Genomic DNA, 144,179 nt, shown 5'->3' on the forward strand with positions numbered 1-144,179 from the left:
TAGTTTTTTTCAACACAACAACATGTTGCTGTAAATTTCATATAGTCAGCATTGTTTTTTGAGTGTGTAACCAACCCTGTCCATCATTTAATGTTCTCCAGATATTTGTATAACCCAAACACCTCATTTTTTTTATTGCAATCTTAAAAATAACACAGCCATTTTCTCCTAAGACAGTTAATATATAAACCTCAGTTATAGCAGACAACATCAGCCTATATTTTCCCATATAGGAAAAAACAGGCATCTTTTTACTGAAAGTAAACTGACACAGGGTTTTCAATAAATCAAGCTTAATGGAACATGCAGCAATTCACTGCACTCTCAATTTAAAATCGAAAAGAAAAACACTTAAAAGGTCAACATGTACTACAATGTAATTGCCGCGGAGGCAGTGGTTGCATCAACGATTGATCACAATTTAAATTGGACACACATTTGATTTCTGTTATTTGCTGCAGACAACACTCTTCCATACATTAAGCACAGCCTATTATTTCTTTTTTTCAGTTTTGGTTCCTGAGCTATAACAAACTAAATGTAATTTATAAATCGCTATGGACAGTTGCAGTATATGCCTATTTGGGTTGCAGTGTGTAACACACAGTAGGTACTGCAGGGACAAGCAAGTTTCAAGGGGGTAGGAAGCTAGTGTACCAACAGCTTAAACTACTAAGGTCTGAAAAAGTAGAAAGTACAGAAAGTTTATGGCACCCTGTAGAAAACAAACACATGAATTATAGTTTAGGGTAAGTTTGAATGTGGCTTAAAAGGGTAGATTCAGGTGTTGACAGATTTTTAACTGGGCTTGAAAAGGGTTCATACATCCTAATGCCAGTGGTATGGCTCATTTATAGTAATACAAACACTCTAACCATCCACCAACCTCTCTTTAAACAGAACGACTTAGAGCATACTGCCCATCTATATAAACAGTATAGAGTATTAAAAGTAGTTGTAAAAACTGCTTTAGAGACACATGTGTACATGACATGCCCAGGTTAATGAAGGCTGTGCTATATGTAGGCAAACTAAAGGTTATTGGTGCAGCATACATAGATAATGATGCATTTCAGGCTCATAGCCTCTCAGTACTGCTTTCACTTGGGCTTTTTCCATACCCTCTGTCAGCTCACTTCATTTTCTTCATTCATTTTCTTCATAGCAATATGAATGTGTAAAACATAACAAGGGCAAGGCAAGGTGAGAGCATTGTGGTATAAGGGGCAGGGAATTAATTTGACCAGCCATAAATCACAGCTAGATTTAAATTACAGCAAACCTTGCATTGCTATTTAGCGACACTGATGAGCAGAGTGAGATTGATCTGTTTACCAAAAAACAACCTGTTAATGGAGAATTGACTTTGTAATATATAATTTCAAACCCAGTGGTTTGACATGCCGTGGATGAAGCTTGTGGTAATCTACTTTCGAGGCTATGGTTTGTTGCAGACATACTTATTAAAACTGGAAGTATAAGATTCAAAGATTTGATATTTGGCTCCCAAGTGACTACATTTCAGTCCGAAAGAAAATCTAATATAATCAGCCTGCTTCAATAAGAATACCATTAATCTTGGAGATTAACCTTGGTATTTTCATAGGACAAATACACCTCAACACTGACATTCAACATACAGCCCGAAGCATCTGCTTGACCCATATTTCTGTAGCATCGACTGTAGGTACAACACAGCAGTATTATTCTTATTTTGTACACTTGTTCAGCATTAGTCTGTAAAGCTTTTTGTCTCCTTCCAGTATATCTCTGATTCTCATAAGCACTGCATCATTATTGACAGAGCAGTGCGGTTTACGTTTCTCTTCTTCTTATTCTTGCGACACAGGCGTATTGCCTTGGAGTTTAAAAGTTTACAATTAAAAGCACTTGACAAAGCCATCTCAGTCTCTGAATAAAAAGGTCCTCTGGTAGGTTTAGATAAAGGAGCAGTATTTAATCACAACCTGGTACAAGAATGTTTTTCCCTTCAGCTTTTAAATTACACAGCGTGACGGGAAAGCGCTTTCCGTTTGACAAAGACAACCTTGGTTTTTAAAGTTATGGAGGCAAGCAGCAATAGCTTTTGTAAAAACAAATTCAATATATTTCTTCAAAGGCACTGTGTGATGTAGAAAAGGCGCACATTGTAAAGAGTGGAGCAATATAAGCCATGCTGCGTTTGATGCAATATCCAATATATGGATTACGCCTTTAGTAAAGATGAAAGCCTGGTGGATTTTACATGCTCAGGAAGGTGTTTGAAAGGTCAGCAACAGCTCTGTTCCTTTAAAAAGAAACACTTGATAGAAACATGTAGGGGTGTGTTAAATGGCTGCAGTGGGTTATAAAGGAATGAACCCTGTCAGGCTGTGATTCAAATTGAATCAAGAGGTGCAATTCGATTTTAGATTCCAATCTCACGCTTGGAAGGATGGAACTGTTTTTCACAGAGGAGGTTGAGAAAATTAATACATTTCCAACACGGCTAAGCTCAGGTGGTTGCTAATATGTGAAATGTGGAGACACAAGTTATCCAGAACGTTGATATAAAGCTGTTTAACTATTTTTTATTTGGACCAAGTAAGTTCCAAATAGGGTAGATTGCTACCTGGGAATGTTTTAATGAGGCAGATATCCAAGGAAACGTCATTTCTGCAGTCTTGGAAACAGAACAGACAACCAAGCGCACACCATCAGTCCTCTATAAAAGATTGTCTGATCTGCTGTCTTGCCCATTGTGACTGAAACTGGGTTGCATTTAAGAAATACAGGAAGGAATACGATTCAGTACTTGTCAGTTTTAATGCAAACAACAGTACAAAAAGATTTAGATTTTCTTAAAAGGTTTCACCGTCTAAAAATACCTTCTCAACCTGCCTATGTCACAAAAATTGATTTAAAAAAACATGTAGAGGACAAGTGCTGTATCTTTGTTTAAAGCCTTCTCTTTTGGTATGTGCACTAAAGGTTTTCCTTAAAAAAAAAAAAAGTACTTTGCACAAAAGATACATTCGTTTTGTTTTAAATAGGTAACGTAGATCATTACTCAAGGAACAGCTTATCAGGCAACGTGAGCAGTGCAGGTTCACTAAAGGTTATAGATGAATATAGTCCTGAAGTTTGAAATGACTCACTCGACAGTAATGTTTTTTCTAATCTGAACGTTTTTAAAACAAGTACTGAATGAGGTTTTTTTTTTTTTTTTTTTGTGACCAGAAACAAAACAAATGTTAAATTTCAGCTGTTTTATAGACTGGTTTTATAACACCTCGTACCAAATTCTAAACTTCTGGCCTTTTTGCCCAAGCTTTCCAGCTGAAGCATGTCATAGATATTCAATTAACTGAGACACAAGGTTGAATATCTGTGCCTCTTTTCCTTGTTATAAGGAGACAGCAGCAATGCTAAGAATGAAAAGAGGTTTGTTTACTATTTTATTTCATAATTGTAAAGGAAATAACATTTTTGGGAGATGCCATTTGAAAACATTTACATTGTTAAACAATAAATGCTTAAAAGTCGTTGTAGCTAAAAAAATAACTTGTTACTTCTGTTCGATATATTTTAGGAAACAGATACTATACTAGGATACAGAAATCTATTCCCCAGTATTAACCAACCAGCTGCTTCCATATTGAGTGTGTGCTTTGCTTTCAGTCAGTGACATGCTTTGACCCCAAAGACACTGATGAGGTAAATTGACCTAGGAAGTTAAACTGTAACAGGCAAGCAAAAATATAGTTACCTTAGTGTAGCACCAGATGTCATGCGTTGAAATGCAAGTACATGCTGTTAGATGTGTTTCTTTCAAAACTGCACATTTGAGACCTAGAAGTAGCGAAAGTGCACGACAGGCTAGATTTGTGGAATTATTTCGTTAGCAACAACCAGTTTAAACAAAGTTAGAAAACCTTATTTGATAAAAACTAAAATACTACACCTTTTTTAGGTTCATTACCATCTACAGAGGACCAAGTCATACTTACAAGGTACAGAGGTTGACAGAATCCACCAGCTACAGTTTCCGAATGCAAGCGGTCAGTGAAGCAGGAGAGGGCCCGTTCTCCGAAGTGTACACCTTCAGCACAATCAAATCAGTTCCGCCGGCTGTCAAAGGTAAATACAAACACTGTAAGAATTCCAGGAACTACAGCACATTACCTACAAGACATTCATATTTATAAGATGGATTATGCATGATTGCCTCAAGAGATTGTTCTAGTATTAACCATCATGATGGTTCCTTTAAGATACAGACAACATGAAGTTAACTGCAGGACTTTTTTCCCCATCTTGTTTTCTTCCTGATTTTTTTTCATGGTTTGTCAACCACAACCACAGTAATATTTTTAAATCAAGCACTTTGTAAATAGCATGCAGTAGTGATATGTCACCGTACAGTGCTGAGAGACTAGTATGCACTGGTTCATTAAACTGTGGTTCTCAATGTGGAATATGGGCTTAGGTCACTTTTTTTGTTTAATAAACTTTGAGTCACTTTTTTCCCCCCATACTTTATTGAGAACTGGCAGCGAGTCATATGAGAGCACAAAGACAAAGTGAACTCTCTTCTCCAGAACGTTTCCTTAACATAAGCAAAAGATTCTGAGTGTTCTACTAGCCAACTACACAAGAAGCGCTTGTCAGTGCAGATTCCTTACTGGCAGATCTGATGTTACTGATCATTTTTCATTTAAATCTTTTAGATAGCTGTAGTATAATAGTTGGACGTTACTTGCTTTCAGCTCCCTGGGTGACCCAGTTAGAAGGAAACACATGTGAAGTCACGTGGGAGGCTATTCCACCAATGAGAGGCGACCCAGTCAGCTATAATCTACAGGTCTTGGTCGGGAGAGAATCCGAGTACAAGCAGGTGGGTGGGTCAGAGGAGAATTATATGTCCCATGAAGTAAAGGGAAACTATTATCTTCATTTAGTAGAGTTTTGTTAGCATCATAATCTCAGCTGTTGTCATGAAGCCACTGCACCTGTTTGAATTAAAACTCTTTGTCAATATCCTTGTAAAACCATATTATTTGTATAGAATGACTAGCTAGACTAATACAGCATTTCATATGATACTGGTCTTGGCGTTCACCATTACAGAAACTCATTTTAGACGTTATTCTGCATGGATAGTAAATTGAGAATACCCAAGGGTGCCTCTGCACTTATAGGATGTCTTGGTTATTGATATCTGTTGCTGATTTTTGAAGTCGGCATGATTATCTATGTATTCTGTAGTCTTAACTGCACTTGTGAGATGGCCATCTAATTACCACGTTTGGAAACGTTTAAAAAGAGTGGACGATTATTTATTCAGTGATATTGAGATACCTGGAAAGTCTGAGTGGAGTATAGGCACACGCACAGACACACGCACAGACACACACATGGAATTGGAACGAAAACATATGCAAAAAATGCTTTTATGCATGCCCATCATTCCAACAAAAACAATAGTTAGACAGAAAGATCAGGTGGTGATGTTCCCAGAGTGATGAGTGATAAAATAAAAAAATGCTATTGGGGACAAAAAAAAAAAAAGTCTGAAAACGAAGGCAAAACATCACTCTTGGAAGATGCCCAGTTTAAAGCTGCAATGAAGGTTATTGTTGTTGAAAATAGCAAACAGTAATAACCAATGTCATGACCACACCATATTGCTAATTCAGTAGAAAAGACATCAGTGGCAGATGATAAAATGCATTACAGTGTAGTTTCTGACATCTCCCTGACACAGCTTGTATACTGTGCTTGTCAGTGTGTAAACTGTATCCAACCCAAGATGATCAAGATAGAAACCAAAACAGAATCCCTTTCCGTTGAATGCAGGAATTAATATTAAATTAATATATATAAATGGATGTACAATGGGGCTAATTTCAACATAATTATGTGAATGTCAGGTGGTACCACCCAGGCATTTACCTAGTTATAAGTGGCATCTAGGTTTGTTGCCATTCCTGGAATGATGGCACTTGCGAAATAAGTGTTCCAATTATTAAAAACACTGTCTTGATTATTACAAATACTTGTTTGTACTGCATCTACAGTGGGGCAGAGGTGCAAAGCATCACACCTCACTGTCCCAGTAGACATCCCACTTTACACCCTCTTTCTCAGGAACCATATTTATATCCTATGCATTTGTTTTCCAAATATTTTTTTTTTTCCTATAAAAATATAAGAAGAAAAATTATCTACTAATCACAATCATCTACTGTGGCTGAAGTGGGGTTTCGCCTATTTTAATGGTAGTTGCATCTTCCAAATATATATGTATTTGTCAGCTGTCTACACTCCAAGAATACTAGCTAGTATCTCTGGCCCATCTGCTGCAGTTCACATTTTTAAAAATACAGGTATTGCTTTTCAGGTTGGATACACCAAAAATTTGACCATTCTGCATAGGTAATCCAAAACCCAATTAACTTTCTCCACTAAAAATACAGGTGTTGATTTAACTATTTAGAATACATTTCTCAGAGAAGGAAGCAGCTCAATGGTTTTTGAATTCTTCATAATTCAATGCCTTTCTCGGGCCCTTATAAAGCACCACAACTTTTACTACGCAGTGATCTGATTCAAGCATTCAAAATTCTAAAAGGTATTGACAATGTCGACCCAGGGGACCTGAAAAAAGAAACAAGGACCAGGGGCCACAAATGGAGAGTAGATAAAGGGGCATTCAGAATAGAAAATAGGAGGCACTTTTTTACACAGAGAATTGTGAGGGTCTGGAACCAACTTCCCAGTAATGTTGTTGAAGCTGACACCCGGGGATCCTTCAAGAAGCTGCTTGATGAGATTCTGGGATCAATAAGCTAACGAGCGAGATGAGCCGAATGACCTCCTCTCGTTTGTAAACCTTCTTATGTTCTTAACCAAAGCGTTCACAATCCAATTTAATGTAATGGGAATATAGTAGGATACTGCAGCACAGCTTGAGCCACTTTAGGTTTTACTACAAGATGAATCTGAACGAGCATTAATCTCCTAAGGCTTTATGATCAGCTGTAATTGTTGCTTTAATACTCTGAATGTTACATCTAAATGCAAGTAATCTGAGAAGAAGGTTAAGGTTTAATTACATTTTATGGCATCCTTGGTTTTTAATTAATATTTAACAAGTGCAAAGATTATAGCTACAGAAGTTTATCATTTTCTATTAATAAAACTGCCAAGCCTTCTTAGGTACAGCTCCAAAAGCATAAATTCAGTTGCCATTTATTGCTTCCAACTTGTATAGAAAAGACATCATGCCTTTCAAAAATGAAGCGAACAGCTTTTTAATCGAGCCTCTAAATTTAAAGAGAAGGTTTTTGGACTGAACGATTTATGTCTGTGAACCGGCTGGCTCATGTGGGGACGTCAGGCCAGGAAATACAGGACACAGACAGGACTGGTGAATGAATGCGCTCTTGCACGGTTTAATAATAATAAATAAAAAGGTTGTACAAAACACAAAACACTGAACAAACAAAATGGCACATTGGCCAAAATAAACAGACAAACAAACAGTGGATGAACCCCAAACAAGTATCGTGCAGGTTCCTCCCACACGAGTAGAAATTGCTTTATTTCTATTATTATTTCTTTATCCCTTCTCTCTCTCTCTCGCTCTCTCCCGTTGTCCACTGCAAACACCAAACCCCGAGTGAGTGATTCGTGCCTCTAAATGTACAGCTGTGCCAGGATTCAATTGCTAAGTAATCATTCACTTGAACCTTGGCACGTGAACTAATTTGTGCAATCCCCGTGCCCACATACTACTACACATTTTATCAGCATGTGAAGTGATTGTGCAAGCCCCGTGCCTAAATACACATATACATTTTAAATCACTCGTGCTATACAGCCCACCTTACATCCTGTGCACCAATACATACACACCAACAATAACACACCATATAAAACATAAAACACAAACAGGGGCGGGGCACCCTGCCACAGTCTATCAGTAGATTAAATGTTTCTTACTGACAACCAAGAAAATGTGCTATGACGTAGGCTATTTTGAACATCAGAAGTTTCTAAGGCATTTGAATCTAGTACTACCTAACAAGGTTTTGTGCTCTAGTTTGCGTGCACCTTTTTGGTCAGCTGTATTTTTTTTCAGATCCTGTAAAATACAAGAATCAGATCTGGATTTAAATAAATTGTTTGTTATGTGACACTGATCTGTTCAACGTGTTATGGAATTTGGAAATATACAGCAGACAATGGCAAAACACAGACAATCCAAGCAAATTTGAAAGCCAGGTTTAGACATTACAGAAAGTGAATAAATCTCAGCATTTCAAGACTACGCAGATTGCAAATATTTTAATACAAAAAAAGAAGGACATTTAAAAAATAATGGATATTAAAATAAATTATTAGTGTACAACATATCCGGTTGCAATTGCAAATACATGACATGTGCGCCTGCCAGTATTTGCATGTTCTGACTGCTTTACTGCAAGTATCCGGCTTGCTATTGTACCCTTCAGCCCCTCATGCAGTTGTAACAGAGCAGTAGAAACCAGGTAGGCTACAAAAGAAATCAAGCACAAAGATTTTACTTGACCATACCAACTTGTTTAGTCTAATTTAGTTCCCTTCTCATGAATTCAGCCTGGAATTTTTTATGTTTTCGCTGTGACGATGTCAGGAGTTTAAGAGCCATTATACCCAATGGGACAAACCTCTATTTTTATATCTCACAGATGCAGGGGGCACTGAAACAAAACTCAGTCTAGTTTCATCTAGTTTAGCACCCCTCTGCTGAATCTGAATTGTGCATGCATTAAGAGGTGAACACCAGTTAATAATTTTGCAGGATTCTGGAATCAAGCATTAGTTATTCATGGCAACAAGGACAATCAAAATGAGACCCCTCCAAGTGGCATTTGAAGCAAAACAACCCTTTATTTTGTCTTATTGTTATTTGAAAACCCTGAGACCACTTTGCCATGTTAGAAAACGTTCCCAGCATTTCCAGATATTTTATTACCAGCTGTTATTTTCACTTATAGCAGCCTAAATACTCCATGTAAAACAGACTGGCACACCAGACATTCTGTACATTTTGTTTGTGGACACTTTTTTTTGGCAGGTTTAGTACAGAGCTAAAGCACACAGTGAATACATGTATCAGTGTACTAATCAGTGATGCCAAGGGTCATAAAGGGAATGAAGTTAGACATTTCTGCCAGAAAGGACAAACAGATTTCTCAAATATTAGTGAAATCATGACTGAAAAGCTTGCTTTTAAATTCATAAATAATTGCAGTGGTAGACAGTGGCCAGGAATGATTTACTTGATGTTTGACCTTGAATGATATAATAATAGAAATGGGCACACTCAAGGTAGGTGCAGTCTGTAGTATTGACCACTGGAGTATTCATTTAGGCTTCTACTCTATTTAAAGTGTTTCCTTTTAGGTAATGTACTGCAATAGAGCATTTACTTAAAGTTAATGAGACAGGGTAGTTATGTAAAATTATGTTCCAGACAAGACCTTTCCATGTGGTTTGGAAGAAAATACCTGTGGGTGGATTAGGAGGGTTTAAGTGAATGCTAACCAAAGATTTAAAATCCTGTTAGAGCAAGCAACCTGGTGAACCTGATATCCATTGTATTGAATATCGTTTAATAAAACATACAGATCAAATAAAAAATGTAACTAATCACACACTGTTGCCTTTTGAAATAGAGAAAGTGATTAGGTACCAGGTAGCAACCACAACTTTATTCTACAGAGCTTTATTTAATATGTATGCATAGTGTAAAAATAAACACACACACACAAAAAAAGAACCGAAAGATATTCAATTGATGAATAAAGGGATCAGGTAAATAATACCTTGTACCTGTACCTACAACTTTTGAAAATCCAAATTCGGGAGTGGTGTGGTGGTGCAATCCGTGATACCTTTTTCACTGTTTCCCATGTAGAGCGGCGGGGGTGTGGGTGGGTATTACTGTGGTGGTGCAGGTGCGTGGCTAAGTATGTGAACTTGCCTTGCGCACTAAATGCATGCCTGCCACAGGGCTCCCCTGGGTCCTAAATCCTGCTAGATAGAGACTGGGATTGCAGTAGCCACACACCGGCCATCACTGGCAGACATTAAAGATTTGCTGACATAAGGGGGTTTAGCAGTATGGTTACAGCACAGTACGCACATACCACTCACGTTCCACATGCTAAGTGTGCATCTAAAGCATTGTATGACTTTAAGGGGTGGGTAAATCGTCTTCTCATGCTAAAAAGCCGTACAATTGACCAAACACCCACCCCCACCCTTTTTTTAAAAAATGGAAACATGTCGTACATTATGTTTACGATACTTCAGCAGTACAAATCCTGTTTGTGACGTAATCTTGCGCAACTTTCTACTACAGTATAACTGAAGGCTAGGTCAAGCGATCCTTTACAGAAGCGTACAGTGCGAGGCGTTTTTTTTGTTTGTTTTGTTTTGTTTTACGTGATACCATTTATTTATTCAGCATTTCAGAGTATTGCCATTTGACTCATGAAAAGTGCTTCATAGTCAAGTTGTTTTATAAGCAAGGTTATAAAAAAATAATGAAGCTACTACAAATAACAATTAAATAATTAAAAAAAAAACAAAAAACTTTGCAATAAATGTATAAATAACCCTTTGTTACACTTACTTTCGTTATCTTCGTTATTGGTCATCGGATAGCTGATTATTTTCGGTTCCGCTTAGCAATAAAATGCAATTCATTGTACACTCGCTTAAATACCATCTATGGGTACCTGAAACGTCACAGATGAGACGTCTGACTCTGCAACAGCAGCAGTTGCATAGATAGATCACCCCTAAGTCTCATTTGCTTTGGATAAAAACGTCTTCTAAATGACTAAATAATACTAATAATAAAAGAAAGCACTGTGTACTATCATTGTATAATACAAGGATACAGCGCTTTCTTCTGGAATGTTTATTTTTATTATTAGTGTAACGCTATGTCTGCGGTTAAGTGACTTTCTCAGGGTCAGTGGCTGTGGTGGGATTTGAACCGAGGACCGCCTGGTTACAAGCCCTTTTCTTTAACCACTGGACCACACAGCCTCTGATAAGTATTTGCTTAGCTGCTTGAAAAGTGATAGAAAAATGTCTGGAAGGCTTTGAGTGAAACATCAGGGGAGCCTTAATGATGTCTTGGGCATCCTGTTTAAACTGCTCTGGGAATGTCTGGATGTACCGAGTGTTGAAAGGCGATTCTTCCACCAGTTTCCAAGTGTTTAACTTGTACTTACAGTACTTGGAAACATCTGTTACTGTTCAGAACTAAATAAATTGCTCCAACTCTTCTCAACATGCTAATTTCATGTTTAAGGGTCTGACTAGAATCCCAATGAGACCTCTTATATTGTATTACCGACAACAGTGTTTCCATTTGGAGTATGTATCCTGCTGCACGCTCGTCTCATTCTATATTGTATTGAAAGTCTTCTTTAGTTCCTCCTATTCATTTCATTATGTGATACTATGTGATGTCATTGCCCTGGCTGTATCCTTTAATATCTCTTGAAAACCTACTATATATATATATATATACAGTGCCTTGCGAAAGTATTCGGCCCCCTTGAACTTTGCGACCTTTTGCCACATTTCAGGCTTCAAACATAAAGATATGAAACTGTAATTTTTTGTGAAGAATCAACAACAAGTGGGACACAATCATGAAGTGGAACGAAATTTATTGGATATTTCAAACTTTTTCAACAAATAAAAAACTGAAAAATACACTCAAAAGTACACTTTTTTGTTTTTATGTAAATATGGGTTTTATTATTATTATTATTATTATTATTATTATTATTATTATTATTATTATTATTATTATTATTATTATTATTTAAGTATAAACTGTTCCTCAAAAGTAACCATGTATGTTTCATACAGGTGGGAAAAGATGATGAAACGTCACTAGTATACCTACTGTTGTGTTAAGAACTACTGTAGTTTTAAAAAAGATTAATCTTTTATTAAAATGGCCTGGAGATACTGTAATTGTATAACTTAAAAATTAAAACTTATTGCAAACATAGAAGGTTGTGTGTGTGTGTTTTTTTTGTTTTGTTTTTTGACCCTTACTTATTGCCTGTTTTTGCCCATGGCCCTTACCTGGCAGTATAAAGAGGGTTGACTGTACCTCTAAAAGGAAAACAAGCAATAACAAAATGAATCACTGAGTTTAAGTACTCTATTAAGGTTGCAAGACAAAAAAAAAACAAAAAAACAGATGTACTTTAGTGTACCAACATAAAGCAGTTATTTAGTGAAATTCTAGTATTCAGTTTTTATTTTTATTTCTGTTGAATGGTAGGCATTTCCAGAAGTCTGATTTAGTATTCTGGTAAACAGATACATTTTATAGACTGTAGTTCTCCACTGGAGTTCATAGAAAAGAACATAAGTAAAGAACTTTAAACTGAAGTAGCTTTGGAAATGTTAAAAGTTTAATATCCGTTAATAAACTCTAAATAGCACATTTGTAAATCAAACATTAAGTGACGTGCAGCAACCAAGCAGAGACCATTTGCAAAAGATTAAAATACTGTGCCAGAAGGAAAGAAGTTTGACATTTAAATACTAATGAAATGCTGGGAAATTAAATCTCACCAGAACCATGTATAATTGTAAAAGTAAGGCTGTATGTGAAGTCTTTTCCTTCATCTGTGAAAGTAACACTTGACAGTGTATGGCAACGATGTTACATTTGTGTTGACAACCTATAACATACATTTTACAGGTAGTACCACAGAATTCAAATTGAATACGTATCTGTGCCTCACTGCAAGTTAAATATTCCTTAAAGCTACTGGGTTCCCATAGAAGTGATAGAAAAGGACACCCTATTTTAACATATATTTAGTGTTCCGCATTTCCAGTTTATTTTTACAGGATTTTTTTTTTTTTAATGAACCTCGGTTTTACTGATTTAACCCGATTTTTAGTCTACTATTCAGTATTTTCCCGGTTCTATTTTTTAGGAAATACACAATGTTTTGATTAATATACTGTTTTATTTTGACTCCGACATTGTAATAAGCAGCCCTACACTGTATCCTAGAATACAGAACGTATGTTTAGACAGAGGATCAAATAACGTTCAAACATTGTACATGATTGATTCCCTGTTGCTTCACAAACAGATGATCACCTGATTCTGCTGGCCAAATGACCAACCAAAGTCTGATTATTGTGACAAGTGCTGGGCATAGTAACTAGCTTGATAAAAAAAAAAATTAAATTGAAATACTTACACGTAAATATAATATTTGGAGTGGCTGAGGAATGGGGAGAGAACATAAATCAGTTTATGAATATTCAAAAGAAAACCAATGTTTCAAAATATAGCAGAAGTGGGTCAGATGAGGCAGAGGATGCATAGCGTTGCAAATACTGCTGCACTAAGGTACCTGTTCACGCTCACAGAATAAAAGAACATACTGAAAGTAAGTGACACATTAAACTAAAACAAGAAAGTGAACTGAGAGACAAGCAATCCATTTATGTGGCTTTTACACAAGCTTTAATAAAAAGAGAGCGCAGAATGACTGTGTTAATGAGTTTGTCAGAGCACTGTGCTTTGCTGGACAGCTGTGTTTATTGCAGAGGGGTATGTATTGGTGACTTTGTGAGACAGTACTGTCCATCAGCTAAACACTGCCTAATGCCGATAGTCTCAATCATAAATATTTGACCGAAAATTAGGGTGCTTTAGTAAACTCATGGAATGCATTGATGGAAATGTCCAGTGTGATTTTTAATGTGTCTAATGCCTTGGACAGTCCAGTTCTTTCAATTTTCTTTTCTTGTTATAATTTCTAGGTGAATAACCCTGGCTTGTTTTGTTCTGATGTCATACCTTCTGCAGATACTAGCTCTGTCAGCACAGGGTTTTCATAAACATTCACAAAGTACCAGGAAACTTGGGAAAACGTGGCTTCGATTTGCACAGATTCTGCCTCATCATACATCCCAGGGACATTAAACTTAATCAGAAACCTACTGTTACGCATTATATTCCACATGTAAAGTGTGTATTACAACCACCACCATACACACAGTTTTTGACAGTGCATTTTGGTCCCCATATATATATATCTACTGTATATATAATTAGCTCAAAGAGCCAGCTGCCCAACTTTTCGATATGGTGTACATGTTTCTCAAGGGAGCATTTGTTTGAATTAGGGCTGTCAAGCGATTAAAAAAATTAATCACGATTAATCTCACGATAAAAAAATAATCTTAGTTAATCTCAGTTTTAATCGCATATTAAATTGTTACAATTACTACATCCATCGAATTTAAATTATTATTATTATTATTTATTTCTTAGCAGACGCCCTTATCCAGGGCGACTTACAATCGTAAGCAAATACATTTCAAGTGTTACAATACAAGTAATACAATTTGTTTTATTACTGATGCTATTGTTTTATTATCCTTAACTGTACATAAAATTGTTTAAAATGTATTTATTTAACCAGGAAATGTACCCATTGAGACCACCAGCAAAATGTACTAGGGACAATAATTTAGAAATTACAAATACAACCAACATAATAAAATGTGCTGTTCAAGCTTGATCAGCAGCATACAGAGATCAGAAAACATAATACATAGGATATCTATTTTTAAATGTGATTGTGCACTGAAATAATTTTTTTTTTTTTAAATAAAATTATAAATATGTAGCTATAGTAAGCACTTCTAGGAAATGAACTGTTAATTGTGAAGAGAACATACAAAAAAAAACTGTCATCATATCCAAAAACTGCAAACTAACAATTATGGCTTTACATACTACACGCAAAAAAAAGGAGCAACGCAGCCTAACTCATTTATTTTCATGATCATTCTTCGCTTGATATGGGCTTGCAGTGATCCAGCATTTCTGTCGAAACTGGTGGGTTTAATTTGTTGTTGTTATTGTCTGTAGCAAAAGAGCTGCTAGTGTATTTTGAGAGATGAAGGCGTGTTCAGCCCGCAGCAGACTTCATGTACTCATGTTTGATACTGGAACTCACTTTGACAGTAGACAAGTTAGCATCTTTCTGTCCAGTGAGCCCATCAAAAAAAAAATCCCATTCATTTTTAGTGCTTTGCTCCATTAAGCAGTTCAGTGACTAACTTTCTATTTAAACAATAACTGCACTAACACTCAATACAATGTTGCCGCGGCCGGGATTTAAGTACGGTGTTCCGAAAGGCTCAAGACACAACAATGCGATTAACGCGTGTTAAAATAATTAATCTAAAAACATTTACGCGTTAATCGCAGAAGTTAACTGCGATTAATTGACAGCTCTAGTTTTATAGTATTTATAGGTTTTTGACAGCATGACAACTACTTGTTATTATTTATATTCAAATCCATGATTTATTCTTATATGTTGTAATGGTGTTCTATATATTGTGACATCTTTAAATCTGTATTAATTCTAATTAACATTAGTTTATATAAACTTATTTGATATTATCCTGCAATGCTGGCGCTGAGGATCAGCCTTGATTTGGCCTCCCCAGCTCATTAGCATGCACAACTTTAACATATACAAATAGTATATGTAATTATGTATGAATCAGCAAGCCAGTCAGGACATTGAGGTAAAAAGAACCGACTTTGTTTAGTAATTAACAGCTTTCTGAGTTTATTATTATTATTTCTTTCTTATCAGACACCCTTATCCAGGGCGACTTACAATTGTTACAAGGTATCACATTATTTTTACATACAATTTCCCATGTATACAGTTGGGTTTTTTACTGGAGCAATCTAGGCAAAGTACCTTGCTCAAGGGTACAGCAGCAGTGTCCTCCACCAGGGAATTAACCCATGACCCTCCGGTCAAGAGTCCAGAGCCCTAACCACTACTCCACACTGCAGTTTAATTAAGATGTTGAATCGGCTCAAAACGCAGTCACGTGAACAAAAAATAAAAACCTAAAACTTCAAGCCCTAGTTCTTTCCGTTTCAAAATGCTGTATCTGCGTCTTTCTAGTGCCGAATTTCAGCAGTTTCTCTGGCACTTACTGTCTTTACAGGTGTAATAACTTTGATTCTGTCATCTAGGGAGGACCTTTTGTTTCTCCATGTTTTCTCTCTTCCTTTACAAGAGAGCGCTGTTGTTTTATTGACTACGGATAAAAGACCACTAAAATGGCAGTGGGTAACTAATACAAAAAGCATGCAGACCTGAACATTAGAAAACTGTGAAGGCAAATAAAAAATACAAATAAATAAACATTATGCTTTATTTTTTATAAATTGCTGCTTTCATATTTCAAGTGAAAAATACTTTCCTCCCAAATTATGCATGCTTGAGAACTGCAATGAAAGCCTTGCACATGGGCTGCACTTATCTAGCCATTGTGTGGGTAGGATGGTCTTTGTACAACCCCTTCTGACTGAAAAAGCAAGCATTGTTGAAATAAACACAGAAGAGAACAAAAGACAAAAAAGCCCCATGCCAGCGGCAGGCAGTCTGGCCCTTGAAATTTTGCTCTTGGATTTGAATAATGGACAGAGCAATTTCCATTAACTTCTAATTTACCTACAAGGGAATTTTGTGTATTTATTTATTGTTTCATCTCTTTGTCAGGTGTTTAAGGGGGAGGACACCACATTCCAGATCTCAGGCCTTCAATTTAACATGGATTACCGTTTCCGTGTGTGTGTGTGTCGCCGCTGTACGGACACCACGCAGGAACTGACTGGAGCATTCAGCCCCTCAACCCTCTTCACACTGCGACGTAATGAGCTGGCACTGGCTGGAGAGCTGGGGGCAACAGACAACACCAAATCAAAGAGCATGATGCCCACTGATGAACAGTTTGCAGCCATCATTGTAGTTGGCTTCGCAACCCTGTCCATTTTGATTGCCTTTATTTTACAATACTTCTTTATGAAGTAAAACCACAGACATATTTTTAACTAATGCTACGCATTGTAGTCCAAATATGTATTCAGATTTTTCTTCTTTTAAATTTCCTCCCTCTCTAGTTTTTGTCCTTCACTTATTATTTGTGTTGTTTTCTATGGAGTTCTATCGGCCGAAGCCTTATGTCTTTGCTGCACCTTGTTTGGGAAAGAAAAGTCCAATTTTAAAACCCTGAAAAGAAGTTGTACGCAAAAACATTTTTATATTTTTTAAAGCTATGAGAAAAAGAAAAAAAAAAACCTTTGCCTTATTCTTTGTTCACTGTTTATCTGGATTAGCTTTTTTTGTGGGTATTTTTTTCAGTGATACTGTAAATGTAGGAACAATACCTTTACCATATAGCAACCAATCACTGCCCTTTTAAATATAGTTAAATACTTATATTTGTTGTCAAATAATGTTATCCAGAATGTATACCATTCTAAACATTTCAATCATGGCTATTGAAATCACAGTATCAAAAGACAAAACAAACTGCAAGTGAAGAGTACATTTAATCAAGACACTTAGGCCACAAATGCCAGCATGAAGCTGTCAAAGCCAACTACAATCCATGCAGTGGTCATGGTTTAATGGATGCTGCTATCCTGTATTTAAAAAGAGTAAAATCAGTCACACTATATGTATGTTGTTCTCATTTGTTATCTAATGAATATATGTAGATTATATACAAAGCAACAAAAGTTACATATTAACACAGAAAAATCATCAATTTAAACAGAATTCAATGCGTTTTATAATGAATTGGTGCTTAAACTTCAAGGTCAGTTGACTTGGTCTGAACTGAAAGTAATCTATCGCTACTGTAAATGTAGGAGGCTATATAAAGTCTTCAGTGTAATTCTGTACATTTCTGAAATGCCTGTAAGTATATTATTTTTAAATCCATACTATACCATTAAAAAGAAGAGCAGCTATAACACATGTGTCACGCTACAGTGATTTGGCTGCAGTATAGAATGCTATACAATAATCCGTCACATATCCGCCCGTTACGTTCCACTCCAACCGTTTATCCATCATGATCAATCTCTTCAGCGACGTTAGTTTATTATTGAACAGAGAAGATTAGTTCAGAGATTGTAGATCCTACCAAAATTTTCATACACTGTGTTCTATGTACTCCGTGCGATGCCATTGCTGGTAGTGTCACGTGAGCTGTTCAGTGTGTTGATATGTAAATGAGTCCTGTTCGCCTGCGGGGCGTATCAACTTCAACCTCGATCTCCTGCCTGTCACTCAGCAGTGAATGCGCGCACCCACACGGCAGACAGCTACTCTGTCACAAGCATTAATACCCTGTATCTTTCTAAACAAGGGATGTAGGGGAGCTCCCTAATAAAAACAATAATTGTATGAATGTAGTCATTTGTTACAGCTGTGTATAATGGTATTTAAAACAGGATTAATTTAGCCGCGTTTTTACATGTCCGCCCTTACTCTGGTCCCACTGCAGTCGGATTTGCGACGGATTACTGTAGTTGTTTTCATATGGAAACTTTGAGCTGAACCCATTGTATCGATACCTAAAGAATACCTAGCCCACCCAGTCCCTCCAAATCCTGCTACAGTCCCATTATAATACTTTGTAATCAATAATACTTGTTCCTGATCACTGTGGGACCAGGCCTTATCTAAACTGTCCTTAAAACTGGCATGACTTAACGTTAACATTGGAATAAAACCATTCCTGATCTGCGTAGTTAACTACTGTACATGTTGTTTGTCTAGGATAACCCTAGAGGTACAGTAATGATGTGCTAACCGGGCCCTGACAGGCCAAACAGTCTCTTCTCATTTACAACCTTTATATACCACAAAAAAAATACATAAACCAAACAGAACTGAAGGCAATGGTAGTGATCTTTGTAAAAAAAAAAATAATGTACTGATCCAAAGAATTCCATTCCATTAAATTGAAGGCCTCTTGTTTTTGAAGCTGGGGTCCTATCCTAGCCCTGATATGAAAGCCTGTAAAAATGTACCTCAGGGACATGACCTTTAAAGAGGTGAGGTAGTACATATTAAATGGTTGCCAGGAGGGTGCTGCAAACACTAGGATTGTGTATTCTTTTAATATCTTTGTTTGTTAGTCTTTGTTTTTTTTCTCCATTGCCCGAGCTGGGCCTTGTTCTGTCCATAAGCAAGGTCATTTATGAGCTCTAAACAAATACCTTAACCAAAGTTAATGGGAAACCAAGGTATAATTCTTTTATTTTAGGTTTATTTATACTATATATTGCATACAGTACTTTAATGCCAATTACAGTGCAATCTTCATTTATTTATTTTTAAAATCAAAAGTGTAGTTATGTACTCATTTTAGTTTCTTTGTAGCATGTTATATATTTTTGTTTTTCTGTTTTGTATTGTTGCATTTTAGATTTATAATTACAGGCCACCATTCCTGATATTCAATTACCCTTTTTATGTTTTGTTATTTGTGTATAATGATTGGGAACGCATAACGCATTTAATGTCAATATCAGCAACAGAAAGGTTTACATGTTTTCCAAACACTTATTCATCTCCTTTCAAAGAACGTGCTGAACATACTATGTATTTTATGTGCCTATGTAGATGTTAGCCAACATATAGTTTCTTTTTTGGGATATAACTTGCTGAATTGGCAATGCAAAATAGTATTATTATATTAAGCTTATAAACTCATGCATTTTGCCAAAGCTAAGGCTTTCCCACTTTATTTTGCTTTTTTTTATTTCTTCTTTAATTTAAAACGTTACATGTGACAAGATGTTTTGTGACACTGTTATTATGTCTGTGATTAAGTCATTCTTAATAAAATAAGTGCCATTGTTGTTAACCCTGTGAGGTGAGTTAGGTATGAATAAAAGCAAACCAAGTTATATTGAGACAACCAATAACCCTGTTTTTTTGTTTGTTTATAAGTCTGATGGTAATTGAAACTAACCAAAATTAAGCACTTTTTCAACAAAATAATTGTCTTTATATGGCATTCTATCTATCTAAAGTATATGGCATAAAAGTTTGATTTAATATCAGATTTCTAAAGAAAAAATAAATCACAAATGTTATACTGAAGTGAAAACCTGTACCCTCAAGTTATGTTTGAAAATACTGTTCACAAAAACTTAGAAATTATGTTTCTTTATTTTGGACTGGGCTAATGTTACAGAATCCTAATAGCAATGAGCCAGGTTACTGTACAGTGCTGATTCATCTGTATTCCCAGTGAAATGTTTAGCAGAAGAACTCTTTTGATATTATGTTTAAACTGAAAAATAATAATGAATATGTTTTACCTCACAGATAGACAAACATTCCAAGCTTTTTCAAAAGATAAAAATCAGACATTTGTCTTGTAATGTACATTTTTAGACAATTTCATATGCATATTATATATAAAAACTGCCATATCGATTTTAAATGTATAGATTTTGCAAATACTACCCTATGTACGTAAGACTAAACTGTATCTGTAGCGTATATGTAATATATTTATGCCCAATAAATGTTTAAATTGTTTCTGAAATCAATTTGATTTATTTTTCTACCTGTACCCTCCCCCAATGATGATATTTTACTGTATCTGGTTTTAAATAATTAAATACAGACCATCATTCAGGACATCTGCAATTGCACTAGATCACAGACCTTGGCTTAGGGCTCTGACACAGAATTTGACCACATTTTTTTCAATAGGTTTGGTACATTAGCGTTAATGGGATTGTGATAAATAAATGCATCCTCTAATCAAATGCTGAGAAAAGGCTGTCCAAAAGAATATGCAGTTCTCCACTGGCCATTAGGTAATGGATAAACAACAATATGTGTTGTTTGGCACTGGGTTAATTTGACACACCTATTCACCACTATGAGTTTTATATCAAAAGTATATTGTCTTTGTGTAGTTTACACTTTTTTAACAACAAAAAGATTATACCAACATTAACTGGTACAATATTATACTTCCAATCTAGGTATTGGTTTCAACCAAACTCAATGTTATTTAAACCAATTAAAATTTCCAGCCACGCCCTAAATTAGTTAATTATACCTTTTAACCTTCAGTGGAATGGCCCTCTGAACAGGAATTGGTGTAATTTGAATTGTAAAGTATGCACCAAAAAATTAGTTTATCACAGTTCACTATTTAAAATGCCAAAATGAAATGAAGCCCAACGAAAGCCACAATGAATTCCAGCATGATCAACCTTTAGCAGAAGCTAAAGTAACTCAGTAAAGTTTTTAGCACAGTTACCCCTGTAAACTGATCACAGTTAATCAAGTACCTTAAGTTTAAACAAACTGACCACCAATAAATACATAAAATAACAACCAAAGCAACCAAGTCCTTGTTCTTGGCATTAAAAATGGTCAGCTTTAAAAAGTTTCAATCTCTTGTGATAAGAGTTTATAATTAGGCTCGCTATTTTTCGATATTAATCGGTAAAGCTCGTTGAACGTCGAATTCGAGTTCGACTGCAATAAATTTATATCGGATAAACGTGGGTAAACCCACTTGCTATTCTTTTTGTCTGACCAAAAATAATCATTTAGAAACATCTCCAGTTTGTGTAGTTTTTATACTTCCTGTCTGTCCAGTCTCAGTTCCACTCTGAATGGCTAGGGGTCGCTGTCAATCATCTCAGCGGTCCCTTAATGCTGTAATTTCACTGTCACTGTCATTTCACCCTGTTCTGACAGATCTCGTTGACTGAAGCAGCGCTACAATGCTCTCATTTGTTCAAATGTTCAGTCAAGACCTGCACCCAGTGCACTTTCATTTGCCAGCTACAGCGCCTGTCATTCAAAGCGCCTACTTTGAAATTAGAGGATTAAGGTGTAGGTAAGCTTTTGCTATAGGTATACGGTGACAGTTAAAAGTTTGATTTGAAAATGGGGCACAAGAGGAAGTTTCCGCGGCAGGACGAAGCGGGCCTGTCTGTCTTGCCTTCCAGCTGTGCTGAAGCAGGAGAGGGGGGAGTTCCGAATAAGTGCAAGTTAGTTCTGTTCAACTATCTAATGTTTTGTTCTGTGCATATTATTTTTACTCAAATGTATGCTATAAAAGTCTTCTGCACTGAAAAGTATACCTTTCACCAGCAGAGGGAGCAGGAGGAACCAGTCCATCCAGCAGGCTCTGGCAACTACAGGGTTAATATTCCGGAGGAGACTGGGGGAGGGGGACGAGGTACAGGTAATCCCAGGTAATAGGATAATCGCCAAATCCAGGTGTACAAAAAGGGCGGCCTCTCCACCGGTCAGGGCAGTGTTCCTGGGACCGGGGAAGCGCAGCCATGTATGTCCTGATTAACAAAATAAACTTTTGTTTCTTTATCTCCTGCAGCCTGAGCAGGTACACATTTGCTTAAGAAGATCACAGAGCAAGTACCTGTGGGCAGCACGGATGTCTTGTTTAACTGTCAATTGTTATACTTATTGATCCCTGATTCTTTATTTTAAATGTTGGCCTTTTTAAGCAGAGATCACACTTTTATTTAACTGATCCCTTTATTTAAACTTGATCATTTTCATACAAATGTGTCAGATGCCTCAGTAATATATTTTATGTTATTTGACTTCAGGGGAGAATGCAACTTAAATACAGTGCCGAAGCCCACTCGACCATCGAGACCCTAAGGCTGCATTCTGCTATTTTATTGGCCCTAAGTTTAGAGAACGGAAACGGGTAGTTGTATCAGCAATTCAGAAGATTAGGTTAAAGAAATATTTTAAATTGTATGAACATCCTGTGTTATTTATTTTGATTAAAGTGGATGTAGCAAACAACATATTTTCATCAATCTTAGCTGTTTAGCACATAATTGGAACAAATATTGCACAAGTTTGTCATTCTACAGCAAAGAGTTTTAGGAGCGCTTTATTTCATACTATTGTGCTACCATTGCCCTTGAGTAACGAATCATGCATTGCAATTGAAGATCATTTGGTAAGGGTTGTCAGGGAATTGAAACACCAACATCCATCACAAGGTTTGTCTTGAATGAAGAGAACCAGAGGGGACAATAGGGTGCTATGGATTAATTTTCTCTAAAATGAAGAGCCGTGCTCAGATACTAAATCACTGGATCCTTCCATGTCTGCACCCCGAGGGATATAAATGCTGGATCCTTCCATGTCTGTGCCCCAAGGGATATAAATGGGATTGTAATCGGAATTGAATGCCTTCTTTCCAAGAAGTACAGTACATAGAGAGGTGAGGTTAATGATGGGGTCAGTTGGCAGACTGCCTTATAAACCAAGCTGGGTCACAAACCGAGCCTGCTGAACATTATAACAATAAACAAAAGACTGACATTAGCCAGACTTATACTTAATAGGCCTTTTTTAAAATGATTAGGTTTAAAACTGAAAGCAGAACCAGGTCCACACCAACACCACACCATGCTATTCTAAAGCAGTTGTGCAAATATTTGTCAATGTCAACACTATGCCTGGAGGCTTGTTATACCCATTATGTTTGATTCACCTGTTTTGTTTTTTTTGTTTAAAACTTTTTTTAAATCAGTAGATTTCTGCAGGTAAAGATAACCTGGGACTGCTGTCCTTTCAGCTAAGAAACTGCTTGAAACTTTCATGGTCACTTATAATATAAATTAATCCCTTTGCATACTTTGATACAAATATGCAAACTCGTCCTGATCTTTCCAACATACAATCTCATAAAAGTAATTTATACACAATTTCTGAAATGTGATTACTGTAATTGTATTCTCTGTGCAATTTATAACTTACTCAATGTGAAACCGACACAGTCACTGATTTTGATTAAACAGAACCACACTAAAATAGGCTCAGACCAACAGAACTCATTTCACCAATCAGTTCTCAACCCTCTGTGCTGTATATACCTGTAAATCAACACTGACCAGTGGAAGTCTTCAATCACTTCTAAATCTCAATGACAGCACCAAGCCACAGCTGCTATTATCAGATAGTATCATAATATCAGTCTAACATTTAAAGCTGTATAAAAGACAAACACGAATATCAGACCTTCAGCTTGTATGACATGTCTTTGTGTTATTCAAATTCACTTTTTTTAGGGAGTTATAAAAGTATAAAATTGTAAAAACTTTAATCTGTGTGACAGGAGTGAAAGGAGTCCCTCTTGTAATTCACCCTCCCGACTACTGGCAGCGCTGTGCAGGAAGGACCGAGATAGAGGAGAAAGGCTGAGTCATGATTGGGGCAGAAGCCGCAGTGGGGGCGGCCATCTTAACTTGGGGAAAGACCTCATGGTTGAGCCCCATTATTGCAATCAGCTGTGCTGCGCTAGACGATTGGCTGAGGTGGGGCAGTGCACTGATTGTTGGGGTGGGGCTCGGCACTATTTAGGCTGTGGGGTTCTGCCATTTGGGTTGGTTGTGCTGGATTAACACCTGCAAGAGATGTGTTGGTTTGTTTGTTTTCACAACTGAAGCCCTGTGTTTGCAGATCCTTGACAAGCTGTGAGTGTGTTTTCCCTTGCTTTCCCTACCTCTTTGGATACCAGGACGGATCTGCAGCGCAGCACCTTTTGTCTCTGTGCCTTTGTGTTTGTGAAGCCTCAGGAGGGAGCTGAGGCAGCAGCTGGAGGACGCCGGTTGCCATTGCGTGGAGGAACCACGTGATTGTTTTGATTTTGTGTTTCTGTGTAGTGCGGGACTTTTATTTACTGTTTTTATTTCAACCCTTGATTACTATTGCTAGTATTCAAGGGGGTTTCTTATTTTGGTTTGTGCAATACTGTACCTGTCTTTGACCCCTGCTATTATTCTCCATATGGAATATTAATAAAACCCTGCCCAGCCCTGCCTTGCTGGTGCGCAGGTTGTACCTCAATTGCTTCCTGTCTCCATCACTTCTGGGTCATGTCACTTCCTCCCATAACCCACCACAATCTGCTTCAGGAAGTCTAACTAATGCATCATCCACCAAAAAATGATACCCTTGTACAGTATAAACTACTATTGAAGCAAGCACACAGATTCAGAAAATGATAGTACTGTCTACGGACCTGATGTAGTGACTGATCCCTTCTAGTTTCCATATTAAATTAGCTGTAAATAAAGAACCCTATTATAGTCCCTGTAGCGGTCTTTGTGATCAAGCCTGATCATTTCCATGACAACGGTGCACTGATAAATCACTGATATCAGTCTCATGACAAGCACATGTCTTTTCCCTGTATTCTGATATTGCTGACTTCTCCAGTGTAACAATCATTGCATTTTCCTGGGATGATAGAGCAATAGGACCGTACAGTACCGGTCTGGCTCACAGACGGATAGTGGAAAGCAGGTTTTGAGAAGAGAGGAAGCTATGACCCTGCTGCTATAACAGACCTTTGGTGAATGCAAACAGACTGTAAATAAACTCGCCAAGATAGGCTTCCTGAAAAGCTGTGGAAGGCTATAGGTAACAGGCCACATAGAATTATATTTCACACTGAATACGATTTCAGTGTAAAATTGAACTTGGTCGCTGGGCACGAGTTAAATGTTAAATAAAACTGGAGATAAAATGCAGCAGCAGACACTTACTCGAAAAACACACTTCTTTCCATCATAAAATCAGGGACAAATTAAACAACACTAGCGAGGCCAAAAAGCTCCAAAGTTAAACTATCATTAAGAGCTAACGGATTCTTAGTAATGTCAATGGAATAGATGATCACATCCAATGCCCCTTTTTTAAAGTAACATTGATTACACCAGTGCAGGTGGGGTTAACAGAAAGGTTTCAGAGAAGTCGCACAGCACAACCACATCACTAGCACAGCTGCTGTACTAAACATAATGGCAGCAGTGCTGCCATTTTCACTGCTTGTGTCTCTACTTTAAAAAAATAACTTTTGAAAGTACAGTATTATAGGGCGTCCATCTCTGTCATGTTGGTCAGCACCAATTAGGGTCCCTCTTGCTTCCTTTTCTGCGCAGCCAGATTCCTTTTCTAATGAGAACACTGTGACATTCTATTTTACTGAAATTGTGGGACATAATTAAATATTTCTAAGGGTCACCTCCCAGCACAGATAGCATTGGGTACTCTACTACCCATAATAAACATGGGGAATAGAGTTTTCCAGAAAACAATCTGTTGCATTAAACAACATTAAGGGTAGTATATAAGGTACTCAAGCTAATTAAGTGTGGTAAAATGTATTTAAAAAACAAGTTATAAAAGCTGAGTTTGCATGCATACGTGTAATTAGTTTATGTATTTGTTAATTAGTAGTACTAGGTGAGGGGTTACAGTGTAGGGTTTAGACTATGAATGCCTTTTTTCTGAAAAAAATAATGTTATAACAGTAATTAATCTTTGAGGGGAACATCATAAGCATGTATGTGTTATTACTTAGAAAACTGGTATTTAGAAAAAGTACATAGCCTTGTGCAAAGGGATTTATCAGCATTAGACAAAACAATGCAAGGCTGTGCCTTCTTAACTAATGGTGAGTTTAGGTAATTGATATTCACTGAAGTATGAAGAAAAGGGATTTCAAAGCCATTGGTTAGAGCTGTGCGATGTACAATACTAATTTCTTATAAACATTTGGGAGGTGTTGCCTGACAGGATTAATTAAATAAATAACTCTGTTCAATCAATTCAAGCCAAGGTCAAACAAGCCTTCCGAGGAGATTTTCATTAACCCACTCATTTGCCATTTCAGATTTTTATCAAGAAAAAGTTTTCCAAGCAAGAAGTCACACAATCAATGGGCTGAACAGAACTTTCAAATGTTTCATTAGAGGTTTATACTGTATACGGTGCCCATTGGCCTTCATTAAAGCATTGAACAGGGTGAGCCATGCAATAGTGTTTAGAATCTTGGCCGATCTTGACAAGAAGTAATGTATTGGTCTTTGAGCTCCAGAGGGCTTAGGGCAGAAGAACAGCTTGGAATAGTTTACCTCATCTCTTCCATCAAAATATGCAAAATGATCAGCCTCCAGACAAGTTCAACATTGGTAATTAGGTTCTGTAGGTGAAAAGAGAGGATTGACTGTACTGTAGTGACAGTCTAGCTAAGGAATTGTTACAGGTTTCTGAACACAATTTGGAGCAAGGAGGATGTGGTGTCTAGTCTCCCACAGTGAACACAGCTAGTAGCTAACCATAGAATTTGCTTCAGACTGCTCAATATAAATTTGGAGAGAAAAGCCAAATAACTTTTTCCTGAGAATGTATTAGAATTCCAGAAAAGCATGCCAAAGAGGTAGCACTCCAATTATGTTTTTTTTTTCAGTGTCATAGAATTAAATATTTAGCCTAGTTATTTTGGAAATCAGTCTCTGTTTTAAATCACATTTTCATAGCCTTATCTGTCATATCTGGTCTTTTATTAGTGTAGTTAAAAGTTAATCTCTGCTTGTTATATCTACTTGGCCTTTTTTAAACACTGTGATGAGATGCTCAGCGTTTGCTCGATCACTTTCCTCTTTTTCCCAACTAAACACAGAGCATTTTAATATATAAAAACATTGCTAAGATTTTTCTAAATGCATTTCTAAATGTATTTTTATTACTACTATACACAGTGTAATGGTTTAGTATTAATGGGTGTTAGGTCTTAATCATCCAGAAACCAAAAAGTCAAATGAGCACAATTTGGTAGGTATATTACATCTCGGGTCAGAGATACTTCCCTGGAAGTGTCCATAACTTTGAAAATAGTGTAACGTCTTGAAGGGGCTTGCGGACCCTGCGTGGAACAGACGTTCCAGTAGTGGGTGACACCAGGAGAGCCCCCCAACTGGTGAAGGAGACAACTGGGGGCGGGGCCTATGAGGTGATAAAAGGGGGCTCTGCATCGTCACAGGTGTGGCAGTTGGACAAGAGTAGAAAGAAACAACACGACAAAAATAAACAAACATTAAAAGATCATTAATTGGAGGGGAAAACAACCTGGAGGTTACAAGTGGTAACGGACGAGAGGGAAGAATAGGGATGGGACGCGACTGGCGGAGAAGAGAGAGAGGGGCAGCGAGACCACTGCCGGACTAGACCAGAGAGAGAGAGAGAGGCGAAGAGGGGATAGGCTGTAGGCTAGAGATAATCGGAGTAGACTGAGAGGAACTGGCCTCAGTCTTGTGTCTGTGTGTGTGTCTGTGTGTGTTCTCCAACCTCCCTTACCTGACCACTTTCTTGTCGCCTTATTTACTTCTAAATAAATACGGGTATTGATCCACCCCGTTTTAGGACCGAAAACGCTACGATATGAAGAATATGAGATGCTAGCAGTTGAAGATGGCAGTGGCGTTTTCACAAAAACATGTTAGCTCTCCTGAAGGGGATGCGTAATAATTGTATTATGTTTTAAATAGAATATGCAAACTGATTCAGGCAGGTTTGTTTCTGGCACCAGTAGGTAGCTGAAATCATTGTTAACATTTAGTTATTTAAAGTTCATTAAGCCTTTACTTTCTCCTTAAATATCTGCAACACAGTCCATGGGAACAGTCATTAAAATATCACTAATGTGTCTAGTAGCTGATTGTAACCTTTCAACAGTAGAGCATTCCAACAGATGCTTGCATAGATGGCAATTAAAAAATTCAGTCGGTGAGAAATAAACTGCTGCAATATGCCAACTGCAATATTGGAACATTTGGCCATCCTTTAAGTACCCATTACAGATGATTTAGTTATGAATTGCTTATTATAGGACACTGGAATTGAACATGTACTTAAAGTAAAGAAGGGCAACCTTAGTTAAACTTGATTACTGATATTATCTGCAAGTTGAATAATTCACATTTTTACAGCAGATATATATATATATATATATATATATATATATATATATATATATATATATATATATATATATATATATATATATATATATATATATATAAGTTGTTACGGGTGATGCCTGGAATCTGCGTGTGATGTGTCTTGGTTATATTTCTAGGAACTTATTGAAATGTACTCATTTAATAAATGCTTTTTTTAATGTTGCATTTTCTTTTTATATATTATTTTTTTTCCCCCGTGTCTGTCTGTGTGTGACTTAAACTTCTGTGAAAATTATTCAGCGGAACAATATAACTATGTTAGGATTTAATCTTTTTTATGTTAGTGATATAAACACATTTTTTTTTGTTTTGACTAGCATGCTGCAATAAATAATATATACAGCTCTGGAAAAAATTAAGAGACCACTGCAAAATTATCAGTTTCTCTGGTTTTACTATTTATAGGTATGTGTCAATATTTGGTGGAATAACCCTGATTTTCAAGCACAGCTTTCATGCGTCTTGGCATGCTTTCCACCAGTCTTTCACATTGATGTTGGGTGACTTTATGCCACTCCTGGCGCAAAAATTCAAGCAGCTCGGCTTTGTTTGATGGCTTGTGACTATCCATCTTCCTCTTGATCACATTCCAGAGGTTTACAATGGGGTTCAGGTCTGGAGATTGGGCTGGCCATAACAGGGTCTTGATCTGGTGGTCCTCCATCCACACCTTGATTCACCTGGCTGTGTGGCATGGAGCATTGTCCTGCTGGAAAAAACAATCCTCAGAGTTGGGGAACATTGTCAGAGCAGAAGGAAGCAAGTTTTCTTCCAGGACAACCTTGTACTTGGCTTGATTCATGCGTCCTTCACAAAGACAAATCTGCCCGATTCCAGCCTCGCTGAAGCACCCCCAGATCATCACCGATCCTCCACCACATTTCACAGTGGGTGCGAGACACTGTGGCTTGTAGGCCTCTCCAGGTCTCCGTCTAACCATTAGACGACCAGGTGTTGGGCAAAGCTGAAAATTGGACTCATCAGAGAAGATGACCTTACTCCAGTCCTCTACGGTCCAATCCTTATGGTCTTTTGCAAACCTCAGCCTGGCACGACTTCAGCCCTGCCCCTAGGAGCCTGTTTCGAACCGTCCTCGCAGTGCACTTCACCCCAGCTGCCGTTTGCCATTCTTTTTGTAGGTCACTTGATGTCATCCTACGGTTGCTGAGTGACATTCGAATGAGTTGGCGGTCATCCCGGTCAGTGGAGAGTCGTTTTCGCCCTCTGCCGGTCTGTAGCTTTGTTGTCCCCAAAGTGTGCTGCTTGACCTTGTTCTTATGAACCGACGTCTTTGAAATTTTAAGGATGGAAGCAACCCGACGCTCACTGTATCCCTCGGCCAGTAAAGCCAGAATTGAACCCTTCTTTTCCTCACTCAAAACTTTCCTTTTCAACTCTTTGGGCATAGTCAATAGTTATTTTTTTGATTCCAGTTACTTTTGAGGTACTACTAGCACTTTGCCATCCAGCTGGTCCTATTGCAAGAGGATAGTGATGACCACAGGAGTGGTTTTTATACTTTTCCTCATTAAATAAGATTTGGTTCAGGTGATCCCCTAATCAGTGCCTCATTCAGTAGAATGAGGTGTGCCTGTGTTGGAATTTAACAGACACTGGAATGGAATGGCTGCCATACATGTAGAGATGCTGATTTAAGAAAAATTTGCAGTGGTCTCTTAATTTTTTCCAGAGCTGTGTGTGTATATATATATATATATATATATATATATATATATATATATATATATATATATATATATATAAAGTTTGAGAAAAAGTTTTTTGTATTCAGCTGATGGAGGACTTGTAGTCCGAAATGTCCTGATAATTGATTTGTAATCAATTATTCTACCTTTTTAAGTTTTATAACTTAAAGCCAGGAGGAATCCTTTGTCTGGGTGGAGTGGTTTGGTTTTGGAGAGACAGTAAGCGTTACCTGTAATAGTGTGCGTATGTATATATATGTACTTGTTTAATTTGATTTATGTGTTCCTGGTTTTGAAACCCTTTTGTTTGACCCTTGTGCCCTTTTATTTTGTGTTTTGAAAACTCTTTATTTTGTTGTTTAATAAAACACTGCGCAGCCACACAGTTTTTGCCCTGCATTCCTGCCGTTTGTGTACTGCTTTCCTGGAACCTGACGTCACCCACATCACCACATCAGCCATCCTGCCACAGCCTATTATTGTGTTTATGATTGTGATTTGTTATTTTACTGGCGATAGAGTCGTGGTTTATTATGTAACGTGCATGTTGTTGAACAAGTGTATTTGATATATGACAGTGTATTGCTGTATTTAGATTAGGGCGCTTCTCTTAATGAAGTTGTCGTAGCTATACATGTGTGTAAAGGGGGGGGGGATCTGTGCTGACTATCTGGCGCATGCTTGGTACTGCAGGAAGGGGGCAGCAGCCTCGCAGATTCTCCTGTCAGTCATGGCAGTGACACGGAGAGGTGGAGAAGAGGGTGTGTTGGATTTCCCTCTTTTGTTATTTATTATTTCAGAACACCTGTGAGTGCGCCAGTATTAACTGTTTGCCTATTTTGGTATTTCTGTGGTCCTGTTTACCATTGCTGGTATTCAGGCCACGGACAACAGCGCCCTCTGAGGGCTAACGAAAAATATATAAAATAATAAAACTGGGCACCAGTGCGGTGTTTTCAATTAAACCTTCTGTCTCCCGTGTGTGTCAGTGAATTGCCCACCGCCCTTCCACACGTGGTGTTAGAGTGGGATTCACTGGCAGTGCCCACCCAAAGCAGTGCAAGAGCAAAGAGGCAGAATGGACCCGCAGCAATTCGTCGCTGTGATGGACCTACTGCGCCAAACCCTGACTGAGGTAGGGCAGGGGAGTGTAAGAGTGTAAGGGAGTGTAAGGGAGTGTAAGAGTGTACAGCGGCCAACAAGAATGACGGCAGAGGATCGGCCGGACACATACCTGGAGGTGTTTGCCGGGTGGGCCCGAGAACATTGGGCTAGCTACCTCCTGCCCCAGCTGACAGGTGAGGCGCAGGCAGTGGCGAGGACCCTGGATTCCATGGCGATGCTGGACTACCCCACGCTGAAAGCTGCCATCCTCAACCACATGGGGCCGACTCCGGAGGGTAATCGCCGCAAATTCCGGGAGGAGAGCTTTGCTGAGGAGGGACACCGCATGGCCATTGCGCACCGCTTGCAGGATTACGCCCAGGGATGGTTGAACCCGGAAGCAACCACCACTGCCAGGCTGGTGGAGGTGATTGTAGTTGAGCGGTTCCTGCAGTGCTTGGTTCTGGGGCCGCGCTTGTGGGTGCAATGACAGACACCCGCCACCATGGATCGGGTGATCCAATTGGCAGAGCAGTACTAGGCGGCAGAACTAACGCCTGCTAAGCTGCCTGAAAACAGCGCTACTCCAGCATCACCCCCTCTACTGGCCCCAGGGAGGGCGAAGGGACAGGGGGGGAAGGGTAGCCAGGACTTTGGATGGAGTGTGGCGGTGGGAGCTCCTGGCCCGAGAACTGGGGCGGAGTGGGGTCACCCACCGGCTGCTGCGGTGTTGGACCGTCGAGCCCCTTTGATAGCTCCTGTGTCTCAACCTCCTGCTGAAGCTTCATGGTGAAAAACCAGTTCACTGATGTGTGGAACAAGCTGGAAGGTGATCCACATCGACCGGGATTGCCCCACTATGGGATGTGACCTCATTCGACCAGGTAAGACTGTTCCATTCCATCAGTCACTCCAGCAGACGGGTTTTGTGATTCCTGTGTCAGTGGATGATACACAAACCCAGGCTCTCTAGATTCAGGGTGTACTTAGTCCCTAATACAAGAGAGCTTAATCTCACTGGGACATAAGCAAATAACGGGACAGGTGCATATAAAATGTATTCATGGGGATGTGCGCACTTATCCCAAAATGTATGTGAATTTGAAAATTGGCCAGCAGGTGACGCGAGTACAATTCGGTTTGTGTCCTTGATTGCCAGTGCCTGTAGTTCTGGGACAGGACTGCAAGCAGTTTAAAGATTGGTTGGCTGCTGTGACGGCCCTGTCCTCCCTATTGGCTAAGAAAGAGGAAGTAATTGGAGAGATCTTCCCCTTTCGTGACCTGGCCTGGTATTGCCATAGATTTAGACCCTGCAAAACTAAACGGGAACACCGGGCCGCTAAGAATGAGGGCTGGCAATGGAGAGAGTCTGAGAAGTTTCAGGTGGGGGCGATTGGTGAAGAGTCTGGGGTAGAGGCCACGGAGCCAGCGCAGAGGTCTGGTTCGGCTGCCTCCGCTCAGGACTGACCTGATCCCAAGCTGGATGCCATGGGAGCTGATTTTTTAGCTCATTCCCATGACTTCCGACTCGAGCAAGGGTGTGACGACGTGCTGGGCAGGCTCTTTGACCAAGCAGCGGTGGTTAATGGTCGGATGGTCGAGCCCAGATGCGCCGCCATGTACCCTCATTTTGAAATTAATTGAGATCCGTTGTACCGTGTTGAGAAATTACCACAGACTGGGGAAGTGCGTCGCCAATTGCTCATTCCTCAGCCCTTTAAGGAGGACTTGCTGCAGCTGGATCAAGCTATTCCACTGTCTGGTCATTTGGGAAGGGACAAGACCAAAGCTAGGCTTGTGACACGGTTCTATTGGCAGGGGCTGGATGGTGACATCAGGCGTTTTTGCGAACGCTGTGGGGAGTGTCAGAAGGCTAGCCCTAGAGCTGTCCCACGAGTTCCATTGGTGCCATTGCACCTAGTGGAAGCTCCGTTTGAGCGTATTGGAATGGATATAGTTGGACCACTAGAGCGGAGTGCGGCAGAATACACACACCTATTAGTCATTCCCCGCCGCATCTGCTAAATCATTTGCCAACGAGCTAGTGAAGGTTTTCTCCCGGGTGGGGATCCCCAAAGAAATATTGACTGACCAAGGCACCAACTTTATGTCCCGGCTAGTCTGCGGAACATGTAAACTTTTGGGGATTAAGACCATTAGGACCTCAATTTTTCACCATCACACCAATGGTCTTGTGGAGCGTTTTAATATGACCCTCAAAAACAGGTTGCGCAGATTTATTGACAGTGACGTGCGCTACTGGGACCAGCTGATTCCTCCCTTTCTCTTTGGTATCAGAGAGGTACCTCAGGCTTCTATGGGGTTTTCACCATTCAAGCTGCTGTATGGGTGGAGACCCCGGGGTGTGCTCGATCTGGTCAGAGAGCTGAGGGAGAAACAGCAGGATAATTCGACCAATACTGTCCGGTGTGTCTTGAGTCTGTGGGAAAATGGGCGCATGACAATTTGCAGCAGGCTCAATGCAGACAGGAGACCCAATATAACAGGAGGGCCCGGTTACGCACGTTTCAGCCGGGGGATAAAGTGCTTCTATTGTTACCCAACTCTGAGTCTAAACTTCTGGTGAAGTGGCAATGACCTTATGAGGTTACACGCCGGGTTGGGACGGTGGATTATGAGATCTGCCAGCCAGAGCGACGGAGAGAAAAGCACATTTACCATGTAAACCTGTTGAAACCTTGGTTACAACAGGAGGCTTTGTTAGTGGCGCAAGCAGATGACGTCACAGACCTGGGACCTGATCTTTCTGTGTTGACGAAAAAGGGGTCGGTATAGATTGCAGATACTCTGACACCAACACAGAAATGTCAGGCTCGGGCGCTGGTGGCGGAGTTTCCTGATGTGTTTTCTCCAGTCCCAGGGCAGACTCGAGTAGCCCACCATCACATTGAAGTTGAGCCTGGGGCGCCAGTTCATCAGAGGCTGTACCGCATACCTGAGTGCAAAAAGCAGGTAATAAAGGCAGAGATTGACGAGATGCTCAGACTGGGTGTAATAGAGGAGTCCCAAAGTGAGTGGAACAGTCCGATTATTTTAGTGGATAAGCCGGACGGGTCAACTCGATTTTGTATTGACTTCAGGCGAGTTAATGAGATATCAGTTTGACGCTTATCCCATGCCCCGGGTAGATGAGTTGCTGGAGCGTTTAGGCACTGCTCATTTTATGATGGAGTACTGGCAGATACCCCTGACCCCGGAATCCAGAGAGAGGACAGCATTTTCGACTCCCTTCGGGTTGTACCAATTTAGGACCATGCCCTTTGGGTTGCATGGAGCACCAGCCACTTTCCAGCGGATGATGGAGTAATTCTCCCAAATGTGCACGGCCACCGCCATTTCATGTGTAAATTGCCCCGCATGGAAACCCCATGAATGATGATAATAACGAGTAAACAATGGAGTAGTTTAACGGTTGTGTTTGTAAACAAAGACGGTATTCATGCAGGTTAAACAAATATGTATAAAGTAGAAGAAACATGTTTAAAGTCAAGTATATGAATGTTTACTGTAAAAATATGAATGTTTACTAGAGTTTATTTTTGTATAAAATCATTCCAGGTGTTTGTTGAATAATTAATCCTGTTAGAAGTAGGCAGGGCTGGGGAATATTTAATGCTGTGTCTTTCCTTAGGTGGGGGATTAGGTGGTAAATCGTGAGCTTGTCTTGTAAATGTCAGTCATTGTATGTACAACTTGTGTTAGTCATTTGTAATGTGTGTGAAGTATCCAGTGCCACAATAAATATGTATACCTGTGAACACTAACACGTTGCATTTTCCTGTATTCTAAAAACCTCTTTGTTCCTGAGAGGATATTGTGATTGAGGGTGGGGGTAAACTCGGACCATCACCCCATTACAATATGAAAGAAAAATATTTTAAAAATAAACACTTTCACCTCTATGAATATAGAACTGCTGTGTTACTGCTCTGCCACAGTAAAAATTGGCATTCGTAATTGTTCTATTAAAACCTTGGTTAAAGTCTTTTACTTACATCAACTTGTTAACATAATCTAAACATTTAGCAATTTGGAAGTCTGGCAAATTCCAATGGCTTAAAAATATGCATTAAATAATCCTCAAATGAGCCATTGCAGTTACCGTGAGAAGCTGTGTTTTAAACCCTGTTGGCTACAACATCTCAGGAGATTTCAATTTCCCAGCATTAAAGTGTGGCCTGATAGAGGCAGTGTGTATTTTAAAGAGACCACAATTATTTTTGTGTAGGTGGCACTGTTAAAAATGTTTAACATATTTGTTGATATGAATGGATCGGCATCTGACTAACACAAACAGTTGGATTGGAGTATCTTCTGCATTGAATGAACTGTGGCTATTGGGTCCTTTAATGCTAGTTCGGATCTAATAGATGATTGATCCCTGAATTGTGTCTAGTGCAATTCTTAAAGGATCCCAACGATTCAGCAGCAACAACATGGATTGGTAACCCATTTCATAGACCTACCACTCTCTGTGTAAAAAGTGTCTCCTACCCTTAAAATAATCCAAAAGACTTTTGCATCAAGTTGTTTTGAGTCTAACTATTCTAGCTCATAAAAAAATGTTTCACATGATTATTACACACAGACTCTGGGGACTTTGAAATCATATACATATCATTTGGACATCTTTTTAATGATTGTAATCACAATGTGTGAAAAACAATTTGAAAAATGCTTATTTTTTTTCGAGAAAAGGAAAGAGAACATTAACCAAATGCAGTCTATGAAAATGCACTGTCGAATCAGATTGATTTATGAATAATAAACAATTACTGCACAGCACAAGGATTATTGAGCTTTGTTCATTTTCCATGGAAATGCTTTAGCAATAGATTATATATTGTATTTATAATTAAGGGTTTACTACAGGGTGTACTGGATGTACAAGGAGATAACACTCAAACGAATGAATACAGTTTACTGTTGTCTCCAATAGGTACTCTAATATGTTCTAATTTTGTTTTATATATATATATATATATATATATATATATATATATATATATATATATATATATATATACATATGACTTATTTCAGGCCACAGTCTGCCCACTGCTTCTCGGGCAGAGTCAGAATCACTCCCTCTGTTCTTTCATTCCTGTTCTGAGTGACTGGCAGAGCTTCGGAAGAAGGGGCAGCAGTGTGGAGTAGTGGTTAGGGCTCTGGACTCTGGACCGGAGGGTTGTGGGTTCAATCCCTAGTGGGGGACACTGCTGCTGTACCCTTGAGCAAGGTACTTTACCTAGATTGCTCCAGTAAAAACCCAACTGTATAAATGGGTAATTGTATGTAAAAAATAATGTGATATCTTGTAAGTCACCCTGGATAAGGGCGTCTGCTAAGAAATAAATAATAATAATAATAACATGAGAAACCCCTTTGACACTTGCGTAGTACCATCGGCAACAGCCGGATAGGAATCAAGATATATATATATATAAAACCTACGTCACACTTCGGAACAATATTACTCGCAACATCGGAACAAAATTTAACATGAGAAACCCCACTGACACATGCGTATAAAAAGGACAGTATTATTAATAACTTAATAACAACCAATAATAATAATAATAAGGAATTGTATTGAACTGTCCAATCAGAGAGGGATGAGAGGGACATTTGACAGTGTTTATGACCAGCAGTTGGAGAGCATACTCAGCGGAGTGACTGAGAGTAAGTTAAGTACGTAATACATATCTAGATTTTAATAATTTGTTTAAAATACATTAGTCATATATATCTCATTAAATATTTTATATAGTCATGTCGTCAATAAAAATACATTTTTAAATATATGCCTATTTTCTAAAACCGGACTTCCTGTGTAGTTTTTATGAATGAGATGAGTGAGTGAGGGCGTGAATGACGCTTCTCAGGTAAGCAGGTCAAACAAGCTCTCCAGTAGCTCTGTTTCAGTCCCTTGAAACTATTCATTGAAAGATCTTTGTGATTCATTTTGGACTTTGCCCGGTCAATTCGCGAAGGTAGAGGAGAAGGTAGAGAATAGTTTACGTGGGTTGTTAGTGGAGGCTTGGGTTATAGATTAGAAATAAGAACATTTAGCAGAGGAGAGAGTAGAGGAGAAGGAGGAGAGGAGAGAGCGGTAGAGGTCTAGGGCAGCAGGGAGTTTGGTTCTCGTCCATTTTTTTTCAGCAGATCGCAGTGTGGTTCTTGCTGAGCGGAGCACAGAGGAAAGCCAGGGTTGGGGAGGGGCGAGCAGGTCAGGAGGTGAGGGGACAGAGGGAGTCGAGGGAGGAGATGAGGGAGGAGAAGAGGGTGGCGGTAGCAGAGTCTACAGAGAGTTGGGAGAAGGAGTCGATAGGAGGGAGGTGAGAGAGAGCGGTGGAGGCAAGGACAGAGGGGGAGAGAGCGGAGGTTACGACGAGAGGTGACAGTGGGGGTAGGAGGATCAGGGAGAGAGGGGAGAGACAGAGAAAAAGAGATGAAATAGTGATCAGAGAGGTCCAGGGGGGTGACAGAGAGGGTGACAAATGACAGTACTTTAAAATAAAGATCCCATGGGCAATTTATTTTACATTACTGAAAATGTGTTCTGTTTTTGCTTGATTGCTGAATAACCACCACCGCAGTAATTTAAATCTCACCTGTTATTGTGGACAATACCCTTCTTTCTTCCCATAGGCTTCGGAGTAGCTTTGATATATTTCAGAATATTTCTTCTTTATAAGACAACATTAAAAAAAAAAGCTCTGTAGTGGCTCCCTTGTAAAATGTAATTAGTATAATAAAAAAGGGGTATTAAAAGAATGTATTTGTTCAGTAATCTAATTACTAAAGAAAAATGATTCATTGGACATTCCAGAAACCTCACAAAATAATTACAATACAATTCTACATATTTTTTAGTAAACACTGTCAGGGTTAGAAACTCACACTTCTGTAGTCCTGCATCCATTCCTGAGTTTCGGAGTCTGAACTCCTGGCTGCTGACCTAAATTAATATACCTAATCCTGGTTCAGGACTAAAGGGAATTTCTAGGATTTCAGTGGTGTCCAAAAGTATATTAACATCCAAGTTTAAAACAGCTCAGCAGTCAATGTAAGGAGAGGAATGGTTTGTTCAATTCCATATCAATACAGTGAAGCACAATTTAACTGCCAGAAGTATTCTTCAAATTGGTTCAACTACCTGAAGTAATAGCATGACGATTCCTTCTTTGAGGTAAAGGTCATCAGTCAACTGTCAAGGACTGTCAAAATACACACAAATTACATTTTGGTGGTGACATGAAGGTGGATTACCTCGGGCTGTTTAATTGTTCTCTCGCATTATCATAACATATCTCACCAGTCCCTTACTGTTTTGCTGTTGATTGTTTTGTTTTCCAGTCTTTTTTTTTTTTAACTTGGACACAGGTAAAGCACATCCATCTTGACACAACACTACAAGCCCCTGCTCACTTAGTATGTTAGACTCCACATACTTTCTGATGGGTTGCATTGGCTACAAAGGCTCAGAAAGTAAACTTATAGCGTTGTGTAAAATGAATTTGTGAAATAAAGTCTAGAAAACAAAGAGAACAGCCAAACAAATTGAAATGTGAAAATACTGTCATGCAATGAGATGTTAAAAATGTTTTTTCCCCCCTAACTGTAGTTTCCGATTAAACAGCTACTGAGATTAAATAAATAATTACTTTTTTATTACTTTAAGAGATTCAGTGTCAGTATTTGTCCCTGTTCACTTCATTTAATAAATAGCAGTTAAATGGGTTTGCATCTCTGAAGGTACATCGCTAAAGGGAAGCCCTCTCCTCTAGGACACAGGATGTAAAGCAGTGTTCTTTTCAGAGTAAATGTTGAAGTCATCCATCTGTCCTACAGTTTCAGTACACCAGGATTGTACAGCGTGTTCAGTATTAAATGAAGTTCTAACTGTAAATGGAACGCTCCTTGTACAATACAGAAAGGAAAGCATTGGTGAGTAACAATGTAGAGGAAAGGGCTATGCTACCACCATAGCCCATACCAAGAAGTGTTTTGTTAAAGATTTGAAAACATGTTAGTCCCTGTATATTTGCATAATTGCAGGACTAATATATATGGGTCAGGGAGGTGGGGAAGGAGGTGGTGAAATGTGAAATGTATTCAGTCAGATTATATGTACTGTATGACATATGGGCACACTTCTCCCCAAACACTGGGTAAAAAGTACATTCCTAGATTTTCTGCAAATAATTGCCGGACTCTCAGTCAAATAACACAGCTGATTAAACACAACCTTGGAAATGCTTATAGCTACAAGAACAAGATAGTATACATACTGTACACCCAGTTCTATTTCTCTAGTGCTCTCCCTTTCCCTGACAAAATTACTACCTAGCTGATAATAAACCAAACAAAAAATAACTTGTCAAGTCTTGGGTGAAATGTACTAAACAAGTTCAATGCTATTTGTGACTTTTTAGGGAATGCTTTGTGCTTTTTATGCCAGTGCAAGAAGTTCAACTGGGGACCAGAATTCAGTCTCCAGTTTTATCATGCTAAATTGAACTAAATAGATATTTTAACAGTAGAAGTTTTAACATCTCTGCTGTCAGCGAGTTTAAAACCAACAAGAATGTATTCCTGTCAGTCATGAAAACGCAAGTAAAGACAAAGCCAGACACCACCGCCCGAATTACCTGCCTGCATTTAATGCGTCTGTGGGAAACTGAAGCGCTGTCCCCTGACACTGCGGTCGGATTATTGGTTACGTAAAGTCTGGTTTGATCGTCAACTTAATCTGGCACGACTGTGACGCAAGGGTGTCTGACAACTAACAAAAACATCTTTTGAGATCCAAAAGGACGAAAACAGACTTGAATATGTGTGCCTTGCATATAACGAGGACACAAAGGCTGCGTTCACTTATGCATATTTTCCTAATGCTGCGCAGATTCTGATTCAGATTTTGTGCAAAACCTGTCCAAGGTCACCATCTGCGTGAACTCATCCGGAAAAGATTTAAGAACCCACTTTATAAACTGCAGTATAGGGGTCTGTGGCGTGGTGCATAGGCAAGGGTTTTTAAAAGAACAATAAAATGTTCCTGTTTTTTCAAATAGAAATACAAAACAAAACAGTATTTGAAAAAACATTGATTTTATATTCCAAATAAAGTAGGCCTACATATTTTTTTTCCCCACTCAGTGTTTAAAAACATTTATGAAACTAAATACATAAATAAAATACATGTCATTGTTTTTTGTGGATAATTGCACGCAATGAAGCTGTAAACAATGGAATATGAATGAATGAATGAATGAATGAATGAATGAATGAATGAACGAATGAATGAATGAACATACATATTCTTCAGGGATAGCAGTTTCACCCATTACAGCTTGATTAGCCACAGTGTATAACAAGCCATACAATACATGTTCTATTAAACTCATAGTAAAACCAGGAATTGATCAAACTGCTGTGCAATGGGAGTCGTATTTCCACCCCTGCTCTTTTTTCCAACACAAATATTCTGTGCAAGTCAAAAGTTGTTCACAAGGACAGTCACCCTGTCACGGTACCCCTTTAAGCATGACATTTTCAATAACTTAGCATATTTATAAATTCCTACAAGCTCCCCTCACATGGTTGTTTAGTTATATGCAAGATGTGTGGAGCTTTAAAGGACCTTATTGTGCAATTTTAATTTTGCTTTTCAACCCCTGATATTTACCTGGAAAATTAGGAAATTAATTCTTCCAACTTTCCCGGAAAATATATTTAAAATAATAATAAAAAAACATACATGCTAAAATCTACCTCAAAAGAGAAAGTATTATTATTATTATTTAGCAGACGCCTTTATCCAAGGTGACTTACAGAGACTAGGGTGTGTGAACTATGCATCAGCTGCAGAGTCACTTACAATTACGTCTCACCGGAAAGACAGAGCAGAAGGAGGTTAAGTGACTTGCTCAGGGTCACACAATGAGTCAGTAGCTGAGGTGGGATTTGAACCTGGGACCTCCTAGTTACAAGCCCTTTTCTTTAACCACTGGACCACACAGCCTCCTAGAAAGTATTCTTTTCTTACTACCCTCTATATTAAAATACAGCCTGAGCTGCAAAATGTAAACTGACCTAAGATGAGATACCACAAACTGAGTTTGCAGTGTTATGAAAATGCCTTATTGACGTTAAAGCTACCACATGAAACAGATGTAATGAAACATTATTGAAAATAGGTAATGGTAAAATGTTTTATCACCTGAAGAGCTAAAACATTTTCTTTTATGTAGTATTCTGCTAGCATATTTTCCTTTTTTGCTATTCATTTAATTTTATATTGCCTTAGGATGGCTGAAAGGAGAATGACACTGATTAAACGTTGATGAAGAATAAGCGAAAACATTAATATTGTAAAATATCTATTACAGTCAGCATGATGATAATGTCAACTCTTATCTTATACCAATTAAAATGGTGTATCTACTGTATTATACAAATATGGACAGGAATTGAGGCGTATAGTGGAAATGTATTGTCCCCAAGGGGGATATAGTGTCTGACAGAGGATGATATTGTTGCTATGAATATGCATTATTGTTAAGGACTTTGGAGGTTACTATAAATATAAAGTACATGGATGAAGCTACATTTGCTTACTGAGCCATTCTAAAAAAAAGGCATAATACCACAGTTGTGACGTCAAAAAGTGATAATTCCTCTAGAGCAGGGGTAGGCAACTGGAGTGCCACAGACACTTTTGGTTTTTGTTTTACCCAAGCCCTAATTGATTCAATGATTGGCTTAATTGGTCAGAATTACCATGTGTTCCAGGTATTTAGCAATTGATGATTAAGAGATACCTACAAAACCTGCAGGATTGTGGCACTCCAGGACCAGGGTTGCCTATCCCTGCAATATACTTGAACTTTGACCCATTCTACTCCTCGAGACCATCACTTTCAATTCAAACACAAAATGTCTCGTTTTCAATCACTCGACAACAATGTTCATTAATGATCAACAAAATGAGAATATGTTAAAAAAAAAAAAAAAAAAACGACATAGAATGTCTCTACAGCACTGTTGAACTTCATCTTCTTTAATATTAGTATCACAAGGGTATCCACACGGGTATTATAAAAAAGAAATAGATGGGCCTCTTCAGTGAGTTACAGGAAAACAATTCTGTCTTGGGTTTCTGTGACAGTTTATAAATTACTCGACATTCGGTCTCGTAATTTATGCTGTCACAGAAACTCTAGATGGAATTATTTTTCTGTAACTCACTGAAGCCCATCTATTATATATATATATATATATATATATATATATATATATATATATATATATATATATATATAGTGAACAGGGAGAGGGTTAAATTCCTCCATGCCTAAAAACATGTACATATGCATGTTTTGTTTCATTGTTTAATTAATTTAAGTAATTGTAAATTAGAACCAGGTGCAGGGTATTTATGAGGTGCAGTCAGTCTGCACTGGACTGCTGAGTAGAAGGAGGCAGAAGGTGTGCTCTGTTTCTGAGCAGTCAATGCAAAAATAAGTGCTGTTAAAAACTGTGTGTTTTGTTTGTTGACAGGTAAATGGCTTAGCCGTCCTGCATGTTAATCAGTGACCTGTTCAAAGTGAAGTTAGGCTCTATGTTTGAGCTAGGAGTTTATTTTGTTTTTGTTTGGTTGTGGATGGCTTATTAAAAATAGCGCAACCGCGCTTGAAAAATCCATTTCGGTGTCCTGGGTCTATTTTAAAAGGGGCAACGAATGACCGTGAGTGCCGGCCGTGTTACAATATATATATATTGTATATATTGTATACCTTTTTGTATACAGGCTTTAATATATTTCCCATTACCATCCACCATCTTGACTGCAGGCTATAGTGAGTGGTATGTCTACTTTTAAAGAAGGTAAATTAAAAAGCATGTACACTAGGTTTCATTTCATAATATGAGAATAAATAAAAATACAGCCTGTAGCGGGTATAAATGTGGAAATTAAGTGTGGATTAAACAATGTGCGGTTAGTCCCGCTGGTGGGGTTCTTTTGTTTTATTTTTCACAGACGCCGTTCAGCTCTGCAATCTGCCTCCTCAGTTGGGTTCACCTGTGCTTGATGGATTTAGTGCCTGGTTGTCAGGGTAACAACAGATGCTGCCTCATCATTGGTCCGCGCCGCTGCTCCCTGGGAAAGCTCCGCCTTTGGTTTTCAACTCCGCAGATTTTAAAAGACAGAAGGACATAGAGAGGAGGACCAAAGCAAATTATATTTTTAGCCGATTAAGTAAAAATAGTTGTTTGACTCTCTCTCCCTCTGTGGATTACCTAAATAACCCCATTGTATGTCCATGTGTTTTTCTGTGTATTACTTTGTTTATTTCTTTTAATATTTTATTGTTTTATGCTTATGGGGATTGGTGCAATGAGATTTTAAATATATTACAGGTACTGTGGTTGCTATATTGGAAGACAAGATATTTTAAGGGGTTTGTTTTAAAGAACATTTTGTTTAGATTTGTTTGCAGGTATATATTGGGGGAATCTGGGGTGGTTTGAGTATTGCATTGTGTAGTTAAATATGTTGTCATTCCCTTTCACTTCCTTGCTTTGATTTTGAATATTATTTCTTGTTCACATTTGGATTGCTTAATTCTGTTGCTATTTTGTTTTGCACGTTGGTTTGTTTTGATTTGGTAGAAACTGACCTTAAGCCCCAATGTGCGTTTGCACCTCAAATCTATCTGTATGTTTTGAGTGTAGACAGTTGCACCCCCCCCCCCCCCCTCCCCCCCCCCCCCCCCCCTCATGAGTACGCCTTTGTTTTATTTATTTATTTATTTATTTTTTGTTCATTCAAGATACTTTGCACTATTTTATTTAATAAATAAACTGTCTGGAACTCCTGCTCATTTGCTATTGTGCACAGAAAGAAACTAGTACTTTATCCAGAGGACCTCGCCCTCTACAAAACCATGTGGCGTAGACGGGCACTACAAATTCAATCTTAAGCCTTTGTGGCAATACCTTGCTACACAGCCCAATGAAGGACAGCTTCTTGGCACAACATGCTATAAGTGTATGTTACATGTGGTAGGTGCTTCCAATGGAAATTTGTAGGATTTCATCCATGCTTCTGAAACTGAAGTTGTACAAGAAACAGAAGTCAGTGAAAACACTCCTGGAACACCGTTTACTGAAGTTTTGTTTCAGATGTCAGTAGGCCCATTCTCCAATTGCATTTGCTACAGAGATATCTGGCTTGTGAGGTCTCAACATGATTCCAGGACCGCTGATATGTTTTATTGCACTAACTGCTTAATAACGTGGCACCATCCATCTCCAAAAATATTTGCTGGAAAGTTATCATCCATCCTTTTTATATAATTGCATTTTAAAATAAACAAAATACATCACACCATAGCTTCATTTAATCAATGTACTTAATGTGTTTAAATGTAATGTATTTATTTATCAATGGGAAAAGAAAAATAGTTTTCTAGGATAGTTTAATTAAGATCCTTAAAAGACAGATTATTAAGAAACTTGAACAATGGAAATTAGCAATTATGGGGATGAATCAACAACGGGTGTACAGTATACTGTAATTCAATCACTGAAGCAAAACAACCTGCAATGCAGAACATGTATCACTTAATTACATTCAGATTGAGAGCACACAGAGAAAAGCCTCCCACACTATTTTTCTTATCTTAGCATTTTCTCTTCCTGACCTCTGAAGTCTGGTAAATTGAAAAATCACTCATAAATATAGTTGTCTTGAAAGAACTACTGTACCTCTTGACTGAATAAAACATTTTGTTTCAGCCTTGACCTTGACACACATTACAAAGAACCTGCATACCATTACAACCAGTTTTATTTAATTGATTACAACAGGAAATAAAGGAATTTATACATGCCTGTAAGACAATGGGGTTTCCTGACAGGCAAGTCATCAAATTGTAAAGCTTTGCCTTGTTGCTGCTTAAACTTCCATCATTGACTAGATTTTTTCATAAAGCCACATACATTGTTTGCTCTTCATACGGCATTTAACCCTCTTGAATCACATTTAAATCAAATGCATCAGCTTTGACTAGGATAGCAAGGACAAGAAATTGTGCAGGTTATTGCTAGAATTACTGGTCATCATGGGTGGTGCAAAGTCTCCAACTTTCAGAATAATTGACTACATTTGAGTAAATGCATAATCTTGTTCGTTCCACTACTAGTTTGTTTGACCACTATTTTAGAACACTGTGCAATTAATTATGTAAAGAAATAGCCCATGTTATTCAACACCTGCATATCGTTGTCAATTAATTCCCCAAGGTTTCCAAACGCAGAGGCGTGCGTTCCATGACTGTGGGACCATCAACGACCAATACAATCTATATACAGTACCTTTAAATGACATTTTAATTGGCAACTCGTTCCTTTGTTAACAGCACAACAAATTGTTTCGGGTAATTTATTTTAATAAAAGAATACATTCAGCTCTCGTTTATTACAAATAGTACACCAGATAAAGACAAAGACACATAAATTACATCAATTAATACTTGTTTTACATTTATTGAAGAGGGTATATTGCAGTGTTTTCATATTGCCTGTACAATGTCGCAAGTCCTGTAAAAGGAACTAACTCATTTGCAGAAGTGTTTCAAGATGTGCATGCCCAACAAGACGATTATACTGCAACTGTAAACATGTATCTAAACAGTACTATATTTACTGTATTTAAGCTGACCTACTACTATACAACTTTCCATCGTGCAGTATACTAATATTAAATATAATAATAACTTTTTTAGTAGCTGGATTTTGAAAGTATTTTAGAACACAACGTTTTATCAAACTTTCTAAATATCTAGCATCTGACCAATGTTTCTGTGCAATTGAGCAATGCCAGTATGCCCCATACAGGTTTGACATGCATTTAAAGTCAACAACAATAGGTCACACTTTAAAATATGTAATTAAACTGCATGATTACGTTGTTGTTTGTTTGGCCAGGTTTATCAACGTCTTAACTTCGTACTAGAACTGAACCACTTTTTTGTGATTTATTTTGTAAAACATTTATTGTTACAATACTAGTTACTACAAGAAACTTAAGACATTTTGACAATCCTTTGTAGGCAACTGCCATCATATTTTCAACACCCCCAGTCCTTTCCGTTTAGTAACGCTATAAGTACTATACAATGCAGGACTGTATTTGTATGAATATAGGTTCACAGAAATGTCCTAACAATACAAGTTCAAATGAAGCATTTTTTTCCATACTTTTACCAATATCAAAATTACTGAAGACTTCAAATACATTCATTCAAGATAATTTAGATTTTTGTTTCGCATTTATATTATAAAGGATTCATACTTGGTGTGGATAGTTAAATGAACAATTTGTATAAATTGTCTCCATATTTGTGGAGCAAGACGTTTGCAGCTTGGTAAATACTGAATTACAAATATTTCATCAGTAGAATGTAAGTACATACAGGGTCTATGTTGAAAATCACTTTTTACAACGTTCCAAATCTTGGCAAAATCATATAAAACATATGGGGTAAATTGCAGCGAACCAAATGCAGTCTACTTGATGCACCCAACAGGGGGATTAAGTAAATCAGAGCCACTTGCTTGGACTAACGTTAAACAGCCAGACAGGTCACAAATAAGATCCACATAAATGGCAGGTTTCACTTTAACATTGGCATTATACCCCCGTTAGCATTAACCTTGGACTACTTACCTATGGTAATATTTGGCAGTCCAAGATTTGTGCTAATCAGGGTCTGTGAAACCAAACTAAACTTGGATTAAGTTAGTCGTGTGAAGTTAGAGACTACGCTAGTCTGATTGTTCTGATTTGTCGCCTTTTTCTTAATATTTGCTTACAAATCTGTTTATTGGTTAGACACATGAAGACTTTGTTCTCTATGTCCCTCATGTCTGTATTACATAAACCAAGTTATACTATCACATTGAATGTGTATATGGCAATTAAGGGTTTTAATCTTCTAGTACAACCTTGCAGCCTGTATAATAATAATAAAAATATAACGCTTTTCCAATGCTAATACATCGCATTTAAGGTTTTTGTTTTAATATATATAACTATTGCCTAATGTGCTGTTACATTTTTTTTAAACTTGCACTTTTAGTTTTGATCCTATTCCCGTAGCAGAGTGTGAGGCGAGTAATATTATTTCACCTTTATAAACTAGTTAACTGAATCTTCTGATGAGGACGCTGAAATTGGGAATAATTTTGTACAGTTCATTTTTTTTTTGTCCTGAAGTTAGTCAGCTTGGAGTGGAATAAACCACTGGTACGTTGCAATTTACCCCTCGTTACCCCTATCCGTGTTCATTGATGCTTCCATAGAACTATAAAATTGTTCTTAAGTAAAGGAGTTGTGAAATCTAAAAAAAAAAAAAAAACTGGCCAAGGTGTGCTCATATTTGGATAAAACCTTAAAAAACAACATATCAGTCAAGAAGACCAATGTTCCGGTTTGTGTCTTCTTATAAGTTGTCCTAAGAATGTTTACAATTTTGGATGTGCTTGTAGGACCTAGATAATATGCCATAGTGATGTGTTTCCCCACTAGACACACTGGTGTTAAACATAGCAGATGGTAACATTCTGTTGAATGATCCAATTGAATAACTGCATCCAACAGAAAAATAGAGATATATGTTCATGAACAAGAGTCATTAAAATAGGAATGTTACCTAGAAGTGATGGTCAAATGAAATATTTACTATGGAAGTTGTTTTACTTTTAACAGAACTACCAAAGAGTATCTTTGCAGAAATGCATTTGTCTATTGCTGCATTATTCTCATCTAAGTATCATATCTCATAATGGTAAACAATATACTGAAGTTGTTTAAAAATGGCATGCACAAGTTGGCATTGGTGGTAATTAAAGCCCACACATACTTTAAGAAGCAACTTGTACCAATTTCTGAGCACATACACATAGTTCTCTGCTTATTGATATGTGTATACATCATAGAGTATACTGTGGCTTTTTCTTAATAAACAAGTGTACCAACCCAGTGTATCAAGACAGAAGTACATTGCTGACTTGACCATCATTTTGGCTTGAAGCCATCAGTGCAAGAGAATTGCAGTCTTGTAAGTAGGTGGATTGAACCATAAATGTAAAACTGAAGTTTCTATGGTACCTAGTCTGGGCAAGTATCTGTTAAATACTATAATAACAACGATTATTTCAGTATTTCTAAATGTACCTCTGTTGAGCATCTTTTAGTAATAGATTATGTAATTAAAGCCCATCAGAAGCTTCAAACTCTTGGTCTCCGTTATAAAAAGTGAGACGTCTTGATTACTTGCACTGCCCGCTGCAACAGGTTCTTGTAAATGCATATTGTATGTCATCTATGTTTTAAAAAAAGGCTCTATTACAATTAATTCCTACACAAAAAAAATACAAATCTGTACTTCCCAAATCAATACTGTTTGGTACATTCTTGCTATGTGATTTTCATTCCCCCAGTGTTCCAAAAGGATGCATGATTTTGGCAATTTTTAGGCACATCAAAGCACGGATGAAATCTCACTTCACTTGGCACATGTGCCTACTGACAGTAGTGATGCAACAAGTTACTGTTTGTTTTACTGAGGGACATTTTCAAAAGCTGTTTCATTGACATCTCTCATACCTACAGCACAATACCTTATAGCCTAAAATGTAACTTTAAAGATACCACTGGTCTCCAATTTATATGACTTCTTTTGGCACACAAATTCAAATCTTCTTGCAAAAAAAGCTGTTCAATGAGGTTGTCATGAATTGACATCTTGACCCATTGAATTGAACGGAAAGGCATGGCTGGACGTGAACTGCCAGTCATACGGTTCAAAGATGAACTTCTCTGTAGTTGAGAGGCGAGTACGTGTTTTAAGCTGATGTCAAGTATCATTAGCTCATCAGTCGCTTGGAGGAGATCCATTACAAGTTGGTCACGTGCTGACGCTCGTCTCTGTCCAAGCAGGAGTGCTTTCATCCTTCATGGTAGAGGCTGTCCTTCTTGGCACTTGTTTAAGTCCAAACAGTTTGCAAGCAGCCACCCGGTACTTCTTGGACATGATATTGTAAAGAATTGGGTTGATGGCTGCGCTTAAGTAGAAGAGGACAAAGGAGACTAAGTTGCAATACTGACTGATCTGAGACATTAACAAAGAGCCAGCCTCTGAAGATTTGGAGAAGAGATACCGTCCAACGTGAAAAGGGAGCCAACAGAGTACAAAGGCGAACACCACCACAACTGGAAAGAAAGCACAAAGAAAGATACCACATTAGAATGGGAGATGAACTGAATAGAGACTTATGCTAATTTCTAAACATTTTGGTTAGTTTCAAACATTTTGATTGGCTGTGGAAATATAAATCAGAGTTGATTATCATTTTGTTCTGTTTATTGCATGAAATTATTGTTCAGAATTGAAAAACCACCAACAATCACAAAGAATGGCATTTGTTTAGATTCCAGTGCAAGAAAATTATATAAATGTGTCAAGATACTTCTGAGCAGTATCTGTACAACCATAGCTTACCAGGAAGTTCAAACACTATTTTATTGGTTTCAAAAGAAAGTTATGTTGCTGACTATCAACTACAAGCAATGATGGCTTAAATAGCTTTGCTTCTAACATTCTACTTGCCTTGATGTGATTTAAGTTTAAACAGCTGCACATTTCTTTTTTTTTTTTTTTTTTTTTACTTTTCCCAATGAATACAAGCGGTTCTAACTGAAGCTACTCAAGTACTGTTTTGTATGATATTTTCTGTGTTCTTCAATTCAGAAGCCATTTACAAAAGCAGCTCCTGAATTCAGGTAAAAACACCTTAACATTTATTAAAAAAAAGCAACTCAGTATTTGAAATAATTGCAGTAAGATTCATTGTAGATGTCATAAAAAAGCTAAGGGGACAATAAAAAAAAGAACATACTATCTCATTAAACATTTCATCAAACGCTCCAGGAGCACCTTTTAAAGTAAGCGAATGAAGCGCACAGTGGATCATGCCAGTCAACTGGACAGGTGGCCAAACTCAAGACCACACTTCCCCCTGGGTGAACCTGCTGGGAATGGCACCAGGGGAGCTGGTGGGCTGATCGGTGAATACCACACTGCGAGTACAAAAAGAGGGGTATTTGAAGGATTTATGAAGTCACAAAACCATTGGAGTCAAACCAAGTTTCACCAACAACAAAGCCCAGATAAACTGAATACAACATTGTATGCACTTGCTTTTTTTCTTTCATGACTACCCAGCATTTCTACCCAACAATATAATATAGAAATGCATATATACTAATATACTACGTTATTTTCAGTTAAAATGGAGCACCGCTATGGAAATGGTTATTTACTAAGGGGCAATGAAAGCACAATGGCAGCTATTGCTATGCATTTTACCACAGTGGTAATATTTTCAATTTTTGGCCTATTATATTGTATCATTGGCTACATTTACAACGGAAATAGAGGTAGCATACTATGATTGTAGCACTATTATTCTTGACCCTTGAATTTAACCATACCAAACTGGCACTGGCCGGCCCTCTTCAGGAGTTCCACACTTGGAACCCGCATTTAAAATATAGAAAAATGTAGTATGATGATGGTATGATGACATGAACATTCTAGAAAGAATGATGTTCTATTATGAGAAGTCATTGCAAACCTGGCCATTGATTCTACATGGTGGCACGATTAGACCAGTCCTATATATAAGAAGGTCCCGAACCATATTCTGCCTACAGAACTTATTTAGTTGAATGTTGTTTTATTATTATTATTATTATTATTATTATTATTATTATTATTATTATTATTATTTATTGACACATTAACTAATTAAAATAACACTCACAAAGTTAAGCAAATAATGATTCAGAGAAAAGCCGGAAGGTTAATAGCCGGAAGGTTATTGATGTAACCCCGTCTTCCCTGGCGGTTGACATATGCCACTACCGACATGTTGTCCATCCGGACCAGGACATGTCTCCCTTGCAGCGTCAGAAGAAAATGCTGGACAGCGAGGTGAACCGTTCGCAGTTCCAGCGCATTAATGTGCATGGATGTCCAGCGGCCCGACCATGAGCCGCTGACTCCTCTGCCTCCCCAGACTGCTCCCCAACCTAAGTTGGACACGTCTGTCGTCACTATCTGATGGCTGTGGATCGCTCCTATATTACACTTTGAGAGATCTTCATCTACCAGCGTAGGGTTTCCCAACATGCGCGGGACACGGTCAGCCGACGATGTTTGTCGTGCTTGGGGTGTAGCCAGAAGGTATTGAGCCACAGTATTGAGGGTGAGACCCAGCCTCGACAGATGCTTCATCACAATAGCCCTGTGGGCTACTGCTCCTTCCTGCGACTGGGAACAGATTAACCAGTCATCCAGGTAGTTCAGCACCCTGATCCAGGCAGCTAGGATTGCATCCACGCACTTCAATAACATGTGGGCGGGGCTAAGGAGAAGCTGAACGGCAGCATGGAAAACTTGCCCCTGAAAAGCGAAGCAGAAATACTTCCTGTGTGCTGGATGAATAGGAACATGAAAATGCGCATCCTTTAGCGCTTTGCAGTTCATTTATTAAGTGCGTGTCAGGCGCGTCAGGTCCAATTTATTTTCACACGTGCAGTTAATTTTAGACGCGCTGTTTAAAAGTATTTTTTTCCACAGTCAAACGGGTTTAAAAGGCCCTGCATATCAACAAAGCACTCACTAGGCATCTCCAGCCCCGCCCCACCCTTTCGTTCGCTATAACTTTCACATATGCTAAAAAATAAATAATAATAATAATAATAATAGTCGTACATACCAATCAGTCATCTCCTGATCACTCGTTTTATTACCGAACGCCTCAATAATGCGATCCAAGTCATTATTTTATTACTATAACATCTCAAAAAAGCTCTTCAAATGTCCGTGATATTCTCTGATCGCTGATGCAGTCACAGCCAGCTTGTTTCCTTATGGCCGCTGTTATCTGATGCCAGGGGCAAGTATGACCATTCATGAGATATGCCCTTTTTTTTCGGCTTGTCTCAGCTCCTGTCGCTCCCACTCGGCCATTGAATGGTTTTCTCGGCTTTTTCTGGAGAAAAAACTACTAGAAACCCGTTTTTTGCGTCTTATTGATGATGTCGGACAGGGTCCGACATTGAACCGGATAGGAATAATTGCAATTTAGGACCAGGTCCGACATAGGACCACAAAGGGTTAAGTCCACGGTGGTAAACCAGTCGCCTGGCCGGACAGACTGTAGAATTGATTGTGTGTAAGCATTTGGAACCTCCTCTCTCTCAAGAACCTGTTGAGGTGTCTCAGGTCTAGGATGGGGTGAAAGTCTACGTCCTTCTTCAGCACTAGAAAATGCCTCAAGTAGAACCATTCCTTTTGGAAGGTGGGTTTGAGAAGTAGTGCAGCTACTTCTTGTTTAAGGGCTGAGACCTGGTGAGGGTCGCTCATGGATGTTATCATGATCCCTCGAAAGGGAGGAGGTCCTGCACGGAATTGAAGCACGTAACTGATGTGAATGGTGGTGAGCACCCAAGTGTCTGAGATGCAGTCGCACCAATATTGCAGCTGGTGTTGTGACAAGGGACGGGTCTGAGACTGCAAGCCTTCAGGGGCCTTGCTTAGGCTAGTGAGGCTGTGGCGGAGCCTGCTGTGGGGGCTGTCTGGGGAGGCGTGGAACTGCCTCGGGGAGCGCTGTTGCATTGGGGCCCCACGTCTGGTGCTTCCCCCTCCCTGTGGGTAGGTTCAGCTGCTAGCCGCCGCAGAGGCCTGAAGGTGATGCCTCAGGTCGCCAAGTGGGGTGGTGGGGATCGGAACCGTCCGAGTCACCGTGCTCAGGGCCTGACCTTGGCAGCCAGAAATCTGGAGAAGCATACCAGACACTAGGCGCAGCTCTTAAGCCACCGGTTCCAGAAGGGACGCCGACTGCAGTATGCCATCGAGGTAAGCCATGAGAAGACTTGCTGTGTCGGCCAGGCAGCTAACCTGCGTTTCCGCCGTGTAAGCCTTTTTTTAAATGAGCCTCTGTTACTCTGCATTGGCTGTTAGGGCATGCAGGGTCCTTAGGTAAACCCCCTACTGAAGGGGCTCGCATTAGTGCCACGGTGGTCGTCCACTTGTGGGAATTCCGCTGCCCGTTTCACCACACTTGGCACCGAAACCAGATGGTTCCAAGATGACCACACCTCTTCTAAGAAGTCAGGGAACACCAGGAAGGGCTGAAGGCGGGGCAATGCTGCCTGAGTCCTGAAGCTGCAGTTCGGATGCAACCGTCCAAGGTACCTGAAGGAACTTCGAGGCTCGCTGTATTAGTGCCGGGATCGAGCTTGGGAAAGGGGAGAGACCAGCATCTGAGGCTGTCTCGGAGCTGGGACCCGTCTCAAAGGTCAGCTCTTACGTGTTTTCTTAATTTTCCTCCTCCTCCTGAGGGAAGGGGCTACCACCCCAGGAAGCCACGGCAATTGGTCTGGTTCAGAGGCATCTGGGGCGACCACTGGCAAAGGACGGGGTCAGTGGCAAGGTAGTTGTTAGCGGCGGAGCCAGGGCCGGGGCAGGGAATTGGGCCTGCTATCTGACCAAAAACTCCAGCACCTGAGCCATCAGGTCCTTCAGGTCAGAGCTGTCCTGCGCTTGTTTGGATTGTCTCGCCCGCTTAGTGCTCCTCACAGGAGATCTAGAGCGACTGCGAGCCTGAGAGCAGGGAATACTCTGCGAGGAGCAAGGGGACAATTTCAGGATGGGAAAGGCCGGGGCTCCCAGCGCCACAGACTGTTCTGTAGAGCTAGCTGGGGAAGCCACACCGGTAAACCTGGCGAGTCTGTTGCATAGCACCCGAGGCTGAAACGCTGCATAGATCTCGTAGAAGGAGGCATCTCCCAATGCAGAGGTGGCATGCTGCATGCCCAGGAACCTGACACATAATTTTTGCATGCTTGTAATCATGTTCACTCTACATGCATGCGGTATCAGGATCGAGGTACAGAGGAGTAGAAGTGTGCCTGCCCAAGCACTAAGGGCGTCCAGAAATGAAGGTGCTGGAGTGAAAACACACTGGAAGTACTGATATCTGGGTGCGTTTGATGCTGAAGCGTCAAGGTACAGAGGGGGCACCGAGGCTCCGAGGTCCGAGGGCACCAGAAGACTGAAGCCTTGAAGGCCCGGGGTGCGAAGCACTGAGGGGAGTAATTCAGTGGAGCGTCGAGGTACTAAGCCGAAGCAGCGAGGGTACCGAGGCTCTGAGGCACCAAGATGCGGAGGCATTGAGGGCTTCCAACACTGGAGCACTCAGGTGCCGAGGGTGCAGGAGCACTGAGGTCACTGAGTGCAGAAGGCTCTGTGGCACCGAGGGTGGTGAGGGCGCCGACTGCACCGAGGCTCAGAGGCCCCGAGGGTGTTGATGCACTGAGGGGCGACGAGCACCAAGGGCATCTTATGGAGCACCACTACGAGGCATCGAAGGCGTCATAGCACCAAGGGCACCATGTGCACCAAGAGCTCTGAGGTTCCGAGGGTGTCGAAGCACCAAAGGGCACAGAGCACCAAGGGCACTGTGTGCACCGAGTCTCTGAGGTCCCAAGTGGCAAGCACCAAGGGCACACAACACCAGGGCACCAGGGGTATCGATGCACTGAGGGCACTAAGGTCCCACAGGTGCAGAAGCACCAGGGGAACCTAAATGCCTGAGTATTAGTGTGCCTGGGCGCCAAAGCACCAAGGCACAGAGTGTCTAAGCACCAAGGGCATAAGCACCGAGGGCATAAGCACTGAGGCACCAAGGGCACCGTGCACCAAGGGTGAAGCACAGATGGTACTGGGATGGGCGTCTAGCCTAACTGCATGCAGTCACACAACCCGGGGTAGCACGTAGCATACACCGGGGTGGATACACAGGCTTGGAGGCTGCAGTAGGCAACAAAGTAGTGTAAACACATGGTGCTGCACCAGGGAACAGCACAGCCGACATCTGATATTAACCACATGCAGTCACACGACCGGGGCAGTGCGAGCATACGCCAGAGTGAAGGCCCAGGTAGAACCAGGCCCCAGTGGAGGAGGCATACATTGTTTGTTGTTTGTTTATTTTTAGGTTTTTTTTAAAACTGCAGATGCAGTGAGAGACATGCACTCACACACAACAGCCGAGCTGTGAATAAAGACCATTAACCATGCCAGGCGCGTAGACTGAAGAGTTTATTATTATTATTATTATTATTATTATTATTATTATTATTATTATTATTATTTTATTTAATTTATTTATTTATTTATTTTTTAAGCCAGCGCACTGAGCGGGCAGGTCGAGACAGCTGGCGGAATCAACTCAAGATAAGGAACGGGGCAGAGTCGAGTCCCGGGGGGGAATCTGCATGTCTCTTTTTTTTTGTTTTAGCTGCAATAGCAGAGGAAATATACAAAAACAGCAGGTGCTGTAAAGGTTAGAAAGCAGCTTACAATCGCAAGCGATGTAGGCTGATGAAAAAAAGATATTTTTTTTTACAAAGAGCAGCTGCAGAACAAAACAATAGCTCAGTTCAGAAGCTCAGTTTCTGATTCCAGGGAAGTGGCAGGCTGACTTCCAGCACTATTTAATAATAATGCTGGGGAAATCCAGAAAAAAAAAAAAAACTTGAAAGAGGTCTTTTAGACTTAAGAGCAACTGGTTGGTTAGTACCTCACCTTACTGCAGTGAGAAGCAAAAGAGGAAGGCTATTTGTTCCCTCAGAAGGCGGGACCGAGGACGTCACTCCTTGGAAGGGCCTATTAGCAGCTCTGATTTAAAATGCTCGGCGAATACCTACCTGTGGCAGGCATTTCCCAAAAGTATTGTTGGTGTTCGTCTTCGAATTTAAAGGGAACAGTAATTCCATTCCAAAAGTATTCATTTTGTCCCACACTAAATCTAGTGTTAAACAGAAATCCTAAGGAACAGATTCTAAACACATTCTAGTACTGATATACTTTAAACACTAAATGTGTTTATAACGGTTATTAAAATGTTGTTTATACATAGCAGAAATGTGTCACTCTCAAATATGATTTGGCTAGCCACACTGTAAAATATTATATCTCCAATGCAATTCATCTGTGTGACATTTATTCACCTCCCTTTGTTAGACATACGGTATAGCAGGTTGGACCACCATTTCTGGATACACAAAACACAGGTACATTAACGACGTTGCCTGCAGCAACACAGCACTTTTGTTACATTATTTAATACATTTACTCACAACAGAATGATATGATCGGGGGAAATGACGTATATATCGATAAGCAACTACTAAGTACTATATTAGTAATGCAAAAAATAAATATTTCAACGTGAACATGAAAAATATATAAATAACCTAAGTATATTCGTTCCATATATTATACTCTAATCATGATTCATAAATAATAATGAGGTGTACATGTTTGCATAATATATTGCAGAACACACTTTATATAGCTAGATTTAAAATGAATAATAGTCCAATACTTCTATATTCCTAAATGTATCAATTGTAATCGTAAAAGGTATACCATTTAGCGTTATAGGGAGAAAAAGGCTTCTACAATGTTTTCTTACCCAGCATTTTCACAGTTTGCTTGCTGCTCTTATCTCTGGAGGACATGCTGGGTCCTATGGTCTCCCTTTTTCTCTTGCACAACTTTCTTCCAATAAGGCTATACAGCACAGTCAAGCAAAACACCGGCAAGAAGAAAAATATGCTGGAAACCCACACCATTATAGTAAGGAGCCCAGACCGGATAGCGTAGTCTGTCGCCTTACACTCGTTTGTCTCCCACGGATCAGTGCCGTTCTCGTGTTCAACTCCAACCAAAACGAATATGGGGCCAGCACTGACAAATGCCACTATCCAGATAATCAATATTACCCCTTTCACGCGACCCTTAGTCACAACTACTTTTGCCCGTAGTGGGAAACAGATGGCAAAGTATCTCTCCACGCTAAGGGCTGTTATGTTGAGGATTGTGGAGTACGTGCAGCTTTCGCTGGTGAATTGGAATACCTTGCAAAGCACTTCCCCAAAATTCCAAGGTCTATAATGCCAGATTCTGTAAAGGTCCAAGGGCATGCAGAGGAATATAAGGAGGTCTGAAAAGGCCATGCTGGATAAGTAGAGATTGGTAGTTGTCCTCATGTCCTTGAATTTGGAGACGATCAAAATTGTCATTAAATTCCCTGCAGTTCCGATAATGAAGAGACAGATGCAGGTAGCCGATATTCCTGTCAAAACCGGGATAGGAAAAAGATTGACTGGGTAGTCAGTATCCCAGTATGATAAGTTGTCCCAATTGTCCGTATCAGCCCAGCTGCAGTTGTGCGAGCAGTTAGCATTTGCTGTCTCGTTTGACATCCTGAGTCTCAAACTCTGGACTCGAGGTATACAGATGCTAATCCCAGTGCTTCTAGGCAGTGCTGATATTAACCCAGTCGGTGCCTCCAAATTTTAATGGCATGGTAGGAAAAACATGTACCTTTGCTTTAAAACTAAGAGTTCATACAAATGATTAATTTATATAACGGTGAAGTTTTAGGATAAAAAGATGGCGTTTACCATGTTGGCAATAAATATGATTCTTTAAAAATGCTAAATGATTCTGCATTTTAACTGCAAAGTTCTAATGTCACACTGCTCTCGCTAATTGTGTCTGTTTGTCATTATAATTATTTTGGAACATAATGCACAAAATGTATTCCATACTTGTTTAAAAAAAGAAAAGAAAATTTCTCCTGACTTGCAAAGTCTGTGAAAAAAACCTATCCTGTCTGTTAGAGCCAGAACAGCAAATGCACTGCACAGGGTACATTCAACATTGTGTTCTCATTCATAAAAATGCATCATACTGACAAGACATCCAAAGAAGTTAAAAAAAAAAAAAAAAAAAAAAAACAGAGCAAAAACATAGAGACAGAAACTGTAGGACTCGTCTGACTCCTGACGTGTAATCCACTAATCTGCAAACTCAATAAAAAGAAAAAGAAAACGAACGGGTTTTTTTTTTTTTACAGTGAAGCGCTTGATTTTACTGCCGCTCTGTCAAGTGCCTTCACTACTACAACACGGTGGTTTGTATAAAGTTAAACTAATAGGGGCGCATGCGTACCATGGCATAGAAGCACATTCGCCAATTGCAATGATATGAAAAAAAGAACAAAAAGACTAGAATGCGGTATACACAAGAACGCTGGAAAGAGACATTTAGCTTGGGTGATAGCAGAGTTACTAAAAAAACAAAGTATGCAAGCATAGCACACTTTAACATCATCATCATCATCATCATCATCATCATCATCATCATCATCATCATCATCATCATCATCATCATCATCATCATCATAATAATAATAATAATAATAATAATAATAATAATAATAATAATAATAATAATAATAGACATTTTATGGTTGTTAAGTTGATGCAGTTTAATTTGATGCCATTTCCTCTTTTTATAAACTCAGGCAGCATACAGACAAGGTCAAGTAGACTGGAACACTAAAACCTTTATTTTAATTATATAAAGGATTCTGCTGTAATCTACTCAGTGTAATAGCTGTGTTGCTTTTGGATTTTACTGGAAATGTATTACAATTTGACTTGAAATTAAACTTTATAACAGGTCCATTACCACACCCACCCACTTTTAAAAAAATAACTATAAATAAATTGCACCTACTATCATCCAGGTAATTTGCCATGACTATCTAAGGGTCATTGCGCTGTCCAGGGTGCTGAAATCTCATGCCAAGCACAAAGATTGTACTAGACCAAAAAAAGGGTTCTATGCCATGGTAGGTATATCAATGGATATCCAGTACCTTGAGCAGCCATGCAACACAACCCATTGCATTTATGACACTGTGTGTCTCACCTTTCAAACGAGGCAGCAAATGCTAACTGTGGTACATTAATACCTAGGTTCCAACATTGCTTGTCCAGAAATGGTATATCTCCCAGGGTAACAGTGGTAAGAGTATCCTGAGAGGCAGTCAGCTTGGTTTTATGAAAGGGAGATTGTGTCTAACCTTGTTTGCTTTTTTTGAGGATGCAACACCGACAATGGATAATTGCAAGTACAGACGTGCTCAAATTTGTTGGTACCCCTCCACAAAAAACGAAGAATGCACAATTTTCTCTGAAATAACTTGAAACTGACAAAAGTAATTGGCATCCACCATTGTTTATTCCATATTTAATAGAAATCAGACTTTGCTTTTGATTTTTTATTCAACATAATTTTGTAAATAAGAAAACAAATGAAAATGGCATGGACAAAAATGATGGGACCGCTAACCTAATATTTTGTTGCACAACATTTAGAGGCAATCACTGCAATCAAACGTTTTCTGTAGCTCTCAATGAGACATCTGCACCTGTTAACAGGTAGTTTGGCCCACTATTCCTGAGCAAACTGCAACAGCTGTCTTAGGTCTGATGGGTGCCTTCTCCAGACTGCAAGTTTCAGCTCTTTCCATAGATGTTCGATAGGATTCAGATCAGGACTCATAGAAGGCCACTTCAGAATAGTCCAATGTTTTGTTCTTATCCATTCTTGGGTGCTTTTACCTGTGTGTTTTGGGTCATTATCCTGTTGGAGGACCAATGACCTGCGACTGAGACAGAGCTTTCTGACACTGGGCAGTACGTTTTGCTCCAGAATGCCTTGATAGTCTTGAGATTTCATTGTGCCCTGCACAGATTCAAGGCACCCTGTGCCAGGCGCAGCAAAGCAGCCCCAAAACATAACTGAGCCTCCTCCATGTTTCACTGTAGGTATGGTGTTCTTTTCTTTGAAAGCTTCATTTTTTCATCTGTGAACATAGAGCTGATGTGACTTGCCAAAAAGCTCCAGTTTTGACTCATCTGTCCAAAGGACATTCTCCCAGAAGGATTGTGGCTTGTCAATATGCATTTTAGCAAATTCCAGTCTGGCTTTTTTATGTTTTTCTTTCAAAAGTGGAGTCCTCCTGGGTCTTCTTCCATGGAGCCCACTTTTGCTCAAAAAGCGACGGATGGTGCGATCAGAAACTGACGTACCTTCACCTTGGAGTTCAGCTTGTATCTCTTTGGCAGTTATCCTTGGTTCTTTTTCTACCATTCGCACTATCCTTCTGTTCACTCTGGGGTCGATTTTCCTCTTGCAGCCGCGCCCAGTGAGTTTGGCTATAGTTCCATGGACCTTAAACTTCTTAATAATATTTGCAACTGTTGTCACAGGAACATCAAGCTGCTTGGAGATGGTCTTGTAGCCTTTACCTTTACCATGCTTGTCTATTATTTTCTTTCTGATCTCCTCAGACAACTCTCTCCTTTACTTTCTCTGGTCCATGTTCAGTGTGGTGCACACAATGATACCAAACAGCACAGTGACTACTTTTCTCCATTTAAATAGGCTGAATGACTGATTACAAGATTGGAGACATGTGTGATACTAATTAAAGAAACTAATTAGTTTGAAATACCACTATAATCCAATTATTTATTATCTTTTCTAAGGGGTACCAGCAAATGTGTCCAGGCCATTTTAGAATATCTTTGTAGAATAAGCAATAATTCATCTCTTTTCACAGCTTCTTTGCTTTATTCTATGACATACCAAAGGCATGCAAGTATACATGATAAAATAGCTTTTAATTTCATCACTTTTCAGGAGGAATGAAGCATTATTTCAATGAGCTGTAAGGGTACCAACAAATTTGAGCACGTCTGTATATGACATGGTTTATTTAAATTTCCAGAAAGTTTTTGACAAAGTCCCGCATACAAGATTAATCCTCAAACTAAACGCAGTAGGGATTCGAGGAAATGCATGCACATGGATTAGGGAGTGGTTAACAAGCAGAAAACAGAAAGTACTGATTAGAGGAGAAACCTCAAAATGGAGCGAGGTAACCAGTGGAGTACCACAGAGATCAGTATTAGGTCCTCTTCTCTTCATAATCTACATTAATGACTTAGATTCTGGTATAGTAAGCAAACTCGTTAAATTTGCAGATGACACAAAAATAGGAGGAGTGGCAAGCACTGGTGCAGCAGCAAAGGTCATTCAAAATGATCTAGACAGCATTCCGAACTGGGCAGACACATGGCAAATGACATTTAATAGAGAAAAGTGTAAGGTGCTGCATGCAGGCAATACAAATGTGCATTATAAATACCTTATGGGAAATACTGAAATTGAAGAAGGAATCTATGAAAAAGATGTAGGAGTTTATGTTGACTCAGAAATGACTTCCTCTAGACAATGTGGGGAAGCTATAAAACAGGCCAACAAAATGCTTGGATATATAGTGAAAAGTGTTGAAGTTAAATCAAGGGAAGTAATGTTAAAACTTTATATTGTGTTCCGTTCTGGTCACCTTGTTACAGAAAGGATATTGCTGCTTAGAAAGAGTGCAAAGAGTGGCCAGAATTATCCCCGGTTTAAAAGGCATGTCGTATGCAGACAGGCTAAAATAATTGAATCTATTCAGTCTTGAACAAAGAAGACTACGCAGAGATCTGATTCAAGCATTCAAAATCCTAAAAGGTATTGACAATGTTGGCCCAAGGGACTTTTTTGACCTGAAAAAAGAAACAAGGACCAGGGGTCACAAATGGAGATTAGATAAAGGGACATTCAGAACAGAAAATAGGAGGCACTTGTGAGGGTCTGGAACCAACTCCCCGGTAATGTTGTTGAAGCTGACACCCTGCTTGATGAAATTCTGGGATCAATAAGCTACTAACAACAAACGAGCAAGATGGGCTGAATGGTCTCCTTTTGTTTGTAAACTTTCTTATGTTCTTATGTTCTAAATGGGGTCTGGGTGGTTGTTAATGAAATCATGTAGTCACTAGGTTCTGAATTAGTCTTGGTTCCAGTAACTGTCCAAGTTTCTGTTTTAACCAGAACCTTTTTTTCCTTCTCTAAATTGACCGTTCAAATTCAAATACAAATACAAATAAAACATATTTTTTAAAACATTTTAAAACTCAAAATACAACCAGTTTTTTTAAACTACATGTTCACAGCCCCATTGGTTATGAACCAACGGCCTGGCAGATGTAGTCATTTACAGTTGAACTTGGATGGAATAAACTTGATTTTCTTTTCTAAGAAACAACAAAGCATTCCTGCTCCAGATAATACATTTAAGAGAGGGAACGATTTATCACAACTGTAAAGATGACATTTTGCTAATCCAATAAAGGACTACAGACTTTCACAATTATGTGAAGAAAATGTAATTCTATGCCAGAAGCGTCTAGACTCTAGAGCTCTGGGTCTGATAACTTTATCATAACATTAAAGTGTTCTTTTGAATAATGAGTTGATGTAAAGACTAACAATGGAAGAATGTGTCAAGGGCAGGGCACTGCAGACACTGTGGTCTTAGTAATTTAAATGTATAATTTAGTGAAATTGGCATTATTATAAATATTGTTGTTGTTGTTGTTGTTATTTTGGATTCTGCAAGTGGAATTACAAAACAAATTGGCCTGTGTCAAACAGAAAAGTTACAGTCGACCCCAGAAACTGGTCAACTAATCGAACTGTCACACAATGTCATCAATGGCATCATGTGATATGCAATGAGGCTGGGTTGATGTGGACAACCAATCTATTTAAAGTATTACAAAGCACAGACAAGAACAAAGTATGTAAGGAATGGAACAAGTTAAAGTAGTTAACGTTGAAATAGGTGTGATGTTTTCTTTTAGTTGTATTTAAGACAGTGGATCAGCCCCCTTAATCTCAGCTAGCATCTTTTTGAGGCACAATGAGTTCCTTAACAAAGGGCTCTCTTGAATAGACATTATAATTAGCTCACCAATATGTGTTGTGCTGTTATAATTTTTCAGCAACAATAGAACATTTTCTCCTGGCTTCAAACTAACAATACATACTGTTCATCCAAAACTTTAAAAACGAAATCACAAATTGTGTATTAAAACTAAAACATTCAACAGTGTTATTGTATTGACCAACAAGTTTTTAACAGTTTACCTTTATTAAATATACAGCATTCCCTGACAAAACAACCCCTAGGGTAGCTGCAGTAGATGACACTGTGTCTTGAATGTTTAATACCTTTTTATTATTTGAATAATAATAGTACATATATTATGATGTATATATGCCTCTCCATGTTGCGTGTTAGTTTCAGATGCAATGGGCAAAACATTATATCTGACAGACTTTGATTTTTAATTAGAAAACTTCCAGTATTTTCAGAAAGGTTGACAAGATTGTGTTTAAATAATGCCATTTAATAAGTTGTACATTTTGTCAAGATCCAAATGCACTACTGTAAAAGCATAGTAGTGTTTTAAAGCAAGGTAAAGCACATGCAAGCATATTCTATAATGTAATATACATTGGGTAGCCATGGTAAAGTACGGTTGGCATGTGGCAAAAAAAGGTGGTCAATTATCCCTAGTTAATCCAGCACAGTTTAATTTGGGGTTTTAACAGTCTGTGCTGTGGGATATAAACACAATACAATGACCCTAGATCCAAACAAAAGAAGTTGTGGTTTTTTTCTGTTCACTTATAAAGGTGTTGTTAAGTCTGTACAAAGGAGAGATGCTCCCCCAAGTGGTGAGAAGAACTCATTACAAGAGAGAATAATTCTATGTAGTTTCTTGCATGATCTGTTATGGATCAGGGTCTTAATATTTAATGTCTCTGAAAAAAACATTTCACTCTCCTTGGAGAGTTGTGGAAGGGAGGCTACACAGGAACACATACAAATAGACAAAAACACACAAGAACATAAACAATATTGATACAATCCAGATAATACTTTTTTCACTGTACTTAAAGCATCTATGACAGCACCTTTAACTTACTATGTACTGTTTAATGTTTTATTACAGGACATTAGGGATGTTAATCATAATAATGAAAAAAAGCAATGCATATTCACCCAGTGCTCCAGCAATAAATATTTACGGTAACTGAAGATTTTAGATATCTGAATCAAAATCTTTTTTAAAAAACACTGCTTACAAATCATAAGACACATAGCTATAGCCTGTTCAACATAACTTGAACTAAAAATGCACAAAACTTTCAGCCCGTAGATTCAAACTTACCAGCATATGAAGGGCAAACAAACAGCTAATACCAGAAGATTGTATTTGTGTGAACGAAACAAAACAAACTAAGTTCAATGACAAACGTTTCAATGTCTTCACATCTTTGAAGAGCCAATACAAAAAAAAGACTTGAAACAAATATTAATAATGTATAGTTTATTTCATGTGTTTACATACAATGAAAAAAATAATGATTTATATACTATAATAGATTTTGTTTTAAAATATGAAACACGTTTATAGAATAAGAACAAATACAAAAATAAAAGGCTCTTACTTCAAATTTGTTTGTTAGAAAAGAAAGTGCAGAGGGCCCTATTCACAAACTTGAACCTAGCTATTTCAATTGTATAGCCTGTTTGTATGGAACGAATACACCAGCCTAGAGCAGTTAGCATAAAAACACAAAAGTAATTTATTCCATCAAAAACATTTTTAACATTATAAATACAATATGAAAATTACAATGTAAGAGGAATGGCATCTCTAAGAGATTAAATATGCAGCAGTTATTGTATTCACCCGTTGAGAGACTCAAAGAACACAGTCGTGTACCAACTATAAAAAGACACTGGGCTCCATATCAATTGGTCACTTGAGTCTCCACAGTGCACTTTTTCTCTTTGTGAATAGGGTCCATAAAATCTACAATAAATAAAAAGGAAACCAAGTACCAAACAACTAAATGGTTTTGGTCGTTTGGTTCTTTGCTTCAATCTGGATTATGGCAGATAAATCACAGACAATGCAAAAGATGAAAAGTTACTGTAGGTTCCTGGTACCCAATAGGTTAATGTGTTGCAGCTCAGACCATGGGACCTGCAGCAAAGGTACCAGAAAGCAGTAGTTTACCCGTATAGTACAGTATTTGCATATCCTGAATAAATGTAAAAATCTAAAATCTAAAATTATTCTTCATACAATAAAAGAATATGGATATTGCAAACATTCAAACAAATACATTATTTCCGTTGATCTGGATAGGGAGTATAAACCATAATTTAACACATCTGAAACCTTTAAAGTGCCATTTGAATATCCCATCAGAATACACTACTCAAATAATCTAACAGGGTCATATTTTGTCATTACAATGTATCTATTATAATTTGGTACTGTACACGCACCCGAAGATAATATAATATAATATAGTATAATATAATGTAATATAATATAATGTAGGAAATTCTGCCAGAAGAAAACGTAAGGCGAGGGCTAAAAGAATGCACAGGTACAGCACTATGACAGGGGATTATGATTCAATGTTACGCTGGTATTCAAAGGTTGTAGAGCAGCACGTCAGCGCTGATCAACATCATTTCTCAGTTTCAGTGAACCATCTTCTTTTCCTTCCATTTTGTTGTATTGATCCTGTACATCCTTAACGAATGGGATCTGGGAATTTGGATTGCTTTCTGAAAAAAAAAGAAAGACACACAGGGAAGTTTAAATTGTGTCCGGTTCAGCTTCTGCCTTATAATATGGGTTGACAACAGATTGCCTTTATATACAGTATTACCTTTCAGATCTTTAAGGTTTAGATTTCCACAGTACAAGTTTTGGTTGATTGTCCGGAGATTTCAATGAATCCTCTTTCTTCAATGCTGCAGAAAGGGGGGGCGTAAAATGACAAGTTCAATGAATATAATAAGTACAGTATAACCCTGCTTTAAGACCACCTCAATGTAAACAACCCCTAATGATAAAGGCCATGCTTTTACAGTCCTGATATGGTCCTATTAGTCCTGCATTCAATATAAAGGCAGTCACACACAGCTTATACACAGAAAAATATTTTTTTCCAAAAGACTAAAACACCACGTTAAATCTACTTAGCAAATGAGGGGACAGTAGGTAAAATATTTTGGAATTATTTCATTAGCTATAACTTCTCTTCTTTATCACTTTTTATATATCAATGTTTTTACTTACAACGGAAAGGTCCATGACCCCAGTAGAAATTAGGTCCTTTGCTGTAAAAATAATAATGAAAAAAAAAAAAAATTAAATAAACACAAACAAGCAAAACTATTTTTTTTTTTTTTAGTCAATGTTTAATATCACAGAAAAAAAAAAACCCTGCTGTAATCTATATTCCTTTAATCAATTATCACGGTAATGTCAATGATTATTCAATATTTTATACCATACTACAGTATATGGAATATTCATGTTCTGAAATCATCTGAAAACTGTTCTATTAAATGTATTACATTTGATTTAAAGAGAAATCTGGCATGTCTGAAATAACAAATGTATTCTTTTTGTATAGAATCTCTGTACTGTACTGATTATTTGTATGTCATCACTCAAGGCAACTGTCACACATGCATACTCTCCAAGTATGGCTGATTTCATGAACAGAAAATAATATACAAAGTAAAACTAAACAAGAAAACTACAGTTAATTTTAGATCTGTACCAAGCTGGTCAATAAGACATAAAGGGCTTGTTATTAAATATTTCCTTATACAGTTTGGTATTCCGTGTAGTTAAAGTATTGTTTTCAATAATGTAGTTCCAGTATTGTTTTCAGTAATGTTTTCATGAGTAGAATCAACATACCTTTCACTTAAATTAGGTGAACAACGCATTTGTCTGCAATAGCAATAAAACAGCAGGGACAGCAATACCACCACAACGAAGATGAAAGCCAGGGTTCCAAACAGAATTCCAAAGAATGCACGAAGATTCATAGCCAGGTATTCACAATTTTCACCATATGGTGTGTACATTTTAAATGGAACACATCTGTAATTCAAGGAAATTATATCATCAAATATATGTGATTTTATACAAAATCTGTCTTCATGTAAGCTTTACAGTAGGGAATTCAACACTATTCACTCTCTGCTGCTGTGAGCTGCAATGTCACACTTGTTTTTTTAATATTGTATTGGACACCACACTGTATATTTATCTATATTATTCCATTCCACTGCTGATATAGTTTGCAACTACCAGCACTCTGATCACAATGTCAGAAGTGGGTGTAACTGATGCAACTGCAATATAATGTTTGCTGCTTGACAACCTGCATGGAAGAATCTAGCTTGGCATTTTGTGAAGCCAATGATTTATACTAAAAATTGTTTATTTTATTGTATATATTTAGCATCATGACACATGCAAATTACATTGATTAACACTTTTATAAATAGTATATAATTTGGAGTTTATTCACCTTTTTTATGCAAACTGCTTTCATTTATAGTTTAGTTTCTAATGTGTGTTTTTCTAAACCAGAGGGGTTTAGAATGGTTGGTTGTTGGTCATTTTAAAATGTGCAATCAATTGTATCATATAGTGTAAATTATTTGATTTGCACATACTGTAAATTTAATTTGGACAGCAGATTGTTTTTATAGTTTTCTGTAGAATCATGGTTCATGGTCAAAGCAGCATTTAATATATCAATAAATTCTGAATACCCTCACTGCAATTAGAATGATTCAATAAAGTATAGACTTTTTTCAGTACAATCCTTTTTCATTTAGTTTGACGTATTTTAACCTAAATAATTGAATAGTGTTGAAAAAATCCACACTTCTTGTGCCTTGCTCTACCCCTTACTTACTTGCACATGGGTCCATCAACGTAATGTTGGCATGTTCCTCCATTCTTGCAATAGTCATTTGTTAAACATAGAGAGACACACAGAAAGCCAATTTTTGGATCAAACACTGCTGAATAACCCTTGATTCCTTTACTAGCACAGTTCATATGCTGTGAAAGTTCTTCAGCAGTTGCTAGAAACAATAAGAAAATAGATTATTATTATTTTTTAAAACATAGCTATCTAACCTATAAATAGGACTTCTGTTTTTCTGTGTTTACTTTGATTTTGTTAATGTGTATCTGGGCTTTTTAAATACTGTCTGGTATTGTTTTCCCTTTACTATTTGATGGTATTAGCGATCATTCTTAGTCGTTCTGGATTCAGTTGCTCCAATAGTGAGTTCTCTCTTTTTTTTTTTTTTAACTAGCATTATTCTTGCTTTAATTCTACTTGCTGGGGCTGAGCAGCCTTCCTCATCCTATTCAAATCATGTGACAATTCCACCACAGATGAAAGCTTAAAAACTGTATGTAACTGAAAAAAAACCAAAAAAAACTTCTCACCTCTGTTAACATCTGTGATATCAGCTTTAGTCACAGGTTCAAACTGCACAGTATCTTCTCTTCTCCGTCTCTGCACTTTGACATTTAAAACATCAATGATGGCTTCTTGTAATTTATTATTTAGGAAATCAATGTCTGTAATGCTGGCACCATAATCAAACAAGGACAAGAACTCAGCAGTCACCTGATTATTGACAAGTCTGTTTAAACACAAAATAAATAAATAAAGGAAGGTTAGTCACACGTTATTTCTGTTTAACCAGGTAACATAGAACTACTGCATCACATACTGTCTGAAGTTAAACTAAGTATTAAAAATTAACGAAGGGACAAAAAGTGAAAGAAAATATTTGTAAAGGACAGCACTGGTCAGAAGTCAATACATTTTGAACTAAGCAAAATACAAATGCATCTGAATAATTATATTGGGCTGTAAATGTAAAAAATGGGGGTTACCTACACGTTTAAAAATCATAATAAGAAAGAACATTGGTGATGTAGGCTTTTATGGGTGACTGACCAGTAGCCAAATATGTCAACTACTTTGAAGTAATACTTTAAGGTGACCGAATTGAAATTTACAGGACATATTTTAGGCGTATTTGATTATATTTAACCTGTAGTCATTTAAACATTTGACAAGGTACTTACTTCAAGGTGATATCTTGATTTTTAGCAAAGGTTTTCACAGTCAGGGTCAACATCCGCTGACCTACCTATTGATTGAGATATACAGTTTTTTTTTAGATTTAGACACACTTGGAAAAAAAAGTCCACAGCTTCAATGTGTTTCTTCTTGGAATTTTAAATAATAATAATAAAACAAGTAGCTGCTAAATAGGTACATCTGTTGGGCTTTTATGAAGTAATTTGGTTTATACTTAATCCGCTATTAATACAAAACATTGTCTGAAAGGTAGCATTTGTTTTGTCACCTAGACATAAGCACAGTCAATGGATCATTACGCGCCTGGGGCCGGTTTTTCAAAACTTTTAATCTGGATAACAGTGATCCAGATTTTGTAATCTTATATTTCCTATACACTCTCTCATCAGCATCAAAGACGCGGTCTGTTGAATGTCTGTTTCAAGGTGAGTTATATATTCTTTCGTTAATTAAAACCCTCCTTTTCCAAGTGCAAATTAACTCCTGATAAATTATGACAATTAACATGGATTTGCTTTTAAATTCTCACACAAACAAAATAAATAATCGCAAGAAGCCCTGCTCGTTAAGATATTAACATTATTTCGTAATCAACATATTTTCGGAAAACACATTAGGACAATTATTTAATAATGAAATAGGCCGCTTGAAAATGCCAAAATCAATGCTACATACCGATTTCTTAATTAACACTGGAGTTTACAAACTTTTGAAAATCCTGCCCTAGTGTGTGTTTGCTATGACAATTCAAACAAAATATTGATGTTCTATGATCATTTAAAAGCTAAATCCACCTCTGCAGTAGGATCACAATAATCCTGGTATTTTGGATCAAAGTAATCCCGACCTCCTCTTTAAATTTTGAAAAACCCAATTGCAACATGATTAAAAATGTGATCGAATTACCAAAACGAAATCTGGATCACAGTAATCCTAATCACATTTTGATATTTTGAAAAACCCAATTTCACAATATAATCCAGATCAAATGCAGAAATCTGATTACCAAAGTTTTGAAAAACCAACCCCTGCGGATTAGTGGGACACAGATAACCAATATCAACTGCCATATGTGCACTAATTGTACACAGAGAACATGGAACTCAAAATTGAGATGACATTTTAGTAAAAATATATGTGAGGTTAATTGAAAATCTTACCTTAGTATCAATCTGTTTTACTAGAGATACATATTCTGGACTCTTAACATCACTAATGGCCTGTTGGTTATAATCCCCCTTCAATTTAAGAGTTAACTTGAGGGATCTCTTTGGTGCACCTGTAGATATAGAATGAAATTTCACTGTGCCTTTGCTAAATACAAATATTGTACTTTCAAAAGGTATTAATTCCAGTGTAAAAGTTTAGGAAACCCAAAGTACAGTATGTATTGTAAGAAAACATTATTTTTAGCATGCAAGTAACATACATACATATCCCCTGCCTGGGATACAAGTAACAAATTATTACCATGAGAAAATTGGTCACCCAAACGGCCAAAGCAGCTAACTCAAGACCATGGTGTAAACCCACATTCACCTTTCAAAATGAGTTAAGGCATCACATGCACAAAGCCCTGGGCCTTTGCCCCCCTTAGTAATATGATCTAGCTAATTTATCATATTTTAAATATTAAATATTTATCATATTTTAAATATTTAAATATTTACTCCAAATCGCATTGAGCACATAGGGAAGAATGCCAATTACAATTCTAAAATGAATTAAAAAAACTCCTAAGGACTACTCACAAGACCCCCAATTGAATGTCTGAATGGTTTATTCCTGGTTTGGTAACTTTATTGTGTGCATCCTCCCTTCTGAGAAAATCGTGCTAATGATAATGTGGAGCTTTCAGAATCTAGCCCAGATGTGTTTTAAGTCTGAGCGCAATCTGCATGTACAATACTAGTACAAAGAGGTTGTTTCTATTTACATTTTACCTTCATGTCCAAATGCACACTGGAGAAAAAGGGCTTGGACTACAAAGACAACCTTGTAACTGAAGCTGGAAAAAAACTTACATTATGAAAAACAGCCCATTGTGCCTCTTATTAACTTACTTGCTAAAGGCTTTGGCTCAAAAGTTGCCCCAGCTACACCACATTGTTCCCCTGTGTATGGACTGGGGCATGTGCAGGTGGCTTTACAGCCATCAGCTGGGATTTGAGTGCAAGATCCTCCATTGTTACAGAAGTCAGCTGGGCAATCGCCACAACTATTGTTACAGAGTTTGCCATCGCCTTGAAAAAAAGAAAGAACATAATTTGAAAAGAAAGAAAGAACGAAATAACGAAAGAACAACAGCTGCATATAGCTCACTTCCTTACAAACCACATATTATTTTACAATAAATATACGATATACAATAAAAATACAACAAAAACAGAATCTGTAAAAACAGTAACAGAGATGGAAATAAGACTCCTGTTGCAAAGCGGTTTGATCCATTCTTGGTTTTAATTTTGAGTTTAATCAGACCTACATGAGCTTGTGACCTATACACTGTTGCTAATCAAGCTCGTAGTAAACCCTGTAATAGGTGAGCATGCTATTGAATAGTTTTATTTCCAAATCTGTGTAATCATGTTCTGTTACCTGTATAACCTTGTTTGCAAGTGCATTTGTAGGATCCGACAGAGTTGGCACAGTCAGCATATGGAGAGCATGAGGGCGAGTTCAAACATTCGTTAATGTCACTGCAGAATTGTCCATCTCCTGTTTGATGCAGAACATATTTAAGATTGATGAAGGCATTCATTTCACTGTACAACATCAGTGTGATTAGTAGAATGGTGACAGTTACAGTTGTGAATTGCGACTACATCTTTAGTGTATCCACATCTAAAGATATTGTACCCTCATCAAAAAAAAACAACAAACACCACTAAACCATTACAATTAAGAGGGTAGTCGATAACGCTGTCTTTGTAAAGTTTCATTCTATAAATATATCTGGCCATTCATTACATTACCTTGAAATCCTTGCTTGCAGAGACACTTGTAAGACCCAATTACATTGGTACAGTTAGCGTTCGGTGAACAAGGTGAGCTGGTCTTACACTCATCAACATCAGTACAGGATGTTTTTCCATCTCCTAAGACAAACAAGGAAGGTTGCATTTAAGTTTACTTTGTTTTAATTTTATAAATTTATATCAAAGTCAATGAAACCCAATATTTCAGTGATTGCAATAAGAACTGCTCACAAAGATTGCAATTGTCATACAAAATATAAGGTCACTATGAAAATAAACTATGACAATGTATTTGGATACTACTTTGTCTTTGAAAAAATATAAAGATTGGTTAATTTCGGCACCTTTTAATGTGGTTATTTTAATGGCACAAATTTTGACAATTATGCATTTTTTTCTGAGCAACCAAGTGTTCCACTGCTTTGGATGATCAGGTGTACTGCAGCAGCAATGCAACATGGTCAAGAGACTATTGCCCAATGTGTATTGGAACTTGCAAATGATACAAAGTAAGATGCAATTTTCCGTCCTCATTTCTGTTACCTGTATACCCTGGATTGCAAGTGCATGTGTAAGATCCCTCTGTGTTGGAGCACACAGCATTTTGAGTGCAGAGTGACAGCGTAGTACACTCATTAATATCAGTGCAGTTCTTCCCATCTCCTGTGATGAAATAGAACACTTTTTCAATGTCCTTACTCATACTGTAGCAATGATTATTCCAGTTTGATACATTTCACCATCAAAATTGGCTTCAATCTCAATATGTTTTGAAATACAACTCAGTGTTGCATCTTAAAACATTTCTATGACCCAATTACAGTAGTCTCTGCATATAGGAACACCTCGGCTAAGAGAAACGGATTTTGCCCATTGTAAATGCTCCGTCTAAAGGAACAGGAACTTCACTTAAAAGAACACCTTTGTGGCACCGATAGCGATCTGTTCACAACTGATACAGTACTGTTTTGTAACCTGATAACTCATCATCATCAAACTTAAATTCAAATGGTTTATTCAATCTTTTCAAAAGTGACTTGTATCACGAGATTGTCTTGAGGCACACATTATTGGTTTATTCAATCTTTCCAGAACTGCCGTCATTTAACATTGCCTAGTTTTGTATTCTGATTTCCACAAGTGCACCTCATCGCTACAAAATGGCATGCAAACAAATACTGAAACGCAGCGCTGTTTCTCTTGCTACAAAAAGTTGGAAATTTTTCTAGCTCTTGAAAAAAACCTGAATCAGACAGACGTGGCTGAGCAACTTGGTGTTTCCCGCTCTGGTGTTGCTTCACCATTCTGTTAAATAATTGCGTGCATGTCTTGAATATTGCTCCTGTACATGTATTCATAATTCATCTAGAGCTGCGTCTGCATTTTTTTAATGTGTGTAGGGGTGCTGTGTTGATTTAGTTTGACAGTTAGTTTATTAAAGTTAGTTTGTCTGTTGCTTTATTATTATAGTGTATTAACATAAACTTGCCTATTGCTTTTCTCTTACTTATTCTGTTCATTTCATATGTTGATGCACGTGCGTCATCACAAGTAATACATATTTATTAATTCATTGATTCATATTGTGTCTGGTGGTCAACTTCGTCTTAGAGAACAGTTCAGCTAAGAGAACACTTTGCTTGTTTCCTGAGGGGTGTTCTCTTAGCCGGAGACTACTTTACTGGTAATTTTCCCTCAACGCAGCAACTCCCTACAAAGCTAAGGAGAAGTGAAGGTCAAACCAAGCTCATCTTTACACACAGGAGCTCGACAGTAGATGCCGGCAAGCGATTGCAGAGGTCCGCTTGAGCTCACTGTGCGCCTGGCCAGTGAGGTGACTCAGTCTTTGGGTTGGACAATAGTGACATTTTCAAATATTGATTGTGAGCTAAAAATGATCACAATAATCTAGATGATCTTAAATCATGTTTTAACTTAACTACTATTTTTTTCTTTTAGACACAATTCGCTAATGACGATATTGAGTAAACAGTTTTGAGAATCTAGTCCAAAGAGTCCCTTTCAGTCATCATTTCAGTTACCTGTATACCCTGGTTTGCAAGTGCATGTGTAAGATCCCTCTGTGTTGGTGCACGTAGCATTTTGGATGCAGGGAGAGTTCTTACATTCATCATTGTCAGTGCAGTTCTTTCCATCTCCTGTTGAAATAAAGATTTATCAACTTAGACACTTTTTAATGTGGTTATTTTAATGACACCAATTTTGACAATCCTGCATTTTTTTCCCTGAGCCATCATGGAGTGTTCCATTGCTTTGGATGATTAGGTGTACAGCAGCAGCAATGCAAAGTGGTCAAGTGACTATTCCCCAATGTGTATTTCTATGAGTCCCTCTTACCCAAGCCATTCACTGAATATATTTGTCACATTACCTTGAAATCCTTGCTTGCAGACACATTTGTAAGACCCAATTTCATTGGTGCAGTTAGCGTTCGGTGAACAAGGTGAGCTAGTCTTACACTCATCAACATCAGTACAGGATGTTTTTCCATCTCCTAAGAAGAACAAGAAATGTTGTATTTTAGAAAAAAGATCTTTATTTATTTCATATTTGGGTGGGGTGGGGGGGTGTATGCAATAATTACGTTTTTTTTTAAGCCTACCTGTTACAAAATAGAACTGACTGTTTTGAATTAATGGGAGGAGTGGGGTGGCAGCAAAAAAACCAAGAATTTCTTGTGTGCATTGCAATTAAAAATACACAAAAATAAATTATGGCTTGGAAAATGCAAATGATACAAGCAAGTTACAATTTTCAGTCATCATTTCTGTTACCTGTATACTCTGGTTTGCAAGTGCATGTGTCAGATCCCTCTGTGTTGGTGCACATAGCATTTTGGATGCAGGGAGAGTTCTTACATTTATCATTGTCAGTGCAGTTCTTTCCATCTCCTCTTGAAATAAAGATTCATCAACTTAACACTTTTAATGTGCTTATGTTAATGGCACATTTTTGACAATCATGCAACGTTTTATGTATTGAGCCACCAGTAAGTGTTCCATTGCTTTGGATGCACAGATCTACTGCAGCAGCAAAGCAAAGTGGTCAAGCTGTTGCCCAATGTGCTTTTCTATGAGTCTCTCTTACCCAGCCATTCACTGAATACATTTTCAACATTACCGTTAAATCCTTGCTTGCAGACACACTTGTAAGACCCAATTTCATTGGTGCAGTTAGCGTTCGGTGAACAAGGTGAGCTGGTCTTACACTCATCAACATCAGTACAGGATGTTTTTCCATCTCCTAAGAAGAACAAGAAAGGTTGCATTTTGGAAAAAAAGGTTACTGTGTTTTCATTTTATATTTGGGGGGCAGTAATGACATGTATTTTATAAAATACAGTTGAAACTATTTTGTTTTGAATGAAGGAGAGTGAATAAAAAAAGTTTTTTTAAGATGTGTGTGCATTGTTATTAAAAATACACATAGAGAAGTTAGACCTCAACATAGCACTGTGAGACGAAAGCTACAGTCACATGAATGTTGTACTTAAACTCGCAAATGTAAGGCAGCTGTAATTTTCAGTCATCATTTCTGTTACCTGAATATCCTGGTTTGCAAGTGCATGTGTAAGACCCCTCTGTGTTGGTGCACGTAGCATTTTGGGTGCAGGGAGAGTTCTTACATTCATCATTGTCAGTGCAGTTCTTTCCATCTCCTGTTGATGAAAACAGTACACGTTTTCAATTACCTCACTCATAATGAAAATTAGAATTATCTTCACATAGCCTTCCTAACATACAGAAGTCATGTGAATTATTTGGCTTATTCTCAATTATGCATTAACTGTACATCCTGGTATACAGGTACACCTGTAACTCCCAGGATTATTGTTGGTCAGCATGTTAGTGGCAAACAGTTTGACCATATTACCAATACATTAGTAAATAAAACAAACCTTTTCAATTCTCATACTCATAAACACATTACATCCTCTTCAATATCGTTAATCTAATTATTCCCAATGTCCAAAAAGTTTATAGGATTACTGAACTCATTCTTTAGTTACTGTGGCCAAAATCAACAAAACTGAACAAAAAGTGAGTCGGCTGTCAGTTAAAATGTTCTAGTTGGTCCGCGTTACTTCTTTATTATAAAATATAGTCAAATACTTTTAAATCTATATCAACATCATTACAACACAACAGCTGAGGTTCACTCAGTAAATACCATATATTCACCTGCAGAGCATGCTCATATTTAAAACAAACAACTTTAATAAAGTAATTTGAAGAAACAGAAAAATGAATAACCTTTATATCCTTCCTTGCAGTTACACGTGAAGTTGTCCCTAATGCTTGTGCACAAAGCAGTGGATGGGCATGGATTGCTTAAACAATGGTTTATATCTATAGAGCAAAAAAGTGAAAATGATTATTTAAATTAGCATTTCTACTGGCTGCATTCTCAATTGGCTGAAGAACCATTTGAATGGGTGGATTTCAGTGTTCAAACAAAAAGTATTTATCTTAAATTATTCACTTTAAAGAATGTTTTAAGAAAGGCGTTATTGTTTTTTTTAAAGTCCATTTGAAATAATTCAGTCAGGAGGGTTTATTAGCTATTATTACTTTGTCAAAGTATCGTTTATCAAAAACATTACTTAAACAATAAGCATTTTGAATAGGTTCAGTAGTTCTTACAATAGTGTCTCACTGATTTGTTCAGGGTACTGATGGTAATATGTAAAACACACACACAAAAAAATTATAGTCTTTCTTTTATGTCATTTTTTATACAAATACAGAGATGGCTGTCAGTGTTTTTGTAACTATATGCTATTAGCCACATTACTTTCACTGTATTGTAATATTTGGACAGTTTACATCTTCTGTCAGCATGCATTTTATTAAGATAGCCTGGTTCGGACTATCGGTTAGTTTGGTCAACCAGCATTCATATTAGTACTAAAGAGTAATGTATTTTGTTACCTGAGCATTGAATGCCATTCCCCTCCTTGCCAGCGGGACACTTGGTACAGCCTGTTGTTTCATTGCAAACTACTCCTGGATAACAGCTCACAGTTTCACAAATGCTTTGTTTTGTTCGACAGTTCTTTCCTGTGTAACCATCATGGCACTTGCAGGATGTTTCCTGGGAACAAAGAAGGAAGGAATTACACTCAAGAAAAAAAAAAATATATATATACTTTTTTTTTTTTTTACATGTTTTAGAAATGGATAACATGGTATTTTTTGTATTAATATTTTCATTATTACGTGGACAGATATACATCCAGCAAGTATTGACATAACCTGGGCTCTGTTCAGCTAATCATGGAAAGAGTGTAATTTTCTATTACTCTCCCATCCATGTGTCATTCATTTTTTTCTGGTTTCAGTTTCTTGTTTTGTCATTATTTTTCATCAGCTAAGCAAGGTTCACAGCCACAGGACTTGCAGAAGAAGACAATTTCAATGACTTTGGTTCAATATCACACAAGGGGTTTTTGTTTTATTAATGTGTGAATACAGGTAAGAGGGCGAGACTAACACTTACTTGATTCGTGCCTTCCACACCTGTGTGAGCTTCCCTACTTACAATTGTGTTGTGATACACTGTGATACAATGAGTTAATTACTGCTGTTAATGAGATACATACATTGCGTGTTTGATTTTAAATTATTTACAGTAATGCTGTAATTGTATTGTATTTTTGTAGTATTGAATCTCAATGTGCCCTTTGTGGTTGTGTATATATATATATATATATATATATATATATATATATATATATATATATATATATATATATATATATATATATACTGTTAATAATGTTGCTATGAAGAACTAAGGGAAGGTTTTGTATATGTAGTATGAAAAATAGATTAATCATAGCGCATTTATGTCACGTTAACAAAAGACATCTAGAATAGTTGCATTTTAACACACATTTCTATATGTACTACTCACATATAGCATAGAGTCACCGACTCTAGTGGTATCACCATAGACAAATTCACCATTGGTCCCACAGTCACACACAACAAACATTGGTTCCAAAATAGCAGTCATATTATTTTCTCCAACAGCTTCAATTGTTACTGTCAGTGGCTTCACACTTGTAGGAATCCAGGTGAGAATCCCACTTTCTAATGATAAAGAATCAGGTCATTCAAACAAACTTTTCAATGAACATTTCTATTACTTAAATCAATTGCATTTGGGAAACTATTACACTGAGATTCAATTCAATTTATTTACATTGAGAAAGACTATTCCTCGAAACATTTGTCACTGAATTTATTATGTTTCTTAAGTATTTCAATATTTATGGTACCACAATTTTATTAAGCAGTTGTAATGAGTATGAAATTCACTGGTATTAAATAAGGACCACCATAATATCCAAAACAACAGCTGCACACATATCATACATATGTAATGTTACATCATATTACAATATTATAACAGATTAAAAATGCACCAGGAATTAAACTGATCCAAGAAAGACCAAACTTCACCTGTCAAATTGACATCGTCTAATGTAATAGGGGTGAATTTAACTTGTGACCCATCATTTGTTTTTGCAGTGTATGTCTCTGTAACTGTTTCTCCAATATTGGCTGTAAACTGTTTCATTCCTGTGATGTTGGGTGGAAAAGACTCTGAAATGGAAACAAAAAGTTTTAATTTCCAAGCAGCATTCAAGAGTGCAATTCAGACAAGCCCAGTTCACGCTATTAATTAGTTAGACTTAGCTGTTTTAACTGGGGGACTGGTCTTCCATTTTGGAAAATGTTGCTACAGTGGAGTGGAATTCATCGAATGCCTGTTCCACAGTACAGCACTCATAACAGCCAATTTTGCAATCAAAGTAAGAGAAAATACAATTGCCCTTCTGATTCTGAAGAAATCTGAGTCAGGCAACATGCACAGCGCACCTTACTTCCCTGATTGAAACTGGTTTTCTGTAGTGCACTGTGTACATCATAACCCATGGGGTAACTGCCAAGATCACACTGAGTTTATTTTACACAGTTTGACAGATGGATCTTCAGCCATTTATGGGTTATTGTGCACCATGACATAGCTTTGTAAGCTTCATGCTGTATTTTTTTTTATGTAACTATCCCATTCAAGGCTTTGAATGTGTTTGTAAAGACTGTAAGAACGACCTGTAGTAAGGTCAAATCAAGAACTGTCCAAAGTCAGCATATTGATGTTATGTTTCAAATATGTAACAGGTTCAATGAACAAAAAATGAAGATGTCTCTTAGTGTAGTTGCTACTATTCAGTCAGATTTTAGAAAAACACTTTTTTTGTTGTTGTTGTCATATTTTTAAAATGCATTTTTGTTTGTATGGCTCTGTACGGATTCCATTTTAATCCATATGGCTCCTAACTCTCATCGGTGGCACATTAAGAGAGTCACAATGTCAAAACCTCTTGTCAAAGACACTGAAAAGGGAAAGCTGAATGAAACATTAAACTTACCAAGTGCTTTCTTAGTCTCTACAAAGCTAGTTAAAATTTGCTTTGTGGCCAATCCTATGGTCAAATTGCCAGTGCTCATTCCATCAAAAATACAACTAACATCATTGCCACATGCTGCTTCTACTTTGGCATAGCCATCTAGCAATTTAAGATCTTCCAGGAACACAGGTTTGAAACTTGTATCAGCAGTCCTGCTTTGGATTGATTTGTTTGTACTTGGGAATAGGCTTTCTTGGCCAGCATCCCCTGTAGAAAAAAAAAGTCATACTTTTAATATCATGTTTTATCTCATTCACCAAGCTACAGTCATTTTCCAAGGAAATGCACAGCGATACTGATTTAACACAATTTTCCTGTTGAAGATCTATTGGTTCTTTGCTTGTATTTTATACTTCATGGAATATGGAGAAGACATTGCTATACATGAAACATTGCTGGTTCCTACTACACAATTACTTAGGGCCTCATGCACTAAACAATGGTAAATTACTTGAAATACTGCGTGGTAAGAGAAACCCATACGCAAAAAGGAAGGCGTGACCGCTCTATTCACTAATATAATAATATGCACGAATAAGGCGAGCTAAATGATTCATTTGCCAGTCATCATTGCATACAAAATGCTGCACATGTTACACACCCTTTAGTATATGGACACTCCAAAGGACAGGTAGTCCGACTCTTACTCTGTCAGAATGACAGCAACCAAAGAGACACCAGCCGGCACCAGCTACATCTTCAGTGTGTCTCCGTAGGATGAGGGGAGGTGGCCCGGTGTTACGCAGATTTCTATATCCCCATAGAATTCTGTATTCCCTTAGATTTTATTTTATTATTAAACGCTGATGTACAGGTAAGTAAGCTGGGCTGAGTTGAGTGGGGGACGGAGGGGGGGTGATGCTGGGATGCCAGAATCACCGTCGAGCCCTCTTGAGGTGTCGTGGGCTAGTCGACGAAACACTGAGGATGGAAGGTGCCCACTTGAAGACCCCAGGGATGTACCCTACTTAGCTCAATCCAGACGATTGTCATGCTGATGCGCTGGGGAGGCCACACTGTGGTTGATCCCCGGAGCCAGCATCGCAGCCATTGTGTGTGCTGATGCACCAGGGAGGCAAAATAAGCTGATCCCTGGAGCCAGCATTACACTTCAGCCATTAACACCAGACAGAAGGATATCTACATCATCATATGGAAGGAAGCGCAAATGGATGGAGACACATGTGGATCACATTAGTTTACTGTAAAGCACCTTAGTTGGTGCTTATCTTGGCGAGAGCAGAGTTCAAATCAGCATGAAGTTTTAACATCTACTCTCGTGTAATGGAAATCATAATTATTATTATTTTTTAATTTAGTCGTCGCCAATTATTTTTTATTATTTTCTCCCAATTTGGAATGGCCAATTATTTTTAGTGTCAGCTCACCGCTACCACCCCTACACTGACTCGGGAGGGCAAAGATGAACACACGCTGCGTGTGCCATCAGCCGACTGCTTTTTTTCACACTACGGACTCACCATGCAACCCAAGAGCTACAGCGTCGGAGGACAACGCAGCTCTCGGGCAGCTTACAGGCAAGCCCTCAGGCGCCTGGCCAATTGAGTGCCACCTCCTGGCAGCTCCCGTCTTCCGTCGACAAAGGAATAGCCTGGACTCGAACTCGCGACGTCCAGACTATAGGGCACACCCTGCACTCCACACGGAGGGACTTTACTGGATGCGCCACTCGGGAGCCCCTGTATCCCCTTAGATTTGACGCCTGTGTAGATCAAGATCGCTATACGTGAACGCTTGATGTTTCTGAACAGTATTTACATGTAATAAAATTAAAATGTGTTTTAAAAGAAAAATACAGTTTATAAGGTTACTTTTAATCAAGGGTTTCGTGTAATGAGCAATGCAGGAGGCTGTAGAAAATCAGTGGTGTTAAAGGAAATGATTATGTAATACAGTTCACGTGCAGTCATCTTTTGATAAGTTGCATTTTCAGAATCATGTCATTATGTACAGTATTACAACAATGTATGTTAATATATTGCCCTTAATCCACAAAACCAACGAAATACATCCTATGTAGCCTATATATGACATTTTATTTGTAGTGTTCTGTGGAACATGGGCAATCGTTTATCCTGGAAAAAATTAAATACAGTACCTGAAAGCAGATATACGCGTTTATCATGTTTCCCACACAGCACTACTTGTGGTCTGCTCTATTTATATTGTCATTTAGAAAGCCATCGCCTGGTTTCAATAAGCAATAAACTTAACACGTGCTGAGACACTTAGGAAAGTTAGCACCTTTAAGTAAATATGGTTTTTATATCAAGTCCCTCCCTCGTGGTATTAGGGGAGATAATTTAAATACATTTCCATGGATTACCATTATAAATGACTTGCACGCCGTATATTATTTCCACGCAATTCATTTCGTGTGCAAAGTCATTTTTTAGCATTGACAGGCTTACTGCATGGTAAACTGGTTAGCACTGGTTAGCACTGTTTAGTGCATGAGGCCCTTAATGTGATCAAACTTACTCCAATGGTCTCGTCACAAACAGAATAATGCGACCAGCAAAGGTACCAGAATGCAGTGTATCTATAGTGTTGCATATCTTAGCTTAACATTAAAAAGTTATCATATTATTAGCTAATAAGAGGTAGCTAATAAGAAAATGGATTTGAAAGCATTGATTAGCCCTCCTAATGCCACCCATAAGAAGATTAGAGCAGGGTTACAACAGTTAATAACACCTCTAACTAACACCATAGTTGTAAAGATCATTAAAACAGAGCACAACAACTGAACTTACAAGTTAAGCCAAATGCGTATATTTCAGACTCTGTACTTGAAGGTGGAATGGTATCTCCATTTCTCTTTTTAAGGTCATCACTTTGGTCACCATTCCATTTTCCTGATGGGTGAAAAAAACAATCATAAAATGCATCTTCTGAACAGTTTTTCCCTAATTTTGTAACATTGTCTGTTTTATTTTATTTTCAAACTTATAAACGTAGCTCCACAATTTCTTTCTTTTCTGCTAAACTGGTTTTGTTCCAATTCCTACACAAACTTCATAAAATGTCAGTGGATGGATTTGGCACACACACACACTACTTTTTTTAAATTACACTTTTAAATGTATTTAAATAGTTCACTTTTGTTTCTTAATTAGCTGGTGCTACATTTTTTGCAACAGACAGGCTTGTTCTTACCGAGAAGGCCTTCAGTTTTGTTTTTATATTTAGAAGGCAGGTTAATAACAGCATTCATCAGTGAAAAGGACGCTGTTACTTTAATTGAAAGGATTCCGCTAAATGTAGCTGAGACCGTATTTCCACTGCTTCTCTCAAGCAGGATTTCATCTGCTTCATAAAACTCTCCAGAGTCCAAAACTTGAAAGAAAAAAAGACAATATATATAAATATACACACACAACCCTTAAGCATGTACCTTACTGCAGTGCAGGTTTCATAAGCTTGGGCAGGTATCATATTTATATTGGTTTGTCTAGATGGAAACCTATTACATTTATTTCAGAGATGTTCTATGTTTTATGTATGCATCAGCTATATATGTATCAATTGATCGATGTTATTTTTTTTATTTTTATTTTTTTACAAACAACAGTTTATCCTTTATCCCTGTGTTGTTAGGGTTCAGTAACTGTTAACATTTCATTCTGTTGTTGCTATTCTGAATCTGCAGTTGTCTGGTGAAATCTTTACAACAGCAAACTGGTACCTTACCAGTTGTGAATTCTGATATTAGTTTGTTGTTTACGATAACATCAATTGAGTCTGTTCCTTTTAGGATCCATAAAACCTGGAATTAAATTAAACAACCAAAAATATAGATTAAATGCGTTGTTTTGAAATATTAGATTCTAGATTCTAGGATGACCACCATATGTCAGAGAGGGTGATGCAGCTGATACCAGTGTGAAAGTCAAGATATAGTGGTCATTTTGTATATACTGTACAGGCTGGTTTTCTCCACTTTATATTGTTAATGGATATTTGTTAATATTCATTTCAGGATTTACTAACTTTATTGAAACACTGTATGTTCATGAATCTAAAAAAAACAGAAGTCTATTTAGTCATTTGATAATACTTTTGAAACAACAACAAATAGAGCTAAACGCTGCTGAAATGTTTCTGAATGCTGACCTTTTGACCTTTGGTGACCACACCTATCAAAAAATCTGATTGTGACATACACTATAGAAAAGGTCTATCCATGTGTAGACACCACATATGTAAAGATATGTCAAGAGAAACCAAAGTTCTAGCCTGGTTAGGTCACATGAGGGGCAGGTCCATAAAATAGGTTATTTTTACTTTAACGTTCACAACAGTGATGTTCCTGTTTCTCAGGGTTTCCTCGAACTGAAAATATATGTTGTATAAATTATTAACATAGCGAACTAGACTGAAAACTATAGCTCCTTTGGGAATGCCTGCCACACTAAATAATATAAGAATACCTTGTTCTAAACTTACTGTGTTTGTTGTCCCATTTTCTTTATACTGAGCTGCAAAATCATTGAAGTTGGTGGCTTTTGAATTAGGAGTGATGACCGTGCGAGCCTGCAAAGTGAAACTGCTGTCTGAATCCTGAGCATTAACTAGGATGAAATCTCCCAGCCCATTAAAGGTATAGTGCAAATCATCAAATGATGCTATGTGTGGATCTCCACTCATCAGCCCTGTCCAGATACAAAAGGAAGAGTATTGCAAGTTACATTTGGTACTCACATTTATACAACCCTACTTTTTATTTTATGCTTATAACCACTAATAAGTCAAAGAAATGTCTCTTATACAGCGCTAAAGGTTGTTTTAACCAATCGGAACACAGATAGCAATTCATTTTTTTTTTTTACATAGCAATAGGATAGATCCAACCCAAACCATGTGAATATATCCTCATCCATGCAGTTACATTGATATAGGTATAATTATAGCCATGTAGTTTTTACTACAACCCGGATAAAACTTTCAACTTTGCTGACCTCACATTAGTTATCACAGATGTTGTTTATCACGTGGTCTTTGTTTTGTTATATGGCACTTTTCAAAAGCTGCTATACAGTGGAGCCATAATTAAAATGCAATCCTAGGGCATTTAATAAAATCATGGGGGGACATGTATCAAGCTTTTGCGACGGCATTAAGACCATAGCACCGAGTTTACGTCTGCCTTAATGTTGCCCTGTATGTATCATGACACTTTTGGCAAGTTAAGGCCGTGTTAGCACCGCCAAAATGCGCTCCGTCGCTCATTAGCCATGCATTTTAAGGCATGTCAAACCTTAATTATATGCATGAGCAAATTGTAGGTGGGGCTCATTTGTAAATGAAGTCGCTTCATAAATGAGATTTATGAAGCGGCAGAACAGCTGTGCCGGCCCTAAAGGATCCACAACTAAGACCAATTTCAAATTGGTCTTATTTGGGCACAAAGAAAAAGTTAGAAAGCAGCTGATAGGAAAGAGCATTATAGCAGCAGTCATAACATATTTCTTATGACAGAGAATGCAGGCACCTAACCTCCTTGAACAACCCAGGAACAAATGATTAAATTATAGCTCAATACCGGCTATTTCATTATGTACAATTGTTTGTATTCAGCATATAATAAACTTGGTTCATTAAGCTATCCTTTTCATTGTGTATATTTGGTTTTACCTGTCATATTATAATAATATAATATAAAGTCAAGACACTTAGTCAACACAGGTAATTTCTGCCTCTCCAGATGAGCTACCCGGGCTTTAGTGGATTAAAACCTGTACATTTTATTTAAAACAGGTTAGTCCATTTTGAACTGTCATTTCTGCCTCTCCAAATGACCTTCCTAATGTTCAATTGAGGTAGTCCATTTGGAGGGGAGGCGCTGTTTTTCAGATTGGTCTGTTAATCTTTGCTACCGGTAGCCCATTTTGAGCACCAGTGCAGTGCATTTAGCATTTAAATTTGGCAGCTTATGCCATGCCTCATTAATTTTGGTCCAGTTAATACATTTGGGATGAGGTCAAATTTGTGTCGCAGCAGAGTGCTACTTTACACTACGCCAATTTGGCGCTGCGTCAGTCGATCTTGATACATGTCCCCTATGGTCTACTAAGCAGTCTCAGGAAGTTTCTTCCTTCAAAAAAGTGTTTATTAAACTGGACTGAAGTACGTTTCACAAAATAACACAATAGATCCTGCTTGTCACCATGTCCTGCATGTCCGACATTTTTTGAGGTAAAGGGATCTTATGAATCAGTGGCTCCCAGAGGGAATACACCACAACTTTAGTGAGCAAACATCCATCATTGTATATTTAGTATATGGACATGGTGTAGGACACTGTATCACTGTAGCTCAGTTTCTAGCTGTGCTCTTCATTACACCAATTTCCAATTCAGCGGATCTTCATGTGTGAAAATGTGGAGGACTACCTGAGGATGGGGCTCTATAGGAGCTGCAGTCTCTCTGAGGTCTCTTTGTCTGGTAGTAGTCACAGAATTTTGGATCTTCTATGTCCTTACAGCACCATGTATAGGGCAGAATGTCTAAATCTGTGAGGCAGGGGGGATACTGGTTAAATAAACTTTATACTGGTTAACAATTCCTTAACAGTTATTATTATTATTATTATTATTATTATTATTATTATTATTATTATTATTATTATTATTATTATTATTATTATTATTACTACTACTTTGATTCTCCACAAATCACAGCGATTTCCGAAAATCTATACTTGACATGCTTTTTATAGAATCAATGGAATTCAGCTATATTTTAAGCAGAATCAAAGACAGAATGGGATGTTGTATACTGATACATACAAATTGATTGTTCTGGTTTCACTACATGCTTAGTGTAGAAGAACATTTGACATGCTTGTGCACAAAAGGTATCAACTGTGTTACATGGTAGAATTGACAGAATAAAAACGAAATGGTGAACAATTGTATCTAAATAAATGTATTACCTTCAGCTTGACTGCTTACTGTGATCTTTTTTGGGAACCTCTCAATCCAGCCGTTGTACAATGAGCCTTTTTTGTTATAGAGGCATCTGGCTCCTTGTCTAGAGGCCGAGGAAACACTGCGCAACACTGTAAAATCCCCATCTGATGAAAAAATAAAAAATGCAAAATATACAGCTCTGCGGTCGTTTGAAAAAGGTATGTTTATCATATTGAAACATTGGCTAACTGGTTCTTTCAGCAAAACAATACTACGGGCTTAAACCATACAATACAGCAAGCTACTAAATCCCTTGTTACCCTAGCCAAACCCTCTGAACCTGTTACACAATCAGGTAGTCATACCAAGTATCACAAGGGTCAAAATATGAGCACACAATTGTCTATCCTAAAGCTTGAATTGTTTTTGGTCAAATGGCTTGATTTTTAATGTTAAAACATGTCCAAGTGTATTACTCTATTCAATGAGATTCAAATAAAGTAATGTATTCAGAGGGACAGGCAGGTTTAAGTAGCTGTACCTTTATATGGGAGGAGTAGTTACCTGCCCAGGGGGGGGGGGGGGGAGTAAGCATATGATAATAGAGAGTTTGTGTACTTTTTAATAGTAAGCAAATTCTAAACACATTTAGCCATTGATAATTATAATTAACACTTTTATCTAGTTATTCCTAACAGAAGCCAGCTCACCTGTCCCAGTTCTACGGTATCTTCCATCTTGCCGTCCTTGCTGCAAACTGCAAGGACAGTCAGCCATATCTGAGGCCCATGTTGATACCTCTGGCTCTAGTTCAACCCATTCTAGACACTTCACTTTGAAGTTTTCTTTAAAGGTTCCTTTGGTCAGCTTGTAAATCCAGAGTCCCCTTATATCTGAAAACAAAGGTCAACAGATAAATGTTTTTTGTCTTGAATAAATATACAGCACCACTGAAATATTTGAGGAATATAAACACAACTGACATCTGGGGATGGAAATCATTAGCCTGTTCTCTAGAATGGCCTGTAGGGCCTACTCTAAGACTGATCTTTATGAAACATCAACAATTTGTGGTCGATACAACCATCTGAGGGGCCTGCTATCAGTTGCCAATCACAATCTGTGAGATCTGCCATGTTGCCATTTGTGACTGCAACAGGGACATAGAGCTGTTATTCATAAATTTTATCAGCTGAGGGTGGGCGGGTGGGGGACAAAAGTGTGTACTTCATATCGCAAGTGAGGTGAATTACATTTATTTAGGATACAGTATTTAAAATAATATAGCTCATCATTTTTTTTTCACTGATTAATAATAATAATAATAATAATAATAATAATAATAATAATAATAATAATAATAATAATAATAATAATAAAAATAAAACATACTTGAATTAGCTCCTATAAATCTGTCAGGTCGGTATTTATCCTTTGGTGTTTTTGACATCTGGCGATCATTCAGGAAAAAACCATCCGCACTTTAAAATAAACAAATTATGGTATACAGTAAATATGGTAGATACAACATTGTGATTTCTTACAAACAGAACTTCTCTTAAAAATAGATAAATAAGGAAGAGGTATATGAACTACTACTGTATCTGAATAGTAGACTTAAAAAACTCTGAACAATTGTATTAAAGCTGTAAATCTCTGCATGATAGTCTTTGTTTATTATCAACCCTATTTGATGTTTTTTTTTTTTTAAGATCCTTACTTGTCTTATTATTGCATGCTATGTGTACTGCTTTGTATTAATTAGTGTTTTTTCTTGTTTATTACTTCTGTTATGCAAATACAGCATCAAGGATGAAATACACAGGTATTGATTAAAAGTAATGCCATTGATAAATGTAAATGTTCACTAAATCGATTTCTATACAATACCTGTTGTAACCCATCAGAACACCTGTAGTGGTCAGTCTATCAGTGTCCCAGTTCATTCCTTTATCTTTGTAGAGCATCATGGCGTACGCCTCAACGCCATCTGTGGTGATGATAGCCTGGAAGGTGTTTGTCTACAAATAACAACATAGATAAATTGCATTTAACCAGGCAAAACCACTCACAACATATATTACAACAATTACAATACCAAATAAACTCATACCCATGGTCTAATTTTGATGCACAGTCAAGTTTACTGTTTAAAAAAATTGTGGAATATGTACTTTATCCTTGGCACATGGCTCAGCCATTTTGCTAGATGACTAAGGTCAAAGTGCCATCTAATAGGAAAGTAACCACATAGTGCCACACAGCTGGATCAACAAGAACCCACTGCAAACACAGCATGACAGTAACAACAACATAAAAGTAAACACATGCATTAAAATGTATACATATAATCTACACTTTGGAAATACAGTAAGTATAGAATACAATACTTTACCTTATCCTTAAACATTTCAGCTGGGTATGCAGGGATATTTTCCCATGTGATCTTGAGAGTCCATTTGGCTGAGTAGGTCACTTTCAGGTTAGTCTGAATCTTTGATTCTATGTCTTTTACAATAGAGTTACTTCTTGATATAGTTGAGTATTCCTGTTAAGGGTGAAGCAATATGTTGGTTGATCTTAAATTCGCTTGAAAGCTCTAGCCTCATGATACATAGACCTACATTGTTTGGACTGGGTATTTGAGTCAATTCAATCAGGCAACACAGTTTCTGCAGGTTTAAAAAACTGGTTTAAACCGATATTGATGGAGTAAATGAAGTTGAAAGAGGAATGCTCTTCTGATATTAGAATGAAAATTCATTTCAGTTTTGAATGCTCCCACTGTATCCAAAGTTTTGATGGTTTAGGATGTAACATATGCTGCCTGTTCCCCAGGGCATTCTAAAAATAGGTCTTTATTTCTATATAGGCTAAGCGAGGTCTGTGAAACCAGCTCTATATTAATAAAAATGTACACATTGTTATGAAACATATTTTGGAGCATATTTCTTGTATTTTGTTTTTTTAATTCCACCACTCACCTGATAATAGATGTTTCCTCCAGAGCTGAGATCAGCATCATCCCAAAATGCAGCTAACATAGCAGGCTTTGAGGAAGTCTTGAAGCCTTCCGCAAATGGATTAGTATATTTCCTAATTTCACTATTGAAAGCTGGAAATATTATTTGGCCATTGTCTGTAAACTGAAAAAAAATTGATAACAAAACATGCTTCTCATTATTCATGCTGATAACTTTGCTCTCCAGTCTAAGGTCTACTGTAGATCTTTAAACAGAAATAAACTAAACCAGAAGAAACACCTCAGGCATTTCATTTGGTGTGTGTACTGAAGGTAGTCTTGTGTGGTTTCTAATTAGTTACAAAACAATTGATCTTTTCCGAAAAAAATATTTTCAGTCAGCCAAGTGGCAATATATGTTTTAATTCTGTCAGGCAATAGTTTGCATCACTTAGTGTAATAGGACAGAGGCGGAGCGACCATGCACACTGCAATCAAGCTTCTTAACCACTCTGCAAGGAATAGTTATAAAGCTTTTAACCTCATCTCACAAACAGGGTCACATTACATCAACGACAGTAAAAATGAAGAATAGTCACATACATAAAGAGATTTGTACATGGTTGCTCCAAATGGAAATCCAATTTTAGGTTCCAAGAGTGCAGATGTGACCTCTGCATTCTTTTCTTTTATGCTTAAATCTCCTGAATTCACTCCAAATTCATAAAGTGCAACCGCTGTGGAAATACAGAGACAAAAATGAATGTCAAGCACTGTGATGAGGCAGAGTGCTTCATTGCTTTTGTTGGTATCATTTGGGTAGTTATGATTTCAAAGTCACCACTAGAGTCTTGAATACATTCGCAGTTCATATTTACAGTACGTGCATATCTGGGCTACATTTATCTTGAAAAAGCTATCTGTATCACATGTATAGCATAACTTTTTCTTTTGCATTTTAAGTCTGTTGGAAAATAGCAATGCAATGCTCACCAGGTCCAAGATCTTCAACTGTAGTTGTCAAAGGTATTGTTGTGGTCGGCTCTGGAATGGTAACGGTGGCCCCTGACATAACATATGTCACTGCATTATTACAGTTGCAATAACATTCCAGACATTACACATTAGTTGCAATCCAGAATTAAACATACCCAATTAAAAGCAATGTATATGTTTAGACCTTGACAAGACTTCATATATTCCTTCCTGAAGAAATCTCATTTAGAATCATCACTTGAACCCATTAAGAATCATAATCTGACCCGCGGGGTAGTAGATATGATCATCATTAGCTATTGCTCATTCGTATTTGCAATGGAAGACAGATGGAATATGGTGCAATGCTGTTGTAGTCTAATACCTGTTGTGGATGCTGCTGCTGCTGCTGTTGAAGATTCTGAGCTGTGTGGTGTTGTAGTGGTTGCCTCAGCTGCAAGAAAAAAAAAAAAAAAGTGCCACTGAAAATTAGATTTACAAAAATATGACGAGAGACTTCTTTTCCTGATGTCCAGGACTTTGCCTGTTGTGGATGCTACTGTCGATGGGTGTGTGGTATGAGGTGTTGTACCTTTTAGAGTGGTTGCCTCAGCTACAATAAAACAAAAAGATAAATAACAATTCTAGTGTGTCTTTTATTTAGATATTTTGTTACTTTCGCGTCTTTCTATCATGTGGGTTTTTGTGTTGTTGTTCCCTCTGTTGTATAAAAAAAGCAATAAGAATTCTAATCAAGACTTTATTTTCTGATATTTTCATTGTTTCACTTATTTCTGTCATGACTTTACCTGTTGTAGATTCTGCTGTTGTTTGATTTGTGGTGGGAAGTGTTGTTGTTCCTTCTGTAGAGGTTGCCTTAGCTAAAGCAAAAAAGACAAACATGAGTTCAACATTAGATGTACATGTACAAACATCTAGAGAGAGGTTTTTCTATAGCTGACTTATTTTCCTCATCTACAGTACTTTACCTGTTGTGGATGCTGCTGTTAATTGTTCTGTGGTGTGTGGTGTTGTGCCTTCTGTAGTGGTTGTTTCAGCTGTAATAAAATAAAAATAATAATAGCAAAAAAAAAACAATATGAATTGAGATATTAATTTAATATTTGACATTTTAATTGTTTCACTTCTTTCTATCATCATTACCTCTTGTGGATACTGTTGTTGATTCTGTGACAACTGGTAGTGTTGTTCCTTCTGTAGTTGTTGCCTCAGCTACAATAACACACAAGCACATTTTTAATTAAAAATGTAATTTCCTAACATCTACTAAGAGGTGTTTCTACCTTCTTTAACTTCATTTCCCCATGTCCAGTAGTTTACCTGTTGTGAAAGTTGCTCTTAACGGATCTGTGGTGTGTGCTGTTGTTTTTCCTTCAGTAGTGGATGGCTCAGCTATAACAATAAGGCCAAATATTAATTCAAAGTTAGATTTACAATAATCTAGAGAGGTTTGTATAAGTGTAAATACCTTTCCACATAAGTAGAGCATTACCTGTTGTGGATGCAACTGTTGATGGTTCTGTAGTGTCTGTTGTACCTTCTGGAGTGGTTGTCTCAGCTGCAATAAAACAGAAAGACCAAATATAAATTCAAATTCATATTTATGAATTCACATTCACATGGATGCTGCTGTTGTTGTTGATTCTATGACAATTGCTATAGTAGTTCTTTCTCTAGTAATTGCCTCAGCTGCAACAAAAAATGAACAAATTCAAACAAGATTCTACAAAGACATTTTTTGTTGGTCTTGTGTATCTCATGCCTTTTACTTTACCTGTTGTAGATGCTGCTGTTGATGGTTCTGTGGTGAGTGTTGTTGTATCATGTGGTGTTGTTGTCTGAGCTGAAATAAAACAGAAAGACGAAATATAAATATTGTGGTGATGTTATTTTTTTAGTTGTTGTTTACTCTGCACAAGATCAGACATTAATTCATAGTTAGACACAAAAGAGTCTAAGAAGGCATTTTTTGTTGGTCTTGTGTATCTCATGCCCTTTACTTTACCTGTTGTAGATGCTGCTGTTGATGGTTCTGTGGTGAGTGTTGTTGTATCTTCTGGAGTGGTTGTCTCAGCTGCAATAAAACAGAGAGACCAACTATAAATATTGTGGTGATGTTATTTTTTTCAGTGGTTGTTTTCTCCGCTGCAGCAAACAAGATCAGATATTCATTCATAGTTAGACTCACAAGATTCTAAGAAGACATTTTTTGTTGGTCTTGTGTATCTCATGCCTTTTACTTTACCTGTTGTAGATGCTGCTGTTGATGGTTCTGTGGTGAGTGTTGTTGTATGTTCTAGATTGGTTGTCTCAGCTGCAATAAAACAGAAAGACCAAATATAAATATTGTGGTGATGTTATTTTTTCAGTGGTTGTTTTCTCCGCTGCAGCAAACAAGATCAGATGTTAATTCATATTTAGACTCACAAGATTCTAAGAAGACATTTTTTCTTGGTCTTCTGTATCTCATGCCTTTTACTTTACCTGTTGTAGATGCTGCTTTTGATGGTTCTGTGGTGAGTGTTGTTGTATCTTCTGGAGTGGTTGTCTCAGCTGAAATAAAACAGAAAGACCAAATATAAATATTGTGGTGATGTTATTTTTTCAGTGGTTGTTTTCTCCGCTGCAGCAAACAAGATCAGATGTTAATTCATATTTAGACTCACAAGATTCTAAGAAGACATATTTCTGTTGGTCTTGTGTATCTCATGCCTTTTACTTTACCTGTTGTAGATGCTGCTGTTGATGGTTCTGTGGTGAGTGTTGTTGTATCATGTGGTGTTGTTGTCTGAGCTGAAATAAAACAGAAAGACGAAATATAAATATTGTGGTGATGTTATTTTTTTAGTTGTTGTTTACTCTGCACAAGATCAGATATTAATTCATAGTTAGACACAAAAGAGTCTAAGAAGGCATTTTTTGTTGGTCTTGTGTATCTCATGCCCTTTACTTTACCTGTTGTAGATGCTGCTGTTGATGGTTCTGTGGTGAGTGTTGTTGTATCTTCTGGAGTGGTTGTCTCAGCTGCAATAAAACAGAGAGACCAACTATAAATATTGTGGTGATGTTATTTTTTTCAGTGGTTGTTTTCTCCGCTGCAGCAAACAAGATCAGATATTCATTCATAGTTAGACACAAAAGAGTCGAAGAAGGCATTTTTTGTTGGTCTTGTGTATCTCATACCTTTTACTTTACCTGTTGTAGATGCTGCTGTTGATGTTTCTGTGGTGAGTGTTGTTGTATCTTCTGGAGTGGTTGTCTCAGCTGAAATAAAACAGAGAGACCAAATATAAATTTTGTGGTGATGTTATTTTTTTCAGTGGTTGTTTTCTCCGCTGCAGCAAACAAGATCAGATATTCATTCATAGTTAGACACAAAAGAGTCTAAGAAGACATTTTTCTGTTGGTCTTGTGTATCTCATGGATTTTACTTTACCTGTTATAGATGCTGCTGTTGATGGTTCTGTGGTGAGTGTTGCTGTATCTTCTGGAGCGGTTGTCTCACCTGCAATAAAACAGAGAGACCAAATATAAATATTGTGGTCATGTTATTTTTTTCAGTGGTTGTTTTCTCCGCTGCAGCAAACAAGATCAGATATTCATTCATAGTTAGACACAAAAGAGTCTTAGAAGGCATTTTTTGTTGGTCTTGTGTATCTCATGCCTTTTACTTTACCTGTTATAGATGCTGCTGTTGATGGTTCTGTGGTGAGTGTTGTTGTATCTTCTGGAGAGGTTGTCTCAGCTGCAATAAAACAGAAAGATGAAATATAAATATAGTGGTAATGTTATTTTTTCAGTGGTTGTTTTCTCCGCTGCATCAAAAAAGATCAGATATTAATTCCTATTTAGACTCACAAGATTCTAAGAAGACATTTTTTGTTGGTCTTGTGTATCTCATGCCTTTTACTTTACCTGTTGTAGATGCTGCTGTTGATGGTTCTGTGGTGAGTGTTGTTGTATCTTCTGGAGTGGTTGTCTCAGCTGAAATAAAACAGAAAGACCAAATATAAATATTGTGGTGATGTTATTTTTTTCAATGGTTGTTTTCTCCGCTGCAGCAAAAAAGATCAGATATTAATTCATAGTTAGACACAAAAGAGTCTAAGAAGGCATTTTTTGTTGGTCTTGTGTATCTCATGCCTTTTACTTTACCTGTTGTAGATGCTACTGTTGATGGTTCTGTGGTGAGTGTTGTTGTATCTTCTGGAGTGGTTGTCTCACCTGCAATAAAACAGAGAGACCAAATATAAATATTGTGGTGATGTTATTTTTTTCAGTGGTTGTTTTCTCCGCTGCAGCAAACAAGATCAGATATTCATTCATAGTTAGACACAAAAGAGTCTTAGAAGGCATTTTTTGTTGGTCTTGTGTATCTCATGCCTTTTACTTTACCTGTTGTAGATGCTGCTGTTGATGGTTCTGTGGTGAGTGTTGTTGTATCTTCTGGTGTGGTTGTCTCAGCTGAAATAAAACAGAAAGACCAAATATAAATATTGTGGTGATGTTATTTTTTTTAGTGGTTGTTTTCTCCGCTGCAGCAAACAAGATCAGATATTAATTCATAGTTAGACACAAAAGAGTCTAAGAAGGCATTTTTTGTTGGTCTTGTGTATCTCATGCCTTTTACTTTACCTGTTGTAGATGCTGCTGTTGATGGTTCTGTGGTGAGTGTTGTTGTATCTTCTGGTGTGGTTGTCTCAGCTGAAATAAAATAGAAAGACCAAATATAAATATTGTGGTGATGTTATTTGTTTCAGTGGTTGTTTTCTCCACTGCAGGAAAAAAGATCAGATATTAATTCATAGTTAGACTCTCAAAATTCTACAAAGACATTTTTCTGTTGGTCTTGTGTTTCTCATGCCTTTTACATTACCTGTTGTAGATGCTGCTGTTAATGGTTCTGTGGTGAGTGTTGTTGTATCTTCTGGAGTGGTTGTCTCAGCTGCAATAAAACAGAAAGACGAAATATAAATATTGTGGTAATGTTATTTTTTCAGTGGTTGTTTTCTCCGCTGCAGCAAAAAAGGTCAGATATTAATTCATATTTAGACTCTCAAAATTCTACGAAGACATTTTTCTGTTGGTCTTGTGTATCTCATGGATTTTACTTTACCTGTTGTAGATGCTACTGTTGATGGTTCTGTGGTTAGTGTTGTTGTATCTTCAGGAGCGGTTGTCTCACCTGCAATAAAATGGAGAGACCAAATATAAATATTGTGGTGATGTAATTTTTTTCAGTGGTTGTTTTCTCCGCTGCAGCAAACAAGATCAGATATTCATTCATAGTTAGACACAAAAGAGTCTTAGAAGGCATTTTTTGTTGGTCTTGTGTATCTCATGCTTTTTACTTTACCTGTTGTAGATGCTGCTGTTGATGGTTCTGTGGTGAGTGTTGTTGTATCTTCTGGAGTGGTTGTCTCAGCTGAAATAAAACAGAAAGACGAAATATAAATATTGTTGTAATGTTATTTTTTCAGTGGTTGTTTTCTCCGCTGCAGCAAAAAAAATATTGTGGTAATGTTATTTTTTCAGTGGTTGTTTTCTCCGCTGCAGCAAAAAAGATCAGATATTAATTCATATTTAGACTCTCAAAATTCTACAAAGACATTTTTCTGTTGGTCTTGTGTATCTCATGCCTTTTACTTTACCTGTTATAGATGCTGCTGTTGATGGTTCTGTGGTGAGTGTTGTTGTATCTTCTGGAGTGGTTGTCTCAGCTGCAATAAAACAGAAAGATGAAATATAAATATTGTGGTAATGTTATTTTTTCAGTGGTTGTTTTTTCCGCTGCATCAAAAAAGATCAGATATTAATTCCTATTTAGACTCAAAAGATTCTAAGAAGACATTTTTTGTTGGTCTTGTGTATCTCATGCCTTTTACTTTACCTGTTGTAGATGCTGCTGTTAATGGTTCTGTGGCGAGTGTTGTTGTATCTTCTGGAGTGGTTGTCTCAGCTGAAATAAAACAGAAAGACCAAATATAAATATTGTGGTGATGTTATTTTTTTCAGTGGTTGTTTTCTCCGCTGCAGCAAACAAGATCAGATATTCATTCATAGTTAGACACAAAAGAGTCTAAGAAGGCATTTTTTGTTGGTCTTGTGTATCTCATGCCTTTTACTTTACCTGTTGTAGATGCTGCTGTTGATGGTTCTGTGGTGAGTGTTGTTGTATCTTCTGGAGTGGTTGTCTCAGCTGAAATAAAACAGAAAGACCAAATATAAATATTGTGGTGATGTTATTTTTTTCAGTGGTTGTTTTCTCCGCTGCAGCAAAAAAGATCAGATATTAATTCATAGTTAGACACAAAAGAGTCTAAGAAGGCATTTTTTGTTGGTCTTGTGTATCTCATGCCTTTTACTTTACCTGTTGTAGATGCTGCTGTTGATGGTTCTGTGGTGAGTGTTGTTGTATCTTCTGGAGTGGTTGTCTCAGCTGCAATAAAACAGAAAGACAATATATAAATATTGTGGTGATGTTATTTTTTTCAGTGGTTGTTTTCTCCGCTGTAGCAAAAAAGATCAGATATTAATTCATAGTTAGACTCTCAAAATTCTACAAAGACATTTTTCTGTTGGTCTTGTGTATCTCATGGATTTTAATTTACCTGTTGTAGATGCTACTGTTGATGGTTCTGTGGTTAGTGTTGTTGTATCTTCAGGAGCGGTTGTCTCACCTGCAATAAAACAGAGAGACCAAATATAAATATTGTGGTGATGTTATTTTTTTCAGTGGTTGTTTTCTCCGCTGCAGCAAACAAGATCAGATATTCATTCATAGTTAGACACAAAAGAGTCTTAGAAGGCATTTTTTGTTGGTCTTGTGTATCTCATGCCTTTTACTTTACCTGTTGTAGATGCTGCTGTTGATGGTTCTGTGGTGAGTGTTGTTGTATCTTCTGGAGTGGTTGTCTCAGCTGAAATAAAACAGAAAGACGAAATATAAATATTGTTGGAATGTTATTTTTCAGTGGTTGTTTTCTCCGCTGCAGCAAAAAAAATACTGTGGTAATGTTATTTTTTCAGTGGTTGTTTTCTCCGCTGCATCAAAAAAGATCAGATATTAATTCCTATTTAGACTCAAAAGATTCTAAGAAGACATTTTTTGTTGGTCTTGTGTATCTCATGCCTTTTACTTTACCTGTTGTAGATGCTGCTGTTGATGGTTCTGTGGTGAGTGTTGTTGTATCTTCTGGAGTGGTTGTCTCAGCTGAAATAAAACAGAAAGACCAAATATAAATATTGTGGTGATGTTATTTTTTTTAGTGGTTGTTTTCTCCGCTGCAGCAAACAAGATCAGATATTAATTCATAGTTAGACACAAAAGAGTCTAAGAAGGCATTTTTTGTTGGTCTTGTGTATCTCATGCCTTTTACTTTACCTGTTGTAGATGCTGCTGTTGATGGTTCTGTGGTGAGTGTTGTTGTATCTTCTGGTGTGGTTGTCTCAGCTGAAATAAAATAGAAAGACCAAATATAAATATTGTGGTGATGTTATTTGTTTCAGTGGTTGTTTTCTCCACTGCAGGAAAAAAGATCAGATATTAATTCATAGTTAGACTCTCAAAATTCTACAAAGACATTTTTCTGTTGGTCTTGTGTTTCTCATGCCTTTTACATTACCTGTTGTAGATGCTGCTGTTGATGGTTCTGTGGTGAGTGTTGTTGTATCTTCTGGAGTGGTTGTCTCAGCTGCAATAAAACAGAAAGACGAAATATAAATATTGTGGTAATGTTATTTTTTCAGTGGTTGTTTTCTCCGCTGCAGCAAAAAAGGTCAGATATTAATTCATATTTAGACTCTCAAAATTCTACGAAGACATTTTTCTGTTGGTCTTGTGTATCTCATGGATTTTACTTTACCTGTTGTAGATGCTACTGTTGATGGTTCTGTGGTTAGTGTTGTTGTATCTTCAGGAGCGGTTGTCTCACCTGCAATAAAATAGAGAGACCAAATATAAATATTGTGGTGATGTAATTTTTTTCAGTGGTTGTTTTCTCCGCTGCAGCAAACAAGATCAGATATTCATTCATAGTTAGACACAAAAGAGTCTTAGAAGGCATTTTTTGTTGGTCTTGTGTATCTCATGCTTTTTACTTTACCTGTTGTAGATGCTGCTGTTGATGGTTCTGTGGTGAGTGTTGTTGTATCTTCTGGAGTGGTTGTCTCAGCTGAAATAAAACAGAAAGACGAAATATAAATATTGTTGTAATGTTATTTTTTCAGTGGTTGTTTTCTCCGCTGCAGCAAAAAAAATATTGTGGTAATGTTATTTTTTCAGTGGTTGTTTTCTCCGCTGCAGCAAAAAAGATCAGATATTAATTCATATTTAGACTCTCAAAATTCTACAAAGACATTTTTCTGTTGGTCTTGTGTATCTCATGCCTTTTACTTTACCTGTTGTAGATGCTGCTGTTGATGGTTCTGTGGTGAGTGTTGTTGTATCTTCTGGAGTGGTTGTCTCAGCTGAAATAAAACAGACAGACAAAATATAAATATTGTGGTGATGTTATTTTTCAGTGGTTGTTTTCTCAGCTGCAGCAAAAAAGATCAGATATTAATTCATAGTTAGACACAAAAGAGTCTAAGAAGGCATTTTTTGTTGGTCTTGTGTATCTCATGCCTTTTACTTTACCTGTTGTAGATGCTGCTGTTGATGGTTCTGTGGTGAGTGTTGTTGTATCTTCTGGTGTGGTTGTCTCAGCTGAAATAAAACAGAAAGACCAAATGTAAATATTGTGGTGATGTTATTTTTTCCAGTGGTTGTTTTCTCCGCTGAAGCAAAAAAGATCAGATACTAATTCATAGTTAGACTCTCAAAATTCTACAAAGACATTTTTCTGTTGGTCTTGTGTATCTCATGGATTTTACTTTACCTGTTGTAGATGCTGCCGTTGATGGTTCTGTGGTGAGTGTTGTTGTATCTTCTGGTGTGGTTGTCTCAGCTGAAATAAAACAGAAAGACAAAATATAAATATTGTGGTGATGTTATTTTTTCAGTGGTTGTTTTCTCCGCTGCAGCAAAAAAGATCAGATATTAATTCATGGTTAGACACAAAAGAGTCTAAGAAGGCATTTTTTGTTGGTCTTGTGTATCTCATGCCTTTTACTTTACCTGTTGTAGATGCTGCTGTTGATGGTTCTGTGGTGAGTGTTGTTGTATCTTCTGGTGTGGTTGTCTCAGCTGAAATAAAACAGAAAGACCAAATATAAATATTGTGGTGATGTTAATTTTTTCAGTGGTTGTTTTCTCCGCTGCAGCAAACAAGATCAGATATGTATTCATAGTTAGACACAAAAGAGTCTTAGAAGGCATTTTTTGTTGGTCTTGTGTCTCTCATGCCTTTTCCTTTACCTGTTGTAGATGCTGCTGTTGATGGTTCTGTGGTGAGTGTTGTTGTATCTTCTGGTGTGGTTGTCTCAGCTGAAATAAAACAGAAAGACCAAATATAAATATTGTGGTGATGTTATTTTTTCCAGTGGTTGTTTTCTCCGCTGAAGCAAAAAAGATCAGATACTAATTCATAGTTAGACTCTCAAAATTCTACAAAGACATTTTTCTGTTGGTCTTGTGTATCTCATGGATTTTACTTTACCTGTTATAGATGCTGCCGTTGATGGTTCTGTGGTGAGTGTTGTTGTATCTTCTGGAGTAGTTGTCTCAGCTGCAATAAAACAGAAAGACAAAATATAAATATTGTGGTAATGTTATTTTTTCCAGTGGTTGTTTTTTCCGCTGCAGCAAAAAAGATCAGATATTAATTCATATTTAGACTCTGAGAATTCTACAAAGACATTTTTCTGTTGGTCTTGTGTATCTCATGGATTTTACTTTACCTGTTGTAGACGCTGCTGTTGATGGTTCTGTGGTGAGTGTTGTTGTATCTTCTGGAGTGGTTGTCTCAGCTGCAATAAAACAGAAAGACAAAATATAAATATTGTGGTAATGTTATTTTTTCCAGTGGTTGTTTTTTCCGCTGCAGCAAAAAAGATCAGATATTAATTCATATTTAGACTCTGAGAATTCTACAAAGACATTTTTCTGTTGGTCTTGTGTATCTCATGGATTTTACTTTACCTGTTGTAGACGCTGCTGTTGATGGTTCTGTGGTGAGTGTTGTTGTATCTTCTGGAGTGGTTGTCTCAGCTGCAATAAAACAGAAAGAAAAAAATATAAATATTGTGGTAATGTTATTTTTTCAGTGGTTGTTTTTTCCGCTGCAGCAAAAAAGATCAGATGTTAATTCATATTTAGACACAAAAGAGTCTTAGAAGGCATTTTTTGTTGATCTTGTGTATCTCATGCCTTTTACTTTACCTGTTGTAGATGCTGCTGTTGATGGTTCTGTGGTGAGTGTTGTTGTATCTTCTGGTGTGGTTGTCTCAGCTGAAATAAAACAGAAAGACCAAATATAAATATTGTGGTGATGTTAATTTTTTCAGTGGTTGTTTTCTCCGCTGCAGCAAGCAAGATCAGATATTAATTCATAGTTAACCTCTCAGAATTCTACAAAGACATTTTTCTGATGGTCTTGTATATCTCATGGATTTTACTTTACCTGTTGTAGATGCTGCCGTTGATGGTTCTGTGGTGAGTGTTGTTGTATATTCTGATGTGGTTGTCTGAGCTGAAATAAAACAGAAAGACCAAATATAAATATTGTGGTGATGTTAATTTTTTCAGTGGTTGTTTTCTCCGCTGAAGCAAAAAGAATCAGATATTAATTCATAGTTAGAATCTCAAAATTCCACAAAGACATTTTTCTGTTGGTCTTGTGTGTCTCATGCCTTTTACTTTACCTGTTGTAGATGCTGCTGTTGATGGTTCTGTGGTGAGTGTTGTTGTATCTTCTAGAGTGGTTGTCTCAGCTGCAATAAAACAGAAAGACAAAATATAAATATTGTGGTAATGTTATTTTTTCAGTGGTTGTTTTTTCCGCTGCAGCAAAAAAGATCAGATGTTAATTCATATTTAGACTCACAAGATTCTAAGAAGACATTTTTTGTTGATCTTGTGTATCTCATGCCTTTTACTTTACCTGTTGTAGATGCTGCTGTTAATGGTTCTGTGGTGAGTGTTGTTGTATCTTCTGGTGTGGTTGTCTCAGCTGAAATAAAACAGAAAGACCAAATAGAAATATTGTGGTGATGTTAATTTTTTCAGTGGTTGTTTTCTCCGCTGCAGCAAACAAGATCAGATATGTATTCATAGTTAGACACAAAAGAGTCTTAGAAGGCATTTTTTGTTGGTCTTGTGTATCTCATGCCTTTTCCTATACCTGTTGTAGATGCTGCTGTTGATGGTTCTGTGGTGAGTGTTGTTGTATCTTCTGGTGTGGTTGTCTCAGCTGAAATAAAACAGAAAGACCAAATAGAAATATTGTGGTGATGTTAATTTTTTCAGTGGTTGTTTTCTCCGCTGCAGCAAACAAGATCAGATATGTATTCATAGTTAGACACAAAAGAGTCTTAGAAGGCATTTTTTGTTGGTCTTGTGTATCTCATGCCTTTTCCTTTACCTGTTGTAGATGCTGCTGTTGATGGTTCTGTGGTGAGTGTTGATGTATCTTCTGGTGTGGTTGTCTCAGCTGAAATAAAACAGAAAGACCAAATATAAATATTGTGGTGATGTTATTTTTAACAGTGGTTGTTTTCTCCGCTGCAGCAAACAAGATCAGATATTAATTCATAGTTAACCTCTCAGAATTCTACAAAGACATTTTTCTGATGGTCTTGTGTATATCTCATGGATTTTACTTTACCTGTTGTAGATGCTGCCGTTGATGGTTCTGTGGTAAGTGTTGTTGTATCTTCTGATGTGGTTGTCTCAGCTGAAATAAAACAGAAAGACGAAATATAAATGTTGTGGTAATGTTGTTTTTTCAGTGTTTGTTTTCTCCGCTCCAACAAAAAAGATCAGATATTAATTCATAGTTAGACTCTCAAAATTCTACAAAGACATTTCTCTGTTGGTCTTGTGTATCTCAAGGATTTTACTTTACCTGTTGTAGACGCTGCTGTTGATGGTTCTGTGGTGAGTGTTGTTGTATCTTCTAGAGTGGTTGTCTCAGCTGCAATAAAACAGAAAGACAAAATATAAATATTGTGGTAATGTTATTTTTTCAGTGGTTGTTTTTTCCGCTGCAGCAAAAAAGATCAGATGTTAATTCATATTTAGACTCACAAGATTCTAAGAAGACATTTTTTGTTGATCTTGTGTATCTCATGCCTTTTACTTTACCTGTTGTAGATGCTGTTGTTGATGGTTCTGTGGTGAGTGTTGTTTTATCTTCTGGTGTGGTTGTCTCAGCTGAAATAAAACAGAAAGACCAAATAGAAATATTGTGGTGATGTTAATTTTTTCAGTGGTTGTTTTCTCCGCTGCAGCAAACAAGATCAGATATTAATTCATAGTTAACCTCTCAGAATTCTACAAAGACATTTTTCTGATGGTCTTGTATATCTCATGGATTTTACTTTACCTGTTGTAGATGCTGCCGTTGATGGTTCTGTGGTGAGTGTTGTTGTATATTCTGATGTGGTTGTCTGAGCTGAAATAAAACAGAAAGACCAAATATAAATATTGTGGTGATGTTATTTTTTCAGTGGTTGTTTTCTCCGCTGAAGCAAAAAGAATCAGATATTAATTCATAGTTAGAATCTCAAAATTCCACAAAGACATTTTTCTGTTGGTCTTGTGTGTCTCATGCCTTTTACTTTACCTGTTGTAGATGCTGCTGTTGATGGTTCTGTGGTGAGTGTTGTTGTATCTTCTGGAGTGGTTGTCTCAGCTGAAATAAAACAGAAAGACGAAATATAAATGTTGTGGTAATGTTGTTTTTTCAGTGTTTGTTTTCTCCGCTCCAACAAAAAAGATCAGATATTAATTCATAGATAGACTCTCAAAATTCTACAAAGACATTTCTCTGTTGGTCTTGTGCATCTCAAGGATTTTACTTTACCTGTTGTAGACGCTGCTGTTGATGGTTCTGTGGTGAGTGTTGATGTATCTTCTGGTGTGGTTGTCTCAGCTGAAATAAAACAGAAAGACCAAATATAAATATTGTGGTGATGTTATTTTTAACAGTGGTTGTTTTCTCCGCTGCAGCAAACAAGATCAGATATTAATTCATAGTTAACCTCTCAGAATTCTACAAAGACATTTTTCTGTTGGTCTTGTGTATATCTCATGGATTTTACTTTACCTGTTGTAGATGCTGCCGTTGATGGTTCTGTGGTGAGTGTTGTTGTATCTTCTGATGTGGTTGTCTCAGCTGAAATAAAACAGAAAGATGAAATATAAATGTTGTGGTAATGTTGTTTTTTCAGTGTTTGTTTTCTCCGCTCCAACAAAAAAGATCAGATATTAATTCATAGTTAGACTCTCAAAATTCTACAAAGACATTTCTCTGTTGGTCTTGTGTATCTCATGGATTTTACTTTACCTGTTGTAGATGCTGCTGTTGATGGTTCTGTGGTGAGTGTTGTTGTATCTTCGGGAGTGGTTGTCTCAGCTGCAATAAAACAGAAAGACAAAATATAAATATTGTGGTAATGTTATTTTTTCAGTGGTTGTTTTTTCCGCTGCAGCAAAAAAGATCAGATGTTAATTCATATTTAGACTCGCAAGATTCTAAGAAGACATTTTTTGTTGATCTTGTGTATCTCATGCCTTTTACTTTACCTGTTGTAGATGCTGTTGTTGATGGTTCTGTGGTGAGTGTTGTTTTATCTTCTGGTGTGGTTGTCTCAGCTGAAATAAAACAGAAAGACCAAATATAAATATTGTGGTGATGTTAATTTTTTCCAGTGGTTGTTTTCTCCGCTGCAGCAAACAAGATCAGATATCAATTCATAGTTAGACTCTCAAAATTCTACAAAGACATTTTTTTGTTGGTCTTGTGTATCTCATGCCTTTTACTTTACCTGTTGAAAATGCTGCTTTTGATGGTTCTGTGGTGAGTGTTGTTGTATCTTCTGGAGTGGTTGTCTCAGCTGAAATAAAACAGAAAGACCAAATATAAATATTGTGGTGATGTTAGTTTTTCCAGTGGTTGTTTTCTCCGCTGCAGCAAAAAAGATCAGATATTAATTCATAGTTAGACTCTCAAAATTCTACAAAGACATTTTTCTGTTAGTATTGTGTATCTCAAGGATTTTACTTTACCTGTTGTAGATGCTGCCGTTGATGGTTCTGTGGTGAGTGTTGTTGTATCTTCTGGAGTGGTTGTCTCAGCTGCAATAGAACAGAAAGACGAAATATAAATGTTGTGGTAATGTTATTTTTTCAGTGGTTGTTTTCTCCGCTGCAGCAAAAAGAATCAGATATTAATTCATATTTTGACATAAAAGAGTATAAGAAGGCATTTTCTGTTGGTCTTGTGTATCTCATGGATTTTACTTTACCTGTTGTAGATGCTGCTGTTGATGGTTCTGTGGTGAGTGTTGATGTATCTTCTGGTGTGGTTGTCTCAGCTGAAATAAAACAGAAAGACCAAATATAAATATTGTGGTGATGTTATTTTTAACAGTGGTTGTTTTCTCCGCTGCAGCAAACAAGATCAGATATTAATTCATAGTTAACCTCTCAGAATTCTACAAAGACATTTTTCTGATGGTCTTGTATATCTCATGGATTTTACTTTACCTGTTGTAGATGCTGCCGTCGATGGTTCTGTGGTGAGTGTTGTTGTATATTCTGATGTGGTTGTCTGAGCTGAAATAAAACAGAAAGACCAAATATAAATATTGTGGTGATGTTAATTTTTTCAGTGGTTGTTTTCTCCGCTGAAGCAAAAAGAATCAGATATTAATTCATAGTTAGAATCTCAAAATTCCACAAAGACATTTTTCTGTTGGTCTTGTGTGTCTCATGCCTTTTACTTTACCTGTTGTATATGCTGCTGTTGATGGTTCTGTGGTGAGTGTTGTTGTATCGTCTAGAGTGGTTGTCTCAGCTGCAATAAAACAGAAAGACAAAATATAAATATTGTGGTAATGTTATTTTTTCAGTGGTTGTTTTTTCCGCTGCAGCAAAAAAGATCAGATGTTAATTCATATTTAGACTCACAAGATTCTAAGAAGACATTTTTTGTTGATCTTGTGTATCTCATGCCTTTTACTTTACCTGTTGTAGATGCTGCTGTTGATGGTTCTGTGGTGAGTGTTGTTGTATCTTCTGGAGTGGTTGTCTCAGCTGAAATAAAACAGAAAGACCAAATATAAATATTGTGGTGATATTATTTTTTCCAGTGGTTGTTTTCTCCGCTGCAGCAAACAAGATCAGATATCAATTCATAGTTAGACTCTCAAAATTCTACAAAGACATTTTTTTGTTGGTCTTGTGTATCTCATGCCTTTTACTTTACCTGTTGAAAATGCTGCTTTTGATGGTTCTGTGGTGAGTGTTGTTGTATCTTCTGGAGTGGTTGTCTCAGCTGAAATAAAACAGAAAGACCAAATATAAATATTGTGGTGATGTTAGTTTTTCCAGTGGTTGTTTTCTCCGCTGCAGCAAAAAAGATCAGATATTAATTCATAGTTAGACTCTCAAAATTCTACAAAGACATTTTTCTGTTAGTATTGTGTATCTCAAGGATTTTACTTTACCTGTTGTAGATGCTGCCGTTGATGGTTCTGTGGTGAGTGTTGTTGTATCTTCTGGAGTGGTTGTCTCAGCTGCAATAGAACAGAAAGACGAAATATAAATGTTGTGGTAATGTTATTTTTTCAGTGGTTGTTTTCTCCGCTGCAGCAAAAAGAATCAGATATTAATTCATATTTTGACATAAAAGAGTATAAGAAGGCATTTTCTGTTGGTCTTGTGTATCTCATGGATTTTACTTTACCTGTTGTAGATGCTGCTGTTGATGGTTCTGTGGTGAGTGTTGATGTATCTTCTGGTGTGGTTGTCTCAGCTGAAATAAAACAGAAAGACCAAATATAAATATTGTGGTGATGTTATTTTTAACAGTGGTTGTTTTCTCCGCTGCAGCAAACAAGATCAGATATTAATTCATAGTTAACCTCTCAGAATTCTACAAAGACATTTTTCTGATGGTCTTGTATATCTCATGGATTTTACTTTACCTGTTGTAGATGCTGCCGTTGATGGTTCTGTGGTGAGTGTTGTTGTATATTCTGATGTGGTTGTCTGAGCTGAAATAAAACAGAAAGACCAAATATAAATATTGTGGTGATGTTAATTTTTTCAGTGGTTGTTTTCTCCGCTGAAGCAAAAAGAATCAGATATTAATTCATAGTTAGAATCTCAAAATTCCACAAAGACATTTTTCTGTTGGTCTTGTGTGTCTCATGCCTTTTACTTTACCTGTTGTAGATGCTGCTGTTGATGGTTCTGTGGTGAGTGTTGTTGTATCTTCTAGAGTGGTTGTCTCAGCTGCAATAAAACAGAAAGACAAAATATAAATATTGTGGTAATGTTATTTTTTCAGTGGTTGTTTTTTCCGCTGCAGCAAAAAAGATCAGATGTTAATTCATATTTAGACTCACAAGATTCTAAGAAGACATTTTTTGTTGATCTTGTGTATCTCATGCCTTTTACTTTACCTGTTGTAGATGCTGCTGTTAATGGTTCTGTGGTGAGTGTTGTTGTATCTTCTGGTGTGGTTGTCTCAGCTGAAATAAAACAGAAAGACCAAATATAAATATTGTGGTGATGTTAATTTTTTCAGTGGTTGTTTTCTCCGCTGCAGCAAACAAGATCAGATATTAATTCATAGTTAACCTCTCAGAATTCTACAAAGACATTTTTCTGATGGTCTTGTATATCTCATGGATTTTACTTTACCTGTTGTAGATGCTGCCGTTGATGGTTCTGTGGTGAGTGTTGTTGTATATTCTGATGTGGTTGTCTGAGCTGAAATAAAACAGAAAGACCAAATATAAATATTGTGGTGATGTTATTTTTTCAGTGGTTGTTTTCTCCGCTGAAGCAAAAAGAATCAGATATTAATTCATAGTTAGAATCTCAAAATTCCACAAAGACATTTTTCTGTTGGTCTTGTGTGTCTCATGCCTTTTACTTTACCTGTTGTAGATGCTGCTGTTGATGGTTCTGTGGTGAGTGTTGTTGTATCTTCTGGAGTGGTTGTCTCAGCTGCAATAAAACAGAAAGAAAAAATATAAATATTGTGGTAATGTTATTTTTTCAGTGGTTGTTTTTTCCGCTGCAGCAAAAAAGATCAGATGTTAATTCATATTTAGACTCACAAGATTCTAAGAAGACATTTTTTGTTGATCTTGTGTATCTCATGCCTTTTACTTTACCTGTTGTAGATGCTGCTGTTGATGGTTCTGTGGTGAGTGTTGTTGTATCTTCTGGAGTGGTTGTCTCAGCTGAAATAAAACAGAAAGACCAAATATAAATATTGTGGTGATATTATTTTTTCCAGTGGTTGTTTTCTCCGCTGCAGCAAACAAGATCAGATATCAATTCATAGTTAGACTCTCAAAATTCTACAAAGACATTTTTTTGTTGGTCTTGTGTATCTCATGCCTTTTACTTTACCTGTTGAAAATGCTGCTTTTGATGGTTCTGTGGTGAGTGTTGTTGTATCTTCTGGAGTGGTTGTCTCAGCTGAAATAAAACAGAAAGACCAAATATAAATATTGTGGTGATGTTAGTTTTTCCAGTGGTTGTTTTCTCCGCTGCAGCAAAAAAGATCAGATATTAATTCATAGTTAGACTCTCAAAATTCTACAAAGACATTTTTCTGTTAGTATTGTGTATCTCAAGGATTTTACCTTACCTGTTGTAGATGCTGCCGTTGATGGTTCTGTGGTGAGTGTTGTTGTATCTTCTGGAGTGGTTGTCTCAGCTGCAATAGAACAGAAAGACGAAATATAAATGTTGTGGTAATGTTATTTTTTCAGTGGTTGTTTTCTCCGCTGCAGCAAAAAGAATCAGATATTAATTCATATTTTGACATAAAAGAGTATAAGAAGGCATTTTCTGTTGGTCTTGTGTATCTCATGGATTTTACTTTACCTGTTGTAGATGCTGCTGTTGATGGTTCTGTGGTGAGTGTTGATGTATCTTCTGGTGTGGTTGTCTCAGCTGAAATAAAACAGAAAGACCAAATATAAATATTGTGGTGATGTTATTTTTAACAGTGGTTGTTTTCTCCGCTGCAGCAAACAAGATCAGATATTAATTCATAGTTAACCTCTCAGAATTCTACAAAGACATTTTTCTGTTGGTCTTGTGTATATCTCATGGATTTTACTTTACCTGTTGTAGATGCTGCCGTTGATGGTTCTGTGGTGAGTGTTGTTGTATCTTCTGATGTGGTTGTCTCAGCTGAAATAAAACAGAAAGATGAAATATAAATGTTGTGGTAATGTTGTTTTTTCAGTGTTTGTTTTCTCCGCTCCAACAAAAAAGATCAGATATTAATTCATAGTTAGACTCTCAAAATTCTACAAAGACATTTCTCTGTTGGTCTTGTGTATCTCAAGGATTTTACTTTACCTGTTGTAGACGCTGCTGTTGATGGTTCTGTGGTGAGTGTTGTTGTATCTTCTAGAGTGGTTGTCTCAGCTGCAATAAAACAGAAAGACAAAATATAAATATTGTGGTAATGTTATTTTTTCAGTGGTTGTTTTTTCCGCTGCAGCAAAAAAGATCAGATGTTAATTCATATTTAGACTCACAAGATTCTAAGAAGACATTTTTTGTTGATCTTGTGTATCTCATGCCTTTTACTTTACCTGTTGTAGATGCTGTTGTTGATGGTTCTGTGGTGAGTGTTGTTTTATCTTCTGGTGTGGTTGTCTCAGCTGAAATAAAACAGAAAGACCAAATATAAATATTGTGGTGATGTTAATTTTTTCAGTGGATGTTTTCTCCGCTGCAGCAAACAAGATCAGATATGTATTCATAGTTAGACACAAAAGAGTCTTAGAAGGCATTTTTTGTTGGTCTTGTGTATCTCATGCCTTTTCCTTTACCTGTTGTAGATGCTGCTGTTGATGGTTCTGTGGTGAGTGTTGTTGTATCTTCTGGTGTGGTTGTCTCAGCTGAAATAAAACAGAAAGACCAAATATAAATATTGTGGTGATGTTAATTTTTTCAGTGGTTGTTTTCTCCGCTGCAGCAAACAAGATCAGATATGTATTCATAGTTAGACACAAAAGAGTCTTTGAAGGCATTTATTGTTGGTCTTGTGTATCTCATGCCTTTTCCTTTACCTGTTGTAGATGCTGCTGTTGATGGTTCTGTGGTGAGTGTTGTTGTATCGTCTGGAGTGGTTGTCTCAGCTGCAATAAAACAGAAAGACGAAATATAAATATTGTGGTGATGTTATTTTTTCAGTGGTTGTTTTCTCCGCTACAGCAAAAAGATCAGATATTAATTCATATTTTGACACAAAAGAGTATAAGAAGGCATTTTTTGTTGGTCTTGTGTATCTCATGCCTTTTACTTTACCTGTTGTTGATGCTGCTGTTGATGGTTCTGTGGTGAGTGTTGTTTTATCTTCTGGTCTGTTTGTCTCAGCTGAAAGAAAACAGAAAGACCAAATATAAATATCGTGGTGATGTTATTTTTTCCAGTGGTTGTTTTCTCCGCTGCAGCAAAAAAGATCAGATATTAATTCATAGTTAGACTCTCAGAATTCTACAGACATTTTTCTGTTGGTCTTGTGTATCTCATGGATTTTACTTTACCTGTTGTAGATGCTGCTGTTGATGGTTCTGTGGTGAGTGTTGTTGTATCTTCTGGAGTGGTTGTCTCAGCTGCAATAAAACAGAAAGACAAAATATAAATATTGTGGTAATGTTATTTTTTCAGTGGTTGTTTTTTCCGCTGCAGCAAAAAAGATCAGATGTTAATTCATATTTAAACTCACAAGATTCTAAGAAGACATTTTTGGTTGGTCTTGTGTATCTCATGCCTTTTACTTTACCTGTTGTTGATGCTGCTGTTGATGGTTCTGTGGTGAGTGTTGTTGTATCTTTTGATGTGGTTGTCTGAGCTGAAATAAAACAGAAAGACCAAATATAAATATTGTGGTGATGTTATTTTTTCAGTGGTTGTTTTTTCCGCTGCAACAAAAAAGATCAGATTTTAATTCATATTTAGACACAAAAGAGTCTTAGAAGGCATTTTCTGTTGGTCTTGTGTATCTCATGCCTTTTACTTTACCTGTTGTAGATGCTGCCGTTGATGGTTCTGTGGTGAGTGTTGTTGTATCTTCTGGAGTGGTTGTCTCAGCTGCAATAGAACAGAAAGACGAAATATAAATGTTGTGGTAATGTTATTTTTTCAGTGGTTGTTTTCTCCGCTGCAGCAAAAAAGATCAGATATTAATTCATAGTTAGACTCTCAAAATTCTACAAAGACATTTTTCTGTTGGTCTTGTGTATCTCATGGATTTTACTTTACCTGTTGTTGATGCTGCTGTTGATGGTTCTGTGGTGAGTGCTGTTGTATCTTCTGGTGTGGTTGTCTCAGCTGAAATAAAACAGAAAGACCAAATATAAATATTGTGGTGATGTTATTTTTTTCAGTGGTTGTTTTCTCTGCTGCAGCAAACAAGATCAGATATGTATTCATAGTTAGACACAAAAGAGTCTTAGAAGGCATTTTTGGCTGGTCTTGTGTATCTCATGCCTTTTACTTTACCTGTTGTAGATGCTGCTGTTGATGGTTCTGTGGTGAGTGTTGTTGTATCTTCTGGAGTGGTTGTCTCAGCTGCAATAGAACAGAAAGACGAAATATAAATGTTGTGGTGATGTTATTTTTTCAGTGGTTGTTTTCTCCGCTACAGCAAAAAGATCAGATATTAATTCATATTTTGACACAAAAGAGTATAAGAAGGCATTTTTTGTTGGTCTTGTGTATCTCATGCCTTTTACTTTACCTGTTGTTGATGCTGCTGTTGATGGTTCTGTGGTGAGTGTTGTTTTATCTTCTGGTCTGTTTGTCTCAGCTGAAAGAAAACAGAAAGACCAAATATAAATATCGTGGTGATGTTATTTTTTCCAGTGGTTGTTTTCTCCGCTGCAGCAAAAAAGATCAGATATTAATTCATAGTTAGACTCTCAGAATTCTACAGACATTTTTCTGTTGGTCTTGTGTATCTCATGGATTTTACTTTACCTGTTGTAGATGCTGCTGTTGATGGTTCTGTGGTGAGTGTTGTTGTATCTTCTGGAGTGGTTGTCTCAGCTGCAATAAAACAGAAAGACAAAATATAAATATTGTGGTAATGTTATTTTTTCAGTGGTTGTTTTTTCCGCTGCAGCAAAAAAGATCAGATGTTAATTCATATTTAAACTCACAAGATTCTAAGAAGACATTTTTGGTTGGTCTTGTGTATCTCATGCCTTTTACTTTACCTGTTGTTGATGCTGCTGTTGATGGTTCTGTGGTGAGTGTTGTTGTATCTTTTGATGTGGTTGTCTGAGCTGAAATAAAACAGAAAGACCAAATATAAATATTGTGGTGATGTTATTTTTTCAGTGGTTGTTTTTTCCGCTGCAACAAAAAAGATCAGATTTTAATTCATATTTAGACACAAAAGAGTCTTAGAAGGCATTTTCTGTTGGTCTTGTCTATCTCATGCCTTTTACTTTACCTGTTGTAGATGCTGCTGTTGATGGTTCTGTGGTGAGTGTTGTTGTATCTTCTGGTGTGGTTGTCCCAGCTGAAATAAAACAGAAAGACCAAATATAAATATTGCGGTGATGTTATTTTTTTAGTGGTTGTTTTCTCCGCTGCAGCAAACAAGATCAGATATTAATTCATAGTTAGACTCTCAAAATTCTACAAAGACATTTTTCTGTTGGTCTTGTGTATCTCATGGATTTTACTTTACCTGTTGTAGATGCTGCCGTTGATGGTTCTGTGGTGAGTGTTGTTGTATCTTCTGGAGTGGTTGTCTCAGCTGCAATAGAACAGAAAGACGAAATATAAATGTTGTGGTAATGTTATTTTTTCAGTGGTTGTTTTCTCCGCTGCAGCAAAAAAGATCAGATATTAATTCATAGTTAGACTCTCAAAATTCTACAAAGACATTTTTCTGTTGGTCTTGTGTATCTCATGGATTTTACTTTACCTGTTGTTGATGCTGCTGTTGATGGTTCTGTGGTGAGTGCTGTTGTATCTTCTGGTGTGGTTGTCTCAGCTGAAATAAAACAGAAAGACCAAATATAAATATTGTGGTGATGTTATTTTTTTCAGTGGTTGTTTTCTCTGCTGCAGCAAACAAGATCAGATATGTATTCATAGTTAGACACAAAAGAGTCTTAGAAGGCATTTTTGGCTGGTCTTGTGTATCTCATGCCTTTTACTTTACCTGTTGTAGATGCTGCTGTTGATGGTTCTGTGGTGAGTGTTGTTGTATCTTCTGGAGTGGTTGTCTCAGCTGCAATAGAACAGAAAGACGAAATATAAATGTTGTGGTAATGTTATTTTTTCAGTGGTTGTTTTCTCCGCTGCATCAAAAAAGATCAGATATTAATTCATATTTAGTCTCACAAGATTCTAAGAAGGCATTTTTGGCTGGTCTTGTGTATCTCATGCCTTTTACTTTACCTGTTGTAGATGCTGCTGTTGATGGTTCTGTGGTGAGTGTTGTTGTATCTTCTGGAGTGGTTGTCTCAGCTGAAATAAAACAGAAAGACCAAATATAAATATTGTGGTGATGTTATTTTTTTCAGTGGTTGTTTTCTCTGCTGCAGCAAACAAGATCAGATATGTATTCATAGTTAGACACAAAAGAGTCTTAGAAGGCATTTTTGGCTGGTCTTGTGTATCTCATGCCTTTTACTTTACCTGTTGTAGATGCTGCTGTTGATGGTTCTGTGGTGAGTGTTGTTGTATCTTCTGGAGTGGTTGTCTCAGCTGCAATAAAACAGAAAGACAAAATATAAATATTGTGGTAATGTTATTTTTTCAGTGGTTGTTTTTTCCGCTGCAGCAAAAAAGATCAGATGTTAATTCATATTTAAACTCACAAGATTCTAAGAAGACATTTTTGGTTGGTCTTGTGTATCTCATGCCTTTTACTTTACCTGTTGTTGATGCTGCTGTTGATGGTTCTGTGGTGAGTGTTGTTGTATCTTTTGATGTGGTTGTCTGAGCTGAAATAAAACAGAAAGACCAAATATAAATATTGTGGTGATGTTATTTTTTCAGTGGTTGTTTTCTCCGCTGCAGCAAACAAGATCAGATATGTATTCATAGTTAGACACAAAAGAGTCTTAGAAGGCATTTTTTGTTGGTCTTGTGTATCTCATGCCTTTTCCTTTACCTGTTCTAGATGCTGCTGTTGATGGTTCTGTGGTGAGTGTTGTTGTATCTTCTGGTGTGGTTGTCTCAGCTGAAATAAAACAGAAAGACCAAATATAAATATTGTGGTGATGTTATTTTTTTCAGTGGTTGTTTTCTCTGCTGCAGCAAAAAGATCAGATATTAATTCATATTTAAACTCACAAGATTCTGAGAAGACATTTTTTGTTGGTCTTGTGTATCTCATGCCTTTTACTTTACCTGTTGTAGATGCTGCTTTTGATGGTTCTGTGGTGAGTGTTGTTGTAACTTTTGATGTGGTTGTCTGAGCTGAAATAAAACAGAAAGACAAAATATAAATATTGTGGTGATGTTATTTTTTCAGTGGTTGTTTTCTCCGCTGCAGCAAACAAGATCAGATATGTATTCACAGTTAGACACAAAAGAGTCTTAGAAGGCATTTTTGGCTGGTCTTGTGTATCTCATGCCTTTTACTTTACCTGTTGTAGATGCTGCTGTTGATGGTTCTGTGGTGAGTGTTGTTGTATCTTCTGGTGTGGTTGTCCCAGCTGAAATAAAACAGAAAGACCAAATATAAATATTGCGGTGATGTTATTTTTTTAGTGGTTGTTTTCTCCGCTGCAGCAAACAAGATCAGATATTAATTCATAGTTAGACTCTCAAAATTCTACAAAGACATTTTTCTGTTGGTCTTGTGTATCTCATGGATTTTACTTTACCTGTTGTAGATGCTGCCGTTGATGGTTCTGTGGTGAGTGTTGTTGTATCTTCTGGAGTGGTTGTCTCAGCTGCAATAGAACAGAAAGACGAAATATAAATGTTGTGGTAATGTTATTTTTTCAGTGGTTGTTTTCTCCGCTGCAGCAAAAAAGATCAGATATTAATTCATAGTTAGACTCTCAAAATTCTACAAAGACATTTTTCTGTTGGTCTTGTGTATCTCATGGATTTTACTTTACCTGTTGTTGATGCTGCTGTTGATGGTTCTGTGGTGAGTGTTGTTGTATCTTTTGATGTGGTTGTCTGAGCTGAAATAAAACAGAAAGACCAAATATAAATATTGTGGTGATGTTATTTTTTTCAGTGGTTGTTTTCTCTGCTGCAGCAAACAAGATCAGATATGTATTCATAGTTAGACACAAAAGAGTCTTAGAAGGCATTTTTGGCTGGTCTTGTGAATCTCATGCCTTTTACTTTACCTGTTGTAGATGCTGCTGTTGATGGTTCTGTGGTGAGTGTTGTTGTATCTTCTGGAGTGGTTGTCTCAGCTGCAATAGAACAGAAAGACGAAATATAAATGTTGTGGTAATGTTATTTTTTCAGTGGTTGTTTTCTCAGCTGCATCAAAAAAGATCAGATATTAATTCATATTTAGTCTCACAAGATTCTAAGAAGGCATTTTTGGCTGGTCTTGTGTATCTCATGCCTTTTACTTTACCTGTTGTAGATGCTGCTGTTGATGGTTCTGTGGTGAGTGTTGTTGTATCTTCTGGAGTGGTTGTCTCAGCTGAAATAAAACAGAAAGACCAAATATAAATGTTGTGGTAATGTTGTTTTTTCAGTGTTTGTTTTCTCCGCTCCAACAAAAAAGATCAGATATTAATTCATAGTTAGACTCTCAAAATTCTACAAAGACATTTCTCTGTTGGTCTTGTGTATCTCAAGGATTTTACTTTACCTGTTGTAGACGCTGCTGTTGATGGTTCTGTGGTGAGTGTTGTTGTATCTTCTGGAGTGGTTGTCTCAGCTGCAATAAAACAGAAAGACCAAATATAAATATTGTGGTAATGTTATTATTTCAGAGGTTGTTTTTTCCGCTGCAGCAAAAAAGATAAGATATTAATTCATATTTAGACTCACAAGATTCTAAGAAGACATTTTTCTGTTGGTCTTGTGTATCTCATGGATTTTACTTTACCTGTTGTAGATGCTGCTGTTGATGGTTCTGTGGTGAGTGTTGTTGTATCTTCTGGAGTGGTTGTCTCAGCTGAAATAAAACAGAAAGACCAAATATAAATATTGTGGTGATGTTATTTTTTTCAGTGGTTGTTTTCTCTGCTGCAGCAAACAAGATCAGATATGTATTCATAGTTAGACACAAAAGAGTCTTAGAAGGCATTTTTGGCTGGTCTTGTGAATCTCATGCCTTTTACTTTACCTGTTGTAGATGCTGCTGTTGATGGTTCTGTGGTGAGTGTTGTTGTATCTTCTGGAGTGGTTGTCTCAGCTGCAATAGAACAGAAAGAAAAAAATATAAATATTGTGGTGATGTTATTTTTTCCAGTGGTTGTTTTCTCCGCTGCAACAAAAAAGATCAGATATTAATTCATATTTAGACTCTGAGAATTCTACAAAGACATTTTTCTGTTGGTCTTGTGTATCTGATGCCTTTTACTTTACCTGTTGTAGACGCTGCTGTTGATGGTTCTGTGGTGAGTGTTGTTGTATCTTCTGGAGTGGTTGTCTCAGCTGCAATAAAACAGAAAGAAAAAAATATAAATATTGTGGTAATGTTATTTTTTCAGTGGTTGTTTTTTCCGCTGCAGCAAAAAAGATCAGATGTTAATTCATATTTAGACTCACAAGATTCTAAGAAGACATTTTTTGTTGATCTTGTGTATCTCATGCCTTTTACTTTACCTGTTGTAGATGCTGCTGTTGATGGTTCTGTGGTGAGTGTTGTTTTATCTTCTGGTGTGGTTGTCTCAGCTGAAATAAAACAGAAAGACCAAATATAAATATTGTGGTGATATTATTTTTTCCAGTGGTTGTTTTCTCCGCTGCAGCAAACAAGATCAGATATTAATTCATAGTTAGACTCTCAAAATTCTACAAAGACATTTTTTTGTTGGTCTTGTGTATCTCATGCCTTTTACTTTACCTGTTGAAAATGCTGCTTTTGATGGTTCTGTGGTGAGTGTTGTTGTATCTTCTGGAGTGGTTGTCTCAGCTGAAATAAAACAGAAAGACCAAATATAAATATTGTGGTGATGTTATTTTTTCCAGTGGTTGTTTTCTCCGCTGCAACAAAAAAGATCAGATATTAATTCATAGTTAGACTCTCAAAATTCTACAAAGACATTTTTCTGTTAGTATTGTGTATCTTAAGGATTTTACTTTACCTGTTGTAGATGCTGCTGTTGATGGTTCTGTGGAGAGTGTTGTTGTATCTTCTGGAGTGGTTGTCTCAGCTGCAATAGAACAGAAAGACGAAATATAAATGTTGTGGTAATGTTATTTTTTCAGTGGTTGTTTTCTCCGCTGCATCAAAAAAGATCAGATATTAATTCATATTTAGTCTCACAAGATTCTAAGAAGGCATTTTTGGCTGGTCTTGTGTATCTCATGCCTTTTACTTTACCTGTTGTAGATGCTGCTGTTGATGGTTCTGTGGTGAGTGTTGTTTTATCTTCTGGTGTGGTTGTCTCAGCTGAAATAAAACAGAAAGACCAAATATAAATATTGTGGTGATATTATTTTTTCCAGTGGTTGTTTTCTCCGCTGCAGCAAACAAGATCAGATATTAATTCATAGTTAGACTCTCAAAATTCTACAAAGACATTTTTCTGTTAGTATTGTGTATCTCATGGATTTTACTTTACCTGTTGTAGATGCTGCTGTTGATGGTTCTGTGGTGAGTGTTGATGTATCTTCTGGTGTGGTTGTCTCAGCTGAAATAAAACAGAAAGACCAAATATAAATATTGTGGTGATGTTATTTTTTCCAGTGGTTGTTTTCTCCGCTGCAGCAAACAAGATCAGATATTGATTCATAGTTAACCTCTCAGAATTCTACAAAGACATTTTTCTGTTGGTCTTGTGTATATCTCATGGATTTTACTTTACCTGTTGTAGATGCTGCCGTTGATGGTTCTGTGGTGAGTGTTGTTGTATCTTCTGATGTGGTTGTCTCAGCTGAAATAAAACAGAAAGACGAAATATAAATGTTGTGGTAATGTTGTTTTTTCAGTGTTTGTTTTCTCCGCTCCAACAAAAAAGATCAGATATTAATTCATAGTTAGACTCTCAAAATTCTACAAAGACATTTCTCTGTTGGTCTTGTGTATCTCAAGGATTTTACTTTACCTGTTGTAGACGCTGCTGTTGATGGTTCTGTGGTGAGTGTTGTTGTATCTTCTAGAGTGGTTGTCTCAGCTGCAATAAAACAGAAAGACAAAATATAAATATTGTGGTAATGTTATTTTTTCAGTGGTTGATTTTTCCGCTGCAGCAAAAAAGATCAGATGTTAATTCATATTTAGACTCACAAGATTCTAAGAAGACATTTTTTGTTGGTCTTGTGTATCTCATGCCTTTTACTTTACCTGTTGTAGATGCTGTTGTTGATGGTTCTGTGGTGAGTGTTGTTTTATCTTCTGGTGTGGTTGTCTCAGCTGAAATAAAACAGAAAGACCAAATATAAATATTGTGGTGATGTTAATTTTTTCAGTGGTTGTTTTCTCCGCTGCAGCAAACAAGATCAGATATTAATTCATAGTTAACCTCTCAGAATTCTACAAAGACATTTTTCTGATGGTCTTGTATATCTCATGGATTTTACTTTACCTGTTGTAGATGCTGCCGTTGATGGTTCTGTGGTGAGTGTTGTTGTATATTCTGATGTGGTTGTCTGAGCTGAAATAAAACAGAAAGACCAAATATAAATATTGTGGTGATGTTAATTTTTTCAGTGGTTGTTTTCTCCGCTGAAGCAAAAAGAATCAGATATTAATTCATAGTTAGAATCTCAAAATTCCACAAAGACATTTTTCTGTTGGTCTTGTGTGTCTCATGCCTTTTACTTTACCTGTTGTAGATGCTGCTGTTGATGGTTCTGTGGTGAGTGTTGTTGTATCTTCTAGAGTGGTTGTCTCAGCTGCAATAAAACAGAAAGACAAAATATAAATATTGTGGTGATATTATTTTTTCCAGTGGTTGTTGTCTCCGCTGCAGCAAACAAGATCAGATATTAATTTATAGTTAGACTCTCAAAATTCTACAAAGACATTTTTTTGTTGGTCTTGTGTATCTCATGCCTTTTACTTTACCTGTTGAAAATTCTGCTTTTGATGGTTCTGTGGTGAGTGTTGTTGTATCTTCTGGAGTGGTTGTCTCAGCTGAAATAAAACAGAAAGACCAAATATAAATATTGTGGTGATGTTAGTTTTTCCAGTGGTTGTTTTCTCCGCTGCAGCAAAAAAGATCAGATATTAATTCATAGTTAGACTCTCAAAATTCTACAAAGACATTTTTCTGTTAGTATTGTGTATCTCAAGGATTTTACTTTACCTGTTGTAGATGCTGCCGTTGATGGTTCTGTGGTGAGTGTTGTTGTATCTTCTGGTGTGGTTGTCTCAGCTGAAAAAAAACAGAAAGACCAAATTTAAATATTGTGGTGATATTATTTTTTCCAGTGGTTGTTTTCTCTGCTGCAGCAAGAAAAATCAGATATTAATTCATAGATAGACTCTCAGAATTCTACAAAGACATTTTTCTGTTGGTCTTGTGTATCTCATGGATTTTACTTTACCTGTTGTAGATGCTGCTGTTGATGGTTCTGTGGTGAGTGTTGTTGTATCTTCTGGAGTGGTTGTCTCAGCTGCAATAAAACAGAAAGAAAAAATATAAATATTGTGGTAATGTTATTTTTTCAGTGGTTGTTTTTTCCGCTGCAGCAAAAAAGATCAGATGTTAATTCATATTTAGAGTCACAAGATTCTAAGAAGACATTTTTTGTTGATCTTGTGTATCTCATGCCTTTTACTTTACCTGTTGTAGATGCTGCTGTTGATGGTTCTGTGGTGAGTGTTGTTGTATCTTCTGGAGTGGTTGTCTCAGCTGAAATAAAACAGAAAGACCAAATATAAATATTGTGGTGATATTATTTTTTCCAGTGGTTGTTTTCTCCGCTGCAGCAAACAAGATCAGATATTAATTCATAGTTAGACTCTCAAAATTCTACAAAGACATTTTTTTGTTGGTCTTGTGTATCTCATGCCTTTTACTTTACCTGTTGAAAATGCTGCTTTTGATGGTTCTGTGGTGAGTGTTGTTGTATCTTCTGGAGTGATTGTATCAGCTGCAATAGAACAGAAAGACGAAATATAAATGTTGTGGTAATGTTATTTTTTCAGTGGTTGTTTTCTCCGCTGCAGCAAAAAGAATCAGATATTAATTCATATTTTGACATAAAAGAGTATAAGAAGGCATTTTCTGTTGGTCTTGTGTATCTCATGGATTTTACTTTACCTGTTGTAGATGCTGCTGTTGATGGTTCTGTGGTGAGTGTTGATGTATCTTCTGGTGTGGTTGCCTCAGCTGAAATAAAACAGAAAGACCAAATATAAATATTGTGGTGATGTTATTTTTAACAGTGGTTGTTTTCTCCGCTGCAGCAAACAAGATCAGATATTAATTCATAGTTAACCTCTCAGAATTCTACAAAGACATTTTTCTGTTGGTCTTGTGTATATCTCATGGATTTTACTTTACCTGTTGTAGATGCTGCCGTTGATGGTTCTGTGGTGAGTGTTGTTGTATCTTCTGATGTGGTTGTCTCAGCTGAAATAAAACAGAAAGATGAAATATAAATGTTGTGGTAATGTTGTTTTTTCAGTGTTTGTTTTCTCCGCTCCAACAAAAAAGATCAGATATTAATTCATAGTTAGACTCTCAAAATTCTACAAAGACATTTCTCTGTTGGTCTTGTGTATCTCAAGGATTTTACTTTACCTGTTGTAGACGCTGCTGTTGATGTGTCTGTGGTGAGTGTTGTTGTATCTTCTAGAGTGGTTGTCTCAGCTGCAATAAAACAGAAAGACAAAATATAAATATTGTGGTAATGTTATTTTTTCAGTGGTTGTTTTCTCCGCTGCAGCAAAAAAGATCAGATGTTAATTCATATTTAGACTCACAAGATTCTAAGAAGACATTTTTTGTTGATCTTGTGTATCTCATGCCTTTTACTTTACCTGTTGTAGATGCTGTTGTTGATGGTTCTGTGGTGAGTGTTGTTTTATCTTCTGGTGTGGTTGTCTCAGCTGAAATAAAACAGAAAGACCAAATATAAATATTGTGGTGATGTTAATTTTTTCAGTGGATGTTTTCTCCGCTGCAGCAAACAAGATCAGATATGTATTCATAGTTAGACACAAAAGAGTCTTAGAAGGCATTTTTTGTTGGTCTTGTGTATCTCATGCCTTTTCCTTTACCTGTTGTAGATGCTGCTGTTGATGGTTCTGTGGTGAGTGTTGTTGTATCTTCTGGTGTGGTTGTCTCAGCTGAAATAAAACAGAAAGACCAAATATAAATATTGTGGTGATGTTAATTTTTTCAGTGGTTGTTTTCTCCGCTGCAGCAAACAAGATCAGATATGTATTCATAGTTAGACACAAAAGAGTCTTAGAAGGCATTTTTTGTTGGTCTTGTGTATCTCATGCCTTTTCCTTTACCTGTTGTAGATGCTGCTGTTGATGGTTCTGTGGTGAGTGTTGTTGTATCGTCTGGAGTGGTTGTCTCAGCTGCAATAAAACAGAAAGACGAAATATAAATATTGTGGTGATGTTATTTTTTCAGTGGTTGTTTTCTCCGCTACAGCAAAAAGATCAGATATTAATTCATATTTTGACACAAAAGAGTATAAGAAGGCATTTTTTGTTGGTCTTGTGTATCTCATGCCTTTTACTTTACCTGTTGTTGATGCTGCTGTTGATGGTTCTGTGGTGAGTGTTGTTTTATCTTCTGGTCTGTTTGTCTCAGCTGAAATAAAACAGAAAGACCAAATATAAATATCGTGGTGATGTTATTTTTTCCAGTGGTTGTTTTCTCCGCTGCAGCAAAAAAGATCAGATATTAATTCATAGTTAGACTCTCAGAATTCTACAGACATTTTTCTGTTGGTCTTGTGTATCTCATGGATTTTACTTTACCTGTTGTAGATGCTGCTGTTGATGGTTCTGTGGTGAGTGTTGTTGTATCTTCTGGAGTGGTTGTCTCAGCTGCAATAAAACAGAAAGACAAAATATAAATATTGTGGTAATGTTATTTTTTCAGTGGTTGTTTTTTCCGCTGCAGCAAAAAAGATCAGATGTTAATTCATATTTAAACTCACAAGATTCTAAGAAGACATTTTTGGTTGGTCTTGTGTATCTCATGCCTTTTACTTTACCTGTTGTTGATGCTGCTGTTGATGGTTCTGTGGTGAGTGTTGTTGTATCTTTTGATGTGGTTGTCTGAGCTGAAATAAAACAGAAAGACCAAATATAAATATTGTGGTGATGTTATTTTTTCAGTGGTTGTTTTTTCCGCTGCAACAAAAAAGATCAGATTTTAATTCATATTTAGACACAAAAGAGTCTTAGAAGGCATTTTCTGTTGGTCTTGTGTATCTCATGCCTTTTACTTTACCTGTTGTAGATGCTGCTGTTGATGGTTCTGTGGTGAGTGTTGTTGTATCTTCTGGTGTGGTTGTCCCAGCTGAAATAAAACAGAAAGACCAAATATAAATATTGCGGTGATGTTATTTTTTTAGTGGTTGTTGTCTCCGCTGCAGCAAACAAGATCAGATATTAATTCATAGTTAGACTCTCAAAATTCTACAAAGACATTTTTCTGTTGGTCTTGTGTATCTCATGGATTTTACTTTACCTGTTGTAGATGCTGCCGTTGATGGTTCTGTGGTGAGTGTTGTTGTATCTTCTGGAGTGGTTGTCTCAGCTGCAATAGAACAGAAAGACGAAATATAAATGTTGTGGTAATGTTATTTTTTCAGTGGTTGTTTTCTCCGCTGCAGCAAAAAAGATCAGATATTAATTCATAGTTAGACTCTCAAAATTCTACAAAGACATTTTTCTGTTGGTCTTGTGTATCTCATGGATTTTACTTTACCTGTTGTTGATGCTGCTGTTGATGGTTCTGTGGTGAGTGTTGTTGTATCTTTTGATGTGGTTGTCTGAGCTGAAATAAAACAGAAAGACCAAATATAAATATTGTGGTGATGTTATTTTTTTCAGTGGTTGTTTTCTCTGCTGCAGCAAACAAGATCAGATATGTATTCATAGTTAGACACAAAAGAGTATTAGAAGGCATTTTTGGCTGGTCTTGTGTATCTCATGCCTTTTACTTTACCTGTTGTAGATGCTGCTGTTGATGGTTCTGTGGTGAGTGTTGTTGTATCTTCTGGAGTGGTTGTCTCAGCTGCAATAGAACAGAAAGACGAAATATAAATGTTGTGGTAATGTTATTTTTTCAGTGGTTGTTTTCTCCGCTGCATCAAAAAAGATCAGATATTAATTCATATTTAGTCTCACAAGATTCTAAGAAGGCATTTTTGGCTGGTCTTGTGTATCTCATGCCTTTTACTTTACCTGTTGTAGATGCTGCTGTTGATGGTTCTGTTGTGAGTGTTGTTGTATCTTCTGGAGTGGTTGTCTCAGCTGAAATAAAACAGAAAGACCAAATATAAATATTGTGGTGATGTTATTTTTTTCAGTGGTTGTTTTCTCTGCTGCAGCAAACAAGATCAGATATGTATTCATAGTTAGACACAAAAGAGTCTTAGAAGGCATTTTTGGCTGGTCTTGTGTATCTCATGCCTTTTACTTTACCTGTTGTAGATGCTGCTGTTGATGGTTCTGTGGTGAGTGTTGTTGTATCTTCTGGTGTGGTTGTCTCAGCTGAAATAAAACAGAAAGACCAAATATAAATATTGTGGTGATATTATTTTTTCCAGTGGTTGTTTTCTCCGCTGCAGCAAAAAAGATCAGTTATTAATTCATAGTTAGACTCTCAAAATTCTACAAAGACATTTCTCTGTTGGTCTTGTGTATCTCATGGATTTTACTTTACCTGTTATAGATGCTGCCGTTGATGGTCCTGTGGTGAGTGTTGTTGTATCTTCTAGAGTGGTTGTCTCAGCTGCAATAAAACAGAAAGACAAAATATAAATATTGTGGTAATGTTATTTTTTCAGTGGTTGTTTTTTCTGCTGCAGCAAAAAAGATCAGATGTTAATTCATATTTAGACTCACAAGATTCTAAGAAGACATTTTTTGTTGATATTGTGTATCTCATGCCTTTTACTTTACCTGTTGTAGATGCTGTTGTTGATGGTTCTGTGGTGAGTGTTGTTTTATCTTCTGGTGTGGTTGTCTCAGCTGAAATAAAACAGAAAGACCAAATATAAATATTGTGGTGATGTTAATTTTTTCAGTGGATGTTTTCTCCGCTGCAGCAAACAAGATCAGATATGTATTCATAGTTAGACACAAAAGAGTCTCAGAAGGCATTTTCTGTTGGTCTTGTGTATCTCATGCCTTTTCCTTTACCTGTTGTAGATGCTGCTGTTGATGGTTCTGTGGTGAGTGTTGTTGTATCTTCTGGTGTGGTTGTCTCAGCTGAAATAAAACAGAAAGACCAAATAGAAATATTGTGGTGATGTTAATTTTTTCAGTGGTTGTTTTCTCCGCTGCAGCAAACAAGATCAGATATGTATTCATAGTTAGACACAAAAGAGTCTTAGAAGGCATTTTTTGTTGGTCTTGTGTATCTCATGCCTTTTCCTTTACCTGTTGTAGATGCTGCTGTTGATGGTTCTGTGGTGAGTGTTGTTGTATCTTCTGGAGTGGTTGTCTCAGCTGCAATAGAACAGAAAGACGAAATATAAATGTTGTGGTAATGTTATTTTTTCAGTGGTTGTTTTCTCCGCTGCATCAAAAAAGATCAGATATTAATTCATATTTAGTCTCACAAGATTCTAAGAAGGCATTTTTGGCTGGTCTTGTGTATCTCATGCCTTTTACTTTACCTGTTGTAGATGCTGCTGTTGATGGTTCTGTGGTGAGTGTTGTTGTATCTTCTGGTGTGGTTGTCCCAGCTGAAATAAAACAGAAAGACCAAATATAAATATTGCGGTGATGTTATTTTTTTAGTGGTTGTTTTCTCCGCTGCAGCAAACAAGATCAGATATTAATTCATAGTTAGACTCTCAAAATTCTACAAAGACATTTTTCTGTTGGTCTTGTGTATCTCATGGATTTTACTTTACCTGTTGTAGATGCTGCCGTTGATGGTTCTGTGGTGAGTGTTGTTGTATCTTCTAGAGTGGTTGTCTCAGCTGCAATAAAACAGAAAGACAAAATATAAATATTGTGGTGATGTTATTTTTTCAGTGGTTGTTTTCTCCGCTACAGCAAAAAGATCAGATATTAATTCATATTTTGACACAAAAGAGTATAAGAAGGCATTTTTTGTTGGTCTTGTGTATCTCATGCCTTTTACTTTACCTGTTGTAGATGCTGCTGTTGATGGTTCTGTGGTGAGTGTTGTTGTATCTTCTGGAGTGGTTGTCTCAGCTGCAATAAAACAGAAAGACAAAATATAAATATTGTGGTAATGTTATTTTTTCAGTGGTTGTTTTTTCCGCTGCAGCAAAAAAGATCAGATGTTAATTCATATTTAAACTCACAAGATTCTAAGAAGACATTTTTGGTTGGTCTTGTGTATCTCATGCCTTTTACTTTACCTGTTGTTGATGCTGCTGTTGATGGTTCTGTGGTGAGTGTTGTTGTATCTTTTGATGTGGTTGTCTGAGCTGAAATAAAACAGAAAGACCAAATATAAATATTGTGGTGATGTTATTTTTTCAGTGGTTGTTTTCTCCGCTGCAGCAAACAAGATCAGATATGTATTCATAGTTAGACACAAAAGAGTCTTAGAAGGCATTTTTTGTTGGTCTTGTGTATCTCATGCCTTTTCCTTTACCTGTTCTAGATGCTGCTGTTGATGGTTCTGTGGTGAGTGTTGTTGTATCTTCTGGTGTGGTTGTCTCAGCTGAAATAAAACAGAAAGACCAAATATAAATATTGTGGTGATGTTATTTTTTTCAGTGGTTGTTTTCTCTGCTGCAGCAAAAAGATCAGATATTAATTCATATTTAAACTCACAAGATTCTGAGAAGACATTTTTTGTTGGTCTTGTGTATCTCATGCCTTTTACTTTACCTGTTGTAGATGCTGCTTTTGATGGTTCTGTGGTGAGTGTTGTTGTATCTTTTGATGTGGTTGTCTGAGCTGAAATAAAACAGAAAGACAAAATATAAATATTGTGGTGATGTTATTTTTTCAGTGGTTGTTTTCTCCGCTGCAGCAAACAAGATCAGATATGTATTCACAGTTAGACACAAAAGAGTCTTAGAAGGCATTTTTGGCTGGTCTTGTGTATCTCATGCCTTTTACTTTACCTGTTGTAGATGCTGCTGTTGATGGTTCTGTGGTGAGTGTTGTTGTATCTTCTGGTGTGGTTGTCCCAGCTGAAATAAAACAGAAAGTCCAAATATAAATATTGCGGTGATGTTATTTTTTTAGTGGTTGTTTTCTCCGCTGCAGCAAACAAGATCAGATATTAATTCATAGTTAGACTCTCAAAATTCTACAAAGACATTTTTCTGTTGGTCTTGTGTATCTCATGGATTTTACTTTACCTGTTGTAGATGCTGCCGTTGATGGTTCTGTGGTGAGTGTTGTTGTATCTTCTGGAGTGGTTGTCTCAGCTGCAATAGAACAGAAAGACGAAATATAAATGTTGTGGTGATGTTATTTTTTTCAGTGGTTGTTTTCTCTGCTGCAGCAAACAAGATCAGATATGTATTCATAGTTAGACACAAAAGAGTCTTAGAAGGCATTTTTGGCTGGTCTTGTGTATCTCATGCCTTTTACTTTACCTGTTGTAGATGCTGCTGTTGATGGTTCTGTGGTGAGTGTTGTTGTATCTTCTGGAGTGGTTGTCTCAGCTGCAATAGAACAGAAAGACGAAATATAAATGTTGTGGTAATGTTATTTTTTCAGTGGTTGTTTTCTCCGCTGCAGCAAACAAGATCAGATATGTATTCACAGTTAGACACAAAAGAGTCTTAGAAGGCATTTTTGGCTGGTCTTGTGTATCTCATGCCTTTTACTTTACCTGTTGTAGATGCTGCTGTTGATGGTTCTGTGGTGAGTGTTGTTGTATCTTCTGGTGTGGTTGTCCCAGCTGAAATAAAACAGAAAGTCCAAATATAAATATTGCGGTGATGTTATTTTTTTAGTGGTTGTTTTCTCCGCTGCAGCAAACAAGATCAGATATTAATTCATAGTTAGACTCTCAAAATTCTACAAAGACATTTTTCTGTTGGTCTTGTGTATCTCATGGATTTTACTTTACCTGTTGTTGATGCTGCTGTTGATGGTTCTGTGGTGAGTTTTGTTGTATCTTTTGATGTGGTTGTCTGAGCTGAAATAAAACAGAAAGACCAAATATAAATATTGTGGTGATGTTATTTTTTTCAGTGGTTGTTTTCTCTGCTGCAGCAAACAAGATCAGATATGTATTCATAGTTAGACACAAAAGAGTCTTAGAAGGCATTTTTGGCTGGTCTTGTGTATCTCATGCCTTTTACTTTACCTGTTGTAGATGCTGCTGTTGATGGTTCTGTGGTGAGTGTTGTTGTATCTTCTGGAGTGGTTGTCTCAGCTGCAATAGAACAGAAAGACGAAATATAAATGTTGTGGTAATGTTATTTTTTCAGTGGTTGTTTTCTCCGCTGCATCAAAAAAGATCAGATATTAATTCATATTTAGTCTCACAAGATTCTAAGAAGGCATTTTTGGCTGGTCTTGTGTATCTCATGCCTTTTACTTTACCTGTTGTAGATGCTGCTGTTGATGGTTCTGTGGTGAGTGTTGTTGTATCTTCTGGAGTGGTTGTCTCAGCTGAAATAAAACAGAAAGACCAAATATAAATATTGTGGTGATATTATTTTTTCCAGTGGTTGTTTTCTCCGCTGCAGCAAAAAAGATCAGTTATTAATTCATAGTTAGACTCTCAAAATTCTACAAAGACATTTCTCTGTTGGTCTTGTGTATCTCATGGATTTTACTTTACCTGTTATAGATGCTGCCGTTGATGGTCCTGTGGTGAGTGTTGTTGTTGTATCTTCTGGAGTGGTTGTCTCAGCTGCAATAAAACAGAAAGACGAAATATAAATGTTGTGGTAATGTTGTTTTTTCAGTGTTTGTTTTCTCCGCTCCAACAAAAAAGATCAGATATTAATTCATAGTTAGACTCTCAAAATTCTACAAAGACATTTCTCTGTTGGTCTTGTGTATCTCAAGGATTTTACTTTACCTGTTGTAGACACTGCTGTTGATGGTTCTGTGGTGAGTGTTGTTGTATCTTCTGGAGTGGTTGTCTCAGCTGAAATAAAACAGAAAGACCAAATATTAATATTGTGGTAATGTTATTATTTCAGAGGTTGTTTTTTCCGCTGCAGCAAAAAAGATCAGATATTAATTCATATTTAGACTCACAAGATTCTAAGAAGACATTTTTCTGTTGGTCTTGTGTATCTCATGGATTTTACTTTACCTGTTGTAGATGCTGCTGTTGATGGTTCTGTGGTGAGTGTTGTTGTATCTTCTGGAGTGGTTGTCTCAGCTGAAATAAAACAGAAAGACCAAATATAAATATTGTGGTGATGTTATTTTTTTCAGTGGTTGTTTTCTCTGCTGCAGCAAAAAGAATCAGATATTAATTCATATTTTGACACAAAAGAGTATAAGAAGGCATTTTCTGTTGGTCTTGTGTATCTCATGGATTTTACTTTACCTGTTGTAGATGCTGCCGTTGATGGTTCTGTGGTGAGTGTTGTTGTATATTCTGGAGTGGTTGTCTCAGCTGAAATAAAACAGAAAGACGAAATACAAATATTGTGGTGATGTTATTTTTTCAGTGGTTGTTTTCTCCGCTGCAGCAAAAAAGATCAGATATTAATTCATAGTTAGACTCTCAAAATTCTACAAAGACATTTTTCTGTTGGTCTTGTGTATCTCATGGATTTTACTTTACCTGTTGTAGATGCTGCTGTTGATGGTTCTGTGGTGAGTGTTGTTGTATCTTCTGGAGTGGTTGTCTCAGCTGCAATAAAACAGAAAGACAAAATATAAATATTGTGGTAATGTTATTTTTTCAGTGGTTGTTTTTTCCGCTGCAGCAAAAAAGATCAGATGTTAATTCATATTTAAACTCACAAGATTCTAAGAAGACATTTTTGGTTGGTCTTGTGTATCTCATGCCTTTTACTTTACCTGTTGTTGATGCTGCTGTTGATGGTTCTGTGGTGAGTGTTGTTGTATCTTTTGATGTGGTTGTCTGAGCTGAAATAAAACAGAAAGACCAAATATAAATATTGTGGTGATGTTTTTTTTCTCAGTGGTTGTTTTCTACGCTGCAGCAAACAAGATCAGATATGTATTCACAGTTAGACACAAAAGAGTCTTACAGGCATTTTTGGCTGGTCTTGTGTATCTCATGGATTTTACTTTACCTGTTGTAGATGCTGCTGTTGATGGTTCTGTGGTGAGTGTTGTTGTATATTCTGGAGTGGTTGTCTCAGCTGAAATAAAACAGAAAGACGAAATATAAATATTGTGGTGATGTTATTTTTTCAGTGGTTGTTTTCTCCGCTGCAGCAAAAAAGATCAGATATTAATTCATAGTTAGACTCTCAAAATTCTACAAAGACATTTTTGGTTGGTCTTGTGTATCTCATACCTGTTACTTTACCTGTTGTTGATGCTGCTGTTGATGGTTCTGTGGTGAGTGTTGTTGTATCTTCTGGTGTGGTTGTCTCAGCTGAAATAAAACAGAAAGACCAAATATAAATATTGTGGTGATGTTATTTTTTTTCAGTGGTTGTTTTCTCTGCTGCAGCAAACAAGATCAGATATGTATTCATAGTTAGACACAAAAGAGTCTTAGAAGGCATTTTTGGCTGGTCTTGTGTATCTCATGCCTTTTACTTTACCTGTTGTAGATGCTGCTGTTGATGGTTCTGTGGTGAGTGTTGTTGTATCTTCTGGAGTGGTTGTCTCAGCTGCAATAGAACAGAAAGACGAAATATAAATGTTGTGGTAATGTTATTTTTTCAGTGGTTGTTTTCTCCACTGCATCAAAAAAGATTAGATATTAATTCATATTTAGTCTCACAAGATTCAAAGAAGTCATTTTTGGCTGGTCTTGTGTATCTCATGCCTTTTACTTTACCTGTTGTAGATGCTGCTGTTGATGGTTCTGTGGTGAGTGTTGTTGTATCTTCTGGTGTGGTTGTCCCAGCTGAAATAAAACAGAAAGACCAAGTATAAATATTACGGTGATGTAATTTTTTTCAGTGGTTGTTTTCTCCGCTGCAGCAAACAAGATCAGATATGTATTCATAGTTAGACACAAAAGAGTCTTAGAAGGCATTGTTGGCTGGTCTTGTGTATCTCATGCCTTTTACTTTACCTGTTGTAGATGCTGCTGTTGATGGTTCTGTGGTGAGTGTTGTTGTATCTTCTGGTGTGGTTGTCTCAGCTGAAATAAAACAGAAAGACCAAATATAAATATTGTGGTGATGTTATTTTTTTAGAGGTTGTTTTCTCCGCTGCAGCAAACAAGATCAGATATTAATTCACAGTGAAAATCTCAGAATTCTACAAAGACATTTTTCTGTTGGTCTTGTATATCTCATTGATTTTACTTTACCTGTTGTAGATGCTGCCGTTGATGGTTCTGTGGCGAGTGTTGTTGTATCTTCTGGAGTGGTTGTCTCAGCTGAAATAAAACAGAAAGACCAAATATAAATATGTGGTGATGTTATTTTTTCAGTGGTTGTTTTCTCCGCTACAGCAAAAAGAACAGATATTAATTCATATTTAGACTCACAAGATTCTAAGAAGACATTTTTTGTTGGTCTTGTGTATCTCATGCCTTTTCCTGTACCTGTTGTAGATGCTGCTGTTGATGGTTCTGTGGTGAGTGTTGTTGTATCTTCTGGTGTGGTTGTCTCAGCTGAAATACAACAGAAAGACGAAATATAAATATTGTGGTGATGTTATTTTTTCAGTGGTCGTTTTCTCCGCTGCATCAAAAAAGATGAGATATTAATTCATATTTAGTCTCACAAGATTCTACAAAGACATTTTTCTGTTGGTCTTGTGTATCTCATGGATTTTACTTTACCTGTTGTAGATGCTGCTGTTGATGGTTCTGTGGTGAGTGTTGTTGTATCTTCTGGTGTGGTTGTCTCAGCTGAAATAAAACAGAAAGACCAAATATAAATATTGTGGTGATGTTATTTTTTCCAGTGGTTGTTTTCTCCGCTGCAGCAAACAAGATCAGATATTAATTCATAGTTAGACTCTCAAAATTCTACAAAGACATTTTTCTGTTGGTCTTGTGTATCTCATGGATTTTACTTTACCTGTTGTAGATGCTGCCGTTGATGGTTCTGTGGTGAGTGTTGTTGTATCTTCTGGAGTGGTTGTCTCAGCTGAAATAAAACAGAAAGACCAAATATAAATATTGTGGTGATGTTATTTTTTCAGAGGTTGTTTTCTCCGCTACAGCAAAAAGAACAGATATTAATTCATATTTAGACTCACAAGATTCTAAGAAGACATTTTTTGTTGGTCTTGTGTATCTCATGCCTTTTACTTTACCTGTTGTTGATGCTGCTGTTGATGGTTCTGGGGTGAGTGTTGTTGTATCTTTTGATGTGGTTGTCTGAGCTGAAATAAAACAGAAAGACCAAATATAAATATTGTGGTGATGTTTTTTTTCTCAGTGGTTGTTTTCTCCGCTGCAGCAAACAAGATCAGATATGTATTCACAGTTAGACACAAAAGAGTCTTAGAAGGCATTTTTGGCTGGTCTTGTGTATCTCATGGATTTTACTTTACCTGTTGTAGATGCTGCCGTTGATGGTTCTGTGGTGAGTGTTGTTGTATCTTCTGGAGTGGTTGTCTCAGCTGCAATAGAACAGAAAGACGAAATATAAATGTTGTGGTAATGTTATTTTTTCAGTGGTTGTTTTCTCCGCTGCAGCAAAAAGAATCAGATATTAATTCATATTTTGACACAAAAGAGTATAAGAAGGCATTTTCTGTTGGTCTTGTGTATCTCATGGATTTTACTTTACCTGTTGTAGATGCTGCCGTTGATGGTTCTGTGGTGAGTGTTGTTGTATATTCTGGAGTGGTTGTCTCAGCTGAAATAAAACAGAAAGACGAAATACAAATATTGTGGTGATGTTATTTTTTCAGTGGTTGTTTTCTCCGCTGCAGCAAAAAAGATCAGATATTAATTCATAGTTAGACTCTCAAAATTCTACAAAGACATTTTTCTGTTGGTCTTGTGTATCTCATGGATTTTACTTTACCTGTTGTAGATGCTGCTGTTGATGGTTCTGTGGTGAGTGTTGTTGTATCTTCTGGAGTGGTTGTCTCAGCTGCAATAAAACAGAAAGACAAAATATAAATATTGTGGTAATGTTATTTTTTCAGTGGTTGTTTTTTCCGCTGCAGCAAAAAAGATCAGATGTTAATTCATATTTAAACTCACAAGATTCTAAGAAGACATTTTTGGTTGGTCTTGTGTATCTCATGCCTTTTACTTTACCTGTTGTTGATGCTGCTGTTGATGGTTCTGTGGTGAGTGTTGTTGTAACTTTTGATGTGGTTGTCTGAGCTGAAATAAAACAGAAAGACCAAATATAAATATTGTGGTGATGTTTTTTTTCTCAGTGGTTGTTTTCTACGCTGCAGCAAACAAGATCAGATATGTATTCACAGTTAGACACAAAAGAGTCTTACAGGCATTTTTGGCTGGTCTTGTGAATCTCATGGATTTTACTTTACCTGTTGTAGATGCTGCTGTTGATGGTTCTGTGGTGAGTGTTGTTGTATATTCTGGAGTGGTTGTCTCAGCTGAAATAAAACAGAAAGACGAAATATAAATATTGTGGTGATGTTATTTTTTCAGTGGTTGTTTTCTCCGCTGCAGCAAAAAAGATCAGATATTAATTCATAGTTAGACTCTCAAAATTCTACAAAGACATTTTTGGTTGGTCTTGTGTATCTCATACCTGTTACTTTACCTGTTGTTGATGCTGCTGTTGATGGTTCTGTGGTGAGTGTTGTTGTATCTTCTGGTGTGGTTGTCTCAGCTGAAATAAAACAGAAAGACCAAATATAAATATTGTGGTGATGTTATTTTTTTCAGTGGTTGTTTTCTCTGCTGCAGCAAACAAGATCAGATATGTATTCATAGTTAGACACAAAAGAGTCTTAGAAGGCATTTTTGGCTGGTCTTGTGTATCTCATGCCTTTTACTTTACCTGTTGTAGATGCTGCTGTTGATGGTTCTGTGGTGAGTGTTGTTGTATCTTCTGGAGTGGTTGTCTCAGCTGCAATAGAACAGAAAGACGAAGTATAAATGTTGTGGTAATGTTATTTTTTCAGTGGTTGTTTTCTCCGCTGCATCAAAAAAGATCAGATATTAATTCATATTTAGTCTCACAAGATTCAAAGAAGTCATTTTTGGCTGGTCTTGTGTGTCTCATGCCTTTTACTTTACCTGTTGTAGATGCTGCTGTTGATGGTTCTGTGGTGAGTGTTGTTGTATCTTCTGGTGTGGTTGTCCCAGCTGAAATAAAACAGAAAGACCAAGTATAAATATTACGGTGATGTAATTTTTTTCAGTGGTTGTTTTCTCCGCTGCAGCAAACAAGATCAGATATGTATTCATAGTTAGACACAAAAGAGTCTTAGAAGGCATTGTTGGCTGGTCTTGTGTATCTCATGCCTTTTACTTTACCTGTTGTAGATGCTGCTGTTGATGGTTCTGTGGTGAGTGTTGTTGTATCTTCTGGTGTGGTTGTCTCAGCTGAAATAAAACAGAAAGACCAAATATAAATATTGTGGTGATGTTATTTTTTTAGAGGTTGTTTTCTCCGCTGCAGCAAACAAGATCAGATATTAATTCACAGTGAAAATCTCAGAATTCTACAAAGACATTTTTCTGTTGGTCTTGTATATCTCATTGATTTTACTTTACCTGTTGTAGATGCTGCCGTTGATGGTTCTGTGGCGAGTGTTGTTGTATCTTCTGGAGTGGTTGTCTCAGCTGAAATAAAACAGAAAGACCAAATATAAATATGTGGTGATGTTATTTTTTCAGTGGTTGTTTTCTCCGCTACAGCAAAAAGAACAGATATTAATTCATATTTAGACTCACAAGATTCTAAGAAGACATTTTTTGTTGGTCTTGTGTATCTCATGCCTTTTCCTTTACCTGTTGTAGATGCTGCTGTTGATGGTTCTGTGGTGAGTGTTGTTGTATCTTCTGGTGTGGTTGTCTCAGCTGAAATACAACAGAAAGACGAAATATAAATATTGTGGTGATGTTATTTTTTCAGTGGTCGTTTTCTCCGCTGCATCAAAAAAGATGAGATATTAATTCATATTTAGTCTCACAAGATTCTACAAAGACATTTTTCTGTTGGTCTTTTGTACCTCATGGATTTTACTTTACCTGTTGTAGATGCTGCTGTTGATGGTTCTGTGGTGAGTGTTGTTGTATCTTCTGGTGTGGTTGTCTCAGCTGAAATAAAACAGAAAGACCAAATATAAATATTGTGGTGATGTTATTTTTTCCAGTGGTTGTTTTCTCCGCTGCAGCAAACAAGATCAGATATTAATTCATAGTTAGACTCTCAAAATTCTACAAAGACATTTTTCTGTTGGTCTTGTGTATCTCATGGATTTTACTTTACCTGTTGTAGATGCTGCCGTTGATGGTTCTGTGGTGAGTGTTGTTGTATCTTCTGGAGTGGTTGTCTCAGCTGAAATAAAACAGAAAGACCAAATATAAATATTGTGGTGATGTTATTTTTTCAGTGGTTGTTTTCTCCGCTACAGCAAAAAGAACAGATATTAATTCATATTTAGACTCACAAGATTCTAAGAAGACATTTTTTGTTGGTCTTGTGTATCTCATGGATTTTACTTTACCTGTTGTAGATACTGCTGTTGATGGTTCTGTGGTGACTGTTGTTGTATCTTCTGGTGTTGTTGTCTCAGCTAAAATAAAACAGAAAGACCAAATATAAATATTGTGGTGATGTTATTTTTTCCAGTGGTTGTTTTCTCCGCTGCAGCAAAAAAGATCAGATATTAATTCATATTTAGACTCTGAGAATTCTACAAAGACATTTTTCTGTTGGTCTTGTGTATCTCATGGATTTTTACTTTACCTGTTGTAGATGCTGCTGTTGATGGTTCTGTGGTGAGTGTTGTTGTATCTTCTGGAGTGGTTGTCTCAGCTGTAATAGAACAGAAAGACGAAATATAAATGTTGTGGTAATGTTATTTTTTCAGTGGTTGTTTTCTCCGCTGCAGCAAAAAAGATCAGATATTAATTCATAGTTAGACTCTCAAAATTCTACAAAGACATTTTTCTGTTGGTCTTGTGTATCTCATGGATTTTACTTTACCTGTTGTAGATGCTGCTGTTGATGGTTCTGTGGTGAGTGTTGTTGTATCTTCTGGTGTGGTTGTCTCAGCTGAAATACAACAGAAAGATGAAATATAAATATTGTGGTGATGTTATTTTTTCAGTGGTCGTTTTCTCCGCTGCATCAAAAAAGATCAGATATTAATTCATATTTAGTCTCACAAGATTCTAAGAAGACATTTTTTGTAGGTCTTGTGTATCTCATGCCTTTTACTTTACCTGTTGTAGATGCTGCTGTTGATGAGTCTGTGGTGACTGTTGTTGTATCTTCTGGTGTGGTTGTCTCAGCTGCAATAAAACAGAAAGACCAAATATAAATATTGTGGTGATTTTATTTTTTTTTAGTGGTTGTTTTCTCCGCTGCAGCAAAAAAGATCAGATATTAATTCATAGTTAGACTCTCAAAATTCTACAAAGATATTTTTCTGTTGGTCCTGTGTATCTCATGGATTTTACTTTACCTGTTGTAGATGCTGCTGTTGATGGTTCTGTGGTGAGTGTTGTTGTATCTTCTGGAGTGGTTGTCTCAGCTGCAATAAAACAGAAAGACAAAATATAAATATTGTGGTAATGTTATTTTTTCAGTGGTTGTTTTTTCCGCTGCAGCAAAAAAGATCAGATGTTAATTCATATTTAGACTCACAAGATTCTAAGAAGACATTTTTGGTTGGTCTTGTGTATCTCATGCCTTTTACTTTACCTGTTGTTGATGCTGCTGTTGATGGTTCTGTGGTGAGTGTTGTTGTATCTTCTGATGTGGTTGTCTGAGCTGAAATAAAACAGAAAGACCAAATATAAATATTGTGGTGATGTTTTTTTTTCAGTGGTTGTTTTCTCCGCTGCAGCAAACAAGATCAGATATGTATTCATGGTTAGACTCTCAGAATTCTACAAAGACATTTTTCTGTTGGTCTTGTGTATCTCATGGATTTTACTTTACCTGTTATAGATGCTGCCATTGATGGTTCTGTGGTGAGTGTTGTTGTATCTTCTGGAGTGGTTGTCTCAGCTGAAATAAAACAGAAAGACGAAATATAAATGTTGTGGTAATGTTGTTTTTTCAGTGGTTGTTTTCTCCGCTGCAGCAAAAAAGATCAGATATTAATTCATAGTTAGACTCTCAAAATTCTACAAAGACATTTCTCTGTTGGTCTTGTGTATCTCAAGGATTTTACTTTACCTATTGTAGAAGCTGCTGTTGATGGTTCTGTGGTGAGTGTTGTTGTATCTTCGGGAGTGGTTGTCTCAGCTGCAATAAAACAGAAAGACAAAATATAAATATTGTGGTAATGTTATTTTTTCAGTGGTTGTTTTTACCGCTGCAGCAAAAAGGATCAGATGTTAATTCATATTTAGACTCACAAGATTCTAAGAAGACATTTTTTGTTGGTCTTGTGTATCTCATGCCTTTTACATTACCTGTTGTAGATGCTGCTGTTGATGGTTCTGTGGTGAGTGTTGTTTTATCTTCTGGAGTGGTTGTCTCAGCTGCAATAAAACAGAAAGACGAAATATAAATATTGTGGAGATGTTATTTTTTCAGTGGTTGTTTTCTCCGCTACAGCAAAAAGATCAGATATTAATTCATATTTACACACAAAAGACTCTAAGGAGGCATTTTTTGTTGGTCTTGTGTATCTCATGCCTTTTCCTTTACCTGTTGTAGATGCTGCTGTTGATGGTTCTGTGGTGAGGGTTGTTGTATCTTCTGGTGTGGTTGTCTCAGCTGAAATAAAACAGAAAGACCAAATATAAATATTGTGGTGATGTTATTTTTTCCAGTGGTTGTTTTCTCCGCTGCAGCAAAAAAGATCAGATATTAATTCAAATTTAGACTCTTAAAATTCTACAAAGACATTTTTATGTTGGTCTTGTGTATCTCATGGATTTTACTTTACCTGTTGTAGATGCTGCTGTTGATGGTTCTGTGGTGAGTGTTGTTGTATCTTCTGGAGTGGTTGTCTCAGCTGCAATAAAACAGAAAGACAAAATATAAATATTGTGGTAATGTTATTTTTTCAGTGGTTGTTTTTACCGCTGCAGCAAAAAGGATCAGATGTTAATTCATATTTAGACTCACAAGATTCTAAGAAGACATTTTTTGTTGGTCTTGTGTATCTCATGCCTTTTACATTACCTGTTGTAGATGCTGCTGTTGATGGTTCTGTGGTGAGTGTTGTTTTATCTTCTGGAGTGGTTGTCTCAGCTGCAATAAAACAGAAAGACGAAATATAAATATTGTGGAGATGTTATTTTTTCAGTGGTTGTTTTCTCCGCTACAGCAAAAAGATCAGATATTAATTCATATTTACACACAAAAGACTCTAAGGAGGCATTTTTTGTTGGTCTTGTGTATCTCATGCCTTTTCCTTTACCTGTTGTAGATGCTGCTGTTGATGGTTCTGTGGTGAGGGTTGTTGTATCTTCTGGTGTGGTTGTCTCAGCTGAAATAAAACAGAAAGACCAAATATAAATATTGTGGTGATGTTATTTTTTCCAGTGGTTGTTTTCTCCGCTGCAGCAAAAAAGATCAGATATTAATTCAAATTTAGACTCTTAAAATTCTACAAAGACATTTTTCTGTTGGTCTTGTGTATCTCATGGATTTTACTTTACCTGTTGTAGATGCTGCTGTTGATGGTTCTGTGGTGAGTGTTGTTGTATCTTCTGGTGTGGTTGTCTCAGCTGAAATAAAACAGAAAGACCAAATATAAATATTGTGGTGATGTTATTTTTTCCAGTGGTTGTTTTCTCCGCTGCAGCAAAAAAGATCAGATATTAATTCAAATTTAGACTCTTAAAATTCTACAAAGACATTTTTCTGTTGGTCTTGTGTATCTCATGGATTTTACTTTACCTGTTGTAGATGCTGCTGTTGATGGTTCTGTGGTGAGTGTTGTTGTATCTTCTGGAGTGGTTGTCTCAGCTGCAATAAAACAGAAAGACAAAATATAAATATTGTGGTAATGTTATTTTTTCAGTGGTTGTTTTCTCCGCTGCAGCAAAAAAGATCAGATTTTAATTCATATTTAGACTCACAAGATTCTAAGAAGACATTTTTGGTTGGTCTTGTGTATCTCATGCCTTTTACTTTACCTGTTGTTGATGCTGCTGTTGATGGTTCTGTGGTGAGTGTTGTTGTATCTTCTGGAGTGGTTGTCTCAGCTGAAATAAAACAGAAAGACCAAATATAAATATTGTGGTGATGTTATTTTTTCAGTGGTTGTTTTCTCCGCTACAGCAAAAAGAACAGATATTAATTCATATTTAGACTCACAAGATTCTAAGAAGACATTTTTTGTTGGTCTTGTGTATCTCATGCCTTTTCCTTTACCTGTTGTAGATGCTGCTGTTGATGGTTCTGTGGTGAGTGTTGTTGTATCTTCTGGTGTGGTTGTCTCAGCTGAAATACAACAGAAAGACGAAATATAAATATTGTGGTGATGTTATTTTTTTAGTGGTTGTTTTCTCCGCTACAGCAAAAAAGATCAGATATTAATTCATAGTTAACCTCTCAAAATTCTACAAAGACATTTTTTGTTGGTCTTGTGTATCTCATGCCTTTTCCTTTACCTGTTGTAGATGCTGCTGTTGATGGTTCTGTGGTGAGTGTTGTTGTATCGTCTGGAGTGGTTGTCTCAGCTGCAATAAAACAGAAAGACGAAATATAAATTTTGTGGTGATGTTATTTTTTCCAGTGGGTGTTTTCTCCGCTGCAGCAAACAAGATAAGATATTAATTCATAGTTAACCTCTCAAAATTCTACAAAGACATTTTTTGTTGGTCTTGTGTATCTCATGCCTTTTACATTACCTGTTGTAGATGCTGCTGTTGATGGTTCTGTGGTGAGTGTTGTTTTATCTTCTGGAGTGGTTGTCTCAGCTGCAATAAAACAGAAAGACGAAATATAAATATTGTGGAGATGTTATTTTTTCAGTGGTTGTTTTCTCCGCTACAGCAAAAAGATCAGATATTAATTCATATTTACACACAAAAGACTCTAAGGAGGCATTTTTTGTTGGTCTTGTGTATCTCATGCCTTTTCCTTTACCTGTTGTAGATGCTGCTGTTGATGGTTCTGTGGTGAGGGTTGTTGTATCTTCTGGTGTGGTTGTCTCAGCTGAAATAAAACAGAAAGACCAAATATAAATATTGTGGTGATGTTATTTTTTCCAGTGGTTGTTTTCTCCGCTGCAGCAAAAAAGATCAGATATTAATTCAAATTTAGACTCTTAAAATTCTACAAAGACATTTTTCTGTTGGTCTTGTGTATCTCATGGATTTTACTTTACCTGTTGTAGATGCTGCTGTTGATGGTTCTGTGGTGAGTGTTGTTGTATCTTCTGGTGTGGTTGTCTCAGCTGAAATAAAACAGAAAGACCAAATATAAATATTGTGGTGATGTTATTTTTTCCAGTGGTTGTTTTCTCCGCTGCAGCAAAAAAGATCAGATATTAATTCAAATTTAGACTCTTAAAATTCTACAAAGACATTTTTCTGTTGGTCTTGTGTATCTCATGGATTTTACTTTACCTGTTGTAGATGCTGCTGTTGATGGTTCTGTGGTGAGTGTTGTTGTATCTTCTGGAGTGGTTGTCTCAGCTGCAATAAAACAGAAAGACAAAATATAAATATTGTGGTAATGTTATTTTTTCAGTGGTTGTTTTCTCCGCTGCAGCAAAAAAGATCAGATTTTAATTCATATTTAGACTCACAAGATTCTAAGAAGACATTTTTGGTTGGTCTTGTGTATCTCATGCCTTTTACTTTACCTGTTGTTGATGCTGCTGTTGATGGTTCTGTGGTGAGTGTTGTTGTATCTTCTGGAGTGGTTGTCTCAGCTGAAATAAAACAGAAAGACCAAATATAAATATTGTGGTGATGTTATTTTTTCAGTGGTTGTTTTCTCCGCTACAGCAAAAAGAACAGATATTAATTCATATTTAGACTCACAAGATTCTAAGAAGACATTTTTTGTTGGTCTTGTGTATCTCATGCCTTTTCCTTTACCTGTTGTAGATGCTGCTGTTGATGGTTCTGTGGTGAGTGTTGTTGTATCTTCTGGTGTGGTTGTCTCAGCTGAAATACAACAGAAAGACGAAATATAAATATTGTGGTGATGTTATTTTTTTAGTGGTTGTTTTCTCCGCTACAGCAAAAAAGATCAGATATTAATTCATAGTTAACCTCTCAAAATTCTACAAAGACATTTTTTGTTGGTCTTGTGTATCTCATGCCTTTTCCTTTACCTGTTGTAGATGCTGCTGTTGATGGTTCTGTGGTGAGTGTTGTTGTATCGTCTGGAGTGGTTGTCTCAGCTGCAATAAAACAGAAAGACGAAATATAAATTTTGTGGTGATGTTATTTTTTCCAGTGGGTGTTTTCTCCGCTGCAGCAAACAAGATAAGATATTAATTCATAGTTAACCTCTCAAAATTCTACAAAGACATTTTTTGTTGGTCTTGTGTATCTCATGCCTTTTACATTACCTGTTGTAGATGCTGCTGTTGATGTTTCTGTGGTGAGTGTTGTTTTATCTTCTGGAGTGGTTGTCTCAGCTGCAATAAAACAGAAAGACGAAATATAAATATTGTGGAGATGTTATTTTTTCAGTGGTTGTTTTCTCCGCTACAGCAAAAAGATCAGATATTAATTCATATTTACACACAAAAGACTCTAAGGAGGCATTTTTTGTTGGTCTTGTGTATCTCATGCCTTTTCCTTTACCTGTTGTAGATGCTGCTGTTGATGGTTCTGTGGTGAGTGTTGTTGTATCTTCTGGTGTGGTTGTCTCAGCTGAAATACAACAGAAAGACGAAATATAAATATTGTGGTGATGTTATTTTTTTAGTGGTTGTTTTCTCCGCTACAGCAAAAAAGACCAGATATTAATTCATAGTTAACCTCTCAAAATTCTACAAAGACATTTTTCTGTTGGTCTTGTGTATCTCATGGATTTTACTTTACCTGTTGTAGATGCTGCTGTTGATGGTTCTGTGGTGAGTGTTGTTGTATCGTCTGGAGTGGTTGTCTCAGCTGCAATAAAACAGAAAGACGAAATATAAATTTTGTGGTGATGTTATTTTTTCCAGTGGGTGTTTTCTCCGCTGCAGCAAACAAGATAAGATATTAATTCATAGTTAACCTCTCAAAATTCTACAAAGACATTTTTCTGTTGGTCTTGTGTATCTCATGCCTTTTACTTTACCTGTTGTAGATGCTGCTGTTGATGGTTCTGTGGTGAGTGTTGTTGTATCTTCTGGTGTGGTTGTCTCAGCTGAAATAAAACAGAAAGACCAAATATAAATATTGTGGTGATGTTATTTTTTCCAGTGGTTGTTTTCTCCGCTGCAGCAAACAAGATCAGATATTAATTCATAGTTAGACTCTCAAAATTCTATAAAGACATTTTTCTGTTGGTCTTGTGTATCTCATGGATTTTACTTTACCTGTTGTAGATGCTGCCGTTGATGGTTCTGTGGTGAGTGTTGTTGTATCTTCTGGAGTGGTTGTCTCAGCTGAAATAAAACAGAAAGACCAAATATAAATATTGTGGTGATGTTATTTTTTCAGTGGTTGTTTTCTCCGCTACAGCAAAATGAACAGATATTAATTCATATTTAGACTCACAAGATTCTAAGAAGACATTTTTTGTTGGTCTTGTGTATCTCATGGATTTTACTTTACCTGTTGTAGATACTGCTGTTGATGGTTCTGTGGTGACTGTTGTTGTATCTTCTGGTGTGGTTGTCTCAGCTAAAATAAAACAGAAAGACCAAATATAAATATTGTGGTGATGTTATTTTTTCCAGTGGTTGTTTTCTCCGCTGCAGCAAAAAAGATCAGATATTAATTCATATTTAGACTCTGAGAATTCTACAAAGACATTTTTCTGTTGGTCTTGTGTATCTCATGGATTTTTACTTTACCTGTTGTAGATGCTGCTGTTGATGGTTCTGTGGTGAGTGTTGTTGTATCTTCTGGAGTGGTTGTCTCAGCTGTAATAGAACAGAAAGACGAAATATAAATGTTGTGGTAATGTTATTTTTTCAGTGGTTGTTTTCTCCGCTGCAGCAAAAAAGATCAGATATTAATTCATAGTTAGACTCTCAAAATTCTACAAAGACATTTTTCTGTTGGTCTTGTGTATCTCATGGATTTTACTTTACCTGTTGTAGATGCTGCTGTTGATGGTTCTGTGGTGAGTGTTGTTGTATCTTCTGGTGTGGTTGTCTCAGCTGAAATACAACAGAAAGACGAAATATAAATATTGTGGTGATGTTATTTTTTCAGTGGTCGTTTTCTCCGCTGCATCAAAAAAGATCAGATATTAATTCATATTTAGTCTCACAAGATTCTAAGAAGACATTTTTTGTAGGTCTTGTGTATCTCATGCCTTTTACTTTACCTGTTGTAGATGCTGCTGTTGATGGTTCTGTGGTGACTGTTGTTGTATCTTCTGGTGTGGTTGTCTCAGCTGCAATAAAACAGAAAGACAAAATATAAATATTGTGGTAATGTTATTTTTTCAGTGGTTGTTATTTCCACTGCAGCAAAAAAAATCAGATATTAATTCATATTTAGTCTCACAACATTCTAAGAAGACATTTTTTGTTGGTCTTGTGTATCTCATGCCTTTTACTTTACCTGTTGTAGATGCTGCTGTTGATGAGTCTGTGGTGACTGTTGTTGTATCTTCTGGTGTGGTTGTCTCAGCTGCAATAAAACAGAAAGACCAAATATAAATATTGTGGTGATTTTATTTTTTTTTAGTGGTTGTTTTCTCCGCTGCAGCAAAAAAGATCAGATATTAATTCATAGTTAGACTCTCAAAATTCTACAAAGATATTTTTCTGTTGGTCCTGTATATCTCATGGATTTTACTTTACCTGTTGTAGATGCTGCTGTTGATGGTTCTGTGGTGAGTGTTGTTGTATCTTCTGGAGTGGTTGTCTCAGCTGCAATAAAACAGAAAGACAAAATATAAATATTGTGGTAATGTTATTTTTTCAGTGGTTGTTTTTTCCGCTGCAGCAAAAAAGATCAGATGTTAATTCATATTTAGACTCACAAGATTCTAAGAAGACATTTTTGGTTGGTCTTGTGTATCTCATGCCTTTTACTTTACCTGTTGTAGATGCTGCTGTTGATGGTTCTGTGGTGAGTGTTGTTGTATCTTCTGATGTGGTTGTCTGAGCTGAAATAAAACAGAAAGACCAAATATAAATATTGTGGTGATGTTTTTTTTTCAGTGGTTGTTTTCTCCGCTGCAGCAAACAAGATCAGATATGTATTCATGGTTAGACTCTCAGAATTCTACAAAGACATTTTTCTGTTGGTCTTGTGTATCTCATGGATTTTACTTTACCTGTTATAGATGCTGCCATTGATGGTTCTGTGGTGAGTGTTGTTGTATCTTCTGGAGTGGTTGTCTCAGCTGAAATAAAACAGAAAGACGAAATATAAATGTTGTGGTAATGTTGTTTTTTCAGTGGTTGTTTTCTCCGCTGCAGCAAAAAAGATCAGATATTAATTCATAGTTAGACTCTCAAAATTCTACAAAGACATTTCTCTGTTGGTCTTGTGTATCTCAAGGATTTTACTTTACCTGTTGTAGAAGCTGCTGTTGAT

General features: G+C 37.0%; 3 protein-coding genes and 6 long non-coding RNA genes across 13 annotated transcripts in view; 1 reads left to right on the forward strand and 8 right to left on the reverse strand.

Moving 5' to 3' along the window:
* The window catches only part of LOC117417358 (fibronectin type III domain-containing protein 3B-like), a 247,917-nt gene extending 227,427 nt beyond the window's left edge, over nucleotides 1-20,490 (forward strand). For all 5 annotated transcript variants that reach the window (XM_034029463.3, XM_034029464.3, XM_059034586.1 and 2 more), the window contains 3 exons: nucleotides 3,953-4,119; nucleotides 4,749-4,876; nucleotides 16,638-20,490. In XM_034029463.3, coding sequence (XP_033885354.1) covers nucleotides 3,953-4,119; nucleotides 4,749-4,876; nucleotides 16,638-16,949 — 607 coding nt within the window. In that variant the 3' untranslated portion in view covers nucleotides 16,950-20,490. The remainder of the gene's footprint in view (nucleotides 1-3,952; nucleotides 4,120-4,748; nucleotides 4,877-16,637) is intronic.
* Nucleotides 20,491-45,105: 24,615 nt separating this feature from the next.
* Nucleotides 45,106-58,492, reverse strand: LOC117416961 (growth hormone secretagogue receptor type 1-like). Its single transcript, XM_034028479.3, has 2 exons — nucleotides 57,220-58,492; nucleotides 45,106-49,882 (listed from the first exon to the last, which is right to left on the reverse strand). The coding sequence occupies exons 1-2, from the start codon at nucleotides 58,010-58,012 to the stop codon at nucleotides 49,578-49,580; spliced, it is 1,098 nt and encodes a 365-aa protein (XP_033884370.2). The 5' UTR covers nucleotides 58,013-58,492; the 3' UTR covers nucleotides 45,106-49,577.
* Nucleotides 58,493-64,882: 6,390 nt separating this feature from the next.
* LOC117416867 (mucin-4-like) lies at nucleotides 64,883-93,372 on the reverse strand. The gene is made up of 42 exons (XM_059034207.1): nucleotides 93,330-93,372; nucleotides 92,677-92,745; nucleotides 92,395-92,460; nucleotides 92,223-92,294; nucleotides 92,046-92,114; nucleotides 91,871-91,939; nucleotides 91,691-91,762; nucleotides 91,267-91,335; nucleotides 90,900-90,971; nucleotides 90,510-90,643; nucleotides 89,929-90,090; nucleotides 89,340-89,492; nucleotides 88,835-88,965; nucleotides 88,337-88,425; nucleotides 87,655-87,837; nucleotides 86,968-87,108; nucleotides 86,426-86,545; nucleotides 84,480-84,685; nucleotides 83,724-83,799; nucleotides 83,190-83,369; nucleotides 82,787-82,888; nucleotides 79,971-80,216; nucleotides 78,997-79,140; nucleotides 78,446-78,624; nucleotides 77,461-77,623; nucleotides 76,783-76,878; nucleotides 76,071-76,187; nucleotides 75,650-75,772; nucleotides 74,901-75,023; nucleotides 74,551-74,667; nucleotides 73,052-73,171; nucleotides 72,506-72,628; nucleotides 72,129-72,248; nucleotides 71,594-71,773; nucleotides 70,691-70,809; nucleotides 69,515-69,579; nucleotides 68,864-69,063; nucleotides 68,319-68,490; nucleotides 67,307-67,492; nucleotides 66,674-66,714; nucleotides 66,261-66,345; nucleotides 64,883-66,156 (listed from the first exon to the last, which is right to left on the reverse strand). Exons 1-41 carry the CDS (start codon nucleotides 93,370-93,372, stop codon nucleotides 66,272-66,274), a joined length of 4,986 nt encoding a protein of 1,661 aa, XP_058890190.1. The 3' UTR covers nucleotides 64,883-66,156; nucleotides 66,261-66,271.
* Nucleotides 93,373-94,093: 721 nt separating this feature from the next.
* LOC131740008 (uncharacterized) lies at nucleotides 94,094-94,650 on the reverse strand. The gene is made up of 3 exons (XR_009330640.1): nucleotides 94,579-94,650; nucleotides 94,339-94,407; nucleotides 94,094-94,166 (listed from the first exon to the last, which is right to left on the reverse strand). It is a non-coding gene; the product is annotated as an uncharacterized LOC131740008 (long non-coding RNA).
* Nucleotides 94,651-101,474: 6,824 nt separating this feature from the next.
* LOC131739981 (uncharacterized) lies at nucleotides 101,475-102,023 on the reverse strand. The gene is made up of 3 exons (XR_009330612.1): nucleotides 101,945-102,023; nucleotides 101,706-101,774; nucleotides 101,475-101,533 (listed from the first exon to the last, which is right to left on the reverse strand). It is a non-coding gene; the product is annotated as an uncharacterized LOC131739981 (long non-coding RNA).
* A 672-nt stretch (nucleotides 102,024-102,695) lies between these two features.
* Nucleotides 102,696-103,218, reverse strand: LOC131739989 (uncharacterized). The gene is made up of 3 exons (XR_009330620.1): nucleotides 103,147-103,218; nucleotides 102,908-102,976; nucleotides 102,696-102,736 (listed from the first exon to the last, which is right to left on the reverse strand). It is a non-coding gene; the product is annotated as an uncharacterized LOC131739989 (long non-coding RNA).
* Nucleotides 103,219-107,004: 3,786 nt separating this feature from the next.
* LOC131739982 (uncharacterized) lies at nucleotides 107,005-107,787 on the reverse strand. The gene is made up of 4 exons (XR_009330613.1): nucleotides 107,716-107,787; nucleotides 107,475-107,543; nucleotides 107,236-107,304; nucleotides 107,005-107,063 (listed from the first exon to the last, which is right to left on the reverse strand). It is a non-coding gene; the product is annotated as an uncharacterized LOC131739982 (long non-coding RNA).
* Nucleotides 107,788-109,158: 1,371 nt separating this feature from the next.
* LOC131739983 (uncharacterized) lies at nucleotides 109,159-109,709 on the reverse strand. Its single transcript, XR_009330614.1, has 3 exons — nucleotides 109,638-109,709; nucleotides 109,399-109,467; nucleotides 109,159-109,227 (listed from the first exon to the last, which is right to left on the reverse strand). It is a non-coding gene; the product is annotated as an uncharacterized LOC131739983 (long non-coding RNA).
* A 27,019-nt stretch (nucleotides 109,710-136,728) lies between these two features.
* On the reverse strand, nucleotides 136,729-137,272 carry LOC131739984 (uncharacterized). The gene is made up of 3 exons (XR_009330615.1): nucleotides 137,206-137,272; nucleotides 136,968-137,036; nucleotides 136,729-136,797 (listed from the first exon to the last, which is right to left on the reverse strand). It is a non-coding gene; the product is annotated as an uncharacterized LOC131739984 (long non-coding RNA).
* Between the last annotated feature and the right edge of the window lie 6,907 nt (nucleotides 137,273-144,179).

The sequence above is a fragment of the Acipenser ruthenus genome, chromosome 12 (assembly GCF_902713425.1).
Source record: "Acipenser ruthenus chromosome 12, fAciRut3.2 maternal haplotype, whole genome shotgun sequence".
Classification (NCBI taxonomy): Eukaryota; Metazoa; Chordata; class Actinopteri; order Acipenseriformes; family Acipenseridae; genus Acipenser; species Acipenser ruthenus.

Excerpts from the sequence above, each read along its gene's own strand:
- LOC117416867 (XM_059034207.1), bottom strand. The coding sequence starts at position 93,372 with ATGAGATACAGAAGACCAAGAAAAAATGTCTTCTTAGAATCTT. Across the intron at positions 84,686-86,425 it reads CTATAGAGCCCCATCCTCAG|GGCTGATGAGTGGAGATCCA; the intron begins GTAGTCCTCCAC and ends GTATCTGGACAG. Across the intron at positions 76,188-76,782 it reads CTGCAAGGAAGGATATAAAG|GAGATGGAAAGAACTGCACT; the intron begins GTTATTCATTTT and ends TTTCATCAACAG.
- LOC117416961 (XM_034028479.3), bottom strand. The coding sequence starts at position 58,012 with ATGTCAAACGAGACAGCAAATGCTAACTGCTCGCACAACTGCAGCTGG. Across the intron at positions 49,883-57,219 it reads GCAAACTGTGAAAATGCTGG|TTGTGGTGGTGTTCGCCTTT; the intron begins GTAAGAAAACAT and ends CTTTCTTTCCAG.